Source organism: Antechinus flavipes, chromosome 2 (genome assembly GCF_016432865.1).
Source record: "Antechinus flavipes isolate AdamAnt ecotype Samford, QLD, Australia chromosome 2, AdamAnt_v2, whole genome shotgun sequence".
Lineage (NCBI taxonomy): Eukaryota > Metazoa > Chordata > Mammalia > Dasyuromorphia > Dasyuridae > Antechinus > Antechinus flavipes.
The window spans coordinates 569,027,641-569,171,819 of NC_067399.1; the positions used below are offsets into that span (position 1 = coordinate 569,027,641).

General features: G+C 37.0%; 3 protein-coding genes across 5 annotated transcripts; 1 reads left to right on the forward strand and 2 right to left on the reverse strand.

The window, feature by feature from the left end:
* Positions 1–13,194: 13,194 nt before the first annotated feature.
* On the reverse strand, positions 13,195–33,464 carry PLIN1 (perilipin 1). The gene is made up of 9 exons (XM_051981089.1): positions 30,889–33,464; positions 30,186–30,244; positions 24,678–24,882; positions 23,680–23,762; positions 20,619–20,883; positions 18,731–18,915; positions 17,567–17,758; positions 16,755–16,994; positions 13,195–14,722 (listed from the first exon to the last, which is right to left on the reverse strand). Exons 2-9 carry the CDS (start codon positions 30,228–30,230, stop codon positions 14,309–14,311), a joined length of 1,629 nt encoding a protein of 542 aa, XP_051837049.1. The 5' UTR covers positions 30,231–30,244; positions 30,889–33,464; the 3' UTR covers positions 13,195–14,308.
* Positions 33,465–34,387: 923 nt separating this feature from the next.
* Positions 34,388–43,333, reverse strand: PEX11A (peroxisomal biogenesis factor 11 alpha). Its single transcript, XM_051981094.1, has 3 exons — positions 43,108–43,333; positions 40,384–40,499; positions 34,388–36,274 (listed from the first exon to the last, which is right to left on the reverse strand). The coding sequence occupies exons 1-3, from the start codon at positions 43,161–43,163 to the stop codon at positions 35,703–35,705; spliced, it is 744 nt and encodes a 247-aa protein (XP_051837054.1). The 5' UTR covers positions 43,164–43,333; the 3' UTR covers positions 34,388–35,702.
* Positions 43,334–43,529: 196 nt separating this feature from the next.
* On the forward strand, positions 43,530–101,818 carry WDR93 (WD repeat domain 93). Of its 3 annotated transcripts, XM_051981090.1 has the most exons (19): positions 43,530–43,646; positions 55,707–56,083; positions 57,192–57,387; positions 59,088–59,152; positions 60,899–60,977; positions 62,566–62,681; positions 66,688–66,720; positions 67,471–67,552; positions 68,178–68,349; positions 71,915–71,985; positions 72,082–72,104; positions 72,664–72,703; positions 75,619–75,759; positions 77,372–77,503; positions 91,570–91,780; positions 92,154–92,217; positions 92,838–92,994; positions 97,228–97,432; positions 101,312–101,818. In XM_051981090.1, the coding sequence occupies exons 2-19, from the start codon at positions 55,820–55,822 to the stop codon at positions 101,409–101,411; spliced, it is 2,151 nt and encodes a 716-aa protein (XP_051837050.1). In that variant the 5' UTR covers positions 43,530–43,646; positions 55,707–55,819; the 3' UTR covers positions 101,412–101,818. The 3 variants fall into 3 exon arrangements, with proteins under 3 accessions (XP_051837050.1, XP_051837051.1, XP_051837053.1); XM_051981091.1 differs by lacking the exon at positions 75,619–75,759; XM_051981093.1 differs by lacking the exons at positions 43,530–43,646; positions 66,688–66,720 and having other exon boundaries at positions 55,974–56,083.
* The last annotated feature ends 42,361 nt before the right edge of the window (positions 101,819–144,179 follow it).

Here is a 144,179-nt window from a genome sequence, read left to right on the forward strand (position 1 = left end):
AGCCTAGTTTTTAATAAACACAAAGATGTCAGCTCCTGGAATAACGACTCACTATCTGATAAAAATTACTGGCCAATTTGGACAGCAATATGGAAGAAATTTAAATTGAACAGACACCTGATATCTTCTGCCAAGATAAGCTCCAAATGAAAACATGATCTAGGTATAAAAGGTTATATTGATGTGGTTGAAGTTTAGCACCAAATGTTAGGGTTCATATGAAGAATTCACAATGAGCATTCTCTTTGGCAAAAGGTAGATTTATTTAGGAGAAGAGATTACAGATAAAATGAAGGGATATAATTGATGCCAGGAATGGCAAATGTGAAATAGAGTTGGGAGAAAAAAGAAAGGGGTTACATGGAAAAGGCAAGTTTCTTAGTTGCCTTTTCCATGTAACCCCTTTCTTTTTTACTGAGAAAAAGGGAACACCCCAAGAATTTAGGGAATGCCCTCAGCTGGCAGGCTAAATCCTGAAAAGGACTTAGCCCCCTAAAAGAGGAGTTAGCTGTAAGGAGAAGTGGGATCAGGAGAAGAGAAGCACTATCAGGTATGGGGAAGAGGTAAGGGAAAAGAAGACCTCATGAGGCAGAATGCCAAAGGAGGCAGCAGATTTATAGGAAAAATTTAGCCTCAGGAACCTGACATAACTTGGATTTCTAACTGGATTACCTCCACAGAGAGTGGGCATAGAACCAAACAGAATTCCATTAGAGCCTTCTTCTTGCCTGCCCCAGGGAACAATTTTATCAAGGCTTCAGTTTCTCTCTGCCCACCACACTCACCATTCAGGACCATAACATTCATATCACATTCACATGCCACAATTTGTTCAGCCATTCCCAGTTGATGAGTGTGTGTGTCTGTGTGTCTGTGTATTATGAGAGAGAAAAAGAGAACTGAGTATACACACACACACACACACACACACACACACACACACATACACACACACACATATCACCTCAAAAATAATACACAAATGTCCATCATTTGTGTTTGTCACACTCTAGAGTGAATAAATTGCATTTTCCTTATCTGACTAAATCCTATATTGCCTTGGTCAGACAGTAGTTAATAAGGACCCAAAAACTCTTGCAATATTTTTGTATACTAGTCTTATGAAGAAGATGAAAAAATATAAATTAGGCAATAGCACAATGAGATCTTTTCAGAACTGGTTGACCAATCTCAAAGAGTAGTTATTAATGACTCAGTGTCAATGTAGTAGGAAGTCTCCAGGGAAATACCTCAAGGATCTATCTATTCCTGGTCTTGTGCTATTTAACATTTTATTAATTTTATTAATTCAGTTCAATACACATTTATTAAATACTTACTATGTTCCAGGAACATAGCATTCAGGATAACAGAGTTAAAAAGAGAGAGAGAGAGAGAAAAAAAAAAAAAAAAAACCATCTCTGGCTTCAAGGAACTTACAATTTAATGGGATAAAACAACAGAAAAGTAAGCTGAAAAGTAATGGGCCCACTAGAGGGTACCTGATACAATGTTCCATGGAATGGGAACCAAGCAGAATCACTGATAGAAAATGGGGTTACTCCTATTCAACATGTAAAGGACTGCTTGCCATCTGGGGGAGGGGGTGGAAGAAGGGAGGGGAAAAATCAGAACAGAAGTGAATGCAAGGGATAATGCTGTAAAAAACTACCCTGGCATGAATTCTATTAATAAAAAGTTATTAAAAAAAAAGAAAATGGGGTTACTTGTATTATTCTGAGCTCCCTTAATGGAAGGCTTAGCAGGGAGTTTCTTGCTCTACCAATCAGATGGCATTGAGTATCAAAAACTGAGTTAATCTGCATGGTTATGAGATTTCAGGTGATCTGCCTATCTTGGAGGAGGCATGATGTTCTGATGAGCAGAAACCAAGCAGAGCTGCTAATGGAAAAATAGAGAGTCATTATACAATGACTTGCATAATGATATCTATAGTAATGCTCATCACATTTGCAGATGACCCAAGCTGGGAGAAACAGCTAGCATCCTGGGTGACAGAATCAGGATCCCAAAGGATATTGACAGACTAGAACATTGAGCTGAATTTGGCAAGAGAAAATAAATGTCTTGTACTTGATTACAGGGGAAAAAAATCAACTTTATGACTATTGAGATGGGACAAGTCTAATTAGGAAGTTGCTGTTTTGAAAAAGAACTTCAAGGTCAAAATGAATCAGCAGGGTGATGTGGTAGCCAGTATTTTTCAAGGTCTTACACAGCTAGTAAATTTTGGATGGCAGATTTGAACTTAGGTCCTCCTGACGCCAGGGCTGGTGCTCTATTCTCCATACCACCTAGATGCCTAGTATCCAACATTTACTATGATCTTGGGAGTTGGTAGGGGATAATATGGCTAATATGGATTATGATCGTCCCACTGTACTCTGTCCTAGTTAGACCTCATTTGGAGTATTCTGTTCCATTCTGAGACTCAGTTTTCCATGTCTGTGAAATGAAGAGGCTGGATAAGTTTTTAGGTAGGTTCACCCAGACCATATAGTGTATAAAGAGGAGTAATAAGCTTGAAAAGATAGAACCAGAGCTTCACATACCAAATAGACAGGTTTACATTAGATTCATTACATTCCTACATTAGATTAGAGATAATAGGGTGCCAATAAATAGGAATATGACATGATCATACTGTCCTTTCAAGAAACCTCTTTGGCAGCTTGTGGTGATGGATTGGAGTGGGGAAGAGAGTCTTAAAATAGCTAACAGAAAGGTAATAACTGGCAGAGCTTGAATTCAGGTGCTCTGATTCCAAATCAAATATTCTTTTTATACGATAAAAAAGAGGAGAGGGAGAAGAATGTTCAGCCCACTACCCTGTAATGACTACAGAAAACGAGCACCTCCTTAGAAGCAAATACTAATACCACCCCAAAGCCTCATCTGTTCATAACCCACATGGACAGCATGGATAGCTGGGCTAGGTTGGACAAGTAAAAAATTAATGGACCCAGGGCAGCTGGACAGAGCCCAGGATGAAGTATACTTTGGGTCGGTCTGCCCTATATCCTCACAATAAACAGATATGAAAAGCAAGAGCCGAATTACAGGAAAAGAAGTCAGAAGGATTTGGGGCAGCAAGAAGAGAAAAGGAACAGTTCTATTTGCCTCAATGAGGGTAGATAAGTAGATGTTATTGCTAAATAAATATACCACACATATATATGTATATATGGATGTGAATGTGTGCATGTATGTGTGAATAAAATCCCTTAGTTCTTGCCCACTAGCTGCCTCTCTGGATACCGGACAGATGTCAACCTCCTGTTCCTTTCCACTCCCAAGGTCCCCTTCCCCTCAAAACACAAGTCACTAGAGACACTGCCAGTTCTGCAAACCCTAAAGATGGCTTTGTCCATCGTCCCATCTTTCCTCTGGCACTCCTCTCCCAGCTGACTTCAGTATCTTTAGAATTACAAATTGTGCTCCATGGGGGTGGAGGAAGGTCCTGGTGGTAAGTTTGCCCTCTCTAATTGTATACTTGCTGGGCGTCTTCTGTAGCCTCTGTGTCCCTATTCTAAGAGAATCTTTGCTAATAATAAGAGCTCTGCTTGTGATCTCCCCCTCTTTCCTATTCGCTTCTCCCCTGACCCCCAGAAATGGTATGGCCCATGTGGATTACCTGTGTCCTGGCCAGGAAAAGAGTCTGCATTTCAGTCTCTTCAGCAGCCCAGGCAGAAGGGCAAGGCTGACCCTCCCGATGGTCCTCCGGTTCCCCTTGCGCCGAAGTGCCAGCTTTACCCTGGAGTGCAGGACCTTGTTTGAGATACCTGACCCCACCATTCTTACCATGGAAGCCAATGTGTTGGTGATGGGAGCAGAAAACGTTGGGAAGTCAGGTGAGAACCCCACACCCTATCCCGGATCCTCACGAGCCTTCGGAAGGGATATAGGAGGCAGAGCACAGGAAGGGGAAGGCTGATTGAGGGCCGTTTGGTATTGAGGGAGATTAGCTTGTTGACAAATTGACCGTCTAGTACCCCTGGCAGAGAAGTGGAGCACAGCGCCCACCTGGACCAACTAAACCTGCCAACGTGTCCAGCCCAGGGCTCAACCATTAATATTCACTTGAACCAAATGTTCAGCCAGCACTCACAGGTATCCTTCTGCAAGCAAAACCTGTATACAGGCAGCTCTCTCAGTGCTTAGGGTCAGAGTGAACTAGAATCCTCTAAGCCAGTGGTTCTCAAACTTTTGTTCTCAGGATCTTTAAATTAAATTTAAATTATTGAGGATCTATGCAGAGTTTTTGTTTGTGTGGGTTATATTTATAGATATTTACCATATTAGAAATAAAAACTAATTTTGAATTTGTAGTCTCTCTGAAAGAGTTTTAGAGACCCCTAGGATTCTCTGGACCACATTGAGAACCACTGATCTAAGCAATATGGGTGCTATGTTCCCCCAGGATGGGCTTCTCTCTTTGACCAGAGGTTTCTTCTTTTTCCCTTTGCCTTGCAGCCCTGACTGTACGTTTCCTGACCCGACGTTTCATTGGAGAATATGGGGATCTGGGTGAGTCCTGATTGTTGCTGGGCAGATGTTGCTGAATATTTCCTCCCCGATCAGAGCAGAAAACACAGCCCACTTAACAGAATGGGAATTGTTAGTTAATTGGATGAGGAAGTGACAGAAGTGATAATTGGCACAGCCTCCTGTGTCCAGCCCTAATTATGACCCTCCTGGGGATCAAGCTGCTAATGAGACTGATGAGGCTTTCATCAGGACTTTGTCACCTTCCCTCTGTGAGTTCAGGAAGCCCCCTCCAACTTCCACACTTCCTCTGGAAACCTCCATTTCTCCTGCTTCAGCTTCCTGCTCTTCTTTAACTCCAGCTCAGACTCTTCTTCATGATTAGGATTCTCTCATTTATTTTTCTTGACTGGCAGGTGCCTCAGGCATATAGCACTAGAGTTTTGTCTTTTTTCCATCCAACATACCCCAGTGCTCGACATTTCTATAAATACATGAACCTTCTCCATCTCATTTGATGTCAGCATGCTCCGTTATACCTGGCTGGCCGGCTCCCCCTTGTCCCTTCTTTACTGCCTCTATCCTGCTCTTATGACCAATACTATCACCTGATTTGAGCATTGCTTTGAGTCTGAAGGATATCTGAAGGATAGGTCTGAAGGAACTCCTCTTCTTCAGTAGGTTAGTGACCAATCCTAGGCCAGTGTTATAAAGGCTTATTTGACAGAGAGGCAGAAGGGAAAAGAGGAAAGAGACATGAATGTAAGGTGATGAGATTGGTCAGCACAACTGATACAATCAAATTATCTCCCTTGGAGCCTTGTAGTCATTTCTAGAGAAGGAAGCTGTGGACAACCCATTCCAACAGTATAGCTGCTAAATACTTCTAGAATCTCTAGAAAAAAAAATGTAGAAACCCCTAGCTATCTCCTTTCTTGCTTTATTTGTTTAGTCTTAAAAAAAAAAACCTTTTTATTTTTTTTATTAAAGTTTATTTTCAAAACATATGTATGGATCTCCTTACTTTATAGACACACCTTGGTTTAACTTGGCAGGTTGTTCACCACCTTATTCAGGCTCCAAGTGATTTTTGGCTGTTTCCAAAAACAAAATTGTCTCAAAAAACAAACATTTACCATCATTGATGCCAGAAGATTATTTTTGTAACTCTGAATAGAACAACATGAGTTTATAGTGCTAGTAGGAGTACAAAGACAGGAGCTTGCATTTTACTGGAGACAATAAAAATGCTGTGTTGTAGAGAACATTGTTTCCTCTGAACCTACAGTATCCAAATCTGGGTATTCTCTCCATGCTCACATTCTCCTCTCTACTCTTGGTGTGATGATGGCAGAACTGGAAATAACTTGGAATCTGTGTGGTAGGGATAAGTAGATAATGGAAAAAAGATAAAGGAAAGAGGGTTTGATAAAGTTTTCCAAGATTGAAAAACATGGTCTCCTTTTTTCTCTGGCACAGAATCAATCTACAGCCGAAGCTTGGATGTGGAGGGCAGGAAAATTCTCTTCCACATCTGGGACTTCCCTAGTTCCCATGTGAGTATACCCTGACACGGAGAAGTCAGTACTTCCTTGGTAGAATGAGGGGACAACAAGGTTTCATCTTGGACCCTGGAATACAAGACAGTGAGAGCACCAGACAAGCCTGTTGCATCCACCCCACAGAAGGATATCTTAACCTAGAGATCCTGCCTAGTGCACTGGAGTCAAGACCGTGGGTCCAAATTTTCTTTCTGACATTTGATATCTCAGTAACCATGGACAAATCATTGAGTCTCATTAAGGATGTTTCCCCTTCTCTAAAATGGGAATAATAGTCTGTTTGTAGTATCTAGTATATCATGTAGTCCTGGAGCTCCAATGAGAAAATGTATGTAAAATGCTTTACAAACCTTAAAGCACTTTTTAAAATGTCAGTTATTATGCCATAATATCTCCAGCCCCAGTCTTGTCTCATAAGGAGCCATGTGGATAGATGGATACATCAGAGCAGGTTTTCTCCTCAGAGATTCTGCCAGCTCCTAATTTTGGAGCCCACATGATGCAATGTTTCTGAACCAGTCTCTGATACTACTTGAACAAGACATTTATTTTCTCTGTTTCCCCATCTGCAAAATGAGGAACTTAAAGGTTCTTTCTTGCCCTAGTATTTTCTGATTACATGACATCTAAGATTCCTTTTTACTCTAAAATTCTGCCAATCAACAAGCATTTATTAAGCCTTTGCTATGTACTAGGCACTGTGCTAAGTATTAAGGGAAAAAGAAGATCCCTGACTAAGAGCTCATGTTATGATGGGAGAGATAGCATGCTAATAACTATGCATGCTATGTAAGTATGTACGAGATTAAGTTGTAAATGGGAGACAATTATAAAGGAATGGCTCTTGCCCTGGAGAAGGGATAAGGAAAAAGGGAGAGTAGAGGAGCTCTCTTGCAGAAGGTTTTGTAACCTGGGTCTTGGGAAAGGGGATGGTGTTTATTAGAAAATAGATTGATATTCTCAGTTTCCTGGTTTTTGCATATACATAGTCAGGCAGGGTTGTTTGATGGCTTCCATCATGTTTGACTCTGCCACCCCATTTTGTTGGCAAAGAGACTGGGGTGGTTTACCATTTCCAGATGAGAAAACGAGGCAAATAGTGACTTGGCAAGAGGTACAAATCCAGTGTCCAAAACTGGATGTGAATTCACGAAGATGAGGCTTCCCAACTCCAAGCCCAGTCCTCTATCCCCCACTTCACCTAGCTGCCCCAGGTTGGGAAACAAAGGGTTGGGGCCCCCCACCTGCTCTTGGGCAGGACTGCGGGAAAGAGGAAGGGACCTGGACTTCCCCGGGGTCACAGATCGGCCCTGCAGACTCACCCTCCCCTTCTTTTCCTCCCTCTCTCAGGGTCAGGCCGACCAGCACGCCTCAGAAGAGAAGAGGATCCAGTGGGCGGATGGCTTCATCTTGGTCTACAGCATCTGCGATAGGGCCAGTTTCCACATCCTTCCCACCAAAGTGCAGTTCATTAAGGTGGCCAAGGAGGGCCAGAGCCCTGAGAAGGTGCCTATTGTCATTGTGGGCAATAAGCGGGACCTGGGCCACCACCGGGCAGTTTCCATCGAGGAAGGGCGGCTTCTGGCTCTCACCCTGAACTGTGACTTCTACGAGGTGTCTGCGGCCGAGGCCTCCCACGGAGCCCTGATGGTCTTCCAGGGGCTAGCCCAGCACTTTTGGCAGGCTCGACTGCCAGCCCGGAGAGGTATTGGGATCCGAGGCATTGTTAAAAGTATGTCAGCCGTGTTTGCCAGAAAGAGAACAGATTCCTTCTAAGCTGGTTCACCCAGCGTCAGTCTCCCCCCTAGTCAGTCATATTAGTCAGTCACACATTTACTGAGCACCTACTGGAACTAGATAAGAGAGCAGAAAGAAATAGAGCACTCATTTGCTGCCCTCGATGAGCGTTCGGTTCGTGTGCCGACCCGCTCGACCACTTTCAACTACCATCTCCAGGAGCCTCCATTCTCCTAGATTAATATGTCATTCCAACCAAGTCGGTTCTGGCTTCCAGATTAGACTTGACATGTAACTGAACCTGTTATGAAGCCCATGGGCCATCCTCTTTAGGCAGGCTCCCATTTCCCTAAACTCCAGCCAAGACTTAATTGTGAGATGTGGCTCTTCAGTGGCTCTTACCTATCTGGGTCGCCACTATTTGTAGCCTAGTATCTTTGGACTTAGGTACTCAGTAAGACTGTCCCTGAATCCAGGGTAATATGGCTGAGTGAATTGGGAGTAAGAGGAACTGACCTTAAATCTTGGCCATAGGAAAGCTATCTTCTGGGCCTTTGCTTCTGCTTTTCTCAAATAAGGGGGAGGGACTTGATAATCACTAACATCCTTCCTAGTTCTGAAACATGTTTCCAAACCCCAGAGAATGGATCTCTGTGAAGTTGTGTTTTGTGACTAATAGAATAAAATTCCTGTGAAGAAGACTTCCTCATTCTCCATAATGACTTGGGGAGGGGACAACACTCAGAGTTCATAGGTTCTATTACAGCAGGATTCTTGGAAAGTTTCCCCTTAAAGATTTTTGGCACCCAGATTTACTACACACATACACATCTGGCATATCACTTTACATCAAATTGCCTAATCTCAGTTTATATAAATGCTAATATAAATTTATATAAATGCTGTTAATGCCCTGACTCCCAGGGTACTTTTGCCCCTCTGATAAACTCAGTTGAACACCTTTTGCTGAGAATCACAAAAGTGCTGTTCAAGAGAGGCAGCACACCCAGCTTTGATATTCCTACTTATATCTCAGTCTGCTGCTCCTACCAATGAAAACTCCAAGGTCCCAAATCCCTGGCTCTTCAGTGGCTAGTCATTGTCCACAGTGACCAACTCTCCATTCAAAATTATGGAATAGACAAAACTTATTTTCTTTGTCCCTCTGGCTGGTAATCTTTCACTCTATTCCCATTCTTGCTTGATGATTTTGTGTGGTCTGTCACTTGACATTCTACAGATTCTTACAGGCCCAATGGATAACTTTCCCTTCCCCTGTTCTCACCTCCATCCCATTAAAAAACTAGCAATGTGTTGTGTCATTCCCTCAGGACCTTATTAAGTTACTTGCTATCTCATTGACTCTAAGGTGCCAAGACTGCAAGAGATATTTATGTTTTTCAAAGGAAGATAGTGAAGAAATTAATTTCTACTGGTGGAAATTTCAGAGAATTGAAGTTATTCAATAGGCTCATCAAACTACATTACTTGCATAAAAATATGCAATTCCAATAGCCCTATAGCTGACAGTGGTCGAAAGGAGCCTCAACCATCTTGCTAACCTGGACCAGAAGAATATTAATGACTTCCAGAGCCCTTCTTCATTCACAATGACTTAGCAGAGGCTCTACTGAGATAGGAAAAGCCCTCTAGTTACTTGCTTCTGTGTTTGTCTTACTCAGCAAAAGTAATTTAGCTCAGGAAGATCAGGAGACTAAGTTTTGCAGTACTAGGCTGGTATGACCCTGGTAGGAGGAAAGAGAGAAAGGAGACCCACAGCCAAGCCAATGGGAATAATTATTGTAGAGTGGCTTCTTATGTTGTATTTATTGTATATCTCTAGTAGTGGAGCACAGGATCATTGGTAGGGAGATTCTGCAGTTCAGGGCAGCTTTTGGCACTGACCCCAAGAGGATAGTAAAGGGGGTAGAGGGGAGGAGCCTGAATTCTCCCCATAGAGACGGAGCAATAGATGGCTTAGAGACACAAACCTAGGATTAAGGGGTTCCCTGGAGCAGAGGAATGATCACTGGCTACATTTCTCTCCATGAAGTATGACATAACTGTGCAGCATATGAACAAACAGGCTCAGGACCTTGGTGGGGAATAGACCCAGGGTATATAGACTTATATCTGTATGTCTTCTTGGAGGTTAGCTGTCCTATTCTCTAACAAGAAAAGCTGAGTCTCTTCCCGATATCCTAGAAATAAATCATCCACCTTTCCCCCTTCCCTGGATTTCTCATACAAAGGACAAGGAGAGAGGTAAGAGGGGATTCTAAAAGATCTCAGGGAAACTCTTCTTGCCCTCTTCTTCTGTCACACCTCATTTCTTCTCTTTGTTCTCTTGTCGTTTGCCCGGCTACCTTCTCCATATTTGGATTGACACTCCTCCCTACTTAGCAAGGGAAAATGATCCCCATCTTTCTTCGGCTTGGTCAAAGAGTATTGTCAGAATTCCCTCATAGTCTCTGATCACATGCTTAATTGATCTACCCTTAGAAGTGATTAAATAAGAATTAAATCAAACAACTAGTCACAAATTAGGCCTCTCTGAGGCTGAGTCACCAACTGATAGTCAACTGAGGCCCACAAAGTTATCACATCCAAGTTCTCTCCCCAGGTAACTAAGTCAATTTGCAGGAACACTTCTTTTTTTTTAATATTTTATTTTATTTTATAATAACTTTATATTGACAGAATCCATGCCCGGGTAATTTTTTTTTACAACATTATCCCTTGCACTTGCTTCTGTTTCGATTTTTCCCCTCCCTCCCTCCATCCCCTCCCCTAGATGGCAAGCAGTCTTATACATGTTAGATATGTTGCAGTATATCCTAGATATATGTTTGCAGAACCGAACAGTTCTCTTGTTGCACAGGGAGAATTGGATTCAGAAGGTAAAAAACAACTTGGAAAGAAAAACAAAAATGCAAATAGTTTACATTCGTTTCCCAGTGTTCTTTCTTTGGGTGTAGCTGCTTCTGTCCATCATTTATCAATTGAAACTCAGTTAGGTCTCTTTGTCAAAGAAGTCCACTTCCATCAGAATACATCCTCATACATCGTTGTTGAAGTGTATAATGATCTCCTGGTTCTGCTCATCTCACTTAGCATCGGTTCATGTAAGTCTCACCAGTCCTCTCTGTATTCATCCTGCTGGTCATTTCTTATAGAACAATAATATTCCATAACATTCATATACCACAATTTATCCAGCCATTTTCCAATTGATGGGCATCCATTCAATTTCCAGTTTCTAGCCACTACAAACAGAGCTGCCACAAACATTTTGGCACATACAGGCTCCTTTCCCTTCTTTAGTATTTCTTTGGGGTATAAGCCCAGTAGAAACACTGCTGGATCAAAGGGTATGCACAGTTTGATAACTTTTTGGGCATAATTCCAGATTGCTCTCCAGAATGGTTGGATTCATTCACAGTTCCACCAACAATGCATCAGTGTCCCAGTTTTCCCGCTTCCCCTCCAACATTCATCATTATTTTTTCCTGTCATCTTAGCCAATCTGACAGGTGTGTAGTGGTATCTCAGAGTTGTCTTAATTTGCATTTCTCTGATCAATAATGATTTGGAACACTCTTTCATATGAGTGATAATAGTTTCAATTTCATCATCTGAAAATTGTCTGTTCATATCCTTTGACCATTTATCAATTGGAGAATGGCTTGATTTCTTATAAATTTGAGTCAGTTCTCTATATATTTTGGAAATGAGGCCTTTATCAGAACCTTTAACTGTGAAGATGTTTTCCCAGTTTGTTGCTTCCCTTCTAATCTTGTTTGCATTAGTTCTGTTTGTACAAAGGCTTTTTAATTTGATATAATCAAAATTTTCTATTTTGTGATTGGTAATAGTCTCTAGTTCATCTTTGGTCACAAATTTCTTTCTCCTCCACAAGTCTGAGAGATAAACTATCCTATGTTCCTCCAATTTATTTATAATCTCATTCTTTATCTTGGTATATGGTGTTAAGTGTGGGTCCATGCCTAATTTCTGCCATACTAATTTCCAGTTATCCCAGCAGTTTTTATCAAATAATGAATTCTTATCCCAAAAGTTAGGATCTTTAGGTTTGTCAAATACTAGATAGCTATAGTTGACTATTCTGTCTTGTGAACCTAACCTTTTCCACTGATCAACTAATCTATTTCTTAGCCAATACCAAATGGTTTTGGTGACTGCTGCTTTATAATTTTAGATCAGGTACAGCTAGGCCACCTTCATTTGATTTTTTTTTCATTAATTCCCTTGAGAGTCTCGACTTTTTATTGTTCCATATGAATTTTGTTATTTTTTCTAGATCATTAAAATATTTTCTTGGAAGTCTGATTGGTATAGCACTAAATAAATAGATTAGTTTAGGGAGTATTGTCATCTTTATTATATTTGCTCGGCCTATTCAAGAGCACTTAATATTTTTCCAATTATTTAAGTCTGACTTTATTTGTGTGGAAAGTTTTTTGTAATTTTGTTCATATAATTCCTGATTTTCCTTTGGTAGATAGATTCCCAAATATTTTATGCTATCAACAGTTATTCTGAATGGAATTTCTCTTTGTATCTCTTGCTGTTGGATTTTGTTGGTGATGTATAAAAATGCTGAGGATTTATGGGGATTTATTTTGTATCCAGCTACTTTGCTAAAATTATGAATTATTTCCAATAGCTTTTTAGTAGAATCTCTGGGGTTCTCTAGGTATACCATCATATCATCTGCAAAGAGTGATAGTTTGGTTTCCTCATTGCCTATTCTAATTCCTTTAATATCTTTCTCGACTCTTATTGCAGAGGCTAGTGTTTCTAATACGATATTGAATAATAATGGTGATAGTGGGCAACCTTGCAGGAACACTTCTGAAACAAAGATTCTTCTTCCTTCTACCAAGAAATTCTTAGGGGTTGCATGGGGGTGGGGTTTTGTATTTAGCAAAGTCTATAATACATCAGTGAGGCATCAAAAAGGCTTAATGTAAGGGAACCTGAAGAAGCTTAGGAAAAAGGTGCTATGGATATTAACTCAAATTCCATTGGTGGAACTAAGGTAATAATAAAACAAATGTGTTGAGATTCACTGTGGTCATGCATAAGAGAAATACAGAGTAGAAAGGAACCCAGACTGATCATCTCTTTCATTACTCTGTCCTTGGATAACCCTGAAATCAAAATGCAAATGGAAAACCTGAGAAAGTAGGTGTTATTTAAGAGATAAAGAGATGTATCTTTAAACAGCTTCCAACCTACATGCAGTGGAAGGAAGGGTTACTAGCTAAGGGGAAACTATCCAATCAAGGCAGTTTTTATGGAGGCGGGGTTAAATCAATATCCTACATTTTAAATGTCCAAATGAGTACAGTCTCCCTCAAAGAAGTCCCTTGGAAAGCCCATACATTTATTCCAACACATTGCTCAAAACACTTTGAGAACAATTTTTTGGGAATTGTCTTCAGAACAATTCCTTTTGAATAATCTCATTGGTGACAAACCTTTTCTTCTTTGAGGATGGATTTGATTTTTGGATATCTGGAGTCAATTTGGGTCAAAAGTAAGAAGGAGCTACATGGTACAGTGGATAGAGCCCTAGTCCTGGACTCGGGAGGACCTGAGTTCAAGTCTGGCATCAAACACTTAACACTTCCTAGCTATGTGACCCTAGGCAAGTCACAACTCTAATTGCCTTGTAAAAAAAGAAGAAAGAAAGAAAGAAATTGAGAAGGAGGGGATTTCAAGTCAAATGACCTGGGTCTGGTTCTATATCCTATATGACTTTGGGCTAGTAACTCAAGCTCCCTGGGCCACCACTCACTTATCTATAAGACAAGGCATTTGGACTAGATAATCTTCAAAATCTCATGTAGGTTCCTGTTAAGGAGATCTGACCATACAAAGGGGAAAGTTGGCCTTCTTGTGTGGCCACAAACAGGACCTTGGAGGCTTTTGCCAAAGAAAAAGTCTAGATGTGTTTGAGCAGGAGTTGCACCACTGGAAGACTATATCAGCTCCCAAGGGAACTACTTTGAGGGGCATAACTGACTTAAATGAGATGAAGCAGGTTTAAAAGCACAAATTTCCCTCTTCCCCAGACCTCATTCTTTATATTTAGACCTGATTCAGTTACACTGGGAGCTCCTTGGAGTGAGGAGTTTCTGGATCTTGGTTTTGGTGCCTCCAAGCACCAGAAGCCCTCAGTTTTGCCCTCATGTTGGTCTCAGTGCTGGTGGTATCTTTCTGGCAAGCTGGAAGGGAGAGGGGGGAATCCATCTAAAGGATACCTAGGATTCTGTCAAAGCAATGAGTGATTATGTAAGTTGTAAGGAGACACAGAGGTCACTGGACTGAGTTCTCCTAAGATCCAGGATTTGCTTTTCTCTGGGGAGGCAGCAGGAATAAGCTGGGCATGGCAATTGTAGCAAGGTATGAGAGCTAACTGAAGGGACCAACCGAGGGCACCAAGGAAGGGCTGGTTACAGGGACTTGGACCTGGGTCAGTTCTTCTTGTAAAGCTGGCTGTGGTGGATCCGGTTGTAGATGGGCTCCATGACGCTGGGCCGGTAGAAGCTGTCACTCACACGGCGGGTGGGTTTCTCACGGTGGTAGGAGGAGAACATAGAACGGCTACTGGCAGGTGTGTCAGGCTCAAAGGTGGGGCCACGGTGAAGGGAGCTGCGCTGCTGGGGCACCTGGTCCAACACTTTCTGCTGTGTAAAGAGTTTGTCTTCTAGGCCCAGGAAGGAGAGAGCGTTGCAGTTCCGGGTACTCCTCAGGCTGCTACGGTGCAGGAGCTTGCTTGGGACCTCAGGGGTGGGAGAACTGGCCCCTTCACTTCGATCAGTGTCAGATGGAGGGTTATCTATATCCTGAAACTCGCTCTCCGGCTCCATCAGTGATAATCTGGGGAGCTGCAGAGGCAGGGGTCTAAGTTAGAGAGTAGGGCTTTCATTTGATAATGCTCCCCCTAATTCACCATCCCCTACTTTTTCTTCCACTCTCTCAGTTACGTTAGGTTCAATATTTTAAAAATTCATTTTACATTGATTGAACATCTGGCAAGACACAAGGCATTGTGAAGTAAACAGATGGCTCAAATTTCTATAGCACTTTAGGCTTTACAAAACCTTTTCCTCATAACTTTCTAATGTACACAGAACCCATGTTATTACCATCCTTGTTTTATAAATGAGAAAATAAACTCAAAGGTTAAGTGATTTCTGGTTGGGTTCAATGGCAAAGTTATACAAGGGCTGAAAATATCAGAGAGGTCCCAGGAACAACTGCTGGTCATAGCCATAGTTGCTAGAAAAACTTTCTAGTGATTGAAAAGGGTCCTGGATGGCTTTTGTGACTTGAGATGGCCACTTACACCCCTCCACTTTTGAGACTGACATCAAGTTGAAGGCCTCTGAGATAATAAAGTTCCCTCAGAAGTCCTCCATATGTCCATTAGGACATGACTGTCCCAATAGATCCCTTCTCAGAAGGGAGAATTGGCTCAGTAATATTTCCTGCAGTTTAATACCTGGAATTTGCATCATCTCTGGGGCAGCTTCTGAATGAAGTGCTTTCCTTTGCAATTATATCTGTATTCTAAAATCCCCTGTTTTGTATGAAAGTAGAGCAGCTACTTGCCATAATGGATAAAGGGCTAGACAAGAGTCAGGAAGACCAGAGTTCTAGCCCTGACTCAGACACTTATTGGCTCTATAATAATAATAATGTAAGATAATAATATAAGCAAGCCTCTCTCAGCTTTGGTTTCCTCATCTGTAAAATAGAAATAATAATTAGTACCTACTTCTCAGGGTAGAGAGGATCAAATGGGACAACAGACATTAGTACTTTACAAGCCTTAAAGTGCTATATGTACCCTAGCGATCAATTATAAATTCATAGTAGGGGATCAGAACAAGGGGGAGGGAAGAGAGAACAGAATAGCACCTGGAGAATTCAAGCACAGAAAGTAAAAGACTTCTGAAAATGAGGGAAGGAGATTGTAATTTATTTTTCTCTTAAAGCATTATACCCGGAGCTGGGAGAGGAACTTCTTGGGGAACTTGGCCTTAATTTGGGATCATGCAGTCCAGAAAGGTTTGTTTGGGTCCCAAAGGACTAAGAATCAGGAGAATCAGCAATATAGTCTGAGCTTTCCCACTAACTACCTAGGTATGCTGTAGGAAGAGATCAGAGGATCTGGCCTTACCACTTATTCCTTGTGACCTTAGAGAAGCCATTTAACTTTTTTGTTTCTTGATTTGTAAGATGAGAGTTGGGCTACATGGCCTCTAAGGTCCCTTCTACCTCTAAATTTGTATTCCTACGGCCCTGGGCAAGTCACTTAAAGACTCAGTTTCCCCATTTGTAAAATGAGAAGGGTAAAGTCTCTTCTAGCTCTCACATTCTACAATCCTCCCTCATCTAAGATGCTTGAGTTTATTCTCCCTAAACTCCTGAGGTGAACTCCAGTCCCGACATGGGGGCCCTAACCTCCACTCAAAATGATCCTCAGCCGTAAGAGCCAGAGAGGGAAAGAAGAAAAAGGAAAAAGCGAATCTAAAGATAAAGAACTGGAGAAGAATTCTAAAATCATCTAGACTGGCCCCCTTATTTTAAAAATGAGGAATTTGAAGTTTAGAAAGGGAGAATTCGACTAGGATAATGACTTAATATCCTTTCTGGCTTTAAAATTCAAGGATGCCATACTTTAAGTTGTTTCCTAAACTAGTTACTGAGAACTGAGATGTTTCCTTCTCCAGGCCTGATGAGAGGATTGAGCCAAGTATCCAACCTGATCTCAAGTTAGCACTCAGTCCTCAATGCCCTTCCTCATCTGGGCATATGCTCTGCATCCTCTCTTCCCCCACGTCCTCATCCTCCCAGTAGCCACTGGCCCTTCTCCAGGCCTCTGGGGTTGGGGTGGCCACAGGGACTACTTACTGGCACATAGTGCACCACTGTGTCCACCACATTGTCTGTGACTCCTTTCAGGGCATCTGATAGTGACATTGCCCTGCCTTTGGCAAAGGTTTCCTGACCAGAAGTAAGGTGAAGCAGTCTTCCAGCAGTGTTGTTCCAGATGGCAAAGGGCGCCCACTTGACAGTGGAGACGGTGGTCAAGTAGGCAGACTGCAAAGTGTGAACCACACTACCTAAGAGGCTCTGGTTACTGGGCCTGGTCTGTGAGCAAGAATTTGTGTCAGTGACTTCATCATGACCCCCCGACGCCCAACTACTGACCCCCTACCACTCTCCATCCCATCCAGATACTTTCTGTCACCTGTATCTTCCAGACCTTCCTCAGAGCTATATGGAACTAGTTTTGCTCCCAGATTTATGTGCCCACATTCATACCTATGGGCTCCTTCTACTCCCACCTCACTCTGTGGACATCTCTCTATGGGATTAGGGAAGCATAAATCCATTTCTGGGTCATGGTACAATGATAATGGAAAGAATATTCACTGGCTTTGGGCTCGAGGGATTGGATTCAAATTCTGACTTTGCTATTTACTATTTGTGTGTCTTGAACATACCACATAATCTTCTGGCTTACCCTTCCTCATCTGAAAAATGAAGGAGTTTATGTGACATGAGGCAGTTTGGTGTATAGTAAACACAATGCTATATTTGAAATAACCATCTATATTCCTTCTATCCTAAATCTAATTAGCTTGGACCTTCCCCTTCCACTCCTCCTCTCCCTTTACCTGCCTTAAAAGATACAACACCACTTGGCTTATTCTTTTCACCTCATTTAATTTGTTCTCCTCCTTCCTCATTTCAAGGTTTTCTTCGTCCTCCTCCTCTTCCTCCTCCTCGTCCTCCTCTTCGTCCTCCTCCTCTTCCTGAGCCTGGTTGTATTGCCAGTTTCCCCTTGATGTGGATCGGGGTCTTGACACGACCTCCAGGGCAGCCGACACACCCCACTGGGCCATACTGCTCTGTAAGGAGGCCAAACAACAGAGGATGAGCAAGGGTGGAAATCGGGGTTAGGAGGGTCAGGAAGAGGCAATAGCCCAAAGGGAAGGCACACAGACCCTGCCAATCCTCCTGATACCTAGACTCAGAACTACACAGATCTTCTCAGAATAAATGTTGCTTTGTGGAAGAACCCATGGGTATTTGTTATTGTTATGCAATTGCTTCAGTTGTCTGTTACTCTATGGGATTCCATTTTGGGGTTTCCTTGGCAAGGATACTGGATGCCATTTCCCTCTCCAGCTCATTTTACAGATGAAGAACTGGGGTAAACAGGGTTGGATGACTTGCCCAGGGTCACATAGATAGTACACATCTGAGACCAGATTTGAACTTGAAATTTTTGAGTCTTCCCGACTTCAGGGCCACTGGGATGTCCATTGCATCACCTCATTTCCAGGCATGTATGTACATATATGTAAATACAACTGTTCAGATTTTAAGAAAAAAAAGGTATATTTTAAGCAGTTTTGAAGCAAATCCCTTTCCTTACCCAACCTCAGTTTCCTCATCTTTAAGATAAAGTGAAGAATTGCAATTCTTTCTGACTCAGAGGAAAGTATTTTTTAAATGGCCAAGGACTCTATAATGTGAGCTATTATCAAATACTACACAAGCAATGCTTTCTCGACTCTACTATTTGTTACCATTGGGACCTTGAGTAAAGAACTTAACTTTACTGGGCTCATCCGTGAAAATGAGAGTGTTGGTCCTCTAAGGTTCCTTCCAATTTTAAATTCTCTGATCTTAGGATCCCAACAAGCCTTTGTAGTCAGGAGCTCCCAGTCCATACTGGGAAATGAGTTCTTTATTTTGGTAAGCTTAAATTAGGAGTGAGGCACTGAGCATAGAAAGCAGGAGCAGTGGAGATACTGAGATGAGTCGTGCATATCAATTCTTGGGTTGAGTGATTTGGAGACCAAGTGGAAACTCACCAATGGAGCCACACCTGGGATCCACTTGGCTAACGCATGGCCCCAGCGGAGGGTCTGGATAGTCGTCTGAAAAGTATGCTGGGAGATATTGTTGGTTAAAGTTCCAATTCTTTGAAGGAAGCTGGGCTTTGGCTTTAGCAGCTTCTGCTGAACTTGGGGAGGACTAGGGCGCTCCAGAACTGGGGCTGCATTGGAATTGGAATAGGAGAAAAGAAAAACCAAATAAATGGTGAGGAGTGGATCCATGATATCTGGAAATATTAAGACTATATTTTGGGGAATCAGAATGGCCTAAGGAAGGTGTTCTTAACCTGGAGTCCATGGACCCCAATAGGTCTATGAATAGAATCTGGCCATCTGTGATCTTGAATGGAGAAAAAAAAATAAAATCTTTATTTTACTACTCTCTAAAGTTTAGGCAACAATTAGGCAATGAATGTAGGCAACAAACTCTAGTAAGTTTATATTTTATATTATTCTTATTATATTATATAATAAAATTATATTTTATATTATATTACATCCTAAGATATTGCCAACACTCATTGCTACTTAAAAATTGCTGATTATTATTAAATTGTTGCTAGAAATATTACTATAATTTTTTAATGTTTTGATCATTATTTCAATATAACCAGTTTTCTTCATCAGCCAATTACTTTATTTTATATTTTTAAAAACATTATTCTGAGAAAGGATCTATAGGCTTCATCAGACTGCTAATGGGGCCAATGACACAAAAGAGGGACCCTTAATTTAAGGAAAAGATGGATGAATTGGGTACTTGATTCTAGTCTCTATTTTGCCATTAACTTGAAATATGACCTTAATATGTGATTTTAGACAAATCACTCCCACTTTCCAGGTCTCAGATGACTCTCATTCTGGGTCTTCATTTGCAGAATGAAAGAGTTGATCTGGAAGCTTTTAACAATCTCTAATTTTCATGCATACTGATGTATGATCTGAAGACTCCACATTTCATTCTTTCAAATTATATCCATATGAGACTTACATGAACTGATGCTGAGTGAAATGAGCAGAACCAGGAGATCATTATATACTTCAACAAAGATACTGTATGAGGATATATTCTGATGGAAGTGGATCTCTTCGATAAAGAGAGCCTTAATTGATCAAAGATGGACAGAAGCAGCTACGCCCAGAGAAAGAACACTGGGAAAAGAATATAAACTGCTTGCATTTTTGTTTTTCTTCCCGGGTTATTTATACCTTCTGAATCCAATTCTCCCTGTGCAACAAGAAAACTGTTCGGTTCTGCACACATATATTGTATCTAGGATATACTGCAACCCATTCAACATGTAAAGGACTGCTTGCCATCTGGGGGAAGGGGTGGAGGGAGGGAGGGGAAAAATCGGAACAGAAGTGAATGCAAGGGATAATGCTGTAAAAAATTATCCTGGCATGCGTTCTATCAATAAAAAAATTATTTTAAAAAATTATATCCATAGAACTTGAGAACTGGCAGCACTCTTAGGATCATTTTGTCCAAGTCCCTAAATTTTGTAGATGAAGTGGCTGAAGTCCAGAAAGATTAACACAATTACAAGGGCCCTACAATAATAGAACAATGAGGCCTGGTCTCCCAATTCCTGATCTACCAATTATATTCTGATTCCTCAATGGAATCCAGGTTAGTAGAAGAGATGAACTCATTTGTAGAAAGATGGGTGATAGTTAAGGTTCCTTCTATCTTGAAGGCTCCACATCCCTAACCTGTCCACACCATTTCTGATTTTCTGCAAACTGAGAGAATCTGGCATTCTCAAGCAGAATGGTTCTGCTTAGTTTCTATCTTGCTCCCCATCTCTCCCCCCCTCGCCCTCACCCACCCACCCTGCTCAGCTTTCTGGATATTGGATACCTGGGTTTTCCTTGGGTGCTGGCATCAAGTAGTTCACCACCTTCTCAACATTGCTTAAGGCCAAGTCTGCTCCTCCAGCTGCCAACTGACCCACTCGGGTGCTGGAGGCATAGTCAGCTGTGTCCCGTGCCATGCCCCAAGCAAGCTCACAGCCTGCCAAAGCTGCCCCCAGGACCTTATCTGAAGTGCTGGCAATGGGGACACTGAAGCTGTTCCTGGCACTTCGGATCCTGGTGGAGATGGTGTCTTTTAGTTCAGAAGCAATCTGTAAGCAACAAAACTCACCCTCAAAAATATATTTTTTAAAATGTTATTTTAGAGCATTTTAAACTGTCATCATGCATCTGCCAGATCCTAATTTGCACTAGATTTGTTGTCTGTATAGCTACCATAACTCCTGTACTAAAATGTAAATTCCTTTAGGGGAGGAATTATGTCATATATTTGTATCTCTCCCTTACTACCAAGGATAGATTTAGAGTTGAAAGGGACTCTAAAAGCAATAAAATCCAACCAATTTATTTAACAATTGGGGGAACTGAGTCAGAAAAAGGTTAAATGATTTATCCTGGATTACCCAGCTAATAAGTATCTGAGGCAGGACTTAAATCCAGGTCCTCTTGTCTGAGTGCAATTTTCTATCCACTATATCATACTTAATACCTATCTATTGAATAAAGGAGGAATTTTTTGTAAAGTTCTAGGTATTGAGGGCTCAGAGCATCTCTTCTCTGTTCCACATTTCAAGGCTGTTAGTGTTTGGATGAACGTCTAGAGGTGGTTTTAGCTGTAAAATGGATCCATCCCTTTCCTATGACAATTGCAGCTATACTTTCTAGCTCCTTTTCCCTAAGAACATGAATCTCAGCTCCTAGGGGATCTTGCCTATTTTATGCTATAGCCTTAAGGGACATTGTGTCCCAGTCACCTAGGCTCATAAACTTTAAATCTCCTTTGACTCTTGATTCCAAGTGCAATCATTTCTATTTCCGAAACATCTACACAATAAGTTCCTCCTCTCCTTTCCTGAGTGCAATTATCCTGATACAAACCCTTTTATCTCTTCTTGTTGGGACTTTTATAATAGCCTGCTAGTGATCTTCCAGACTCCAATCTTTTCATTCTCCAATATATCCTTCAAGCTATTGTTCTAGTAATTTTTCTAACATGCTGCCACTGCTTTATTAAAAAATTTTCAGTGATTCCCCATTGTCTACCAAATAATTTTAAATTCTTGATCCTGAAAGTCAAGGCCTTACAACCTACTTTACCCTACCTCTCTAGAATTATGCCCTAGTACACCCTTTCACATACTCTGTTCCAGCCAAATTGGACTACTGTCTTCTACTAAATTAACCAAAACAAGGTTACAGAAACCATGGAAAACTCATAAGAACACCCAATCTGAGGAACACAGGGTCAAAGAGACAATAGGACTTAGCTACAGGCTTCAATGAGATGATGTTTTCATAAAGAAGGATTGAATCTTTTAGCAACTCTCCACTCCCCTCAAAAGATTATCTTATTCTTTCTGAAGAAAGTAATTCTGTAGTATTGGCTAAAAAATAAAGTTGTGGATCATTGGAATAAATTAGATATATATGACACAATAATCAAGGCCTACAGCAACCTAGCATTTGATAAACCCCCAAACTCTAGCTTCTAGAATAAGAACTCATTCTTTGATAAAAATTGCTGGGAAAACTGGAAAATAATATGTTCAAAAGTTGACATAGACTTACATCTCATACCTCGTACCAAAATAAAGTCAAAATGGATACAAGATTTGGGCATAAAGGATGAAAACTATAAACAAATTAGGAGAACAAAGAATAATTTACTTATCACATCTCTGGAGAAGGAGGAATTTATGACCAAAGAAGAACTAGAGAGCATTATGAAAGGTAAAATGGTTATATTGATAAAAAAGGTTTTACATAAAACTAACAGAAACAAGATTAAAAATGAAGCACAAAGCTAAAAAAAAATCTTTACAACCAGTATTTTTGATAAAGGTCTCATATCTAAAATATATAAAGAACTGTGTCAAATTTATAAAAATACAAGTCATTCCCCAAATGACAAATGGTCAAAGGATATGAACAGATAATTTTCAGATGGTGAAATTAAAATCATCTGTAGTTATATGAAAAAATACTCTAAATCACTATTGATTAGAGAAATGCAAATTAAAACAACTCTGAAGTACCACTTCACACTTCTCAGAATGGCTAAGATGACAGAAAAAGATAATGATAAATGTTGTAGAGAATGTGGGAAAACTGGGACATGAATGCATTGTTGGTGGAATTGTGAAATGATCCAAACATTCTGGAGAGCTATTTGGAACTATGCCCAAAGAGCTATAAAACTCTACATACTCTTTGACTTAGCAGTGTCATTACTGGGTCTGTATCCCAAAGAAATCATAGAGGAGGGAAAAGGACCCACATGTGCAAAAAATGTTTGTAGCAGCTCCTGTTGTGGCAGTAAAGAATTGAAAAATGAGTAGATGCCCATCATTTGGGGAATGGCTGAACAAGTTATATGTATATGAAGGTAATGGAATATTATTGTTCTATAAAAAATGATGAACAAGTTGATTTTAGAAAGACCTGGAAAGATTTATAGGAACTGATGCTGAGTGTCACAAGCAGAACCAGGAATACATTGTACACTATAATAGCAAGAATATACAAAGATCAACTATGAAAGGCCTGGTTCTTCTCAGTAGTTCAATGACACAAAGCTATCCCAATAGATTTTAGACAGAAAATGTCATCTGCATCCAGAAAAAGAACTAAGGAGACTGAATGTAAATCAATAATACTATGTTCACTTCTTTTCTTTTTTAAATCTCTCCCCTGGTTTTCCCCTTTTGCTCTGATTTTTCTCTCCCAATATGATTTATAAAGCAATGTATTTTAAAAATAAATTAAAAAAGAAAAGAAAAGAAAGTAATTCTGAGATCTAATGGGGTGGGGGATAGGAGTGAATGTTTTGATTACTTGAAAAGGAAGCAGGTCATGAGATACAAAACATGGAGAAGAGATTTCCTCACCTTTTCTGGAGGGTATTGGAGAGCAGGAATCTTTTCTTCCAAGTGGTCTAATCCACGGCAGGCTAGCTCATTGGCAGCTGTGACTAAAGAAAAAAACAGCACTGAAGTTAACAAATCCACTTTATTTTGAGAAACTGGAGTTTACTGGGAGAAATATAAGGATATAGAATATTGTCAAATCACATATCACAGAATACGTGTCATCTCCATGAACAGATCTGAATCCTAGAGTTTAATCCCAAATAACACCATCTCCTGGGTCCTTTGGTTGAGACTGACCTGTAGCCATTTTCACTTCTAGATCAGCTTTGGGGATATATGATAGGTTGGGAAAAGATGGTCTTTTATCTATAGTTGGAGAACTGAAGGCTAGTGGGTAATCTAGTAAATAGAGATTGCTTTTTACAAGTTTTCTTCTTTATTAGCTTGTGAAGTCTCAGGGACTGGAATCCTTATTCATTGAACCAGGAATATCAGGTGAAACAAAAATTTGCTTGGCCTTTTGAAGTATTCTAAAATTTCAGTTAGATTTTGCTTAAAATCTTAAACAAGATCATAAAGGCTTGGACCCAGGACCAAGGTCTTTAAGTATGACTCTTTTTACTGTCAAGCTCTGGAGGTCTCTGAGATACACCTTTCCTTAAGAGAGTAGAGATGCTGGACCAGCTGAAATCTAAGTGAAAATTTTATTCAATATAGAGAGAACAGTGGACTCTTCAATATTCATTTAATAACTTATGAATTTTTTAGAGCTGTAACTATAGACTCTGAATCCATGCCAGATTACATTGCTTCATTGCTCTCAATGGATATATTACTTAATTTAGTAGTTTGCCTTTTACTAGCATCTTCTACTATCCAGTACGTTCAGGTCTCTTTCCATACCACTCTTCCAAAACAATTTCAATACTTTAGTGGAAATGTCAGTAGAAATAAAGGATTCTCTGAGGGCTAAGAAAAGTCGGACAGACAAATAGTTCCAAGTTTCTGCAACTCACATTGTGTTGACAGCCGTCGGACCACAGGCTCCATGCTCCATGCAGCTAGGTTGCTAGCTCCTTGTACACCTTTCTCATAGGCATTACATACAGAGGCCACAAGAGGATGAGCTTCCTTGGTGCTGGTGTAGGTCTTTTGGAAACACTCACAGGTGCCACTTACCACAGGCAGCTGAAAGACTCTCTGAAGAACATTTTCTTGCTCCTAATAAGAAAAGGAAGCATTATGGACCCACACTTAACACCATACGCCAAGATAAGATCAAAATGGGCTCATGATTTAGGCATAAAGAATAATATTATAAATAAATTAGAAGAACATAGGATAGTTTACCTCTTAGACCTGTGGAAGTGGAAGGGATTTGTGACCAAAGAAGAACCAGAGATCATTATTGATCACAAAATAGATAATTTTGATTATATCAAGTTAAAAAGCTTTTGTACAAACAAAACTAATGCAGACAAGATTAGAAGGGAAGCAATAAACTGGGAAAACATCTTTACAGTTAAAGTTTTTGAAAAAAGCTTCATCTCCAAAATATAGAGAGAATTGGCTTTAATTTACAAGAAATCAAGCCATTCTCCAGTTGATAAATGGTCAAAGGATATGAACAAACAATTTTCAGATGATGAAATTGAAACTATTTCTATTCATATGAAAAGGTGTTCCAAATCATTATTGATCAGAGAAATGCAAATTAAGACAACTCTGAGATATCATTACACACCTGTCAGACTGGCTAAGATGACAGGAAAAAATAATGATGAATGTTGGAGGGGATGTGGGAAAACTGGGACACTGATGCATTGTTGGTAGAATTGTGAATGAATCCAACCATTCTGGAGAGCAATTTGGAACTATGTTCAAAAAGTTATCAAACTGTGCATACCCTTTAATCCAGCAGTGTTACTACTGGACTTATATCTTAAAGAAGGGGAAGGGATCTGTGTGTGCAAAAATGCTTGTGGCAACCCTTTTCATAGCCTAGAAACTGGAAATTGAATGGATGCCCATCAATTGAAGAATGGCTAAGTAAATTGTGGTATATGAATGTTATGGAATATTATTGTTGTATAAGAAATGACTAGCAAGATGAATAGAGAGAGTCTTGGAAAGACTTACATGAATTGATACTAAGTGAAATGAGCAGAACCAAGAGATTATACACTTCAACAACAATACCATATGAGGATCAATTCTGATGGAAGTGGCTATTTTCGGCAATAAGAGGATCCAATTAAATTCCAATTGATCAGTGATGAACAGAACCAGCTACACCCATCAAAAGAACACTGAGAAATAAGTGTGGACCACAACATAGTATTTACACTCTTTCTATTATTGTTAGCTTGAATTTTTATTTTTCTTCCCAGGTTATTTTTACCTTTCTAAATCCGATTTTTCTTGTGCAACAAGAGAACTATATATGTACACATATATTGTACTTAAGATATATTTTAATATGTTTAACATGTGTGAAACTGCCTGCCATCTAGGGGAGAGGGTAAAGGGAAGGAAGGGAAAAGGTGGATTAGAAGTGTTTGCAAGGGTCAGTGTTGAAAAATTACTCATGCATATATTCTGTCAATAAAAAGCTATAATTAAAAAAAAGAAAAGGAAGCATCAATTTCCTCATTTTCCCCTTCTTTCCCTCTAACCACCCTGCCATTTCTGTCAGCAGAACCTTATATTCACCTTTTCCTTACATTAGATTGTGTTAACCCAACTCAGGCATGCACTTAAAGGAAAGATTAAAAGGAATAAAAGGAATTCAGCAAAAATTCCACCTGTTTAACAAAAACATCACCTCTAGCATTTACCAGTATTACAGCCACTGCCTGTCCGGTGAGCTATTAATTTTAACAGCTGCAGTATCCTGACGGTGCAAAGGCAGAAGTAAAGAGTTACTGTCAAAATCAAGAAAATGTATTCTGCCAAGGCCTCTAGACATTCCACTTTTTACATGTGAAAGGGCATGGGTAGAGAAATTAAGATGGTACACATGAATGTAAAGAACCTATTAGTTACAGTCCAGGTTTTCAGCAAAAGCCAACTTCTTTTTGTTAAGTAACCAAGCTCTCTCTTTCTCTCTTTATAATATATATATATATATATATATGTATATATATATATATATATATATTTTTTTTTCCCTCATTCCAACTGAAATAAAAGTACATCTTTTCCAGAAAGACTTCCATGATGAACAATATACAATTTTTCAATCTACTAGCAAAATCTCTTGCCTTAAATTATCCAGAAGTATTTTGTCTGTTTCACTTCATCACGTCTGGTGTTCTAAACATTTTTTGGACTTTTTGATGTCATAATTGAAGTTGTTTGAACTTCAGTGCACATAAATTTAGTTTAGAGAAAAAATGGAAACTTAAGAGTTAGAAAATACCTTAGAGGCTATCTAGCCCAACTTCCCAACCAATTCAAGAATTCCATCTACAAAATAAGAGATAGTCAATCATCTGTAGCTTATGTACATCTAATAATTGGGAGTTTACTACTTAATGAGGCAGACCTTCCACAATTAGATGCTTATAACTAATGTACTAAAAAGTTCTTATATATGTGGAAATTTTTTCACTATAACTATTATCTATTGCCAGTAGTAATGCCCTCTAAATAACATAGAATACCTACTCTTTCTTTTACTTGACAGTTCTTTCAATAACTGAAGAAAGGTATTATATCTCCCTTTCATCTTTTTACTTCTTCAGGTCAAACATCTCATTTACTAATATGACATCAGTTTTAGATTCCTCACTATCCTGTTACTCTCTGGTTTGTCAGTGTCTCTCTTAAAATATAGCACGCCAAATTAAACATTATTTCAGATTTTGCCTAATTAAACACAGAGTACCATGGAATAATTACTTCCCATAATATAGATGCCATATACCTTTTAAAATATAGCCTACTATTTTTAGCAGCTTCATCATGCTGTGGGCTCAAGTTCAGCTTGTGGATAGCAGAAATATCTATATCTTTTTCAAATGAATTACTGCCAACCTAGATCTTCCCTATACTTCCCTATATATTATTCACAATAATTTTGTGAATCTAAAGATGAGACTTTATATGTGTCACTTGTTAAATATAATTTTGTTGGGTTTAGTTAGTTTTCCAACCTGGGAGTTAATACAATAAAAAAAACTGAATCAAGATTCAAAATTAACTATCCTTTTCAGATTTATGTCACATGTGAATGATATAGTTACTTCCAAAATGCTAAATGGTACTGGATGAAGGGCAAAGAGCTGTGGTACTTACTAGAAATTTCATTCCAAGTTAACTCAACTACAATGTTCCTGAGGTTCCCTGGTTAAGTCATCTGTGAATCTAGTTAACACATGATCTATTTTATCTACATGTAACTATTTTGTCTACATGTATCTAAAATATCTTGCATATCCCTGAACTATTGACAATTAACCTTATCAACTGAAAGAAGTTAATTTGACATGATTTGTTTTCAGAGAATCTATACTGGCTTCTAGTAATTACTTGAATCTTTTCTAAATGTTCACAAAAATGTTTAATTTTGTTAAAGTTGTACCAAACTTACCAGTTTATAGTTCCAGAATCTACTCTTTTTCCTATTTTGAAAATCAGGACAAGTTAAGAAAAAGGTGTTTAAAAAAATACAAATGACTGTATCATCTAGTTGATGATATAATTTTGCCTCATACTCTTGGTTCCCCCATATGCCTAACATTCAGGAAAATGAGAGCACTGAGCTCTATGTCTTTGTTCAAACTCTTAAAAGAATAGTAGTGGAAGAGAACATATTAGCATAATCATAAACTCAGACATATTGGACTCAAAAAATAAATTTCAATGGTAATACAATGTCTTTGATTAATCTCTGTATCTAAGTGTCACTAAGTACTAAAGGGTATTTGATGATGAAGATTAATTCTTTCATCAATATAAAGTTATAATAGTAGTATTGAATTACCTTTTATGATGGTGAAAGAGAACAGACCCAGGAAGAAGAACCAAATTCAGATTACAGAGATCTGAGGGTGGAACATAGGATCCTTAACACTAGAATATCCTTTACATACTAATCCAACAACCCAATCACCAAGGTTAGTTAGTTAGATATCTAGGAATGGCAAATCCCTTTCTTGTTATGAATTTCACCCAAATGGAAAATCACCTTTCCTTATACTGCATATTTAATGGGTTTTCTTTTTTCCTTTTTACTGAATTTGATTCTGATGCTTCTGCATCTCTGTCTCTCAACTAGGAAGAATTGGAGAAATGTTATGAATTTTCATGGGCTTGAGACAAGCTCTCATAGTCATAAATATAGGTTTCTCTGTCATAATTTGTTTTTTTTTTTGTTCAAAACATGACCACAGTAATGTTAAAACACATAGTGATAAAGTTATTTTATTTATCAAGCAACCTGAGTTCAGGAACCTTAGACACAGTAAGAGAAGGCAAATTAAAACAGGACAAGCAGTCATATTTTGGGTTTAAGAGATTAACACGAACTTTCTGTACTTTCCTGATCTAGAAGGGGAAAATTTATCTGTCAAAGAGATATGTTTGATGACTAATTACCAAATAATTTATGTGTTTATGACAAAAGTATTCTAAGCATCCCTCTCCCTGGGGTAAATCTGAAACTAGAAAATTATATGGATATAAGCAAGAAAATACTCTCTGGGATACCTTATACAGAAATTTTGGACATAGTTGAGAGGAATCATTTGTGGAAGAGTCAAAATATAAAGTGGTGCTAAGATGGTAAGGCCTCCTATTCTGAATGACTTTATGTTTACCTAATTGAGATGAAGGTCTTGCTGCCAGGTATCTTCAGGTCCCTTCGGTCTATGGCTCTTTGTGGCATTCATAAGAATTACTCTAGCACAGTGGTGTTTTAGGGCTAACTTTAGCATAAGGAAGAGCATTAGTTCAGAGACATAATTTTGAAATTCCACAAACGACATGATGTGAAGTGAGTCTGAATCAAAGATCCTACTGGTCACTGACACACATCCTTATAAGTGCTGAAATATTTCATGTAACAGAAATTCAGAGATACTTTAAAGATACTTAAATCTTGTGATACATTAAATCACTTAACATTAGCTATATTGTAGTATAGTAGAAAAAAGACTTGAAGCTAAGCTCAAAATCTAACTTACTCTGAGCTTGAGCAAAGTTATTTTCACTTTTGTGGATATCACTTTCTCATCTGTAAAATGAAGATGATGATGATCTCTAAGATTCCTTCTAGTTGTAAAATCCCATAATCCTATTTTTAAAACTTTTTTCTATGATTACTAATATAACTGTAGAATGATTTTTAAAAAAACCATATTTCCAACTAGTATTTTTCCATCACCTTCCTTAAGTACTTTGCAGATATCCATTCAAATCTAGGTATATTCTGTTATTGAATCCCTAAAAATATACACCGTGCATATTCTATTTCCCCACCCATAGGTTCCCATTAATTGTTTCAAATATACACAACTTACTGGGTGGTTTCCATCCATCGTGGTCCGGCTCCTGTCGACAGCCATCTCAATACTTCAGTCTGTAAAGCAGAGGATTCCATGACTTTTAGTGTCTGTCTCTATACTCCCAAGCTCAATCCCCCTCAATACTTGAGGTTCTGGGGATAGGCCATTACAGTGAGTGGTTGAAGGTTCTGGTTCCTGGGATAGGAAATATCGCACAAAACTACTGCACAGAGGTTAAATTCAATCCTTCCGTATATCTCAAGAGCAAAGCTTCTACTATCTACAGTGATAGACTGCAGCTGGTCAACACAGCACAAAGCCAAAGGCCCAGGGAGATCAGGAAGGGAACAAGGGGTATTAGCAAAGCTGTTGTCTGTTAGTAAAACTAGGAGGAAAGAAAGCAAATGAGGTAAGACTCTGCTTTAGGTTTAATATAAAAGATACTGGATTCTTCTTTCTACAGACCAAGACATCATCTTAAAGTTCCTTTTTACCACATTGAGATTTAGAAAGCAGTCAGTTTGGAAACCAACTGAGTCTTCCTCCTGAAGGAAGGCAGAATGGAGAGGTATTTGCCTGGTTCCATTGTACCTGACATACTTGCAACCAAAAGCTAAAAGTTCCTGTCAAAATCCCAATTACTTCACAATTAGTGCCCTTCTCCTGTTACAATCTCAAGGGCTATCATGACACCCAGCAATTTCCCAAGAGCACTTACCACTAGTTCTGTTCCTCCTAAACAATGGAAACAGCACAAATAAGATAGATGTCTTCCTAGCAGACTTTACTACTTGCTACCCCTCCAACTCACTCCACCTGACTAGTTACCCTGCACTGGATCAGCTACCCAGCAGAATTTGCAGGGTGAACAACTTCTTAGGCAATATTATCTCCAGTAACTCTGAGAAGTCAAATCTTGAGAAGACCTAATCACTTCTCAGCCAAAGGAAAGAGGGGACAAAGGAGGTGTGTCAGTTGGCTACCATAGTAATTTGACCAATGGTCCCCCTGGACAAATCCTAACTTTTACACGGATGATTGGATAACTAAGGGGGTGGTTCCTAGAGTTGAAGAGGATCCAGTTTTAGAGAAAATGCTATGCCAGGCTTTGAAAGTGAAGATCAACAAATATTCTTTTTTTTTTAACTTACTAGTATTTTATTTTTTTTCCAATTACATATATAGTTTACATTTATCTTTGTAAGATTTTGAGCTCCAAATTTTTTTCCCTTCTTCCTTCCCCCTACCAAGATAGCAAGCAATCTGATATAAGTTATATATATACAATCATGTTAAACATATTCCCATATTAGTAATGTTGTAAAAGAAGGCCCAGAACAAAAGGGAAAAACCACAAGAAAAAAAATCCCCAAAGTGAAAATAATGATTCGATCTGCACTCAGACTCCATAGTTCTTTCTCTTGATATGGTCAGCATTTTCCATCACAAGTTTCTTGGACTTGTCTTGGATCATAAAATTGCTGAGAAAAGCTAAATCTGTCACAGCTGATCATTGCGCAGTATTGTTGTTACTGTGCACAATGGTCTTTTGGTTATACTCACTTCACTCAAAATCAGTTCATTTAAGTCTTTCCAGGTTTTTTTGAAATTTACCTGCTTATAAGCACATTTCTTATAAAATAATCGTATCCCCTTATAATCATTTACTACAATTTGTTTAGCCATTTCTCAATTGATGGATATTTCTTCAATTTCCAATTCTTGGGCAACAAATATTCTGAAGCATACCCCATACTTTTTGAAGTCTAGGTCTCTGAATGATGTCAATATCCCTTAAACCCTTATTTCCTAATTTAGTTCCCTTTCCACAAAAAGTGCTATCAGTGTGACAATTTCCAGTTAACCAATCTAATTCTTGCAATTTCTTTCAGTTGCTCCTAAAAGGAAACCTTGAGGCTGGATATTTTGACAGGTGAATTCCCTGAGATGATCTCATAATGAATTTACCTTAATTACCCTTGCTTGTGAATATGAAACTAAGCTACTCAGTATAGAAGGGACTTTAAACAGAACATTTAGCACTAAACTTATCCAATTTGTGTCTCTATTCTGCTCTTTAATGTATTTTGCTGGACTTAATTCACCAGGTAATTCTTAAGTTATAAAATGTTCCCAAAGTATAGTGCAGGAGTGACAATTTTTTTCCAAGCCTGGAGAAGTTTGTTCTACAAACAATAGAGGGCAGACAAATAAAAATATACTTATCCATCTCTCTTTACATAAGAGGGCAAAGCAAACATAATAGTGCTGAGGAGTTAATATTGGGTAGGCCCTAGAGAGACAAACAGGAAGGTTAAATTCACAGGAAGGTACATAAATATTCGGCTTCAGGCTTATATCTTGATTGAGAAGTTGGGACAAGATAAAAATTTATTTTCCTTGCTATTAATAGGAATATAATTATCTCACATCTGCCAGACTGTCCAAACCTCAGTGACTTGTGACAGGTTCAATGGTGGTGGCAAACAGGTAAGAAGACAGAGAAAACTAAGTAGCTGACCTTGTACCTAGAGCCTTAAGTACAAAGAAGTTTATAGTTATTGCTAAAGAATTTTTTAAATCCTTGGTTTATAAAACTGTGAAAAGAATGTAGATGACTCATATGAAAGTGTTCCAAATCACTATTGATCAGAGAAATGCAAATTAAGACAACTCTGAGACACCACTACACACCTGTCAGATTGGCTAAGATGACAGGAAAAAATAATGATGAATGTTGGAAGGGATGCAGGAAAACTGGGACACTGATGCATTGTTGGTGGAGTTGTGAAGGAATCCAACTATTCTGGAGAGCAATCTGGAATTATGCCCCAAAAGTTACCAAACTGTGCATACCCTTTGATCCAGCAGTGTTACTTCTGGGCTTATATCCCAAAGAGATACTAAAGAAGGAAAAGGGACCTGTATGTGCCAAAATGTTTGTGGCAGCCCTGTTTGTAGTGGCTAGAAGCTGGAAAATGAATGGATGCCCATCAATTGGAGAATGGTTGGATAAACTGTGGTATATGAATGTTATGGAATCTTATTGTTCTGTAAGAAATGACCAGCAGGATGAATACAGAGAGGACTGGAGAGACTTACATGAGCTGATGCTAAATGAAATGAGCAGAACTAAGAGATCATTATATACTTCAACAACAATACTGTATGAGGATGTATTCTGATGGAAGTGGATTTCTTTGACAAAGAGAAGATCTAACTCAGTTTCAATTGATCAATGATGGACAGAAGCAGCTATACCCAAAGAAAGAACACTGGGAAATGAATATAAACTGTTTACATTTTTGTTTTTCTTCCCGGATTTTTATCTTTTGAATCCAATTCTTCCTATGTAACAAGAGAACTCTTCAGTTCTGCACACATATATTGTATCTAGGATATAATGTGACATATTTAACATGTATAGGACTGTTTGCCATCTGGGGGAGGAGATGGAAGGAGGGAGGGGAAAAATCGGAACAGAAGTGAATGCAAGGGATAATGCTGTAAAAAATTACCCAGGCATGGGTTCTGTCAATAAAAAGTTATAATTATTTTTTAAAAAAATGTAGGAGATGCCCTCTGATCACACTCCCAGTTTCAGGACAAATTCTTAATAAGATTAGATTCTGCAACCAGTCGGGAACAGAGGTCAGTTTATAAGTGTTTGGCATGAGGCCAGAGGGAACATAGGGCTCAATTTGTAAAATTTTAGCTCTGCAGAGGGAGCTAGGTTTTTTTTTTTTTTTTTTGCCCTCTGGAGCTTAGAATTCAGAATGTAAGTGAGAGGTAAAGATGGGTAAAAGGTCCTGGAAAAGCAGCTAAAGTTGTGAAAGAACTTAGTTTCTCCCTACTCTGCCCCATAGAAGATTGAAGGCACCAGCTCTTTAAATATTTTAAGGTAGCCCTTGAGTGGATCTACAGGTCCCAGAACCTTTTTAGGAAGAGCAACTTTCTTATTTCAGGATCCTAGATATCATTAGCTCTAATACTAATTCTAGGGAGACAATGCTTCTCTCAATCTTACCTAAGTTAATTATATCATTTCATCAGCCTTATAAAGTGAACTTCAGAGTTTCTCCTGACTTAATTGAGGTTGATTTCCAAGATCAGGTTCTTCCTATGGACAATGATCTCATCAAGCTTTGGCTTATCTCCCTTACTTTCATCTTCCTCTGTTATCTTCCAAACACATACAAAAAACACAAGAATTCAAATAGATTCAACAATTTATTTGTCATAATTAATTTACATTACAATTGAGCATCATGATATAAAAATAAGATTATTGAGAAAATTTGTTTTGACCGGACATTTTTCATTTTACTTAAAAAATTCTCAAATTCAGTCTCTTCCATATCTGATCCCTTGCCTAAAAATGGAATTAAGTCACATACTTGAATGTGGTCTTCAAAAGAAGGAGTCAAATTTCTTTCAGAAGCTGAATACATATGGCTTATAAAATATTTGTTTTTGAGAACCACTAAAAAAATCAAACTAGACTACTGTATTAAACCACTTACCAATTCCTTAACTAATGATGTATTATTACTTCCATCATGTAATACCTGTCAAGAGCAGAACTAGTATATATTCATCAATGACTTAAGGCCCCGAGAAAGATGGCTATTAAAGAATGAGCATATGCCATCAAAACTTGCTTCTCACTGTAACTCAATATTCCAAATATGATCATAGTAAATTATGCTTTTTAATTTAGATTTCTTTCTTTCTTTACCACTTTATTCAGAAATAAACTACATCCCCACACCATAAATCTGAAAACCTGATTATCATAGAAAACTGTGTGGCTCATCCGTACTCAGCTTCTATACTAATAGACTTTCATTTTATGAAAGCAGTTATTTGTAGACAAAATAATCATCAGATTATGGAACCTAGCATTAAACACCTTAGACATGGCTGTTGTGAATTCATGCTTTGAAGAATGTCTATACTTAATAAATAGGACTTACTCTACTTTTTGTGGGGTAGAAGAAATAATTTCCAGAAATAAAAAAAAAGCAAAGTATCCTAAAAGCTTCATCAAACTCCCTATATTCTCATTAGTTCTTACACATCAGATATACTACTCAAAATCTTTATTACATGGATAAAATTTATACTTCAAATGGGAAGGATAGAGGATTTAAAGATTCTAAACTCAGTTCCCACTCAATAGTGGGAGAAAGAAAAGGGAAAGAAATAAGCATTAATATGGATCTACTATGTGCCAGGCACTGTGATGTGCCTTTTACAAATATCATCTCATTGGATCTTCACAACAATCCTTCTAGGCAGGCTCAGAAACCATTTCTGAAATTTTTTTGTATGTACCTTGGAGAAAGGGATACAGAGGGATATATACACATATAGTGCATCTTCCCACAAAAGCATAGGGAATTAAGCACTTTTGTGAAAAACTGATTTAAACACATTTGAATATGACATTTTTCAGTCATAAGCAAAGTGCCCATCACACTCAGAGGGTCACCTTTCCAAACAGGTGTTAGTACTCAACACAAAAGAACTTTAACAAGTCCTTAATTTCATCTGGGGATAAGCCACTGTTATCATACCTACTATAGAGGACAGGAGCCCTCCAAGTCCAATGATTCCAGAATTAGATTTATAAATATCAAGCTGGTCCAAAGGATTCAGAATATCACAGAGGTTCTTCACAGTGTCCAATAGCAAGGGGGGATGCTTCCTTAGAGATCGAAACAAGAGAAGGAGAAAGGTCTGGAGCCACTCTGTTTCTTCATCGGCTACACAAGGTCCTAGGTGGTTCTGGGGCACTGATTTCTCTCTTTTTGCCTTTTCCTGAGCAACCTGCTCCATTTGTAGGGAGATCTCATACACATCTCTGATAATGTTCAGCAGGAGAGAATAGTAGTAATGACGTGCAGCCCACTTTCGCCATTTTTCCTTGTTGATATCAGAGATGAGTCCTACACTCCTCACCCAAAGGACAGTGTCGCAAACAAAGTAAATCACACGGTTCAGGTTGGCTATGGTTAAACAGAATCGAGGCACAAGATCAGACACATGGATGCTCTGTTGAGTTGCCTGGACAGCATGTACCACATTACCTAGTCTGAACCCTATTAAAAAAAAAAAAACAAAAACAAAACATGAGTTTTAGCATTGCTTCTCATTAGCACTGAAATGGGAAAATGTAATTACTGAGAAAATTATTTCTATGGTATAATTTAACTTTTCTTCAATTTATTGGCCTTTTGGATTCCGCGCCCTGATTGAGGAAAAAACTTCTGTAGAGTATAGCATGAGTAGCTAGAATGATTATGAAATAAGGCTTAAACTGTTTTGTTCTGTGCCTATCTCATATCACTCCAATGGATATCTCATTCCAAAGAATGAGTCATTCACCAAAGAAAGGTCATTCACCAATAAAGACAACAATGTGTGGGTTATATGGAAATTTGATGAATCACCACCATCATAACCTTAGTTACTATATTCTTTTACTATATTCTTTTTTTTTCTCCCAATCAACAAGCATTTATTAAATATCTTTGTACTAGTCATTGCGAACACAAAGGCAATGAAATAGCTCCAGTCTTCAAGAAGCTTATAATATATGAGAAAGATAACATATATAAAGATTAAATGCCTTAAAAAAATAAATACAAGATGATTTTGAGGAGGATGGCACTAGCAGCTGGGAGGGGGGGAATAAGGAAAGAAGACCTCATGTTATTTTCCCTCTCAAACTTATTTATTTTTGACTTTTTTTTTTCAATTTTTGAGTTCTGAAATCTTTTCCTTCTTCCTACTCTCCCTCATTCATTAAAGGAAGAAATGTGATATACATGTGAAATCATAAAAAACACATTTCTATATTAGACATGTTGCAAAAAATGCAAGAAAAAGAAAAATTTTAAAAATTATGCTTCAATTTGCATTCAGACTCCATTGATTCCTTCTCTATAGGTGGACAGCATTCTTTCTCATAGTTCCTTTGAAATTGTCTTAGATCACTATATTGCTGAAAATAATTAAGTCATTCACAATTAATCATCATGTAATATTGCTATTATTGTGTACAATGTTCTCCTAGTTCTGCATACTTCAGTTTGCATCAGTTTATATGTGTCTTCCCAGGTTTTTCAGAAACCATCCTGCCCATCATTTCTTATAGTACAATAGCGTTTCATCACAATCACACACCACAACTTGAACAAATATTCCCTACTTGACGAGCATTACCTCAATTTTCAACTCTTTATCATCACAAAAAGAGCTGCCATCAATATTTCTGCACAGATTATTTTCCTTCTCCTTTGATCTCCTTGGGATACAGACCAAATAGTGATATTGCTAGATCAAAGGGTATGCACAGTCTTACAGCAACTTGGGTATCATTCCAAATTGCTCTCCAAAATCATTGATTAGATCAGTTCACAATTGTACCAAAAGAATATCAGTGTCCTAATTTTTTCATATTCCCTCCAACATTTTCATTTTCCTTTTGTCACATTAACCAACCTGATAGATGTGAAGTGCTATCTCAAAACTGTCTTAATTTGTATTTCTCCTATAAATAGTGATTTAGAGCATTCTTTCTTATCACGACATTTTTGATTTCTCCTTCTGAAAACTTCCTGTTCATATCCTTTGATCATTTGTCAATTGGAGAATGACTCAAATTCTTATAAATTTGATTCAGTTCTCAGCTGAGAAATGAGGCCTGTATCAGAAAAACTTATAAAATTTTTTCTTCTAATTTCCATCTTTCCTTCTAACTTTGCTGCAATTACCACATTCTTCAGGGGAGTTGCTGTTTTACAGTTTTACAATTTAATTACTATGATACTTGCTTCTTATGTTTTGATCCTTCAATATATCTTTGACAGATTGATCTTTTTTCCCCCTTAACTATTTCTTTATTTATAGCATTCATTTAAAAATTTTTTTGATTTCCAAATTCTCTTTCCTCCTAATCCCCACCGAAAATAACAAGCAATATGATATCAATTATACATGTGAAATAAAGCAAAATATTCCATATGTGCCATGTTGCCAAAAAAAGAAAAAAAAAAAAAAAAGAAAAAGAAAATGGAAAAAAAAATGTCTCAATCTGTACTCAGAATTATCAGATCTCTCTCTGGAAGTGAGTCCTTTCATCACAAGTCCTTTGGATTTGTCTTACCTGTTGTATTGACTAGAATAGCTAAGTCTTTCACATCTGATCACCATTATAATATTGGTGTTTCTGTGTATAATGTTCTACTGATTTTGCCTCAGTTCACATCTTTCCAGATTTTTCTGAAATGATCCTGTTTGTCATTTATTATAGTATAATAATATTCTATCACAATCATATGCTATAACTTGTTCAGCCATTCCCCAAATGATGGGCACTCTCTCAATTTCCAATTCTTTGCCACCACAAAAAAGAGTTCCTATCAATATTTTGATACAAATGAGTCCTTTTCTTTTTTCTTTGGTTTCTCTGGAATGCAGACTTAGTAGAGGAATATTGTTGGGTCAAAGGGTATGCACAGTTTTAGAGCTCTTTGGGTATAATTCCAAATTGTTTTATAGAACTGGTTGGACCAGTTTTATAATTCCACCATCAGTGCAGGAGCATCATTTTTCCACATCCTCTCCAACAGTTATAATTTTCCTCTCATGTTAGTCAATCTGATTTGTGTAAGGTGATATCTCAGAGTTGTTTTAACTGACATTTCTCTAAGTAAGTGATTCAGAGCACTTTTTATATGACTATTGAAAACTTTAATTTCTTCTTTTGAAAACTGCCTGTTCATATTCTTTAATCATTTATCAACTGAGGAATAGCTCTTCTTTTTTACAAATTTGACTCAGTTCCCTATCTGAGAAATGAGGCCTTTATCAGAGATATTTGATGTAAAAATCCTCTCCTCTCCAATTTTCTGGCTACACTGAATTTGTTTGTTCAAAAATGTATAAATTTCACTTAACCAAAATTACCCATTTTATTTCCTGTGATACTCTCAATCTTTTGATCACAAATTCTTCTCTTATCCATAAACCTGAGAGATAAAATTTCCATTCTCTCCTAATTTCCTTTTAATATTATCCTTTATGTCTAAATCATGTACTTAATTTTACCTTATCTTGATATACAGTATAAGACGTTAGTCTGTACCTTGTTTGTGCCAAATTGCTCTCTGGTTTTTACAGCAGTTTTCTGTCAAATAGTGAGTTCTTAGCCAAAGAGCTTGGATCCTAAGGTTTACAAAACATTAGATTACTATGGCCATTTATCACTGTGTATTGTGTACCTAACTATTCCACAGATTTACCATTCTATTTCTTAGTACCAAATTGTTTTGATGATTATTGCCTTATAATACGGTTTGAGATCTGGTACTACTAGGATACCTTCTTCACTTTTTTCTTTTTTTATTAATTCCCTTAACATTCTTGATCTTTTGTTCTTCAGAACAATCTCTCTAAAATAGTATTTTTGATGTGTAATTCCCCTGTTCAGAATTGACAATGATCTCTCAAACATGAAATAAAGGGAGAAAGCCCTTGTATAGGAATCAACAATTCTTGCTTCTAGCCCTCCCTGTCACTGATACAACACACAAAACAATAATGGATTTTTTTTCTGCAATGACTTAAAACAGGTGTAAAATGCTGACTTAAAACTTGCTTATTTCATGCTAAGTCAGGAAAGAAAACTAAAAAGATTTACCCATCTCTCCATCATTCACTTCACGTGAAAAGTAGAAAGAAAAAGAAAAAAGGAATTCAGAAACATGTAGTGGGAAGGCATGAGCAGGGTGAAAATTAGGGTGTGATTGCTCTACTCCTTCATAGAGCCTGAATATAATCCCTAAAAGCCCCTAAAATATGAAAAAGTTGTTTATCTTTCTTGACTTGTCAAAACATTTCAATGATTTTAGGTTAAAAATAAGCTAACATACTGAATTGGCCCTACTAGTTCCAAGTAGTAGGAAGAAATGGCATAGCATCAAAACACCCAGGATCATGCCTGTCAGATGGTCCTTCATTATTAAATCATTTAATTCTTTTGTCTCTTTCAGTTTCCTCATCTGCAAAACGAGGTCAGCAATACTGGATAGAACGAGTACTATCAAATGCAAACTATGATAAGAAAGTGATATGAACACCAAAGGTTCTGAGGCCAAGTATTCTAAACTAGGAAGCTCTGTTCCTCAAGGAACAGGGTACTTACATTTACGGCCAGTGCTCACACTAGATTCCAGTTTCTTGAGCTTCATTACCACCTTCTTTCTATCAGCCTTAGGCTCTAATAAATATCTAAGCAACATGCATGTGTATTGAATGGCTCTGGAATGGAAAAAAAAGTGAGGAAAATGATTTACAAGTTAAGCAAAACAATTCTTCAGGAGGAAAAGAGAAAGGTACATTGCTAAAGGCAAAGTACTCAGAATAATTTCTATGAAGCAGAACTTATAAGGGGAATATTCAGCACAAGCTCCACAAAGCCAAAGGTGGCACAAGTAATGAAAATGCAACACAAAGGTGATGGCAAAAGACTTTGATATGAGCCAGCGAACAGCAAAAAGCAGCCATTTTATTGACAAGAATGGTGGAAATAAAAGTGGAGGTGGATCAAGGAGAAAAATAGCTCAAAAACCCATCTCATGTTTAAATTATATATACAAAAGGGACAAGATACAATATAAAGGACTCATATAAGACTATGTATAACATAGTATAATGACTAGAAAGGACTAACCTTAGAGTCAGGAAGACCTAGGTTAAAGCTCTAAAAACATACCAGCTTTGTAATTATTGACAAATCAATCAACTATGTTGCAGATCTGTATTCGAAGTTCCCACACTAGTGAGTTTCTGCCACTGATGAAATCACAGGCCCAAGCAAAATAAAATGGATTATTATATATACAAGAAGAGAATTTCTTATATGTGGCTTTTGAAAAGTTAAAACTAATAAAGAAAAAGATATAAAATATAAGATGTCTATTTTAATGAATATTACACTATTTTAATATTCAGTTCAATAGAAGAATGTTATTTCCATGAAACAATCTATAACACCTAACATTATTTGCCTTGGTAACCCTACTCCTGGGAGTATAATACAGTGAAATAATTAAGCAGAAAAAAAAGATTTAGTTGTACAAATATATTTATAACTGTGTTATTTGTAATAGCAAACAACATAATTCATCTAAATCACCTAATCACCTAAATCTAAATGTCCTGCAGTTAATTAGAAATAGCTAAAGAAACTATAGTATATTAATGTAATTTTTAAAAAGCACAATATTGCTATAAAGAATGATACATGCAAAGAATGTTATAGAGATATATGAAAATCAGTCAAAAAAAAATGAAAAACAGAATTAAGTCCTGACATATACTAACAAATTAGGTTGAAAATATTTCAATATCTAAGGCTAAAGAAGTTATGGTATTATAGATTTTTACTGTATGGTTGAGTAAACGTATTTATGTATATATGCATGTATGCATATGTGCTCTCTGGCTATAGATACTCAGCTAGTCTCAACTTAGATAAAAAAAAAAAAAAAAAGATGTTTTCCCTGAAAGTAAATTTAAAGATAAAAAGACAACCCTGTCATTTTAAAGAAAGTCTGTTCCTACTGTTTATGTTCTGCAAAAGTTCTGCAAAATGATAGAGAAGGAATCTGGAAGAGTAGATGAACAATGAACATCTGCATAGCCATCCTTTGTATGTTTATGTTTATATTTTATTGAAGTGTAATGAAATGTAGCATTTCTGATATATTGTGAAACTTACTATAGACATTCAAGAGTATTAACAAAATAAGAAAAATAGCCAAATGAAACTGTAAATTTAACTGCCTAAATTTTAATTTGAGGTATACTGACTACCAACCAAATTTTTATGAAGCCCAGTGAAGTACTTTTTAACTATATATGCTTAATACTCTATAAGCATAGAACTGTCAAATTCTGTGGTGCTGTTTAATAAGTATTGTATCTCAAATCAGAAGACCTAAGTTCAAATTCCTACTCTGCTATTTTCCTGTGCGACCTTGGGCAAATCCTGTAAGGTTCTGTGAGTCTCAGTTTCCTCATCTGTAAAATAGAGGCTATATAACTTCTAAGTCACAATCCCCATGACCCCATTAACTAAAAGCTGGAAATAGGAAACACTAACAAGGGCACCTCATTTCTAAGTACGTGATAAAAAGTTTATAATTATTTCCTAGGACATCTAACAATAAATGTCTTTGGGTTGTTTCCCTTCTAACAAAAGCAAATCCTAAAGTCCTCTTTTTATGAAAACTCCTCCAGGAGAGAGTGTCCTGTGTTCCCTTTCACTGGGAAAAATGATCAAAAAACATTATCACTGCTTCTGGTTTTACAATGTTAACGGCATCAGGAATTTTCCAAAAGTACACTGGGTTCCACACTGAAAGACAAGTGTACATACAACAGGTCCTTTGTATGAGGACGGCTTGGAAGGGGTCATGGGGGCAGGGGTTTTCAGTCACATTGGAAGGATTTGTGGTTTCCTCCAGCTTTACGTTTCCCACCCCCACCCCCAGTTATACTTTTTTAAAAAGTCATACACTTTTAAAGAATTAGAGTTGGTCGGTTAGTCTCCGTCTACCTCTTCCTTTCTTCTAATGGAACGAGCTGAAACCCTGACCCTTAATTGGGCAAAAGGAATCTAAGTCGAGGCCCCAGGGAGTCTGTTTTTTCGCTAGCTCACCACTTTTCATATCCATAAAGAAATATGTTCATAGGGCAGCTGGGAGCTAGCACGGCAGGTCATCCGGAGGTCTTGGGACTCTGCCTCAGCAGCTCCCCGTTTCTGCCAAGAGGGAGGGAGTCGGGGCCTTTAGCAGGACTGGGATGGAGCCCGGGTGGGTCTGGAGGCGCGCACCGGTGCGGGACGGCGGGAACCCAGACTCACCTGAAGAGCCGGTCCCTGCCCTGAGTCTGGTTGGTGAAGCGAGTGAAAGCGTCCATCTCGCTGCCCGTAGCCCACCTCCTCACCGACCAGCGGTCAGAGCGGGACCGAGTGGGGACCGCACCGGAACAAAGGGCGCCGCCGTCCCCAGGGGCACCGGGCACCAGAGGCTCTCCAAGCCCAGTCGGGCCGAGCTCCCTCCACCCCCATGGGGCGGGCACAACTCAAGGGCGAGGGCGGGGCTGCAAGAGGGAGGGCAGAGAACGGAGCGAAGTTCCTGCACTTTGAGCCTCAGGCAGAGGCCGGAAGTGGTCACAGCTTCAAGGACTCCTAGGCTTAACCCGAAATAAGGGTTACCGTGGCAACAGAATTGAAAGACGCCGAAAAGGAAGAACGCGAAACTTCTCGGCCGAACCGGATACGCAGGTTACCGAGGCGACGAGGCTTTAGTTAAGATGCCTCTGTCTGACCCGAGACCGGGAAATCTCCATAAAGGGTTGGCACCTACGCGGGTGCTCGTCTACTCTCGGCGCGGTTCTCAGGTGCGTCCTACCCCGTCTCCACGCGACAACTCCCGAGAATTTCTCGCGTTGTCTAATAGGGATAGTCGGGTGGTGCAGGTTATAGAGATACCGTAGTGCAGTCATTTTTTTACGCGTTCACGTCTCGCCCCTGACGTTAGCTGTGTGACTCTACGCAAGTCACTTCTCTTTGCCTCAGTTATCTCATCTGTAGGAGTTGGAGAAGAAGAGGGCAAATCAGTCCTTTATCTGCCAAGAAAACCCCATATGGAGTCACGACGAGTCAATATCGTCCAGTCGTTCTGGTCAAGGGTTATAATTTCAGGATTTAGAATGGAAAAGGGACCTTCAAGATCCCTTTTCAGGGATCGTCTTGGGGTCCCATAATATTTTTAATTAACGAAACACATTTTAAAAACCAATATTTTGTTAGCTATTTCAAAATAGAAGAGGAGGGATTTCCTTTATAATCCTATGTATTTTGTTTTATGCATTGATAAATATTCTGAGAAAAAATCCAGCCTGCCATAGGAGTCTGTCTCCCCTCCCCCCCAAAAAAAAGGGTGCCTCCTTGCTCGAAGAATACCATCTGGTTTAACCCCAATTTTGCAGATGAGTAGAAGTGACTTGTTTGAGTTCACATGGATAGAAAGTAAATGATAATAATAACTAATCTTTCTATAGCACTTTCCATGTAGGTCCATGTATCTATATACAACATGCAACCTTTTGAAGCTGGTGCTTTTATGTCTATTCGGGCTGGGGAAGTAGGCATAAAACTTGAGATTAGATGAGGTAGTCACTTGTCCAGTGCTACCTAGCTTGTGACTAAAATAGGATTTGATTGTTAGTCTTCCTGATTGAGTCCAGTTCTCTAGGTAGATTCAGTTCCACATCTCTAACTTCCAAAGGTCTCTTTCCATCACAATACAGCATTTCATACTAATTTCACAGTAATTCATAAGTATTTCCAGTGACTTTTTTGAGGCTTGAAGGATCAACCTTGATAGTTACTCTGAACTACTTATTTACTATTCAATGCCTGGTTTTTCATAGTGTAAAGACTGGTTAAAGAATTAATTTAAAATGTCAATTTCATCTTATGAATGAATTAATGAAGGATTTATTTAGTGCTTATTATGTACAAATATTGTGCTAAGCACTGGGGACACAAAAAGAAAAACAAAGTAATACCTGTTCTCAAGAAACTCATATTCTAATGAAAGTGATAATACATATGGAAGGTTTCATTGTTAAGTTCCATGTCATTAGAGTGCAGCTACCAGAATAGATGTTCATATCCCTTCTATAATATTATATACTGTTATTAGAACCAAGATTCATAGATTCTGAACTATCAGCAACAGTCAGAGAAGAGATGGAGAGCCATTTGATTTGCTTGGCACATACTGCTGCCTCCTATTTGTTCCCCAGGTTACCTTGCTACCTCAACTAGATTGTTCTAATTGCTCTTAGTGTAGCTAGCAGTTTAGGTGACATTAAAAACTAAAGTACCAGGAATAGTTTATTTATGGGACCTTTGGAGAAGGTAGGAATTTGTGACCAAAGAAGAAATAGAGAATATTACAACATTATAAAATGGACAACTTTGATTACCTTAAATTAAAACATTTCTGCACCAAAAAAAAAAAGAAGAAGAACTAAAATACCTGTGGCTATGATGAAATATATATTCTAAATTCATAGAAGGTTCCAAGGGTGGAGAGCATAATTTGGTATCTGGAGGAAATGCAAAATTTAGTTAATTTCCTGCCCACATTAAGATATTGTACATATCTCTTAATGAATTATAAATGCAAAGTGAGTCCTATGCAAAGAAGATGACCACTTCAGTTTGATGAAACGGAAGGATATATGGATTGAAGTAGTATGGATTAAATCTAAAAAGGTAAAGTAGCATCAGATTTTGGACATTTTCGAATGCCAGTGTGAAACCCTGTCACTGTCTGGCTCTGGAGATCTTGGAGATACCTCCAAAAAATCTTTTATGTCCCTCTTTATGTTTCTATCTAGAAATTACTCTGGGAAATCTCTAGTAGACATTGGGTAAAATTCATGTCAAAGTTTTGAGTAAGATAGGTAATAGAGTCCCCAACTTCCATGACACTTTCAAGGTAGCAAATGCATATCAAGTGCAGGACCTTTCATTTCACCCAACAGAAAATGTTAAAGACTCTTAGAAAACTACAAATAAATACAGAAAACAAGACTCACAATAGCCTAGATATGTTCAGCTTAATACAATACTCCCTTTCTGGTGGGTTTCTTTTTTTTCACAGCATCCTAGAATTTTTCAGAAAGTGCTGTATTATGGTATAGACTTCCCCTAGAAGGGAAATACACTTAGGAACAATTGCTTGTTGTAAAAAAGGATTTGAAAAGCATGCAAAGACCTGGAGAACTGAAGGGAAAAAGTGAAATAGTTCTTTAAATCAGAACTTTTAATTGAAGATTAATCAAATAAAAAAATGAGTTGGGTAAACAAAAGACCTCTACATTATTCTCTATTATTTCTGTTGGTTATTTGCATGGTGCAAGTCTGACAATAAGAAAATTAGCTATACTTTGCAGCATTGCTTATACTTTCCCTCATATCCCCCAACTCCCTGCTTATCTTAGCAGCATGGTTGGAATACTTCTTGTGCCTCATGCCACTTTGGGGCTTTTTTTCTGCCACCCAAACTCAGTAATCATTTTTCCTTTAAGGTTGACTCAATCTATAAGTACCACCCAATCAGCATTCTAGTAGTGGTGTCAAACTCAAAAATACTCTTTCTTAATAAGTCTAGCACCACAATCTTTCTCTCATCCCTGCATCTTCCTCTCATTACAGAGGGAACTTCAACATACATATATTTCTACAAAAACCATAACCTCTGTTTCTCAACTTACTCATTTCTGTTGACCACCATCTACCTTAACTATAGAGATGATCATACCCTTAACCTTGCCATTATCCATAAATGTACCATTTCCATGTTCACAAACTATGAAATTAGTTTATTTTATCGATCTATTGTTATTCTATTTTTCCCCCTTTCTTTCAACCCCCAAATCTGTTTTTTGCCATCAGCATAATTTCTTGGTTCTTTTTTAAACCATCACCTCTGAACTTCTCCAGCTTACCCTGTATGTATTCTATTTGTATTCCATTTAGACTCATAACTCCTTAAGAGTAGACTATCTTTTGTCTTTATTAGAATCCCTGTCATTTAATATGGTACCTGACATAAAGCAGGCAATTAATGAATACAAATTATATGACTAATTAACTAGATTTAGTTGTTTACAGCTTTCAAAAATTGAGTCATCCTGAAGACCTAACTTGCATTGAATTCTAGAATATCTAGTTTAAGTTTCAGCTTCTTGGTCAATTTGTACATTAAAGTCTCTGCCCAGTTTTAGTTTTCTCTTTAGAAAAGAATTAAAGCTTCTGAGTTTGTGGATACATTATCCTTTCTCATGGTAAGAGTATTTATGGTTTTGCAGAATAGATAAATTCTGTAAATTACAGAGTGTAGGGCTTTGGAATTCAGGGAGGAAGAAAGGTTATCCAGAAGTGCAGTGAGCAGTTCAGATGCTGCAGAGAATTTGAGAAGAATAAAGAATGAGAAAATGCCTTTGAATTTGTCATTAAGTATGATGACCACATATTTAAAATCAGCCGGAGTCAGGAATTCAGGTTAAGGGAAAAATCTTCAATCTTTATTCTTTTTGAGGTGAAGGGGGATTACGATAGCAATATGGGCAGCTGTGACAGGAAGCCATCCAGCAGGGGTGAAGGGGGATTGCAGGTGAAAGGGGGATCCGAGGTGAAGGGGGGGGGAGGGTCATGATAGCAATGCGAGCAGCTGTGTCAAGACACCAGCCAGCAGTTTCTCTTTCCGCTTCCCTTTCCACTCCCCTGCTTCCACCCACCAAAATCATCATTTCCTATACAACACATAAGGACTTGCACAAAGAGTGGGCGGGGCCATTCTTTCTCCAAGCTTATATATTAATAGAGTATGGTCCAATTACTATTTAGCCTTATGTGCTTGGGACCTCAGTGCATCAACTTGAGCCTCAGCCCATTACAACTAAGGAAGTCTGTGAATGACTTTTGAGATGGCAATTTCAGTAATGATGAGGAGGGCAACCAGTTCACAAGATATTAAGCAATAGATTATTTTATGAAGTATAAGCATGAAGTGTAGGATACTTTTTCAAGAAATTTATTGCCGAAGAAAAACGAAGAGATCAGATAGATATAGGTAGAAGAGTTAAGAGGAGGCTTTTTTTTTTTCTCCCTGATTGGGGAAAACTGAGCTTATCTACAGGCAGATGGATTAGAGCTAATAGAAAGAAAAACTAAATGTCCATGAAATACAATGTACAGTTTTTAGAAAGGAATTCTTGAAAAATGATGAGGAGATAGGAGATGGAATTAAGAAGACAGGTAGAGAAGAAGGATACTTTTTAAAAGTTTTTTTAATAATAGCTTTTTATTTTCAAAATATATACAAAGATAGTTTTCAACATAAAACGTTGCAAAACCTTCTACATTTTTTCCTCCCTTCCCCCTTGCCTCCTCTCTTAGACAGCAAGTAATCCAATATAGTTTAAATGATGCAATTCTTCTCTATATATTAACACATTTTTCTTGCTACACAAGAAAAATCAGATCAAAAAGGAAAAAATGAGAAAGGAAAAAAAAAGCAAGCAAATAACCCAAAAAAAGGTGAAAATACTATAGTGTGGTCCACATTGAGTTCTCAAAATTCTCTTTCTGGATGCAAATGGCTCTCCATCACAAGTCTATTGGAAACGGCCTGAATCATCTCATTGTTGAAAAGATCCATTAGAGCTGATCATCACCTAAATGTTGCTTTTGTTATGTACAAGGTTCTCTTGGTTCTATTCACTTCACTCAGCATCAGTTCATGTAAGTCTCTCCAAGCCTCTCTGAAATTAGCCTGTTGATCTTTTCTTGTAGAACAATAACGTTCTATAACATTCATATAGTGTAATTTATTCAGCCATTCCCCAACTGAAAGGATACTTCTTTTGAGGCGGTAGAAAAAAATGGGAGACAACAGGAGATAATACCGAGAATTTCTGAGACAAGATGTAGAATAGGATTAGGTCATTTACCATAAATCATAAAAGAATGAACAGTGGCAGCTAGGTAGCCCAGTGGAGAGAACACTGGCCCTGGAGTCAATAGGAGCTGAGTTCAAATATGACTTCAAACATTTGACACTTACTAGCTGGGTGACCCTGGCTCTAATTGTCTTGACAAAAAAAAAAAAAAAATTAGCTTGGAATAGCTGCTGTCAAATGTATTTTACAAGTAATGAAAGAAGTTCCAGTAAGATGAAGAAGGAATTTTTAAATAATAGAATATTTTATATTATCTTTTGTTAACCAATCAACAAACATTTATTAAGTGTCTTCCATGTGCCAGTTCAAGCACTAGAGGTAGAGAAAAAGGCAAAAATGGTCCCTGGCCTTAAGTATCTCATAGTCTAAAGGAGAACAACATACAAATAACTGTGTACAAACTATATACTGAATATATTGGAGATAATCAACAGATGGAAAGGAACTAAAATTAAGGAGGAATGTTTACATTGTAATATGATGTTAAGCATAATCATTTTTCATAGAGTTTGATAAATACTGAAAAAGCTTAACTTGAGAAAACTATGCAATATTTTTCTTGGGAACATTGTAGTGACTTTTAAGTGATATAACTGAAGCTTAGAAAATGAGAAAGAAGCAATTTAAAAACATAGTGCCTGTTATTTATAGAGCACTGTGCTAGGTGCTAAGAAAAATACAAATTTTAGATGATTAGCATTATAATAATTCATATTTAAAACACTTTAAGATTTATAGTTATTTCACCCCAATAACCCTATAGGATAGAGAAATCAAGTCTCATTATTCCTATCTTAAAGGGAAAATAGATCTCTCTCTTGCTGTCTCTCTTCCCCGCCAATGTAATATTCTCTTTGGTTCGGTTTCCTAGAGGTCTCTGGGTTCTTGGGAGCAGCCTTTGTTTCAGTTCAGTAATCACCACAAGTGTAGCCAGGTATTAAAGTCCAAATCCTTTATTGTCTCCTTCAAAGTCTTGTCTCCTTTCCTGGGGCCCAGTTAGCTTTCTTAGAGGCGTATCTCTCTCCTTGGTTCCAAGAGCTTGAACTGCCTTCTCTGGCTTATGAATCTCCCCAAATCAATCTTGGCTGAGGTTCTTAGCTTATATCACCAATCATTATATCACTAGGAAACTATTATTTGTTGTAGGATTAAATCAGTGCTGAACTAGATTTAACCATTGTCTCCTCAATTCCACTTAGTACCTTGTTTCAAGTTCTGGCCCATAGCACCCCAACCTTTCTCTCTGTCTGTATCTCTCTTCCTCTCCTCCTCTCTCACTCTCTGTATATGTTACATGTATATGTGTATCACATAGATATACACATTTGCGTATATGTATATTGTAAACACATGGTATCCATCATATTACACACACGCACACACATATATATATATAATGTGTATATATATTCACCTCCTCTTATAAATTAGACCCTAATCGCTGAAGTTTATTTTGCTTACATTTCTCTGAACCCCCTTCTCATCCCCAATTTCTTACTCCTATTACCTTGGCCCATCCAAAATTCCTTTATTTTACTCTTATTGTTTTTCTCTCCCTTGTTTTACTTTTCCTGTTCCTAACTCAGATAACACTGAAGTAGTTAATCTTTTCTTTCCTCCTATCTTCCATTTATCCATTCTTCTACTTCAGGGATAATAATAATTAATGCCACTTTCCAAGATCTGTTTTCAATTTTATTTTTCTCAATTAAATGTAAAAAAATTAAAATTTATTTTTTCAAGTGTTGACTTCTAAATTTTCTCTTCCCATTCTGACTTCCCTGAGACATCAAGCAATTAGAGATAGATTATATGTGTGCAGCCTTCTAAAACATATCTTCTCATTAGCCATTTGCAAAAGAAAAAACAAACCAAAAAAACCCCAAGAAAAATAAAGTAAAGAAAAAAAATAAGTTTTGATTAGCATTTTATCAGTCAGCTCTTTCTCTGAAGGTATAGCATTTTCATCATAAATCCTTTGTAATTGTCTTGATACTGCTGAGAATAGCTAAGTCATTCACAATTGATTGTTATATAGTATTGCTGTAATTGTTTATTCCTGGTTCTGCTCATTTCACTTTGAGCAATTCATTTGAGTCCATGGTTTTTTTCTGAAATCAGCCTGGTCATCATCTTTTTTTATTTCACAGTAATATTCCATTACATTCATAAACCATTCAACTATTCCACAAATGATATGCATGTCCTCTGTTTCCAATTCTTTGCTACCACAGAAAGAGCTGCTATGAATATTTTTATACATATAGGTCCTTTTCCTTTTTCTCTGATCCCTTTGGGATACAGACCTGGCAGTAGTATTGCTAGGTCAAAGATGCAGTTTGATAGCCCTTTGGGCATCATTCCAAATTGCTCTCCAGAATGGTTGGATCAGTTCATTACTCCACCAACAATGCATTATCATTCCAGTTTTTCCTTTTCTGTCATATTAGCAATTATGATAGGTGTGAAGTGATACCTCAGAATTGTTTTAATTTGTATTTCTCTAATGAGTAATTATTTAGGACATTTTTTCACATGGCTATAAATAGCTTTGATTTTTTTGTCTGAAAACTGCCTGTTCATATCCTTTGACTGTTTATCAATTGGAGATGTGTTGTTTCACATTGTACTACTTTTCTTACTCCTCACCACTTCTAGGATTCTCTAGAATAGAAATTCTCAAATATTTTTGTCTCAGAACCCTTTTACACTCTTAAAAAGTATTAAGGACTCCAAAGAGCTTTTGTTTATGTGGGAAATATATTAATGGAAAATGCTCTATCACCCCAATCAATGGGATTTGATCCTGTTCTTTATATTTTCCTTCATGGTTTATCCTTTTTGATGCCATGACACTCTCCTTCTGAATTTTTGATATCCTATTTAACCTTCTCTGATGCTGATGTTCCTGGGTGCCCAAAGGAAAATTTCTTCTCTCCAGTGGGAGTTACACTGAAATGCACAACCATGTCTTGTAGAAGCTAATCTCCACATGTGTCTGCATCCTTTTCTCCACCTCCAGGAAGAGTTTACCTCTCTCCCTTTTGCCTTCATAGGATCACTTCATGCTTGTTCTAAAATTGTTCCCTTTCTTCTCACTGTTCCCAAATTCTCATTCCTTTTCTGGGTTCAGGTTCCAATGTCCTATCTTTACTCTCTCACCACACCGAAGGCAAAGGGAGCAATTAAAAACTTGTTACCCATCTCTTCTCTTGAGATTCCTCAATGATTATTTGGCCATCTTCTCTTCTGAGAGTTATTTTCCTATTGTCCATAATATTTACTAATGAAATGTTGAGATATATATTATTTCAAATATAATTCACTTTTTCCATATTTCTTTTCCTGACTTTCTGAGTAGATCTTCTGATCCTTATTCTTTTTTTTAATTTAAATTTTTAAAAATCTGTCTTGAGTTGTTTTATGTTTGAGAGGCAACTGTTTTTCTTTTTTGGTTTTGGTTTTGGTTTTGTTTAGAGATTAAGTGACTTGCCCAGAGTCACACAACTAGTAAGTGTTAAATATTTGATGCTGGATTTGAACTCAGGTTGGTACTCTATCCACTGCTCCATTTAGCTGCCCCTACTCCTTAGATTTTTAGCACATTGATGTTCTCTTTGTCTTGTCATGGTCACTTGGGAGAAGTGTAAGAGGTTCTAGGGTTGTTTTTTTCTTTAAGAAAATTAAACAACAAATGAAAAGACATGTCCCCCAAGTCCTTCATTCATGTTCTTGTCTAGCATTATCCCTATGAAAATAAACTACCTACACTTTCATTACTATTTAAGAGTCTTTAAGTGTATGCTGTTTTATTAGTTTGCATGTTCTCTTGAAGGAATAATTTTAGCTCTTCCCTTTGACTAAATACTCAATTATTTTCTTTGATACTTAGGTTTTCTTTTTGTAGGATATTTTATTTTGGTGTAACAATGTTTCTCTCTTGTTCTTCATAATATTATATTCAGATTTTTCCTTTAACCACGGGTTTATCTCATGTTACTGATTTTAAAGAGACTTTAGAATTTGAAGGCTTTTTTCCTTCACTACTTGCACAATTTGTTCTATGATTTTTAGTTCTAAAATTTGACTAAATCGCTGAATGATTTAAACTTGAGGTTTCACTCCTGGCTCAGCTACTCTCTGGACTTCTCTATCCCACTCCATGTGCTGGGGCTGTCTTCTCCACACTGGTGACTCTCTCACTGGCACTGCCATTTCAGGAGGCATCCTTGCCAGTCTCACTTTGTCCCCTGATTGACTCATTCTCTGGAATTTTCTAGGTCCTCATTTGCATCTTATACCCCTTGTGTGTGCCTTCCCCCTTTTTTTATTTTCCAGCCCCTTTATATTCATTCCCCAAGCAGCCTTGAACTATGTCCTTTCTCAAAGCTGAAAGCCAGAAGGGTCTTTGCTTTCCTGAGTCCATGGAGCACCCTCTCACTCACATGAACCCCAGGTGATGAATATGTATGTATGTATTCTCTCCACTACCAAGGAGAGGTTTATACAGGTACTCAGACTTGAACCCAGGGTGTCTGTCCTTCATCACTTTCTTAGTCCTAAAGCTCCAAAACACTCCACTCCCTTTCTTCTTCTATCTCAGGACTGGTCTTATTCATGGACCTCACCTCCTCTTGGCAAAGATTCTTTTAACTGCTTAGCAGTTAATTCTAAAAGTCACTGCCCTAACACTAATGCATTGTTGGTAGAGTTGTGAAATGATCCAACCATCCTGGAGAGCAGTCTGGAACTCTGCATACCCTATAGCCCAGCAGTGCTGTTACTTAATCTATATGTCAAGGAAATCAGAAAGGAGAAAAAAGGAACCATGTGTGCAAACATGTTTGTAGCAGCTCTTTTTGTGGAGGCAAAGAATTGGAAAAGGAGTGGATGCCCATCAGCTGGAGAATGGCTGAAAAAGTTGTAATACATGAAGGTAATGGAATATTATCTATAAAAAATAATGAACAAGCTGATTTTAGAAAGTCCTGGAAAGATTTACATGAACTGATGCTGAACAAAACAAGGAGAACCAGGAATATAGTGTACACAATAACAGCAAGAATGTGTGATGATCAATCATGAAAGACTTGATTCTTCTCAATGGTTCAGTGATCCAAAGCAATCCCAATAGACTTTGGATAGAATGCCATCTGCATCCATAGAACAAAGGAGATTAAATGTAAATCAACACATACGATGTTCACTTCTTTTTTCTGTTTTTTTCTTAATCTCTTCCATGATTTTTCCCTTTTGCTCTGATTTTTCTTTCCCAACAAGATTCATAAAGCATATGTATATTAAAAATAAATAAATTTACTAGGAATAAAAAACCTCCCCTACCTGAGGAGGTTATTAATTTGCCTGAGTCATAGAGAAGGCCATGAGATGTTGTTGAGAGGATTTGTAGAAAGATACAATTAAGGATTGCATAATATGTGAAACGAAGAAAGGAATATTCAAACAAATTTAATCACAGTCATGATAATATGTCTCTCAGAACCTTGTATACAATTCTGCTTGTAGCATGTGTATAATAAATGGTTCCTGAATTGAAAAAAAAAAAAGAGAGAGAGAGAGAAAGAAGGCCATGAGAGTAGAATGGCACACTGGTGAGTTTGTCACTGATTAAGAATTTTATATTGGCAAGTTCTTTCACTTTTCTTTTTCTTGTTATTATTGGATTTTTTTTTTAATTTGGGGGCTCGTTTATTTGTATTATTTGATTTGGTAAAGAGAAAGCAGTTCTTAGGAATATTCTCATTGTGACTTCTATCCAGGATTGCCTGTTTTATGCAATTCTTTACTATTTTATTCTTTTTGTAGAGGAGTTTAGGTTTTGCTTCTTTTAATGTTTTATAGATATCATTTCAGCACTCAAGCTGAACATCTTTTATTTCTTCCTCTCCCTTGAATATCTTTTCCCCCCAGTCCTAAATGTCTACAGGTACATCATCAGTGGTACTATTCTGCATCCTACTTCTACCAACTGAGAGTTTCTTGCCTTTTGGGTCACTTCCACTTGTGATTCTACTGAGGTTGTAGTGTTCCCTTGTTTATAGCCTTATAACATTCCTGGAAGTTTTGTTTTTCTCTTATTTTTTTAAATTAAGCTGTGATTTCATCTTTCCTATGAGTTCCTTGTGAAGAACTCCTCTATCAGTGCAGATCTGTGCTTTTTTTGTAATTTAAATGTTAAAATTGTTAAAAAGATGACAGTGAGCTATTCAGAGTTACTGAATATGATCTTCCATTTAAAAAAAATCAATCTATCTCATTTTCATCCTCTTATTTAGATGTGGGCTGAGATCATTCTCTATCTTCAGTGACTGCTAAGGATATATGGACCGACTCAGGGGACTATTCATTAACTATATATTTCACAGTGTGGATTTTGAATTTTCTTTATTTTTACATTGTAAATATTCAAATAAGGTCTTTTAAGTGAATGTGTTGTTTTACTCAATTCCAAGTATTCCAGGTATTCCAGGACTTAATTCAATTAGAGTAATAAATCAGAGAATATTAGAGTTGAAATAACTCTAGAGATTACTTAGTAATAAAATTTCTTTAAGTAATATGCAAAAATCAATTTCCTCCTTTTATAGTTGTATATTCAGTTAGGTTCAAAATGGAAAATATGTCTGACTAGTACCTAAAAAGTTTCCAGAGATCTAATGATAAGTATCAAGCAGGTTATTGAATATCAGTATAGAAATTTTCACCTGACATCACAGATAAGAGTGGGGAGTCTCTTCAGTGAACAAGGTAAGGAGCCTGATATGATGAAAGTTCAGATTTCCAGAGGAAATAACCTCATGATGTTTAATTCATCGGAAATCAGGCTCATGATAGATTGTATATTATCCTTAAGAACATGCTTTTTATTTCTTTTAAAATATCTCATTCCTTCAACAGTGATTCTGCATCAACTTTGCAGAAATTTCTGAAAAAGAAATTGCCAGTTTCTACCATTGTATCTTCCAAAGAAAACTCATTTTGCGGAGAAGAAGTAGACCAGTAAGATCAAGATGCCAGTATATATCCGGAAAGGACCCCTGGAGATTCCTACTTATGAAGAACAGGATTGGGTTAAGGATGAAGAAGTAGATTTTTTCCTAAAGGATCCAGATCAAATCCTTGATTCTCTGCCTCAGCCTTTCAGAATGATCAATAAATTAGTGAACCTATTGTTTGACCGGGCATGGGAAATCATTGCGGAGAGAGAAAGAACAAAAGCAATTACAATACTTAAGATTAAGCCCATGGTCTATTTACCATCTCAGAAATTCCAGGTATAGTCACGGAAATTAGGCTGAATAATAACAATAACTTAATTATAATTGGCTTACTTAATAATAATAACATTTATATAGTATTTTAAGGTTTGCAAAGCACCTTGAAAATATAATTTTACTTTATTCTCACAACAACCATGGAAGGTAGGTGTTATCATTTTCTCATTTTTCAAATGAAGGAATTGAGACAGAAGAAGGTCAATGAATTGACCAGTCATACAACCAGCAAGTATTTGAGTTTGAATTTGAACTTAGGTTTTCTTGACTTCAAGTGTAACAGTCTATCTACTGCAACATCTAGCTGCCTAAATGTTATATTAAATTTAATTTAAAACTGCCTTTGGAGATTCAAGATGTATCTGCTAACCTAGGCACCCATTCCTACAAAAATATAACATAAATGTTTCCTTTATTCAAATAAATAAATAAATTTATTGTAACAATAAATAAATTTCTGATTAGTGGGGAAAAGGAAGAAAATGAATCTAGTTAAAGAAAAACATTTCCCTGATATAATAGAGAGCAAGTATTTCCTATTGCATCTCTTTGGTGAGGGATAGTATTTATATGTGTGTATGTGTATGTATATATATATACACGCATACACACACAACACACACACACACATATATATATATAGTGTGTGTGTGTTGTGTGTGTGTGTGTGTGTGTGTATTTGGTTTGGCAGCATTATGTAGTGGTTTGAGAACTAGCCTTGGAACCAAGAAGATATGGCCTTAATAAATGCTGATTGTATATCTCTGGGTAAATTACTTAATCTCTATATTAATGAAAAAGCAACCTGAACCTATATAGCTAAAGGGAATTTTCTCCCTGATTTGAAAGAGGGAGACTTTTTTCTCCATTTATCCCTGCTATGTAATTGCATCCTGTAGAGCTAAAAGAGTACAAATAAATCATTGTTGATTCTTGAAGATTAGAATAAATAATGTGAGGTAGAAGAATATATTCTTAATGTATATTACATATATATTCATAAAAGATTTTTCTCTCCTTGGAAAGGAGTTATAGAAGATTTCTGGACTTAAACATGAGAATTTTGACAATTGATGATCATATATTGTTTTCTGATTTGTCTTCACAGCTTTCCAGTGTGCCAAACTGCCTTGCCATCTGTAAAGGCTATGTGTTTGTTGGGTCATCCAATGGAATAAGAGTCTTCAATACAGTTTTCAATTATTCACGGGTTTGCAGTTGGGATTCAGGACAAGTTGAGGTCATGAACATCTGGGCTAAAGAGATTGGGAATGAAATACTTATTGCTACTTTGGATGAAATGGGTACTTATTCCTCCCAGCTTTTTTTTTAAATTCATTCTAGAAATGCCCATAGATTTGTTTTGAAACCCAAAACAACCTGTCTTCTGATACAGATGTGTATGTTTTTTGTGTGAGTGGAATTGTATTGGCTACAAGATCTGCTTTTCTCTCTAAATCCAAGCATGGACCCTGAATCTCAGTAAATGTTAGACTTCATACATGATTAATATAGCTATTGTGGGACTTTGGGAAAAAATGCCATTTCTTTGAGGTCCCTTTGGTACTCATATGAAAATTATTCGCAGTGTGCTGCTTTTATACTTAAAAGTATCCATGATTCCAACAAAGTAGGTAGTCTCTTCTGACACAGAAAGCAATTCCTTCATAGATCTTAAAAATCTGTGGCCAAAAAAGTAATCACCCTCAAGTCACTTTGAATTTAATGAAGCTGGTTCTGTATGTTTATATAATAGACTTATAACATCACTGGGTCCATATTAGAATCATTTCCACTGTATTAGGACCTTATCTGAATCTATTTTCTATTGATAAAATCTTCACATTAGAACTTCAGAAATAAATGTTGCTGTTTTTTATTTTATTTTCTTGATTTGAAATCTGAACATAATTTGGTCAACACACTAGGGATTTATAATCCTTACTGGGGTATCACTGGTGCTATGCCAAATACCTTTGTAATCCTTATATTGTGGGGATGGAGACCAGATTAGGGATGCAGGTCTGCAGGATGAGAAATGATGACATGCAACCACATGTTAAAGCTCCTTTTAAGGCTATGCAAATAATGGTAATAGAAGAACTCTGGAAATTTAGCATACATACATGTCATATATACATAAATGTATATTATATATATATATACACAAAAATTATATACACACATCGAGTATATGCTTCTAATGAGTAGTGCAATGAAGTTCTATGAAAATATATGAAGTTTATTATATGATCTCTATTTTCAAAATGCTTAATGTCTTATTGAGGAGTCAAAATATACACACTTAAAAATTTTAATAACTATATGGCAGTATGTGATTAAGTGGCAAAATGAGTGTTATAAATGATAATTTTTAAAGGAATTCATAAAAGAAAGATAAGTATAATAAGTATAATAGAGTAGTTGAAGATGACTTCATGGAGGATATGGAATTTCACAGTATCTAAAAGATGGATAGGTTTCAAATAGGTGGAAAGAACTTTGGGGTGAGGGGAATGACATCAGCATTTTAGGTTGGAGTGGTAGAAGCTAAAGTGTGTATGGTAGATTTAGGCAGGATAATTGGGGAGCTGGGATTGTCCTGTCATTCAAATTAAATTTCAGTTCAATTAAATTCAACAGGTATTTATTAAGAGCTTGCTATTAGCCACTATTGTCTTAAGCACTGGTGATACAAAGACAAAAGTGGGATACTTTGCCTTCACAGAGCTTAATTTTTATAAGGGAAATAGTCATGTCCTCTGCTAAAAGGAACAATGTATTTTGGGTGGTTCGAGGAGAGAAAGTTAGAAGCTTAGAAGTTGGACGAGCAAAAACTTTGAGAGTTATAAGGAAATATTTTTTAAAAAAAATTATTGTGCAAAAAAGGCCCACTTGAGATTTAACACAAATTGGAGCAGGAGCTCAACTACATAATTAGGAAATGAGATTTCTTGAAATCCAACAGCCTTGCCTTTTACAATGACTTTGTCTTCTATTTCAGGTATTGTTCGTCTCTTTTATTTTTACAAAGACTCTCTTTTCCTAATCAAAGCCATCAATGAAGTGGTGAGTTTTTTATTTTTGTCACTCATACAAAGACTACATTAGAATATTGGAGGCATATGTTGGACTAGGAATTAAAAGAGGCTTGTGTGACCAAAGGGATCCACCTTTCCCTGCTACTTGCCCCCCTCTCCATTAATAGTGTTTTCCACATTAATTAGAGTGTACATAAAATTATATACTTTGGCAGAGAGTGAAAGAAGAATCTTTTACTAACCCAGATGTTCCCCCCAAAAAGCAAAAGCAAAAGCCTGTCTTGCCTTAGGGCCAGAGGAAATATATGATTTTTTAAAAGTATAAATTTGTCTTATGAGAAACTCATAATAGGACTATTATATTCAGTGTATATTGAGTGTACTCAAAGTATACTCAAATCCTATTGAATAGCAACATTATCTTATTTTTTAATATTTTCCCCCAATCATGTAAAGACAATTTAAAAAATTTTTGACTTCCAAATTTTCTCTCTCCTCTCACCTCCCTCTTCCTTGAGATGGGAATAGTAAGCAATTCGATATAGATTACACATGTTCAATCACAAAATGTATTAACATATTAGTCTTGTTGTGAAAGAAGACATAGGCCCAAAGGAAAAAAAAATCCACCAAAAAAATATGGAAAGTGAAAAATAATATGCTTCAATAAGCATTCAAATTCCAGCAGGTCTTTCTCTGGAGATAGACAACATTTTTCATTATAAATCCTTTGGAATTATCTTGGATTATTATAGTACTGAGAGTATTTTGGTCTTTCACAATCGATAATTGTACAATATTGATGTTATTGTGCACAGTATTCTCCTGGTTCTACTCACTTCACTTTGTATCAGTTCATAAACATCTTTCCAGATTTTTCTAAAATTAACTGTTCATCATTTCTTACAGCATAGTAATATTCCATTAAAATCATATACCACAACTCGTTAAGCCAGTCACCATTTAATTCTTCACCACTACAAAATGAGTTGATATAAATATTTTTGTATAGAAAAGTCCTTTCCTTCTTCCCCCTCCCCTTTTTTTAATCTCTTTGGAATATAGATCTTGAAGTTGTATTGCTGGATCAAACAGTGTTCACATTTTTAAAGCATTTGTGACATAGTTTCAAATTGTTCTCCACAATGACTGGGTTAGTTCACAGCTCCCACCAATAGTGTCCCAGTTTTCTCACATTCGACATTACCTTACTTTAATGATAGGCGATTTTAACAGAAATTTGTCTTGTAAAAAATTTGATGCATAACATTAATTAAAGTTGCAAAGAAACTCAGTAGAATTATCCTCAGTTTACATGCTATTGCTGAGCAAAATGTATTTATTTTTAGTGTTAACTAGAACCTGCTTCAAATCAATAAAGTGATTAAATGGCTTTGGTCTTTGTATGTCTGCTAATCTTCCAGGATATCACATAACATAAAATCTTTCTAAATCACTAGGAGAATTTGGAAAATTGAAGAAAATCCCAAAGATTTTGAACATAAAAATGATATAATGCTCTTGTCCTATTCCCTAGCTGAAATGAAAGAACTTTTAAGTATTTTTATGGTTCAATAGTCTACATTGTTTCTTTCAGCAAATGCCTTTTTGGAAAATATCTTTAATATGAATGACAAATTTGAGTGATTTGTTTTCTCTAATGTCAACCAGACAATATAGCAAAATATATCTTATCTCTCATTGAGCTAAACCTAATTTGTTTTTGAGTTAAACCTAATAGTGATATTTCTCCTTTTTCTTTATTTTTTTTCAGGAAGATATTAGCAAACAGACTACATGTTTGAATTTGCAAATTTCTCCTGCAGGGAATTTTCTGGCCATACTACTCCAAGGCAAGACATGTGCAGACCTGCTATCTTCTTTCAGATACATATTTCCCACCCTACATAAGAACAGCAGTCCAGCTCTGGTATAGTTTCCTGTCAGGAATGTGAAATTTCTATTTCCACATTAGCAGATACTGGATGTATAGACTCAAAATCCTCCCAGTCCAGCAAACTTTTATAACTTTCAGTTATCTTCTCTGATGTTAGTCAACTAGTCAAGAAGTATTTGTTAAGTGTCTGCTATGTTCCTGATACTGTACTAAATACTGGGGATAGAGTGACAAAAGTGAAACAGCCCTTACTCTCAAGAAGCTTATAATCATCATCCTCACCACCACTACCACGGTAACTAGTATATACATAGCAGTTTTAAGATTTGTAAAGTTCTTTACAAAATTATCTCACTTAATCCTCACAACAGCCCGCATAGAAGATACTTTCATCCCCATTTTACATATAGGGGAACTGAAGAGGTAGAGATTAAGTCGATTGCCCAAGATCATATTAAATAAGTATCTGAGTCTACATTTGAACTCAGGTCTTCCCAGTTCCAAATAGTGCACTCTCTCCATCATGCTACTTAGTAGTCTACAGTACGTATGTGTGTGTGTAGATATGTACAAAATGAACACAAGTTAGGAGGTCACTAGCAATCAGAGAGATCAGGAAATGTTTCATATAGAATGTAGCACTTAAACAGAGTTTTAAAGAAACAAGGTGAGGAGGAAGAGTCTTTCAGGTATGGTGGGCAGCCAGGATAGATGGAAAAGATGAGTGTGTGAAGCTGGCCAATATGGCTAAACAGTTACTGAGTGTAAAGAGGTGAGAATGTGTAAGCAGATTCACTAGATAGAAAAGGTTCAATTTGGAAAGAGCATTAAGTGTCAGAAGATTATATATTGGATCCTAGAGGGATCCAATCCTAGAGAACTCCAATAGCTTGAAGTTCGTTGAGACCAACCTTCTGCCAGCATCTATGTCTAGCTACCCTATACTTTTGTCATATTAAGGAAGGAGCGTAAGGGACAAATTTCTTTACATTTACTTTATACATTCACACTTCATGGCCTCCATTACTGGCTTCTTATGTCCTTCAGTTTCATCCAGTGGGCTTAGGGGAAAACAATTGATCAAGGATCCCATGATTATTTCCACTCCCCTTTCCATGAATAACTATTTCCCTCTCCAGACAGCTTTCTCTTATAGTTAAGTATTAAAGGTAGAAAACAAAGATTTAGCTTGGAATACATAAAACATTGAAATATAGTACCAAGACTATTTGAACAAAACTTGCACTATTCAAGTATGAGGGATGTGATTTTCCTTAATCTTTCTAGCTGACAACTTCAATAGCTTAGTGATGACAATTGAAGAGTTGTATGGTTGAGTATCCAGTTCTAAAGGATGTTATTAAAATGTTCCTCTCAGTAGAAAAATCCCTTCAAGGGTCACAGCTTGCAACAGTGATTACATCATCCTTCTGCTTCTTACCAGGATATAAATGTTCCCCTGCCAAAAGTTCTGAGAAGGCAGACTATTTTACAAAAGACATTTTGCCTATTTGAACTTGCTCAATGACTGTTTCCCAATGCAGGAGCTGGAGATGTTTGGCTAGATGTGTATCGATTGAACAAGGAATCTTGGCCTAAGGAAATGGAGCAACCCCATTCATCTTTTCTATCACGGAAGAAAGTTAGCCATTTGCATCTAGTAAGAAAACATTTCAATTTTGATCTATATGTTTCTCTAGATTTACATCTGCACCCCAGATCCTCACTACATTCTAAGCTGAATACCAGAGTACAAGAAAAAGATTAGAAACATAAGTTCATATCCACTTGATTATTTTCCAATCTGGCTCTTCTAACTCTATTTCTCTAGGTGGAATTTAACAGTCAAGTCACAATGCCTTCAGTTGGGAAATCCTCAATATATAACTTAACTTTATATTGTTAGGAGGGATTTGTAAAGGCTACCTAAAAAACATTTTTCAAAAATATAATTCTCATCAGAAGACATTTAATTATTTTCCTCATAAAGGCAGTGTGATGTCATAAAGAAAGAATTGGTCTCAAAGCTAAGAAGATGCAGGTTCAAGTCCTGACTCTGACATCACCTTGGGCTGGGTCACTTTGGGCAACTCATCACCACTCAGTGCTTAGCCTACTCCAACTGTAAGCTGCCGAGAACATGCCAGCCTGCCTTGATAAGGAGAATTCCCTATACCAGTGAAATCACAGGTCTACTCCCTGTCTTGATCTCCCATTGTGTTAATTGCTCTGGGGGTATGCAAGGAGGCATGATATATGATATCTGGAGTCCACTAGTAGAGAGAATACACACACACACACACACACACACACACACACACACACATAAACACACATATATGTATAAGTAAATTATACATAATACATATACACACATATACAGATTGTGTGTGTGTTTACTTTCTATGACAAGACAGAGGAAAACATTTTGTCCTGGGCCTGTTTTTCAGGCTGATTTCACCAACCATGGATTAAAAAGGAAGTTCTTTTCAGGATATCTAGATCTTGGCCTTTCTTTCACCAAAATATGCAGTGAACTAACACAAAAAATTCAAATGAAGCACCAAATTTATCATAATAGAGTAAAATTGCAGGAAAAGAATACACATTTAAAGTAAACCATATTTCATATGGTATGCCACAGTTCCCTTTTATTGTCCTGACTCAGTTTCCCTAATTGTTTGTCTCAGTTCCTTGAATTGTTCTGCCTCAGAACAATTGCAATGCCCCTTTTCTGCTCATTAGAATTGAGATAATTAGGGCTGTGGAAATCTGACATTCCAGAAGATAAGACTCCAGATGTCCTATCTCAAATACCTAATTGGCATGGTCTGTATCTCTAAATTTCAGACTTCCTGGCTCTAGTTGATCACCTCCTAAGTCCTCTCAATTTGTAAGAATTTATGGCCCTATCTCTCAACCTGTCAGAACCAGATTGATGGTCTCTACCTGGAGATTCCCGCTCACCAGAGTTTGGACTCCATCCCCCTTTCCCACCCCCCCCCACACACACACCCTCCTTTGTTTACCTACCCAAGCTTAGAGCCAGATATATATGTCATTGAGAACTCAACATTTGCTGTGGGATGCTTTGAGACATCAGCCCTAGGGGCAACATGCCCCCAGAACAATATCTCTCAAATAAAATATTAAAAACTTTCTGATTTCTATCTTGCCTCAATTTCTCCAGCATTACATATATTATGAGAATATCATTAATAAGATTATAGTTTTAGAGCTGAAATGTCCCACAGAGGCCGTCTAGTCCAGCCTTCACATTTTATAGGCAAGGAAACTGAAGCCCATAAGTTAAGTAACTAACCCAAACTCACACTAGCATAGTTAGGTTCAATGAACCCAGATGATTTGATTTATTAACAATCTTTACTACAAGGTCTCTTTACTTTTTGATTCTAGGTTCTCATTCCTCTATGGATTCTGGTTAAAACTCCCCTCTTGGAACACACCTCCTCCCTTGCCAACATATCTGGTATCTTCATGGAGTTTGTCTCCAAGTTACCTCTTATTTTTCACTCACTCTTGCTCTTAGATTCAGACTTTTCACTTGCAGTATTTTGGATCAGCTAATTTTTGATTTCTTATATCTCTTTCCCTAATGAGCCTTTCTGGGTTTAATTACCATTTCTATACAGATCACTCTCAAATTTACATATATTTACATATACATATATACATACATTCTCTCTCCTGAGCTGGATCCATTCTATATCACAAATTACCTATTGGCATTTCAAACTAGATGTCTCTTGACATCTCACACTCTTTGTCTGTTCATTTTTACCCTCACACCTATCCTGTCTTATGAACTTTACCACTTCTGTTCCCATTTCCCATTTCTCACCATCTTCCCAATCTTCCTAAATTTGAAACTAATGTGGCTTCTCATTTTCTCTCACTCTGTACACCTAAACAGTTACCAAATCTTGTTTCCACCTCCACAACAAATTTCACATGAACACCTTCTTAGTATTAAAACAGTTACCTCCTTAGGTAAGACTTTCATCATCATTTTACTGAACTCTTGTAATAACTTTCTAATTGACTTTTACTCTAAAACCATCTTCTCCATAGCTGCCAAAGTAACTTTCCTTAAGCATAGATCTGACCTGACACGCACCCCTCCTTAGTAAACTTCATTGCCTCTCTGTTATGATTTTGTGACTAAAATCATACTTTCCTCCTTCTGAATTTCTATAGTATTTATTCTCTGTATCACTCATTTGGAACATAGCATATTCTGCCCTTATTGTCAGTTATCTTATTATATCCATGATTCACATCTTCCCAAAGATAGCATAAAATCTTTGATTGTGATCATCATATTTTATACTTCTTTATATTTCTCCCAGGTCCAAGAATAATGACTTTCATATATATATAATAGGTGCTCAGTAATTTATTGCTTTATTATATAGAAATACAACTTTGGAATAGAGGTTCAAGTAATTCAGGCTTTATGTGGAGATACTACTAACTAAAGTTTATCTTAATGGCAGTCCTTTTATTGTAGACAAACATTATCAACAGCCTCAAAAAACTACAATCCCACTGAAATTTTAATTGATTACAAAGTCAACTGTGTTCACTTCATATTAAGTCACTTTCTTACTAGTTTGCTCATCTTTCATGTCTCCTGTTTCTGATTCATCTTGTCTAATACCACCAGATTAAACTTCCTAAAATAGCTCTTCTCTCTTCAGAAATTTTCAGTGGCTTAACAGCTTAACAGTACCTTTGGGATAAAACTGCTTAGTTTAAAATTCAAAATTATTCAAAACCTTGCCAGTTTCTTTTCCCAGGCTTCAACAATATAAATTCTCTATTCCAGCCAAGAGGTTCTACCTCACTGTCCCTTGAACACCATTTCATTCTTACCTTTTAGTCTTTACTTATTCTGTCTCCCTTCTTTCCTCCTTTTGCTTCCCCAAGAGGTGGTACCCTGTCTCCCTTTGCGCGCGTGCGTGTGTGTGTGTGTGTGTGTGTGTGTGTGTGTGTGTGTGTATCCTGTTTAAAATTCTATCCATCCTTCAAGGCTCAATTCAATTTCATTTCTTTCATGACTACTCCTTGACTTCGTTAACCACTCCACAGTGATTTCTTTCTCTTCTAAACTCCTATAACATTTTTCTGTTTGTGCTGCTCCTATGGGCAGCTACGTGGCCTGCAGTCAGGAAGACCTGAGTTCAGTTTTAGCCTCAAGACACTTAACTAGTTGTGCGACTTAATCCTCAAATGTTCAATCTATACAATGATCTGTAGAAAGGAATGGCAAATAACTCCATTATCTTTGCCAAGGAAACCCCAAATGGAGTCATGACTAAAACAACTCAACAATAAGAACAACTACTATATGGTATTTATGTTTGATGTTTATGGTATTTAACCATGCACTACCTTTTATTATCATTTCATTGTTTCATATCTTTTCAACTAGATTGTGATAATCTCCCAGAAGCCATCTATCTTGTAACTCTGTCTGTCCTTATAAACTATAGTAGTTTTCAGTAAATGTTTGTTGAATGATTTTACATATTTGCCCCCAATGTCTCTTAAGACTACATGGGCCATATTGGGAAATTAGTTGGGGTAAAGTGATAGTATGTCAAAGCTGAACACATTTCTGTTTTGTTTTTGTTTTCCTGCAGAAATCCAATGAATCATCAGATCTTTCAGATGTGGTAAAAAAAAAAACAAAAAAACAAAAAAAACAAAAAAACAAAAAAACAAAAAAAAACTTTAAAGAAAATTTCTAAAATTTGGGTCATATTTTAGAGATTTATTTTATGATTTACCTTTATCATCAAATTTTTTATTTGTTCTAGGCTCTCCATTCTAGCCTCTCTTCAGATAAAGGTTCTTAAAGAGCGAAAAAGGCTCTGAGAAGAAGCCCATATAAAGGAGCCAGTACTTCAATCATGTCACTATTCCCAAATTACCACTAGAGAAATTGGGGGGTTCCCCTTTGGGTGAAGATTGAGGATTCTCCGCGTATGGTTGAATTGATGATAACTTCTCCATCTGTTGCATTTTTTCTGGAGTCTTTCTCACTCTCTGAGGACCTCTCCTGAAGAGAGCATGAAATTACATGTGTCCTTTCTTAAAGCCTAAACAGAAACACTCAGATCTCTCCTCTCCCAAGCTCTTGCCAATTCCTTCCCTCACATAGGCATGGAGCATCGAGTTTCCATCAATGAAACGACTCATGAAAATGAATTTGAACTTTTGAGTAACAAAAAAATATAGTAGGTTTGATGCTAAATCTGTTGCTGTATATGACAAGGGTATTTCAGCATAGTCCCAGGTGGGCTTCCAGAATGTAACCTTCCCTTTAGGGTCTTTTCAGGATGGTGGGTCTGGGATACATGCCTATGCTGTTTTCTTGAGATCTCTGCCTTCTGCTATATTTCCATATTTCCTATAATTCACAGGAAAATTCTCCTCCGAAAACAGATGTTAAATTATCTGCTCCAGTTCCAGTAATGAAACTTAGACCACCCAAACCAGTTACAGGTAAGTAACATTTAACTTATAACTATTTGTTTATTCCATCTTCATCACCTTAAGAACAATTTACTCATATTGTAGGCATGAATAACCTCTCTTCTATAGCTTCTGGTATTGCAGATACAAAGATTATGAGAGTAAAGAAAGAAAGAAAGAAAGAAGGATTAATGTAAAGAAAAAAGGAATGTGGAGTTTTTTTTATTTGCCTTCTGTTGTTAAAGTAGCAATGAACTACTACTGTCTCCACCAAGGCAACATAAGGATCTGTTCTATATACTTTATGTGATAGTTCAATCATGGACCAAAATAAATAAAAATTGTGGAGTTACAGAAACATAGAAGAACAATTATTGCTTGCATCTCAAAGAAGAGGGGAATGCAGTGTGTTTAGAGACGCAGGCAGATAGCTTAGTATATCTGAATTTTTAAGACTGAGTAGAAGGCAGTTTTAAAAGAAACTATAAGTGTCAGAAGAAATACTTGAAAGACAGGAAGAAGGAAAAAAGAAGAATTTAGAAGAGGGGAAAGTAAAAGAAAAAAATATTACATTTATAGATATAGGCAAACTCATCCTCAGACTACTGGATAAAGTTGGATGGTACAAATAATTTTCTTTTTCCCTTCAACATAGGCACTCCATTTAAAAACCCACTAGAAGTCTTTCAAAAGTTAGAAGATGTTTCTGGGTTGGGCTCCGGGCAAAACCATATGATCAAAGAAAGCCAATTGGACCAACAGGCATCAATCTTTGACGTTTTATTTAGAAAGTATCAGAATGTGGAATGTCCAGAGGAAAATTCAAGGTGAGATGTAGAAAAAAAATAACACATTTCTAGAAACTTTGTATAAACAAGATTTCTAAACATTTTTCCATGGCTTAGAAATCCAGGCAGAAATTACTCCAGGATGTCATTAATTTCAACCTGTATTTGTTAAAACATTCACTTTGCACAAGACTGTGTACCATGGAGTCAAAAATACAAGACAATATAAATCCTTTCTTCAAAGAGTTCACACTAAAGCAAGTGGACAGAATGTGTACCTAATTAGGAAAGGATTAAACGCATTGGAGACATCAAATAGAGTAGTTTGAAAGATTGAAAGAGAGGGAATAATTGGGGAAACTGGGAAATGCATCATTTAGATGACACAACACTGCCAAAATTATGTATAAAAAAGCTAAGGACAAAATGGAAATATTCAACAGAAGGAAGACATTAGCATTAAGGAAGACCAGGAAAGGTGTCTTGCAGAAGGTGGGACCTTAGCGAGGTTTGAAGAAAGCCAGGGAATCTTGGAGGAAGCTAAGAAGGGAGAGAGTTTGAGGCATGGAGAGGAGCCAGTGAAAATGCCTAGAGTCGAGCATATGTCCCAGGGATACACACAGAGATAATACACATAGAGATGATACATACAGACATGCATTGCCAGAGCCAGCTCAATGTTTAAAAGGCTCCCAAGAAAAGTGTGGGAGAGGCAGCTACCTCCCACACTGAAAGTCTGCTAAGCTGCTGTCCTGAGCCCATTGTTGCATGTCTCAGGAAACGGGATCATTTCTCTTTGGATTGTCTTTGAAAGATTATAAAAATCACAGCAAGATTAAGGGCCAAACATAAAAGCTCCTCTCTGAGGAGCTGAGGAACTGCCAAACACTCAGACTCTGCTACAGAGAGCGCTGCCCTGATGGGCTGGACCCGCTGTCTGAACGCCAAGTAGCCAAGTGCCTTTGGTGTGATATGTCCTCCCTGATGTTATGTTGGGAACATGACAAGTTCTCTTGTTTTGTTTCATTTTGTTTTGTATTCCTTTTTTGTTTTTCTTTTTTCTTATTTTTAAAAAACATAACAATTAAAAAAATAAATCTCATACAACATTTAAAAAAAAAAACAGTGATATAGGTTGCAATCCTGGGTCACTAGGAAGATGGTAGTGCCCTTGATAATCATAGAGAAGTTCAGAAAAGGGGAAAGTTTGGGAATGGTAGGAGGAAATAACGAATTCAATTTTAGACATTTCTTTTGAGCTACTGTGATTTTCTTTTGTTCGTAAAGCCCAGTGCCTGGGTATCCCATGCTGGCCGATCTTGTACTAGTGTCTCCCATTCAATTTCAAAGCTCCTCATAGACCCACAAGGACTGTTCTTGTATCACTTCTTCTGACCTCGGTGGGAGCGCGTGTCTTGTAGGAATTCTCTGTAAAAGTCCTTTAGGCACTTGGGTGCTTTTCTGGCTTCTCCTTGCCCAATTCTAATTTTCAAAGAATTATTTTCATCTTTGAAACTCTGTAACTCCTTTTCTAATTGGTTAATTTTTTTTCATAATCATCTTGTTTTCTAGGATGGTTTTTGTTTGTTTAGTTTTTCCTCAGTTTCCTCTCATTTGATTTTTATATTCTTTTTTGAGTTCTTCTATACATTCACTCTGGGCAGGGAACCATTTAACCTTTACTCTTTGGGGTAGAAGCTTTTTTTTTACTTCACTGTCCTCCTCTGAAGATGAATCTAGGTCTTCCCTGTTCCCATAGTAAATTTCAGTGGTGGGTTCTTTCTTCTTTGCAAGTTAATTTTTTTTTCCAAAGAAGTATTAGTGTAAGTATCTCTAATCGTGGGGCAGGGGAATGGTACCTCCAACTTCACTTAAGCTTTCCCCTCTGACCTTGAACCTCAAATTAAGAGCTCCCCCTTCCAGCAAATGCCTGCAGCCAGTCCTTGCCCTACTGACTCCACACTCCAGGATGAGCTGGTTTTTTCTCACTGTCAGCACTGAGGGCAAATCTGTTCTATTTGTGAAGGAAATCTGAAGACCTTGAAATTTACCAAACTACTCCGCCATCTTCCCAGAATTCTCCCCTGGTTGTCATTCTTGATTCTTCTTTCTCATCCCTTTTATCCAATCTGTTGCTAAATCCTGTCAATCTTACCTTCCTATCAGCTCTTCTTTATGACTCTTTTTCTCTTCTAACCTACCCGCCTCCTGCTGCAGGCCTTCCTTACCTCAACCTTAGACTATTGCCACAGCCAATTGGAGGGGCCTCACACTTGGAGGGGCCATCTCTCTCCTCCTCCAGTCCATTCTCCACTCCTCTGTCAAATTAATCTTCCTAAAACACAGGTCTGACCATGTCACCCTCCTCATTCAGTAAATGCTCTTGGCTCCCTGTCACCTCCAAAATTAACTATAAATCATCCACTAGGTGTCCCCTATCCCCTTTTCAGTCTTTTGGTACCTTACTCATTCCCTTGTTATTTTACTGTACAGCTCACTTGCTATTCCTCTTAGAAGGCACTTCACCTCACAATTCTGTGCCTTTTCATTGACTGTTCCTCATGTTTGGAATTCTCTCTCCCTTATTTTTGCTTTCTTAATTCCCTAATTTCCTCTAATTCCAGATAACATTCTTCTGGAAGAACCCTTCCTTCTGTTGATAAATCTCCAATTTATCATGTGTGTGTGTCTTGTTTGTACATAGTTATTTACATGTTGTTTCCTTTGTTATACAGTAGGAACTTTTGTATCTAAGATAGTACCTGGACCATATTAAGCACTTAAATGTTTATTGACTGATCTTCTGTGTTCCTGTAACTACAACTAAAATGAGACCAATGACGTGGGCTAAGGAGAGAACCTGAGCTCTCCTGAGACCTTATTCATTAACTATCATTTTATTAAGTAAAGATCTCAAAATTTCTTTCCAATGCCATGTAGTAATTAAATGCCACTAAATTCATGTTAAAATGAAATCACTAGTTCATACCAAAATATACAAACAAAAACAATTTCATGTTGAAGAAATTCAGGCAAATGTCTCGGCTGAAGTCATTTGGCATATCTTTTATTAAAAACTCTCCTGGTGCTGAAACAGCTAGAGTACAAGATCACTTTAATTTACATATTTGAAACTAAATCCTTACATACTACTATAACAAATACCTCGAATTTGAATTCTTCCCTGCTATAAGCAGGATGGCAATCCACAGGAATGAGCCATAATTAAGATTACAGTTGTCTCCTGAATTGAAACAAAAATGAGTTTGGATTAATCCAAAAAAGAAAAAGATGTTTCAAAATCAGTTCCTTCTATGTCAACATTTTTTTCTGGGGGCATAGAGAACTTTGCAAAAGGGAATATCCTTTGACATCATTTCTGGCCTTCAATATGGGTGACTGACAGCTGAAACTAATATGTATACATACCAATCAGCTCATAAATTTCCTTGTTATCCCAAGGTACACAGTATAATTTGCCTAGCCTTCTCTTCCCTAGATAGAGCCTTGAAGTCTCTTCCATATATCATCCATTCCTATGCCTAAACTGTCCTTGCCAGATAGTCTTCCTTAGCTCATTGTTGATTATCTGTTTCTCTCCTAGTGTTGCAGAGTTCCATTTTCTTTTCCCTGGACATATAGTTATGTTACCACCTGAACCCATTGTTGTCTCAGGTAAATTAAAAGTGGATGCTTATTTTTATAAAAATTGCTGCTTTGAGGCATAACTCAAGGAAGTCACTGAAAAGAGATTTTGTATTATATTTGCAGCCTCACCATCCGGACTGAATATTGCAAGTACCTTCCTATCTTAAAAAGGAGAGGAAAAAGTGAAATGGGAATAAGAGTCAAAGACATCACTGATGGCATTGAATTATCGACTAGGGTGGGGGAGGGGGGTTGAGGTCAAAAATGTCTTTTTAACTTTATGCCTTCAGAGCAAAGAATCTTTTAAACATAAAGGGGAAAAATGCCTTCAGTTAGGAAATGATTTGTCTGTAGAACAAGAAATTTTGAGTTTATATTCCACCTGAATGCCTCCTTTGGAGAACAAGTACTGCTCAGGTTCTCTCAGATTGAAAAAAGAGAAGTAGAATCTAGAAATAAACAGCAAGTTTTAACAGAAAGTATTGGATTTGTAGTGACAAGACTTGTGTTTAAGTACTCCTGTTTTCTCTAGCTATGTGTGACTTTCCAACCCCCTAAATCTTGATTCCTTATATTTCTTAATTTCCTAATGTTATCCCAATTTGTAAAGTGGGAGTAACAATACTGTTTGTATTACTTACTGCACAAGTGTGTGAGGCTAGCTTTTTGTCAATTATGATAAATTTATGTTTTTTATTATTACAGGTTCAACCCAGTCAGCTGGCTCTAAAGTCATATACTAAAGGTGTGGATTCTACTTTAGAGAATGATTAAATAATTGGTAAAGAATTTTCCTTGAGGGCTCATTTTTGGTAAGAGAAGAAGTATGAGAAAAGAGAGTATACTTGAGATCTTCCAAGACTTCCTTTAAAAAAGAAACAAAATAATCATTCATTAAATTTATTTATTTTTGTTATATTTTGAATTTCATTTTATCTTTATTCCTCTCAATCCCATATTAGAGAATGCCAGTATATCAGTTTTTTCTTTGGAGGTGGTTAGCATTTTCCTTCATAAGTCCTTTGTAGTTGATATAAATGATCAAATTACCCTGAATAGCATAGTCATTCACAGTTACTCCTCAAACAACATTGCTATTATTGTATACAATGTTCTCATTGTTCTGATTGTTTCACCTTATCTTTTGCTAATCTCTGCATGTTTTCTAAAACTAATCTGCTGGTCATTTCTTACAGGACATTAGTATTCTGTCACAATCATATATCATAACTTATTCAGTCATTTCCCAATTAATGGATATCCCCTTCAATTTCCATTTCTTTGCCACTACAAAAAAAAAAGCTACTATCAATCTTTTAAAACATATATGTTTTTTTTTTCTTTCTCTCTATAATCATTTTAGGAACAGACCTAATAATGACATTACTAGGTCAAAGGGTAGGCACAGTTTTATAACTCTTTAAGCATAATATCAAATTGCTCTCCAAAATAATTGGATCAATTCACAATTCCACCAGCAATGTATTAGTGTTGCAGTTTTTCCACATTCCCTCCACATTGTCATTTCCCCTTTCTAGCATTCTAACCAATCTGATAAGTGTGAGATGGAATCTCAGTATTTTAGAGTTGTTTTAATTTGCATTTCTCTAAGGAAAATTGATTTAGAACCTTTTTATAAGGCTATATATAGCTTTGATTTTTCTCCAAACTGCTTTAACATAATCTTTTGACCTTTGTCAATTGAGGAATGATTTACAATCTTATAAATTTGGTTTAGTGCTCTATATATTTTGAGATATGGATCCTTTACATGAAAAACTGGCTATAAAAATTTTCTGCTTTTCTTCTAAGCTTGACTGCATTGATTTTTTTATATAAATTATTTTTAATCTAATGTAATAAAAATTGCCTATTTTAGATCCCATAATGCCATTACTTATTTCTAAATTTTTCTCTTATCCATAAATCTAATGGGTAATATTTCCATGCTTCTCTAATTTACTTATCATATCTCTCTTTGTGTCTCAGTCATATATCCATTTTGACCTTATATTAGTAAACAGTGTAAGATATTGGTCAATAACTAGTTTCTGCCTGATTTCTTAATAGTTTTTCTCAGCAATTTTTACTAAATAGTGAGTTCTAATCCCAAAAGCTTAAAGTTTTGTGTTTATCAAACATGTGTACTCACTTACAATTGGGTATCATTTGCTGACTATTCCACTGTACCACCATTCTATTTCTTAGCACCAGATAATTTTGATAATTACTGTTTTATAATACAGTTTAAGATCAGATACTGCTAAACCTCCTTTATTTACATCTTTTTATTTAAACCAATTCCTTTGATATTCTTGAGCTTTTGTTCTTCAAAAAAAAATTTATTATCTTTTCAAGCTCAATAGAATTTTTTTTGGTAATTTAATTGAAATGGCATTGAATAAGTAGATTTGTTTAGGTAGAATTAACATTTATATTGGTTTGGTCCACTCATGAACAATAAATATTTGTCCATTTATTTAAATCTGACTTTATTTGTATAAACCTCAAGCTCCACCAACACTGGTTTCAGATATCAAGATATTCCAAGCTTTCCTTTTCAGGATAATTTCCTGCTGCTGTTGATCAGTGCTATATAAGGATTTCCCTGAAAAACACAGGTTGTAGATTTATAGACTGAGTTCACCTTTATTGTATTCCTTTCCTGGGAAAAGTAGAAGTGATCACTGTTACTCTTTGCTGTTCAAAAGTGAGGTTCTGACAGTGCACTGTGTTTTGTGGGGGGCCAAAACCATATAAATAACATAATTATTCTGCAGCTACTAATTAGATTTAAAAACAGTAAAATGTAATTTCTCCATAATTCTAAAATATCCTGCTGGTTGCTTAACATAATAATTGTGTCCATATCTGTGTACCTGCTTTTTGATATAATATTTTATATGTTTCCCACCCATAAAAGGATGAACCAGTAGCCTGGGCAGAGCATAATACAATACTGACTTAATCTATTCTACTTGGACCTCCTCATTTGTTCTTTCTATATATTTTTAATTTCATCATGTACTTTATCACTAATGAACTACCAACTGTTTTGGAGACTTTTCTTGGATTAATTCTTTGTCCACCCTCACAAAGAGATTATTTCTTATGCCAAAATCTTGCCTCAGTGCCTACATATAAGAGAGCAGACAACTCTCATAGTCTCTTTGGTATAAGAAAAAGGAGTGAGACTTGAGAGTTAAGATTCAGTATCCTGTCTCACAGACGTACATATATGAAATGTACTCATAGCAGTACATCACCACATGCTATACTTTCCAAACCTAGAAAAGGATGTAAATTTTAGAGATATCATTTAGAATCCAAATTGAAAAGATACAAATGAAAATATTTTGAGAAAAAGCAATCCAAAATATACATCCCTTAGGAATTACATAATAGGAAGTACAAGAGCAATATAAATGGCCTGCAAACTAAACAGCAAGCTCAGAATATTTCACCCAAGAGAATTCATACTTGGGTACCCAAGAAAAATCTGGCTCATCTTTATCAACAGGATAGGTAGTATTTGTTAGAATAAACAACTACTGATTTTAAATAAAATAAGATAGCAGTTTTTTATAACTGCTATCCAAGTAAATGTGAATCAACTTATTATCTTTGTCTAACATCCTTTTCCAATCTTCATTTTCTCAGGTGTGGTCTGTGCTCTGGGTATATATTGGCCTGGAAATAATAATTTCTTCCTCTATTCACTTAACCGACCTCTAAGAGACAAAGAGAGAGAGAGAGAGAAAGAAAGAGAGAGAGAGAGAGATAAAGACAAAGAAAAAATTGGTATGAGAACTTGCTGCTGTGGCTTATTAGAAGTTTAATTTCCAATATTATCTAGAAGGGTTTTTAAAACTATGATTAGGGCTATCTTTGGGTAGATCTGAGTAGAGCATGAATCAGCTCAGGCCCTGATTTATCATGAATTAAAAAGCATTTATTAAGAGCCTACTATATATGACAGAGAATACAAGAACCAAATGAAGCTAATTAGTTGCCCATTGAGAAGATTACCTTCTATTAAGAGAATATTACAAGTGGGTTTATAGGGTATTTAGAAAGGATTAGCCCCTCAGGTGTGAAGATTTAGCAAGACCTTTTCAGAATTACTCATCTACCTTTGATGTCCACCTGTCATCCAGCTCTCACTTGTGGCTCCAAAAAGCTGCACATGTACAATGGCCATACCCCCAAAAAACCATCTCAGCATGCAGACTAAACCAGGTTGAGGGTAACTGATGGGGCCCAATTGGCCCATTAAACCCATTGGTGATTTAGGGGGATGTCTACCCCAAACATGTGAAGATTTCCCCTATCAGAATGGGTAGATGAAAACACTTTGTTCCAATAGCCACACAGGCAGCTGACGCAGGTGCTGTAGAGCACTTGGAACTTGGTTAGATATCCAAGAAGCCAAGGTCATCCATTACATCCCGAGCCAATACCAGCCATTGTGATTTTTGGCTTGCCACTGGACTTTGATGAGTGGGAGAGAGTGAAGCAGATAGTTTTGTGCAACTCTGCCTGGACCCCTTCAAAAGTGAAAAACAAACAGCAGCAATAGCACAGAGAATGGTCAGAGAATGGATTGTTGAAAAGGGTTGTCTTAGGGATTAAGAGTAGAGCCATGGGGAAGCTGACCATCACCCTTTTCAGGAAAAGTGGATGGTATTGATTTAATTTTAGTTTTCAGAGACAAGGAGAGAGGTGGGGCATTACATTTGGACATTAAGGTAAATAGCAGGATGCTGGAGGAGCAGAAAACCAGGACTTTCTTGGTGGATGACTGGATAGGAAGTTAAGGAGAATTTTCATTCATTGGCCACTCAAGACAGTTCAGCCCTCAGGCAGAATGCCAAAGCCAAGTAGATTTAAGTGGATAGGATTTGTTCTCTGGACCGGAGAGGATCAGTGGCAGGACAGATGTCAAGATGGCAGGGCAAGTAGGCCCTAGTTTCCTGGTGTGTGGCAGGATAAGATGCTTCTTAAAGTAAAGACCAGTCAACAAGGTTGGTTCACAAAGTCCCTTCTTGGAGCAACTCTTTTTTTACTAGCTGATGGAGATTCTTCTAAGAGTACTAGACCAAGTCTCCATGGAAATAACCAGTGAAAAGCAGGATCATTCTTGAGAGATAATCAAAGTCAGTGAGCTGTGAAAACTGCCCAAACTTTTGGTGATTTTATTCTTATCAGGTTCCTACTGCCTACTTTTGGTGATTTTATTCTTATCAGGTCCCTACTGCCTATATCACCTCGTTAGAGACCTTGTGTTTGGGTTATCTAAACTCAGACAAGTTCTAGAATACTGAATTTTTTTTTTAATTTAACATAGAAGGACTGAAAAATGACAGAAATTGTTAAGGGAGGTTTGAAGTAAATGGAATATCTCTTCCATTAGAGTCTGATCCCAAACCTGATGGAGTGTGGCCAACTGCAGCACCAATTACCAACTCAGCCATCAGTACCTGCACATCTTACCTACTGCTAGCTTGTGATGATGGAGTAATAACATTGTGGGATAGAGCCCAAGGTGAGTTCTCCATTTGTTTATTTCCATCCCTGTTATCAAATTAAGTAGCCTTTCTGGGCAGTCTTGGTGTTATCTGTAATGGTGACATGTGAAAAAGTCTCAAAATGAAAAAACCTTCTGACTAGTCTTAAAAATTACAGAATGCTTCTTGGTGCTAACTCACTGATGGAAGGTGACCTTTATTAAAATCACACAATCACAGATTGATAGATAGAAGGGGGAACTGGAGGCTCAGAGAGTAAGTGACTTGTTTCAGATCATACAGGTTATAAGAGAAACAAAATTGGAACTGAGGTCTTCTGATTCTAAATCCAGGCTCCTTTCTACAATATCTGTTACTTGTTGCTACCAGCCTGAGCCAGGTGAGCTATCCCACCATTCATTTATTTATCTTTATTCAACAAATATTTATTAAATACCTACTATATGCAAGGACTTTACTAAGTGCTAGAATATGTTTTTGACTAATATGGAAATGTGTTTTGCATGGTTGCATCTGTATAACTTATATCAAGTTGTTTGCTATCTCAGAGAAGGAAAAAAGGGAAGAAAGAGGAACTCAAATGTTTTTAAATGAATGTTAAAAATTGTTTTTACATGTAATTGGAAAAATATTATTTAAATTAAATTAAAATATCTATATTAAATATTATTTTAAATAGAATACATGTCTTTAGGATTGTCTTAATAATGTAGTGTTCTTACAACCCTCCTCTCATTAAAGAAATAGGTTAACTACAAAAAAGCAATGTCAAATAAGCTTTTAGTCAAAATTTTTTATAAGCCTGGCTTAATTAACATTGTTGTCTGTTTTAAGAGAATGACCAGAGGATCCAGAAATGATTAAAGCATATTAAAAGGGGACATCAATGTATAAAAGGGGAAAAGACTCAAATATTATGAAATAAAAGTGAAATAAATAAGTAAAAGTAAAATAAAAAGTAAAATTTAAAAAATAAAAAATATTTAATATTTCTGCTGTTTTCAAGAGTTATTTCTAGTTTCATCCTACTTCCAAAGACTAACAAAATACCAGCACTTGTTATTCTCCCAATTCCTGTGATACTTAATCACCCCCATCTTTAACCCCTACTTCCTTTTATCTTTATCGTCTTTAACTGTATTCTATTTCCTATGAATATATACCCTATTTCCTCTCTGCCCTCTGAAATGTTATTTTAGGAAAATCCTATTTTGAAATTTAACAGATTTTCCTCTATTTTCTTTTCCTCTTACACACCTTCCATCTTCTAGTACTCACAGAAATCTGTTTTCCACAAGATGATTACCAGTTTCCTGGCCATCCTCAATAGCACTTTCTTTCTTATACTTTCCCTCACTCATCACATTGGTCCTGAATAGAGCATTGTAATGCTCTCATTTTCCCCCTTTTATTCCATCATTCAGAAGACTCTTCTCCTTCATCCTATTAAATTTGGGGCAACTTTGTAGAATGATTGACTTAGAGCTAACAAGACTTAAATTCAAATCCTGTAGCAGATACTTAATGATTTTTTGACCTAGACAAGTCTCTTTATCCCTCCTTGTCTGCCTCATTCTCCTCATCTATAAAATGGAGATAATAGTACCAACTTCATAGGATTGTTGTGAGGATCAAATGAAATAACATGTGAAGAAGTTTACAAACCTTATATCACTATAGTTATGAATGGGATAAATTTGCCCATAAAATGGCAACTTCTAGCATATTAAAAAAAATTGAATTCAACAATATGTTGCTTTTAGGAAGTGCTATAAAATGAGAGATACACACAAAAATAAAATAAAAATCAAGAGGACTTCCGGCCAAGATGGCAGAGAGGAGGCACACAGCTGTGTAAGCTCCGCGTTTTCTCTCACTATCCATTTCATTACAAGCCTCTGAATTAATGCTTGACTGAAAAAAAACCCACAAATAGTTACCAAGAGAAGACATCCTTGAAACTCAACAAGAAAGGTCTGTTTTTGCTCTAGGGTGGGGACGGTTTTAGATCAGGCACAGGCTGTGGGCAGCAGCGGCAGCGAGAGCACGGGAGCAGAGCAGAGAAGGGGTGGGGTGTGATCGCAGTCGTCTCTGCGGGGAGAGCTTTACTGCAGGACTGGATACTTTGCCCTGGCAGCAAGCCAGCAGCCAAGCAGAGAAGCTAAAAACCCCGGGGGTGAAGAATACAACCCCAAGCAGCTGGAGTCTCTTGGGACCTGGCCACCCCTCCCCCACAGTGTCTCAGCACGCTCTCAGAGTCTCAGAGCGCAGGTGCAGCACAGTCTGGCTAGTGACTTGCTGCTGCCCCCGCAGTCTGTAGAGGAAGCTCGGTAACACCACCCAGCCCCTCCCCCCAAAAAAGCAGACTCCATTTAGGAGTTCTTTCTTTTTTTTCTTTGCTAGTTTGTCTTTGATTCTTTGACAAAATGAGCAAAAAATTGAAGAGGACTTTAACCCTTGACAGCTTCTATACAGATAGAGAGCAGACTCTAAATCCTGGGGAGACTGGAAACAGACAGTCTCCAGGTGAATCCCCAAAGGAGGAGATCATCTGTTCCTCAGCACAGATGAACCTCATAGAAGAAGTTAAAAAGGCTCTCACAAGAGAGCTAGAAGAAAAATGGGAAAAGGAGAGGGAGGCTTGGCAAGAGAGGCTGGAGAAGTCATCCCACTCACTTAAAGAGAGACTGGATAAAGAAATAAAATCCTTGAAAAATAGGATTAGTGAACTGGAAACAGAAAATAGCTCTCTAAAAAACAAAATTGGCGAAATGGAAAAAAATTCCATAGAACAAAAGAACTCAATTGGACAATTAGAAAAGGATTTTTAAAAAGTAAGTGAAGAAAATACTTCATTGAAAATCAGGTTCGAACAAATGGAATTGAATGACTCGAGGAGACAAGAAGAATCAGTCAAGCAAATCCAAAAAAATCAAACAATGGAAAACAAAGGTAAAGATTAATCTTGGGAACTATATTTTGGCTATAAAGATGTATAAAGAATACATGTATACCTTGTTCTAGAAACTAGATGTGGAAAGGACATTGTACCAGAAAAAGGGTAATGTGGGGGTACTACATCTCATGAAGAGGCAAAGGAAACCTATTATATCTGAGAGAAAGAATGGAGAGGGATGAATATCTTACTGCCTTCAGAATTGGCTTTAAGAGAAAAATTTTAGACATATTCAATTTATGATGAAACTTCTCCCACCTCATTGAAAAGTGAGAAGGGAAAAGTGAAAAGGGAAGGAAGAATGTCTGGGGAAGACAACAGACCTAGAAAACAGATCCAGGAGAGACAATCTGAGAATCATTGGACTCCCAGAAAAGCATGATGAAAAAAAGAGCCTGGACACTATTTTCCAGGAAATTATCAAAGAGAACTGCCCAGAAGTCATAGAAACAGAGGATAAAATAGACATTGAAAGAATTCGTCGATCACCTACTGAAAGGGATCCTAAAATCAAAACACCAAGGAATATAGTGGCCAAATGCCAGAACCCTCAGATGAAGGAAAAAATACTGCAAGCGGTTAGAAAAACCCAATTCAAGTATCGAGGAGCCACAATAAGGATCACCCAGGATCTGGCAGCATCCACATTAAAGGATCGAAGGGCCTGGAATATGATATTCTGAAAGGCTAAGGAACTTGGTATGCAACCAAAAATAACTTACCCAGCGAGAATGAGCATCTTTTTCCAGGGAAGAAGATGGACATTCAACGAAGTAAGCGAATTTTACCTATTTTTGATGAAAAAGCCAGAACGTAACAAAAAGTTTGATCTACAAATATAGAACTCAAGAGAAATCTAAAAAGGTAAAGATTAATCTTGGGAACTATATTTTGGCTATAGAGATGTATAAAGAATACATGTATACCTTGTTCTAGAAACTAGATGTGGAAAGGACATTGTACCAGAAAAAGGGTAATGTGGGGATACTACATCTCATGAAGAGGCAAAGGAAACCTATTATATCTGAGAGAAAGAATGGAGAAGGATGAATATCTTACTGCCTTCAGAATTGGCTTTAAGAGAAAAATTTTAGACATATTCAATTTATGATGAAACTTCTCCCACCTCATTGAAAAGTGAGAAGGGAAAAGTGAAAAGGGAAGGAATAAGCTAAGTGGAAGAGAATACGGAAACTGGGAGGGAAAGAGGTTAGATAGGGGGAGGAACTCTAAGGCAGGGGGAGGGATACTAAAAAGGGAGGGCTGCGAGAAGCAAGTGGTGCTCACAAGCTTAATACTGGGAAGGGGGGTAAGGGGGAAAAAAGGGGAAAAAGCATAAACAGGGGTTAAGAAGATGGCAAGTAATACAGAATTGGTCATTTTAACCATAAATGTGAACAGGGTAAACTCCCCCATAAAGAGGAGCGGTTAGCAGAATGTATTAAAAGCCAGAATCCTACAATATGTTGTTTACAGGAAACACATCTGAAGCGGGGACATACATGCAGGTTAAGGTAAAAGGTTGGAGCAAAATCTACTATGCTTCAGGTGAAGTCAAAAAAACAGAGGTAGCCATCCTGATCTCAGATCAAGCTAAAGCAAAAACTGATCTAATTAAAAGAGATAAGGAAGGGCACTATATCTTGCTAAAGGGTAGCATGGATAATGAAGCAATATCACTATTAAACATATATGCGCCAAGTGGTGCAGCATCTAAATTCTTAAAAGAGAAATTAAGAGAGCTGCTGCAAGAAATAGACAGCAAAACTATAATAGTGGGAGATCTCAACCTTGCACTCTCAGAATTAGATAAATCAAACCACAAAATAAATAAGAAAGAAGTCAAAGAGGTAAATAGAATACTAGAAAAATTAGATATAATAGATCTCTGGAGAAAATGTAACGGAGACAGAAAGGAGTACACTTTCTTTTCAGCAGTTCATGGAACCTATACAAAAATTGACCATATATTAGGACACAAAAACCTCAAACTCAAATGCAGTAAGGCAGAAATAGTAAATGCATCCTTTTCAGACCACAATGCAATGAAAATTATATTCAATAAAAAGCCAGGGGAAAGACCAAAAAATAATTGGAAACTAAATAATCTCATACTAAAGAATGATTGGGTGAAACAGCAAATCATAGACATAATTAATAACTTCACCCAAGAAAACGATAATAATGAGACATCATACCAAAATGTATGGGATGCAGCCAAAGCGGTAATAAGGGGAAATTTCATATCTCTAGAGGCCTATTTGTATAAAATAGAGAAAGAGAAGGTCAATGAATTGGGCTTGCAACTAAAAATGCTATAAAAGGAACAAATTAAAAACCCCCAGTCAAACACTAAACTTGAAATCCTAAAAATAAAAGGAGAGAGCAATAAAATTGAAAGTAAAAACTATTGAATTAATAAAACTAAGAGTTGGTTCTATGAAAAAAACAACAAAATAGACAAACCCTTAGTAAATCTGATTTAAAAAAAGGAAAGAGGAAAATCAAATTGTTAGTCTTAAAAATGAAAAGGGAGAACTTGCCACTAACGAAGAGGAAATTAGAGCAACAATTAGGAGTTACTTTGCCCAACTTTATGCCAATAAATTGAACAACTTAAATGAAATAGAAGAATACCTCCAAAAATATAGCTTGCCCAAACTAACAGAGGAAGAAGTAAATATCCTAAACAGTCCCATCTCAGAAAAAGAAATAGAACAAACAATCAACTCCCTAAGAAAAAATCCCCAGGACTAGATGGATTTACATGTGAATTCTATCAAACATTTAAAGAACAATTAACTCCAATGCTAAATAAACTATTTGAAAAAGTAGGGATTGAAGGAGTCCTACCAAACTCCTTTTATGACACAGACATGGTACTGATACCTAAACCAGGTAGGCCGAAAACAGAGAAAGAAAATTATAGACCAATCTCCCTAATGAATATTGATGCTAAAATCTTAAATAAAATATTAGCAAAAAGATTACAGAAAATCATCCCCAGGATAATACACTATGACCAAGTAGGATTTATACCAGAATGCAGGGCTGGTTCAATATTAGAAAAACTATTAGCATAATTGACTATATCAATAACCAACCAAACAAAAACCATATGATCATCTCAATAGATGCAGAAAAAGTATTTGATAAAATCCAACATCCATTCCTAATAAAAACACTTAAGAGCATAGGAATAAATGGACTTTTCCTTAAAATAGTCAGGAGCATATATTTAAAACCATCAGTAAGCATCATATGCAATGGGGAAAAACTGGAACCTTTCCCAGTAAGATCTGGAGTGAAGCAAGGTTGCCCACTATCACCATTATTATTCAATATCATATTAGAAACACTAGCCTCTGCAATAAGAGTCGAGAAAGATATTAAGGAATTAGAGTAGGCAATGAGGAAACCAAACTATCACTCTTTGCAGATGATATGATGGTATACCTAGAGAACCCCAGAGATTCTACTAAAAAGCTATTAGAAATAATTCATAATTTCAGCAAAGTAGCTGGATACAAAATAAATCCCCATAAATCCTCAGCATTTTTATACATCTCCAACAAAATCCAACAGCAAGAGATAAAGAGAAATTCCATTCAGAATAACTGTTGATAGCATAAAATATTTGGGAATCTATCTACCAAAGGAAAGTCAGGAATTATATGAGCAAAATTACAAAAAAGTTTCCACACAAATAAAGTCAGACTTAAATAATTGGAAAAATATTAAGTGCTCTTGGATAGGCCGAGCGAATATAATAAAGATGACAATACTCCCTAAACTAATCTATTTATTTAGTGCTATACCAATCAGACTTCCAAGAAAATATTTTAATGATCTAGAAAAAATAACAACAAAATTCATATGGAACAATAAAAAGTTGAGAATCTCAAGGGAATTAAGGGGGAAAAAAATCAAATGAAGGCGGCCTAGCTGTACCTGATCTAAAATTATATTATAAAGCAGCAGTCACCAAAACCATTTGGTATTGGCTAAGAAATAGATTAGTTGATCAGTGGAAAAGGTTAGGTTCACAAGACAGAATAGTCAACTATAGCAATCTAGTGTTTGACAAACCCAAAGATCCTAACTTTTGGGATAAGAATTCATTATTTGATAAAAACTGCTGGGATAACTGGAAATTAGTATGGCAGAAATTAGGCATGGACCCACACTTAACACCATATACCAAGATAAGATCAAAATGGGTCCATGACCTAGGCATAAAGAATGAGATTATAAATAAATTAGAGGAACATAGGATAGTTTATCTCTCAGACTTGTGGAGGAGAAAGAAATTTGTGGCCAAAGATGAACTAGAGACCATTACTGATTACAAAATAGAACATTTTGATTATATCAAATTAAAAAGCCTTTGTATAAACAAAACTAATGCAAACAAGATTAAAAGGGAAGCAACAAACTGGGAAAACAGTTAAAGGTTTTGATAAAGGCCTCATTTCCAAAATATATAGAGAACTGACTCTATAAGAAATCAAGCCATTCTCCAATTGATAAATGGTCAAAGGATATGAACAGACAATTTTCAGATGATGAAATTGAAACCATTACCACTCATATGAAAGAGTGTTCCAAATCATTATTGATCAGAGAAATGCAAATTAAGACAACTCTGAGATACCACTACACACCTGTCAGATTGGCTAAGATGACAGGAAAAAATAATGATGAATGTTGGAGGGGAAGCGGGAAAACTGGGACACTGATGCATTGTTGGTGGAACTGTGAACGAATCCAACCATTCTGGAGAGCAATCTGGAATTATGCCCAAAAAGTTACCAAATTGTGCAGACCCTTTGATCCAGCAGTGTTTCTATTGGGCTTATATCCCAAAGAAATACTAAAGAAGGGAAAGGGACCTGTATGTGCCAAAATGTTTGTGGCAGCCCTGTTTGTAGTGGCTAGAAACTGGAAATTGAATGGATGCCCATCAATTGGAGAATGGCTGGATAAATTGTGGTATATGAATGTTATGGAATATTATTGTTCTATAAGAAATGACCAGCAGGATGAATACAGAGAGGACTGGTGAGACTTACGTGAACTGATGCTAAGTGAGATGAGCAGAACCAGGAGATCATTATACACTTCAACAACGATACTGTATGAGGATGTATTCTGATGGAAGTGGACTTCTTTGACAAAGAGACCTAACTGAGTTTCAATTGATAAATGATGGACAGAAGCAGCTACACCCAAAGAAAGAACACTGGGAAACGAATGTGAACTATCTGCATCTTTGTTTTTCTTCTCAGGTTATTTTTACCTTCTGAATCCAATTCTCCCTGTGCAATAAGAGAACTGTTCGGTTCTGCAAACATATATTGTATCTAGGATATACTGCAACATATCTAACATATATAGGACTGCTTGCCATCTAGGGGAGGGAGTGGAGGGAGGGAGGGGAAAAATCAAAACAGAAATGAGTGCAAGGGATAATGTTGTAAAAAAATTACCCTGGCATGGATTCTGTCAATATAAAGTTATTATTAAATAAAAGAAAAAAATAAGATAAAGATCAAGAGTAGAATTTATTATGTAAAAAAGCAAATGTAGTAATCATCATCTCTGACAAAATAAAAGCTAAAAATTATTTAATCAAAAGAGAAAATTAGGGAAATTATATTGTTTCTCAATATTATTCAATATTGTTTCGACTATTTAAAATAAAATACTGAGCATATATCTACTATAACTTTATCTCTTTTTTAATTTCTGCCTTATAGTAATCCAGTTCAAGTCCTTTATTCTTAAATCATTTACCCCATTGTATAATCTTGCTATTGCAGTGCACAATGTTATCTTAGTTCTGCTCACTTCACTCAGCATCAATTCATGTAAGTCTCTCCAAGCCTCTCTAAAATCATCCTGCTTATTATTTCTTACAGAACAATAGTATTCCATAACATTCATATACCGAATATTATGGAATATTATTGTTCGTTAAGAAATGACCAGTCAGATAATTTCAGAAAGTCCTGGAGAGACTTACATGAACTGATGCTGAGTGAAATGAGCAGGAATTGGATATCATTATATACTTCAGCAACAATACTATATGAGGATCAATTCTGATGGACATGGCCCTCTTCAACAATGAAATGAACCAAATCAGTTCCGATAGAGCAGTGATGAATTGAACCAGCTACACCCAGCAAAATAACTCTGGGAGATGACTAAGAATCATTACATAGAATTCCCAATCCCTATATTTTTGCCTGCCTGCATTTTTTATTTCCTTCACAGGCTAATTGTATACTATTTCAAAGTCCGATTCTTTTTGTACAGCAAAATAACTGTTTGGGCATGTATACTTATATTGTATTTAATTTATACTTTAACATATTTAACATGTATTGGTCAACCTGCCATCTGGGGGAGGGGATGGAGGAAAGGAGGGGAAAAATTGGAACAAAAGGTTTGGCAATTGTCAATGTTGTAAAATTACCCATGCGTATATCTTGTAAATAAAAAGCTATAATAAAAAAAATAACATTCATATACCATCATTTATTCAGCCATTCTCCAACTGATGGGCATTCACTCACTTTCCAGTTTCCAGCCACTACAGAAAGGGCTTCCACAGACATTTTTACACATGTGGGTCCCTATCCCTCCGCTAAGATCTCTTTGAAATACAGGCCCAGTAGAAACATGTTGGATCAAAGGGTATGCACAGTATCATAGCCCTTTTGAAGCCCCCCAACTCTTTACAGCAATCTTTAATATGATTATCCTTCTCCTTATCCCCTGTATATGTGCCCTTGATCCTGTCCCTTGTCTTCTCCAGTAGATTGCCGCCTTCAGTGATCCCTCCTCTAATCTTTAATCTTGCTCATTCTACTGTTTCTCTTCTTTGCTGCCTATAATCATATTCAATTCTCCTCCACCCTTAAAAAAAAATCTTGAACTGGAAACTGAATGGATGCCCAACAGTTGGGGAATGGCTGAGTAAGTTGTGGTGTATAAATGTAATGAAATATTATTGTTCTATAAGAAATGGTCAGCAGGATGGTTTCAGGAAAACCTGATGCTAAGTGATGTTGTACACAGCAGCAACAAGATTATGTGAAGATCCACTCTGATGGATTAGGCTCTTTTCAACAATGGGCACAAATTCAACCAGAATTCTTATAAGAAATGAAGCAAAAGTTTAAGGAAAAAAGCTTTAAAATGTTTTCTTTGGGGGGCAGCTATGTGGCACAGTGGATAAAGCACCAACCCTGAAGTCAGGAGGACCTGAATTCAAATGTGACCTCAGATATTTAACACTTCCTAGCTGTGTGACCCTGGGCAAGTCACTTAACCCCCCCCCAAAAAAAAAGAAAGAAAGAAAGAAAAAGTTTTCTTTTTAAAGAAAGAAGAGGTTGGGTTCTGAGAAATCTGGGAAGACTTTCAATATGTACAATAACAATGTTTTAAAGACAACTTTGAAAGACTTAGGAACTCTGATCCGTGGAATAATCAACAAGATTCCAGAGGACTAGTGATAAAAAACACTACCTACCTTCTGATAGCAAAATAAAAGACAGAATACAGAATGATGCACATTCACACATGTACACACAAGCACATATATCTTGGATATAGCCAGTGAGAATTTTATTTTACTTAATTATGCATATTTGTAATAGCAGTTTTGTTTTTCATTTTTTCTCAAGAGGGAGGGTGAAGGGAGGAGAGAGCAGATTTTTGCTTATTGAAAAAATTTTAATTAAAAAGTTATTTTTCATAAGCACAGATATGACCATTATCATTTCCCTATTCAATAAACTCCAATAGTTTCCTATTGCCTCTATAAAATATAAATTCCTTGATTTGCCATTTAAAATTCTTCAGAATCTGGTTCCAACCTAACCTTACAATCTCATTATCCATTAATCCCCTTCCCGCATGCTACAATCTAGTCAAATGGCCTTGCTATCCCTCATAGATGCCACTCCATATCCCACCTCAAGTGCCTTTGCATCATCTTATCATCCCCATTCCTGAAATGCTTTTCTTTCTCATAGAATTCGGTACAGCTAGGTCCCCTTTAGTGTGAATAATGAACTCCTTGAAATCATAGCATTATTTGAATTCAACTATTCACAATTACAGTCATATGTAAAATATGACAATTGGTTCTAGCCCAATGGAAATATACAATGAAGGTTTTAAAAAATAAGTTTATCTATTAATGCTATATAATAGCAAAAGTTAAGAAAATGTATTTCTTATTCAAGTTTGTAACAAAGTAATGAGTCTGTAGAAAACAAAATCGTTACTATTTTTTTTAATATCGTATCTAAAGGTAAGCTTACATAAACAATGTAATGACAGTGTCATTATGGTAAAAATTATCAAAATTCATTTACAATACTTCAGCTGCAAAGAATGAACTTTTCTTCTTTTTCAAACATACACTGAATAAATCTGAGAAGTTTCTCCACTTCTCAAAGAATTTGCATGCTAACATTTTCACACAATGAATGTAGTTGAGTAACCTGAGGATGGAGGAATTGGGCAAACTGTGGTCTGGAGACCAAATCTTGCCCCAGCTACTTTTGTACCAATTGCTTTTGTACTGTTTTTGTATGTCCCGGCTAAGAATAGTTTTTACATTTTAAAATGCAAAGGTCAGTTTTTACCTATTGGGTTTTGGAAAGCAGACAGCTGGCCAGATTTGGCATTCAGATCATAGTTTACTGATCCCTGACCTACAGTGTTTTTCTAAGATCAGCAATACTTTAAAAACCATATTGTTATCCTTAGAATGTTCTTCAATAGCTTATTTTAGCTAGAAAACCAGTCTTTGAAAATAGCTTTTATCATCCAACTTTCTGATTTGACTACCAAAGATCTAGAAGCAATGGATGGTTGTAGGATTAAGAGGATTTAGAAACGAATAAACTTTTTCTTTAGTATATAATCACCTTCAGCATTAGCTCTGAAAACAAAGATCAGGTAATTCTTGGACACTTTAAATCCAGGTTGAGTTTTTTCCTTTCTTTAGAAATGTGAGATTTGGAAGATCTCCTTTGTAGAATAAGGCAATTTGATCAGCATTAACAATGTGTCTACTTTCTTTGATTATTTTCTTCAAAACTTCAGGATATATAACTGCCACATCCTCATCTACACTAGCCACCTATTAATAATTTTAACATTATGCCACTGAACTCTCCACTTGAATTAAAATTTTCTTCTCTATGCATTTCATTTCTCATTTATTTTTTTGCTTATATTGTAAAACTTGAATACTCAGTACTGTAAATTTGAAGCTTTTATTTGAGTAACTCCTCTACTAAGAAAGAATAGGATTTTTTAAAAATTGTGATTTTCAGGAGACTGATTTCAGAAAAGCCTAGAGACTTGCATGAATTGATGGTAAGTGAAGTGAGCATAACCAAGAAAACATTGTACACAGCAACAACAAGACTATACAATGATCAATTCTGATGGACTTGGCTCTCTTCAACAGTGAGGTGATTCAGGCCAGTTCTAATAGACTTGTGATAGAAAGAAACATCTGCACCCAGAAAGAGTTCATGGGGACCAACTGTGGATCAAAACATAGTGTTTTCACTTTTTTGTTAGTATTTGCTTGCTTTTTATTTTCTTTCTCATTTTTTCCTTTTTGATCTGTGTAGCCTATTAATTGTGGAAATATGTATAAAATGTTTAACATATGTTGCTCTACCTGCTGCCTAGGGGAAGGGGTGGAGGGAAATGAGTGAGAAAAAATTTGGAACATAAGTTTTGCAAGAGTGAATGTTGAAAATTATCTTTGCATGTTTTGAAAATAAAAAGCTATTTTAAAATAAAAGAAAAAATAAAAATAAAGATTGTGATCTTCAATCCATCCAACAAAAAACTCACTATATTTCCATAATTATTAGTCGATTAATCAATAAACATTCATCAAGTGTCTACTATGTGTTAGGCACTGGGCTAAAACACTGGAGATACAAGTAAAATCCAGTCCTTGCTCTCAAGTAGCTCACTATCTAATGATAAAGACAGTGTGTAAGCAATTGTGTACAAAACAGTTATAAATGAGATGGATTGGAAATAATCAGCAGCAGTAAGGCACAAAAATTAAGGAGGATCTAGAAAAACTTCCTGTAGAAAGTAAGATTTCAGTTGGAACTTAGAGTCAGAGAAGTCAGAAGGTAGAGATAAAGGAAGAGAGAATTCCAGGCAGAGTGGAGAGCCAATAAAAATGTTTGGCATTGGGAGATGGAGTTTCTCATTTGAGCACCACTCGGAGGCCTGTTTTACTTGATCTCGAAGTACAATGAAGGAAATTAAATGCAACAAAATTGGGAAAGTAGGAGAGGGACAGGTTATGAAGGAAAAACTCATGCATCAAAGTGAGGATTTTATAACCTTGAAATGATAGGGAACCTGTGAAGTTTAGGGAAGAGTAGCATAGTTAGATCTTTACCAGTTATGTGAAGGGTATATTAAAACAGAGAAAGAATTCTATTCTTCCTTATACTTGTTTGCAAACCACAAAAAGCTGAAGCAATTTTTCCTTTTTTTTTCACCTATATGTTTTATAATACTCTGTACCATAGATTCAGGCATTGTACCATATCATTCTATTTTATAGTTACTATGATCACATTTATGCCATTCAATAATATTCACTTTTTTTTGTTCTAATGTAATAACAACCTTCTTTTTTGTTCTGGCAGTTTTTCCATCTGAAATATATTTTCCATTTTTTAAAATGTTCTTTTAAAAAAATTCACATAAGTCTTAGTAATATGGCATATGGCATGTCATATTCACACATAGGCAAGTATAGACTGAAAATATGGTGGGATGTTAAAAACCCTCAACTAGTTTGCAGGCATCTCAATTGAATTTTAGGTTATATTACATATGAGCTGGTTTCATTTTATACTTCATACAAAATCAAGTTTCACATTATTTAAACTTGCAATCAGAACCTACTTATAAATCTAGACTTAGCTCAAGTTCTGCCTTCTACATGAAATTTATCCTGATTCTCATATAGAGGAAGAACCTTCCCTCTCTGTACAAGTTTTTTTGGTTTGTTTATTTGTTTTTTTGATCAGCCTGTGGACATTTGCTTTTTCCTAGGATTCCTACTTGCTGTGGTTTCCCTCCCAGAGGGGTGTATATGCAAAAGTCTTCACTTCATGAAAATTTCTGAAACCTTCAAAGAATGCTCATTTCCACAGACTACAGCTAACTCCAAATTTCAGTTTCTGGTGCTGTGCACTGATGGATCTCTTCACCTGGGGGAAGTTGAAAGATGCAAGGAACCTCGTATCAGTGTGATTGTGGAGAGGTCAGTGATCTAAAAAAATTTATTTTGTTTGTATATTCTGAGGATCTAGAGAAACATGTTTATATTATATGGCAAACACTTTTTTGTTTTACTATTTGCCTTTAAAAAATGTAGCTCTGCAATGTAGTATCTCCAATACTATATTCTCATCTTCATTTCTAATCAGAAGAGGAATTGAAATGGAATAATGAGATCAGGCTAGTATACCTTTCTTTCATTTTCTTTCATTTAGGTGAATACAAGGTCAAGCATTCTTTCAGGCATATGAATTTTATAACTGACTAAAGAAAATAGCCACAAATCTCTTCCTTTGAATTACAGTGTTCTTTTCTTGAGTTTCTTGAGATCCATAATAAATTCTTATTTTTCATAGATCTGTGAAGCATCCAAATGAAACTATTTGTGCTGTGGCTCCCATCTCATTTCTACCTTGTTTGGTAAGTAAGTAACTTTCAATCTTTAAATTTGGTGAAAACCTAAAATAAGTAGGAACTATAGGAATAGAGCTTGTCCTATTAGAGGACCTGGAATTCCTCTAAACCATTGATGATAAGTAGTCCTGATCCTGTGACACGTGTTAGAACATATATGATTCCTAGCTCACTGTGGAGCCTGAAATCATGGGTCCCTTTCATTATTAACAAATATGATGAGTTAACAAATAATACTCCAGCAAACAAACAATTTAATAGGCTGTTTTCTATTTCTCTTGTTTTAATTTAAAGCTCTTGTTGATTCCAGACAGTCGGTGAGTAGTAGCAAAATAAACTTTTCTTTGGTATGATGTTATATATAAAATTATTTATGCATATGTTTTGAAAATAAAACGCTTTAATAAGAAAAAAGAAAATCCTCCCCAGTTATTTGTTCCAGCCCACTCATACCTACTGCATACTGCAGCATTATACTCAGTGTGATCATTTCTTAGAGACTATGTTCCTTTGTCTTCTATCTATCTTTCACCCCACAGTCCTGAGAAATCTCTCTGGGGATGAAAAATACTGGCCATATAATCCATACTCCTTGTAATAGCATCAAAATCTGTGTGCTTTCCCAGGTACTGCTCTTTATTTGGGACGGATCAGTGTATCTTATGGATGTGGAGAAGGAACAGATCGTCTGTGAATTGGGTCCCGCTCCCTCTTACCGTTTGGGAAATCCCTGGCAGCCTGTGTTTGCACTGTATTCAGAGGGCCAGCGTGTGTTCATCCGAGGTAAGGAAGAAGAATTCTTTGCTACAATCCCCAGTTCAAGGATAGGGGATAACTTGACAACCCAGGGAATGTGGCCATATTGACTCTCTTTTCAGTCTGTAGTTCCTTTTGAAATACTCTGAAGGTGTGACTAGATGTCCTTAAGGCCTCTTCTATTTTTAGTTTATTTCTTTTTTTCCCCCCTGAGGCAATTGGGGTTAAGTGACTTGCCCAGGGTCACACAGGGAGGAAGTGTTAGTGTCTGAGACCAGATTTGAATTCAGGTCCTCCTGACTTCAAGGCTGGTGCTCTATCCACTGCAACACCTAGCTGCCCAGGCCTCTTCTATTTTTAATATTCATTAAATCACAGGATGTCATAGTTGGAAAGAACCGTTAAGGTAATCTAGTCCAAACCTGGCCAAGAATCCCTTCTGCAACATACTCAAAAGCAGTTGTCTTCCTTCCTTCCTTTCTCTCTCTCTCTCTCTCTCTCTCTCTCTCTCTCTCTCTCTCTGTCTCTAATTGCTCTCTCTCTCTGTCTCTCTTTCTCTCTCTTTCTCTAACTGCTCTCTCTCGCTCTCTTTTTTGCTTGAAGACTTTCAATGAGGGAAATACTAAAATGCTCCTGTGATCTCATTGAATAGAATGTTCCCTCCAGATCTCTACAGATCTGGGATGTAGGGAATGATCCCTACAGATCCATACCTGCTGATCTAGGGCTACTCTTGTCCATATTCTCCCATGAGAAGTCACCTTGTTGTTAGTACTTGGCTAGCCCATCTTTTTTCTGTTTACAGAATTCTTTGATGACATCTTTTACTCTCATTATTTGAAAATCCTCTCTAAGGGGGTGGAGGGAAGAGAGGGAAAAAATTTTGAACACAAGGTTTTGCAAGGATGAATGTTGAAAATTATTTATGCATATGTTTTGAAAATAAAACACTTTAATAAGAAAAAAGAAAATCCTCCCTAGTTATTTGTTCCAGCCCACTCATACCTACTGCATACTGCAACATTATACTCAGTGTGATCATTTCTTAGAGACTATGTTCCTTTGTCTTCTATCTCTGTCTTTTAAAAATCTAACTCGGATGTTAAGTTCTTTTAGAAGTTACAGTGATTTGTTTAGATAACTCTTGTCTTTCTTCCTCGTTGGAATAATTTCTATTTCTTGAGTATGTCAGAATTTCATTCTTCCTATCCCTCTTGGGATTTCCATTAAAATATGAATCCATCAGGTCCCACTTGTCATTTGTGACCCTTTTGAAATCTGCTGTCACAAAATCTAAGGGCATATAAAAGGATCAGAGGTTGCATGGCTTATCCAGGTTTGCGTGTTAGTAATAATCTGATTTAAACCTCTTTTTTTCCCACTACTTTTTCCACCTTTTAAAGAATGAAATTATCACCAAGGCAAAGCACAAATGAGAAAGTATTTTTGCTTTTGACAGAGAAAGAAAGCTTTAGCAGAAATCCAAATAGTTTCAGTTCTTTATCATTAAAATATTCTGTTTCTCTATTAAGTTTATGATGTTTCTTTTGTTTCCTTCTAAATGGCTTATGATACAATCCCACAACAAAATCACTTCTCTTTTTTCCCTCCATTGGGTCTTTCCCAAATACTCACTGTCACATGTGCCCCCATGAATTCCTGGGTTTTTCTTCATGTAAGTCTATCTTTTAAATTTATAATTTTACCTTAACAGATCTACCTTTATCTATTTTGTACCTTTTCATTAAGATATACCTTTCTAGACACATACTTAAACCATGAATTCCATCTCCTCTAGTTTCAGTGATACCTGAAAGATTGTGTCTTCTTATATAAGGATCTTGGGAACTCCTGGTTTATTGCCCGTACTCTGTGAATTAATAGATAAACACCCGAGTTAGATGGATTTAATTACTACTTCTCTTCTAAGATATCTTCTTTTATGTATTTCTGTTTTTTTCTTCTCCTTCTTTGTTGACCTGCTACTCTATGTAGAATCAATTATATTGAATTTAGATGAACAATTTTATTCTTTTCCATTCCTTTTCAGTTTAAGTCCTCTTTATTCAATTATAAACACTATTTTAAAAGCTTTTGGTAAGTACATCCCATCCCTAAAACCCATCATTTCCATATTTTTAAGCTATAATTCAGAGATTCAAATCTCCTCAAGCACTATCTTCTTAGCCAACTGTACACTGGCTATATTCATTTTTCTCCTAAGCCCCCTTCTTTTAATCAGGACTGGTGAAGAAAATACTACCTAAGCTCCTAAGATTTCCATTTTTCCCCCTCAGAATTCACTAGTCCTCAAAATGGTTGTTGAGTTTCTTCATGAGTCACCTGAAGTATGTAGTATTTGTAGGATGTAATAAGTCTCAAGAGTTTATGTTTGTATTAGAAAAAATAATAATGTCAGTGTGCTCTGTCAGGGAATTACCAATTACCCCCTCTGTCTATTCCTCATTCATTCTTCATAGTGACACCAGTGGATCAACATCATGATTCTTTGGTGAAAAAGGGGCTCCAGTTCCCATATTGCTGGGAAGGAATCCCATTTCTGTTTTGATTAAATAGCATAATATCTGTAAAGTGCTTTGTATATATTAAAGTGCTGTACTAATGTAAGCTACTATTATTGTTATTGTTAGCTGTTATGTAACTCAGATATTTACTGGTCCTTCACTTCCTTGTCGCTGTCATGTTCTAGTTTTTCTATATCTTCGCAGATATTTCTTCCCTCTCCTCTAACCTTGTACCCCTAATCTCTTTACTTCCAATTTCTTCTTTGCTTCCTCCTTACAGTATCCCCATTCTTTCAAGGAAATCTTCATTCTCCTCAATAACTTATAATGATGTACACTTTCAATTCTTTCACTTTCTTCTTGACAATGGAAACCAATTTGAACTCTCTGCTGCACAAATAACTTAATTAACACTGACAGAAACAACCTTTCCCTTACATATTGCTTGAAGTAAATTTTACTGTTCTTTATTCTCCTTCACGTACCTCTTTGTGACTATTGCAGTAAATGCCTTATTTGTAAGATTAACATCTACTATCTATTACAGTTCCAAGACTCATAATAAAAAAAAAAAAGCTAATCACTTACAGATAGACAACTGATGGACTCAATACGATTTGAAGCATTTTTTCTTTTTTTTGACATTTTTTTGTTGTTCAGTCATTTTAGTTGTCTGATTCTTCATGATCTCATTTGGGGTTTTCTAGTATCTTTGCTAGAGGGGTTTGCCATTTTCTTTTTCAGTTCATTTGACAGATGAGGAAACTGAGGCAAACAGGGTGAAATGACTTGCCCAGGGTCACATAACTAGTAAGTATTTGAGGCAAGATTTGAATTCATAAACATGAGGCTTCTCAACTCCAGGCCCAGAGCTCTAGCCTAGCTGCTTTTTCTTTTTCCCTCTTTTTTTTTTTTTTTAAACACAGCTAATATGGACATTTGTTTTACATAACTTAAAAACTTGTGATGAGTTTTATATTTCTTTCCTTATCAATGAATAGAGAAAGGTTGTGGAAAGGGAGAAAGTCTGAAACTGAAAATAAAATAAAATTGAATCAGAATTTGTTTAAAAAGAGCGAGAGAGAGAAAAGTAAATCTAATGAGAACTGCCTAATTAATTTTATCTTGCTTCTGATCACAGATTCTAGGACTTCTGTTTCCATGAGGAAGGATCAAAGATTAATTCATTTAGCAGACTAGAAAAAAGATACATGCACACAAGAAACAAGGAAATAAAGCATAAATAAAGCAATCCGGTCATTGAATATTTACCCACCCTGTGCCACCTTTATGCTGATCTTCAAGTAGCTCTCTAGTCACTAAGCTTTCTCCTAACTTCTTTCCTGAAGAATAACTTTTTTTTTTTTAACATTTTGGGATTACTCCTACAACAACTTTTCTTTATTTTGGGGGGAAGAAAAGGTGAGGAGGACAGTTAATAAATGTCTGAGGTCCCATTTGAACTTAGATCCTCCTGCTTACAGGGCTGATGCTCTATATATGTGCCACCTTGCTGCCCACAGCAATTTTTTCTGTTATTCTATCCTACAAAGGCAGGAAACACAGTTAAACACAACTTGACAAGCAGAATTTAAAAGTCCCATAGGAGAAATAGATCCACTTCTACAAAAGATGTAGATGTCCCTCCTCCTGATGTCTCAAGTATTTTCATTGCAGAGACCTCATAATATATCTCAAAAAACATGGTGATCCTTTTTTCTTTTTTTTTTTTCAGGAGACAAAAAAGATGCTCCTAAATATCAGAAGGATAACCACTGCATTTTCATTTTTAAACTGGATTCCTACCACCTAATAAAGACTTCTTATTCAAGGAAGATTTCCTTCTCTGAAAGTGAATCTTCTCAACCTTCATCAGAAACTAGCGACTCTACCCAGCAATTGCTCTTGAATAAGAGATGTGAAAATTTCCTCCAAAACCGGTAAATAATTCCAATTAGATCCTCCTATCTCACTGTACTAATAACCTGGGCTCTCCCTATATTTAGAGACACAGGGGTTTGTATGATGAGAGGAACATTCCTATCCAGCTCTTCACTCTTATTTTCATATCTTCTATAGGCTAGTGAAAAAACAGTATTAAGCTTAGGGCAATGTGAAGGGCTTTTCTTTCTTTTTTTCTCTCTTATCTCTTATTTTTTTCTAATAGTTTACCTTTTTAAATAGTTTACCAAAGTAAAAGTTATTTACTTTGAAATAACTGCATTTTTAAAGAGAATGATCCCAGAGCTCTTCTCTTTAGTAATCATTTGGAGAAAATGAGCTTCTTTAGTTGTGCTGACATTTTCCTCAAATTTAGACAGATCTCTGTAGTCTTAATTGGCATCTTCATAGTAGTCTACCTATAAAGGACTTCTTTGATTTTTTTATTGAATCAAAAACATGAATCCCTAAAAGTCAATAAGACCTCACTTTAAATCCTGCTTATATACTTACTAATTGTGAGACCCAGAGCAAGTAACATGACTTTTTTTGAGCCTCAGTTTCTTCATCTGAAAAAAAGGCTTAAATGGCCTCTAAGGTCCCTTTCAGCATCATTTGATACTATGATCCAACTCAAATGCTTCTAAAAAGACTGTCTAATCCATCATAGAAAATGAGAAGTGTATTATATTTTATAATAGATTTTTATTTTTCAAAATACATGAAAAGATAGATTTCAACATTTACCCCTGCAAAACCTTATGTTTCATATTTTTCTCTCTTCCTCCCCACCTCTCCCTTCCCCTAGACAGCAGGTAATCCAATATAAATTAAATGTGTGTTTATTATATTTTTTAAAAACTCTGAAGAAAGATATCTCCAAACTATTATAGGACCTTCAGGAACTATTTGTTTCCAGTACCTAAGCCAGGGGTCCTTAACCTTAGGTCCATTTTTTTATAAATTAATAATTGTATCTCAATATAAACTGGCTTCCTTTAAAATTTTAAGTATTTTATTTTACACATTGAAAAATATTCTAAGAAAGGGTCCATAAGACCCCCAGACTGGAGCTCTCTGAGTTCCTTAGAATCCCCATAACAGCCTCATTGGCCCTTTTGAAATAGCCCCCCTCAGCAGTTCTTCTAAGAGCACCATGACGATGGCTGAAACTAGAGAGAACAAAAGGACTCCAAGCATATCCAACTTATTCGAGATGCACTATTTGTATGGTTTAACTCTGTACTAGGCTACACAGATTTCTAAAGTCTAACCTCAGATACTTTCTAGCTGTGTGGCCCAGGACAAGTCTCGTAATGTATATTTTCCTCAGTTTCTTCAACTGTAAAATGGGGATAATTTATAGCATTCCCTCCCCCGCTTCCCACTGCCAGGAGTTCAGGACACAAACAATGTTAAGAAGCTCTGCTTTAAGTTAACCACACAGATTTCTGTCCCTAAACAGATCCTTGCCCCTGAGTCCAGTCATGAATACACAACTTCTCAATGTAGCCAGTAGATGGTGCCATGAAACCTTTGTGAGTCTCATCTTATTTCATACTTGGAGGTTGAGGTCTCGAGCACTAAAGCCTGGAGTGACTTTTAGAGACCATCTACCCCGACCCTCTCGTTTTCCAGATGAGGAGCTTGAGACCCAGAGAACGGATAAACCCCAAGGCCCAAAATGGCAGATCGGGAGCCCTGTGTATTCCAAGGCTATAAGCTTGCCTTCTCCATCTCAGGTTCTTCTTTCTCTTACCTTCAATATGCCAGCCACTAGGCTAAGTGCTTTTTTCCCCCCCAAATATCTTATGATCTTCACAACAATCCTGAGAAGGAGATGTTATAATTACTCCCATTTTATAATTGAGGAAACTGAGGCAAAGTTAAATGACTTGCCCAGATTCCCCCAGTAAGTTTGAAGACAGATCTCTATTTAGCTCACATAGCTGAACCATACATACAGTGGGTCCTGAGTAAAACTGATATACTAGTGTGAGGGATGTAGAAGACCCTTACCCAAAATGACTACTCAGAGATCACTCAGTAGAAGGCAGAAAAGTTGTTTATTGAAAACCTCCGGAGGATGAGCCTTCCCATCGCGAGATAAGAAAGAGAAAGCTCTTGGTAGGAGGGCTAAAGAAGTAGTAAAGATACATAGCTTTTATACAAGAAATTATATCACAAGTAAGAGAGCATTGAGAAGGGGGGAGGGGGAGGCATCTAATTGGTTGTTGCTATTTGGGGAGATTGGAATGGAAGGTTTCTGTTTCCCTGAAATCTCCTGATTTCTAGGAAACAGAAAATCAGGCCTTTAGGCTCAATCAAGCAGATAGTGGTCCAGCTAATAGGATAACTATCGATAAATGTCAAATACCAATAAATGTCATCAGCTCAGGTTAAGTAAATATATTTCTAGCTGGCCAAGGCTCAAGTAGATATGAGCTTGCACATATTATACAGGCCATAGGGGAAACACAGAAATAATAAAATACAGAAAAAGAATTCATACATTCCTGTAAGTTTTTCACCTTATCTATTCCCCACACTAGGAATAATATAGTTTTTCCCTTTGCCTCTCTCAAATTTCAGGCATGATCATGGTGCTCTTAGACTTAAAAAAAACTGCTAATAAGAGGCTATTTCAAAGGGATTGTCAAATTTTACAGTAGCAACTTCTTTGGAAATCCTATGGGACTCTGGGCTTTGCTGTTTTGGAGTATGTTGGCCAGCCAGATCATAATTTTAGTAGATCCTTTGAGGCTTTGCCCTATTTGAAGACACCTAGATCCTAGTTGAAGGCTATTTGACCTTCCACACATTTATGTACCCCATCACTGTTTTTCTTGTCACCATTAATACAGAATTCCCACAAAAGACCTTTTTTGATTGGGGTACAGGAGATCCCCTGACAATGAGTTCTTCATGCCAGCTAGAGAGATGAGGTCCTCAGTAGAGTGAAGTTCACATGTAAGGGATATTTGTTAGTCAAGGATTATCTGTATATGTAACGCTGACTTTTTCAAATTTCTGGTCCTTATTATAGATTCTAATTATAAGTGCTTTCTAGCAACATTTCCTTGGGCTTAACCAACAAATTACTTTAATTCTACTCATATTTGCCCACATTTTTTGATTAGGTCCTTGTGAAAGAATTAATAATATATATCATCACATGAAGAATATCTTCTAACAAATTACTTTAATTCTGCTCATATTTGCCCACATTTTCTGACTAGATCCTTGTGAAAGAATTAATAATATATATCATCACATGAGGATACCTTCTACTCTTCCATTCACTTGGGACTCGGTGCAAAGGTTTTTCAAAATATTTTAATTTCCATCTTCTGTTTTCACTTGAACTTAGAATCCAAAATATCTTCATTTGGAGCTGAAGTTAGGCAAAATTTTAAGGGACTTAAATTGTAGGAGATAGTGCCAGTCAAAATTTAAAATTTTAAAATTTTCCTAAATTATTGTCCTCAAATGTTTTACCCACTCTGAGACTTTTGTAAAAAAAAAAAAAAAACAAAACAAAACAAAACAAACATTAAAATAAAAATGATCACTAGTTGTTGTTTTTTTAATAGAAAAAGTTAGAATTTGGGCATCACTGTAAATATGGACCCATTGCTTTGGTACTTTGGTGGATTTTGGTTTCACTATATATATATATATATATAATTGGAGACTGTCTTCATCTGGTCCCCAAATTAGAGATTCCTTCTACAGTTGCAGAGTAAGCAAAATTTAGCACATGAATCCTCTCTTTCTTGAGGTATTTATTTATTAATCCAAATAGATACACATAAAGCCCCAGGGAACAATAAACATAAAGAAATTGTCTCATACTTCCATGGTTATGTTGTTGGCAGACTAAAGAATTCTGGCAGTTTCATAGACTATGGGCCAGATTACTTGCTTCAACTACGGAAAAGTTCCTGGCTTCTGGAGAGAGATAGCCACAAAAAGTGACAGTCATCTGCTTCTCAAGATCCCATGAGAAAGGTACTACAGCTCCACAGTTCCCAGATGTCACCTAGACTGAGATTGATTGGTTTTATAGTCGAGACTTTTCATTTTTTTGTTTTTATATTTGTAAACACCTACTCACAAACAGTTGATGACTTCAGAGTTATTCATTGCAGAAGGAATGTGATATCAAAGGCTAATACTTTATTTAGTATGGTACCCTGGAGATGAGAAACATTTTCCTAAAAAATTTGCCTTAGGATATCAGACTGATACAACTAAAGGCAACTAGAGTGAAAAGACTATTTATAGGGACTCCAGCTACTATTGGTCTTTCCTCTCACAATTGTATAGCTTGAATAGAAAACCAACTGAGTCATCCAAATAAAGAGCAATTTATTTTCTAGTCACTAAGTGTTATTTGGTTTTTAACCTATCGTCCCAAATAAAAAGCAAACCTTAACAGACCTGTGTCTACAGAACTCCATAGAAATATAGGTTTGGGTTTTTTTTTTCTTTTCACAATACTAATTAAAAATCTTCAATTCATTAATTGTCAGCAGGAAAATTTTCTAGTTAGATTTGATTCTTGTTTGCCTTGTTTGCCTTGGAAAGAATATAAAACAATAGCTAGGTCCAGACATCAATGCACTGCACACTACTTTAGACAAATCAGCCAACACAAATGCTATATATTAATAGAAAAGGTATTAAAACAAGAAGGAGAACATCCTTCCACCTTCTGCACTAACTTTGGTGCAATTTGGGTTGTTACAATTCTTAAAATTCATACAGCATTCTAGCTTTAAAAAAGAAAAGAAAAGAAAGAAAAATGATTAGGAGAGGCTCTTGCATTAGGATAGATTTAAAAGATTTATATTCCTGTCTCAGGAGTATGAGTAAAATCTACAAAATCATGAAGTATAGATACCTATTCACTAAATCCAGTACAAAAGGATAAATTTAAGGCAAATATGAAGACAAAGACTAATAGATTTATAGGATTCTGGGTTCTTAACTTTTTATGCATGCTAAAAACATTTTTAAAACTACAAAAAGTGATTAGCAAAAAGTAAAAAGCAAATAGTAGAGATTATTAGGAAAAACAGAATATTTGAGAACATATTCCCAAGGATGGGGTGAATATGGCAGAGAAAAGGCCTGAGATCTCTGAAATTCCCCTCTACACAACTTTAAATATTGCCTCAAAATTATTTCTAGAGTAGCAGAATGCATAAGGATAAGGTAAAATAATTTACCAGCCCAAGTCCACTTAGAAGGTTGACAGGAAAGGTCTGTTGCACTGGGGTAAAGCAGAGTACAATCCAGCAGTGGGCCTTGGGAGTTACTGAAATCAATAGCAGAGGCCCACAGATAGTTGTCGGACAACTGGTCAGAGGGAGATTTTAAGAGATCCTTTGTTAACACTAGGTGTAAGATTCTGTTGCATTGCCCATGCTCGTATTTGAGTCACAGTCCTGGACTCATTTTTAACAAAGTTAAAAGTCAAGAAATAAGTTAGATGTGAAACAAACAACAACAACAACAACAAAATCTGACCAAAGAAAGTTACTATGTTAACCAGGAAGATCAAGACAAACTCAGCAGAACCAAGAAAACATTGTATACAGCAACAACGTTATAGCAACTGTGATGGACTAGGCTCTTCAACAAAAAGATGATTCAAAGCAATTCTAATAGACGTGATGGAAAGAGCCATCTGCAGAGAGAGAGAGAGAGAGAGAGAGAGAGAGAGAGAGAGAGAGAGAGAGAGAGAGAGAACTTTAGAGACTGAATGTGGTCAAGATGTAGTATTTTCACTTTCATTGTTGTTTGTCAGCTAGTTTTTTTTTTTCGTGTTTTTTTTTCTTTCACATTTTGATCTGATTTTTCTGGTATAGCATGACAAATATGGAAATATTTAGAAGAACTGCACATATTTACTCTATATTGAATTGCACTACTATCTATGGGAGGGGGTAGGGAAGAGAGAGAGAAAAAAAAATTTGGAACATAAGATTTTGCAAAGACAGATGTTGAAAATTATCTGTGCAGTTTTTTTGTTTTTATATAATAGCTTTTTATTTTTCAAAATACATGCAAAGATAGTTTTCAACATTCACCTTCACAAAATCTTGCATTGCAAATTTTTCTCCCTTCCTCCTCACCTCCCTCTTCTCTAGACAAGTAATCAATATAAACATGTGCAGTTCTTTTAAACATATTTCCACATTTATCATGCTGCACCAGAAAAATCAGATCAGAAAAGTAAAAAAAGAAAAAGAAAAAACAAGCAAGCAAGCAAACAAAAATTCTGTTATGATCGACATTCAGTCACCATAGTCCTCTTTCTGTATGCAGATGGCTCTCTCCATCACAAGTCTGTTGGAAATGGTCTGAATCACTTCATTGTTGAAAAGAGCCAAGTCCATCACAGTTGATCATCACATAAACTTGTTATTATGTACAATATTCACTTCACTTAGCATCAGTTCATGTAAGTCTCTCCAACCCTTTCTGAAATCATCCTGCTGATCATTTCTTATAGAACAATAATATTCCATTATATTCACATACCACAACTTATTCAGCCATTCTCCAACTGAAGGACATCCACTCAGTTTCTAGTTCCTTTTCACTAAAAAGTGCTGTTTTGTGCATATATTTGGAAAAACAAAAAGCTATTAAAAAATAAACACACACACACAAAACATACTCAGTAGATAACAAAGTCAAAACTGCTATATCCAAAATCTCAAAAGAAAATTATGAATAGGTCTCAAACCCAAAAAGAATTCCTAAAAGGGTTCAAAAAGGATTTTTTAAAATCAAATAAGAGAGGTAGAGGAAAAATCTGAAAAAGAAATGACAGTGATGCAAGAATATCATGGGGGGAAATTCAACAGCTTGTCAATGAAAATATTGAAGAAAATAATGCCTTAAAAACCAAAATTAACCAAAGAGTTAAAAAGGGTACAAAAATTCGCTGAATACAGGAACTCCTAAAAAAATGGAATTTGACAAATGGAAAAAGATATAAAAAAATTAGGTAAAGAGAACAACTTTTTAAAAAGTAAAATTAGGCACATGGAAAAAGATATTCAAAAATTCACCAAAAAGAATTCTTTAAAAAGTAGAATTGGCCAAATAGAAAAGGAGGTACAAAAGCTCATGAAGAAAATAATTCCTTAAAAATTAGAATTGGACAAATGGAAGTTAATGATTTTATGAGACAGTAAGAAACAATTAAAAAAGAATTAAAAATATAAGAAAATATGAAATATCTCATTGGAAAAACAGCTGACCTGGAAAATGGATTGATGATTGATAATTAAGAATTACTGGACTACTTGGAAGATGTGATCAAAAAAAGGAACCTAGATATCATCTTTCAAGAAATAAATTCAAGCCATGAGAGCTAGAGTGTAAAATAGAAATGTATATAATCCACCAGTTACCTCCTGAAAGATTTCCCAAAAAGAAATTCCCAGGAATTATTTATAGAGTTCCCAGATCAAAGAGAAAATATTGTAAGTAGCCAGAGGGAGACAATTCAAATATCAAGGAGCCATTGTCAGTTAAGATTTAGCACCTTCTGGATTAAAGAATCAGAGAATATGATATTCTAAAGGGCAAAAGATCTAAGATTAAAACCAAGATGACCTATCCAGCAAAACTGAGCATAATTCTTCAGAGGGAAAATGGATATTCAATGAAATAGAGGATTATTAAGCATTCCTGATGAAAAGACAGAGCTGAATAGAAAATCTGACTTTAAATATAAAGCTCAAGAGAAGCATAAAAAGATAAACAGGAAAGAGAAATCATAAGAAATTCAAAAAGGTTTAATTATTTACATTTCTATATGGGAAAATGATACTTGTAACTCCTAAAAACTTTTTCATTATTAGAACAGTTAGAAGGAATATACATAAACAAAGAATATGCTTGTGAATTGAATATGATGGGATAATATCTAAAAAAAATTAAGGAGTAAGAAATAGGATTGCAGAAGGGGGAGGCAGAGGTAGAATGAGGTAAATTATCTTGCATAAAAAGATATATGATACAGCTTTTTCAATGGAGAAGAAAAGGGAGGTAGAAGGCAACTCTTGAACATTAGCTCTCATTGGAATTGACTAAGAGATAACATATATACTCAGTTGGGTATAGAAATATATCTTGCCCTACAGGGCAATTAACCTGTTCAGGGCAATGTCAGGAAGCATAATGATTCTTTTCTACAATATAATTATTGGCACAATTATCATAAAAATGAATTCTAGGTTGAATGAATCCTAAATGTGATCTGAATGACAGGAATGATCTGAATGAAGTTAAGATAGTAGAGTGTCAGGAAGAAGTATAGCAAACTTCCCCTCACAAAAATTTCCTTCCAAAATCTAGAAAATGCAACAGATTAGGAATTTCCCTCATAAGGAAATCAAAGAAAAATTCATAGTGAATTATTTTTCCAGTCTAAGTCACCATAGTGAGCCATACTGGGGACAGATTCTAGTCTGCAGCATGCAGTCCTCCAGCTTAGGGAGAGGGTGAGCACTAAGGCAAAAAAGAGGTACCAGATCCATACCAAAACACCTTCATTTCCAACAAGGTATAGGAATAGATATCAATTGGCAGCTTTGTCACTCATACCCAGCTGTAGACTACAAACCCACATAAGACTCTTAGAAAGGACTGCCAGGAGTGATAGAGGTGAGAAGCCTGCAACAGAAAAAAGGCTTAGATCCCAGGAACAGAACAAAATCTGTTACAGCTTCTAGCCTAATCTGCAGCTTTCAGATCAGGGAGAATCTCCAGGGCAAGAATCACAAGCCAAGAGAAGTCTGCACTTCTGTCATCCTGAACCAGCAGAACTTCCCAAGCTGGCCTATAGTCATCAACACCCAGGGTATTCTATCATCGCTTTTCCCCAAACCATGATCAGAAACCCAGTGCTTCATATATTGTATTTAAGATATACTTTAACATGTTTAACATACTGCCTGCCACCTAGGGGAGCGGGGTGGAGGGAAGGAAGGGAAAAGTTGGAACAGAAGTGATTATAAATGACAATGTTGAAAATTTACCCATGCATATGTTCTGTCAATAAAAAACTATAATAAAAAATTTTAAAAAGAAAAGAAACCCAGTGCTTGTACCAGAGGGCAGTCAGCAGCTGACTTTGCCCTGGATCAGACCACTTTGGAAGCATTTAAAGCTTGTGGGTCCCCAGGGTGAATTGTCCCTGAGATCCTGGAATTCTGTTCTCTCCCTGGGTCACCAAGTGTCCCATTTGTATCTTCTCAGATTGAAGGAGTCAGAAACCTCAGAAGGTACTAGGAGGAGATTCTATTTGTATTGTGGCTACTAAGAATCCTTAAAGCAATGGTTTCCAATTTAGTAATCTATTTCATTGTTAAATGACTGGGAGTTGGGGGGGAGAGGGTTGCTGCTCATATAAGTAGTAATAGGAGAAGCTCCAAAGTCCCAGCAAACTTTAGAGATGTGTTCAGAGCACATTTAAGTAAGAATATGAAATATAGAGGAAATTGGCTAGAGCAGGGTTCAGAGGAGACAGATCATTGACTTGTCGGAGTTAAGCTGGTGGGGGAAAAGGAAACCTTATTTCTATAAAGCAGCTTTAAAAACTGGCATGTGCTCAAAGATCTAAGATCATAAGGAAATGAGGCTCTAGATATACAAGCACATGTCCTACAAAGGTATGGCCTATAGTACTGGTATTACACTTTGGGTTATTATAACTTGGCCATCATATCATCTGCCATTAAGTGCTTTCAAAGAAGTGAGAAAAAATACTTATTTTGTGATTCAGTCTGCCTTGTTCTTTCTCCAACACTGCCATTTTAGCTGTGTTTATGTTAAAGATTCTAAAACCTTTTTAACTTTACTATTTTTTTTAATCATCCTTGCCTAATTGTTGAGCATCAGGCAATAACTGAATTGCTTTTTGTTTACATTTTTCTTATTATTAGTGATTTAGAACATCTCTCATAGAGAAACCTTTCCTGATCTTCCCAGCTGCTAATCCCTCCACCCAAAAATGCTTCTCTATTTATTTTATATAAACATGCCTATGTTGTCTTCCCCAATGCAATGTAAATTATTTGATGAGACTATTAGTTTTATATCCCCATTGCCAAGTGCTTATTGATTAACTGACTGACTAAAGAGACTGAATCATCAGATAAGTAGAAAAGCAGGAGAGAGTGCTGTCCTAAAAACCCAAGGAAGAAATAAAATTTGGAAAGAAGTTATCAATAGTATAAAATCCTAAAAAAACAAATTAATAACAACAATAACTATTATTTAAGATTTACAAGATATGTTATATGTTATCTCATTTGATCCTTACATAGCCCTGAAAGACAATGCTTTACTATTCCCATTTTGTGAATAGGGAAACTGAGGCTGAAAGATTAAATAATTTGCCCCAGTCCACAAAGCTAAATTTGAACTCATATTGTCTTGACTTGGTGCAAGAAGGATGAGAACTGAGAAAAGGTCATTGACTCTAACAATCAAGAGATCCTGGATTCCTTTCTGGAAAGCAATTTGGAATTATGAAAAAGAAAAAGTACGCAAATTATCTCTTTCACCAAGAAATTTCATACCATGCCTTAAAACCCAAAGAGATCATCAACAAAAAGAAAGTTAGTTTTGTGCAGGTTGTTTCTTTCATTACATTGTGAGTTCCTTGAGGACAGAGTCTCTGTTTTTGCTTTTCTTTGTATCCTCAGTACTTAGCATAGTCCCTGGCACATAATAAACACTTAATAAATGCTATTGCTTGGCTGGATCCATATACACTAAAATATTTATTGCAATACTTTCCATAACAAGGTAGAACTAGAAACAAAGAGGATGCCCAGTGATTCAGGAATGACTAAACAAATTGTGGTACATGAAAGTAATGGAATATTACTGAGCAGTGAGAAATTATTAATGTGATGAATACAGAGAAACATGAAAATCTTCAATTTAGCAAAGTGAAATAAGTAGAGCCAGGAAAATAATATTCACAATGACTATGATTACATAAATAGAAAGAATAAGAACAAAACAATTGAAACTTCATTCTGTACAAGTATAAAGAACAAGCTTGCAGAGAAGAAATGGAAAAACATTTCCTCCTGTGCCTTTACAGAGGTTTTTATGAATATGGAATATTTAATTTTTTTATTAGTTTTACTGATTTTTTTCCTCTTAAAATACTTTGTTTTAAGAGGAGACTAGAGAGGAACAGATGTGAAAACAACCTATCAGTAAAAGTTTATTGCTTTTTAAATTAAAAAAAAATGTATTGGTAACATTGGAGAGCACAGTTTTAGTTGGATGGTGAAGAAACCAAATTATGAGGTTGAGAATTGAGTGGCAGGAAAGAATGAATGAATGAAAAACTATTAAGTGCTTATTATGTACAAAACATTGTTCTGAGGACTGAAATAGAAGACAGTTCTTTCTTTTAAACATCTCACATTCTGATGGGGGAAACAATCCACAGAGAAGGTTTCAGCTGTAAGATAAAAAGGTCCCAATCTTTAAGATTCATCATTTCTACTGATAAAATCATATTAATTTCTAATTTTGAGCCATATGACAGTGCCAAGGACATTGGTGTTAAGAACTTTGATTTCTAGATCTTCCATGGATGCAATTGTGTCATTCATAAAAGCAAGTGACAGGCTGGATTTCATAGGGTTTGTTTCCCCAGGAGATGACTGGGGGTTCTGGACTGGAAACTTTGCTATTCCCAGAGCTCTTGGATTCAGAGTCCTAGACCCTTTCTGAGTTCTGAAGAAAGATGGTGGTCAAGGTAATGGCGGTAGCTTAATTTGTCTGGCACATGCTGCCTCCTTTCCCTCCCTCAGGGAGTCTTCCTGCTTTAGCTAGACTGGCTTGCCTGTCCCAGAGGTGGTAGCCTATGGGAATGACTGATGGGCCAGCCCTTTCTCCACAGGAGCTATTTCCTTGATGATAGCTGTCTGTGGGAGTTGAGCTGGAAGAAAGACTGTTGTCGATGATTCTACAACTCCCTGGCTCTTGGGGTAATTTGCCACTTGGTGACATTTCTTCAGTATCTGGTGGTTGTGGTGGTCTCCTTCATAGCAAATACTCCCCCCCCCCAATGATGACTCTGGGAGCCAGGCTAGCTACAGGATTGGGGATGGAGAGTGGGAGCTGTTATTTCCGAGGCTCTTGGATTAAGGGATCTGGGCTATCTCCAGGTGTTATCTTGGCAAGATCCACTAGAAGTTTGATATTTGAAGTAGTGATGATATGACTTGCCTGGCACATGCTGCCTCCTATCTCTCCTTTAGAGTTCCATGCTGTTTCAGGTGAGGCAGAGTATAGTAGACTTTTTTTTGGTTATAAAAATTTCTATTCTCACCCCCTTCTGAGTTTTGGCCCTCAACCATCAATAAAAATGTATTGCTTTTTAAATGTTTAAAATTAAAAAAAAAACTGTTTCCCCTATGTGTTGTTATAAGTTTGTTTCTACATTAATTTAAAACCATTATGATCATGTGCACAATGATTTCAACATTTATGCAGAAATTATGTCAATATCTGAGGACATTTATCTTTTAAAATAGCACTTGTTATAAACCTGCAGAAAAATAAATATTTTACAACATAACAAGCCATTCATTTTTTCAAAGGGATAATTGACTGAAAACAAATTTTTTTTCTTTCTTTCAACAAGAGAACTTTTCCTGCCATTTTCTACTACGTATTTTTGTAGGCACTTTATTATTTTAAATTTAAATACCAGAGCTTATACCATCTCTGATTAAGTATTGTTTCCAATCTGCCCTAACAGTTCAACATTCAAGCTCAGTCAAGTTCCTAAGGAATGGTCAGACAATGCACACACCCTCACTTGTACCACACTAGTTCCTTTATTTTCCAGGTTTACCCTGTAATCATATTTCATCAGCTGTGTGATCACATGATCAAGATGTTACAAAAATTTCTGATCTTGTCACATAAATATCAGGCTCTTTGAAAACCATGACTGCTCATAGCATGTGCATCAGAACCACTACACCATCTTGAAACCATCATAGAACATTTTGCATTTTGCATTTTGAAAATTTTTCATAAACAAACTTTCTGTTGTCTCTTGTTCCAGCAATATTAAAACTATTTTCCAATTTCAATGTATCCTCTGCTTACAAGACTGTTCTATCTCATAGATTTTCAAAGGAATTAGTTGGCCACATTGGTCATTCATCCATTCATTTAGAGGAGTTTCCATAGTAGTGTAACCCATTTTGGTCCATAGTAGATGAGAACAAAGTCAAATTTATGTGTAAACACTTAAAAATGAAATATAAACAATTGAACATCAAGTCCATTTATCTTTTAATAAAAAGCTTATTATTAATCAGCAGAAAAATATTTTACAACATAACTAGCCATTCATTTTTGTCATTGGCTAATTGGTTAAAAACCACGAAAAAAAATTTCTTTCTCTCATCAAGAGGGTTTTTCCTACCATTTTATACCACATATATGTGTGAGCAAGAATTTTCAATTTATTATTGTTTTCAATTGAAATATGGACATAAACTTGATATAGAATTAAATTTTGTGTTTGATGTTGAATCAAACAATCCAAATCTTAACTCAAATAAAAAAGTCCAATATCAATATTAAGTTTATACATGATTATTATATTGTGCTAAACCTCTTCCAAGGTGTAATTTATTTCATTAAAATATTATTTGTATTCAACAAAATATGTAAAATAAAGAAACTTAAATATGAAATTTACTTAGTCTTGCAGGTAATAGTAAGCATATGAGGTCTTGTTGAATTACTTTTTTTAGTTCTTACAAAATGTCTCACATAATATATTTGTTTTTTTTTTGTTTGTTTGCTTGTTTTTGTTTTGTTTTTTGCTGAGGCAATTGGGGTTAAGTGACTTGCCCAGGGTCACACAGCTAGACAGTGTCTGAGACCAGACTTGAACTCGGGTCCTCCTGACTTCAGGGCTGGTGCTCTATCCACTGCGCCACCTAGCTGCCCCCATAATATATTTGTTATAAAATAATTACAAATATATTATGTGAGACATTTTGTATTTGTATTTGTGTATTCGTAATTATTTTATAACTCATTTTATATTTAGCTTTTGTAATTATAGATAGAACTAAATTTATATTTTATAATTACATAATGTAAATTTTAATTTGGAGCTTTTTTAACCAAAAGTTATCATTGTAGTTATTGTAAGCACTTAATAAATCTAAATACTACTGAAAGCGGTACATTAAATTACATGAGGATTTGCAACCATTTTTTTTGTTTATGTTAAAAAACTGCTAACATAGCAGTTACTGAGATGTCCACAGCAATAACAACTGTGTATGTCCCATTAGGAAAATGTGTTCTCCCTGCAAGATGTTCACTCTCCACCTCCCAAATTACCTGGTGGCTGCCACAAGCAATCCTCAAGAGGCAGGCTCTTGCACTGCAGTAGTGAACAATCAGAACCCTCTTCCTTTGGGGCAGAACAGAATGGGTCTCATAAGATGAATAGACATGGATTGTTTATGATCTATATACCTCAGATCTCATTATGTTATCTTCCCCCACTCCTGGCACCCCAAAACTACTTCACTCTAGAACTTTCTTCTTTCTGTCCAATCAGTCACCATTTTCCCATGAGATTTCATAAGCTCAGTGTCATCCTCAGTTTTCATTATCACTCACATCACATATTTAATAAGTTGTCAATGCCTGTGGTTTCTGTTTTCAGCATCTGTCTCATCTCTACTCACACAGCTTCCACCATATTTCAGATTCTCCTCACTTCTTTTTAAAAAAATTATTTAAGGCATATTGAATTGTGAATCAAAACAAAAGAGAGAAAAAGTGAACACAGCATGTATTGATTTACATTCAATATAGTTCTTTTTCTGCATGTAGATGGCATTTTCTATCCAGTCTATTGGGATTGTCTTGGAGATCTTCACTTCTTATTGAGAAAATTTCAATAATCCTAATTAGTCTTTTTGCCTCAAATCTCTTTCTTCTCCCAATAATTCTCTGAGATATAACTGCTAGACTGATTTTCCTAAAGTGTAGGTCTAAGACCAAATATTACTTCATCTTTGTTTCATCCTTTTAAAATTTTTCTCATGTATGTTTTCGAATATACATCATCATTAGTTCAGAAGTTCTTGTACATGATTTACTAATAAGTAAATAAATACATATCAGGATTGTATGCTCAAAAATTTTTACTGATGTGATATGTGGTCAAAAAATTAGGAAGTCATTACTTTAAGATGTTATTTAGATAAGAGCTGAAATCCCTTCCAACTTTCAAATTCTGTGATTATATAATCCTGTTAAAACAGCTTGAGAAGCTAGAAGGGTCAAATCAAAATAAACAAAAATTTTTATTTTGTTTTTAAGGATAGGAGAGGTAGTTAGAAGGAGCCTCTGGAGAAAAAAAATTGAAGATCAGAAAAAGACAAGGTAGGCAAGTTCTTAAAAGAGATGGAAAGAACAAGAAAAAGAGTTTATAAGTAGAAGGGCTGACCTTGGGAAGAAGGGGCAGCCCTTCTTCCAAAGACTACAGCCAAAGGGGAAAGAATGAAGGATGGTGTTGAGCAACTTTGAGATGGAGATTAGATAGATGGCTTCTGTTTTCTCAATAACATGATTGGAGGTGCTTTCCTAAGAGGGAAACAACACAGAGTAGGAACGTAAGAGTGTAAGAGATTTAGAAAATAAAACAGAGTCTGGCTGGGACAAAAAGAGGATTTTAGAAACTGGAGGATTTCTCAGAGTTTGGATAGTGAGAGGAGGGAGCTGGCGCTGATGCCAGCTGTTCATTGATCCTCAGTTGGTCACCAGCTCTTCCCCATCCCCATTCTGCTCCTCTCCCACCTGCTGGGAAGGCAGGGCCCTAACTGACTCCAGCGTAGGGATGAAGAGAAAAACCTAACACTGGGATTGGCCAAGGCAAAAACATTTGTATGTCAAAGGTTTTGCTCCTAGAATGAAGGAATTAAAGTTATTAGCAAGTCATTTCACAGGTAACTGGGGCTCTTTAGCCTGTACCCCTTTCCCTGAAAGGGACCCCTCCCCCCTCTCTGAGGCCCTGGGTGAGGGGAAAGGAGGAGGTGATTGTTTATTAGCACCTCGGTGTGAATCTCCATTAGCACGTTAGTGCTAATAACATAGCCCAGACAGTTCTCCAGTTCCATAGCCAGCTGTAGTCCAGAGCTGAGAGAGATTAGGCTGGGAAGTAAGCCTTCTCCCACGCCCCCTTCCTGCTAGAGCTCAGTCCTTCCCAGGAAGCATTCCTTGTTTGTATACAGCTGCCATACACCCCATATATTTTGGTCAAATGTCAAAATTGGAGAATGCCATCCAAGTCTGGGTTCCAGCAGGACCCTCTGAGTATAGACCACTAGTTGCCTTTCCTGTTTGAGCACTGTACCACAGCAGGTTTCCACAATGTGACCAAATGTGCTTCCCCATGGGACACCTTCACTCCATCCTCTGGAGAAAAGGGCCTCCCCTGAGAAGGCTCCCTGCATTTCCAAGGGCAACACTCAGTGGGTGATGGGCCCTTCCTGTGGTCACAACAGAATATCTGTCACCAAGCTTACTGCTGTGGCATTGGAACCAGAAGAACGTGAATTTGATCCTTTCTCTCTTCTTCCTCCTCTTAGCCTATTGAATTACTACCTAGCTTTCTAACTCCATCCCACATACTTCCTCTTCCATGAAGCCTTCCTTGAACCTCTCTGGAGAATGCAGCCTTTTTCTCTCAAATCTCTTAGAACAAATTGATCCTTTAAGTATATTAGAGATCCTTCTAGATTGTAGCATTCTATGTATACCAGTGAAGACTTGGGTCTATTTTCATTTGTTCTTGCTACATGATTGGCCATCTCCTTTTCTGATCAAACATGGCCTAGATGATACCTTGTCTACTTCTTGTATGAAAGTCATTATTGGTAGTGCCCCCTAAACACAAACTCAATAAATAGATAGGAATATGTGGAAATAACAAGGACAAGAACTTTAAGAAATAAGCCCACAGAGATGGTTAATTTTCATGCCTGGGATCCAACAGGCTATAAGCAAAGAACCTAGGCATCATTGTGCAATCAACAGCACTTGAAAACCAGATTTGGAATTAGGATTCAACATAGGTACCCAGATAAATCCAAGCTATTTGTCGATTCCATTTTCTGCTGAGTCATTATCTAGTGGAGAATGACTGGCCTTGGAGTCAGCAAGATCTGGATTCAAATTCTACCACTGATATATACTGGCTGTGTGACTCTGGGGCAAGTCATTTAAGCACTTAAAAAACCCTAAACATTTCCCTAAAACTTTAAGTTACAGAAAGTACCAACATACACTGGGAGAGGGAATCTACTCAAGTAGGAATTCCTTTTATCAATAAAATTATAAGTCCAGTCTCATTCACCTACTCTTAGCTAATCAATCAGTAAACAATGATTAAGCAGGTCCCATATGCCAGGCACTATGCTAAGCACCAAAAGAGACAAAAGTTCCTGCCCTCAAGGAGCTTACAATCTAATAAGAGAGACAACATGCAAACAAATATATACAAACATATGAGATAAACAGGAAATAATTAATAGAGGAAAAGCCCTACAATTAAAGGGGGTTGGGAAGGTTTCCTGGTGACAAGTAATAAGAATTGCTGAATGAATGAAAGAGTTTTATTAAAAAATGCATATTAAAGTATTCACCATGTGTTATACTATGCTGAAAGCTGGACATTCAAATGGAAAAAGTGATATAGTTTTTGTTCTAAAGAAACCTCCACTCTAAGTGAAAAAGACAAAGTTGAGCTGAAAGGTGAGTGGAAAGCTAGGAAGTCCCACAGGTGCAGTGGTGGGTGAATGTGAGGGCTCAGGGAGCTTTAGATTACATTGGTAATTCAAATGACCATCCCAGCATCTGAAAGATATAAAAGAAGGATGGATGGTAAGACTTAATGGTTTTCCATCTCACTGAAAGGATCAGCTTTGGTGACTCTTATCATCCAATCTGTGTGATCATTCAAGCAGCTGAGTTATGTTGTGGACAGTCCAGAGTTGGGGTAGTGGGCAAAAGAAAAAGGCCATCTCCCACCCCGAAGTGCTGGCAAATCTTCCTGCTTCCCCTTCCAGAATGGATTCCAGGCAACCTTGACTTGAGGAAGAAGAAAACTTGATGAAAAAGGTAGTTCTTAAATGCCAAAGGTGACCAACTACAGCAATAAAGGTAGTAATCCTCTCCTATTAGTAATTCATGCTCAGACCATGGCTGGAATACTGTATCCAGTTCTGGACAACTCATTTTAAGAAGGATATGAAAAGGTCCAATGAAAAGTAACCAGCATGGGGGTAGCTAGGTGGCGCAGTGGATAGAGCATCATCTCTGAAGTCAGAAGGACCTGAGTTCAAATTTGACCTCAGACACTTAATACTTCCTGGCTATGTTTCTCTGGGCAAGTCACTTAACCTCAATTGCCTCAGGGGAAAAAAAAAAAAAGAAACCAGGATGCTGAAGGAATAATAGACCATCAATAGACCAAGGGCCAGCTGAAGAAAGCCTTAGAAAAAGATTTGGGAGAATGATAGCTTTCTTCAAATTTTCAAAAGTTTGTCATGTAAAAGAAGGATTAGATTTGTTTAGCTTGGTCAGATCCAATATTAAAGGCCAGAATCAGGGGGAAATGATTGAAAATTATTCCAAAAAAGTCCAATTTGAGCTGGATTTATATATTTTCCAAATATATAAATCTCTTGCAAAGTGAAATTATTGAATCCAAAAACCTAATAATTCATAATATAGTCAAATGTGTGTTTCTCTAATAAAGGAGTTCTTCAAGTAGAATGAGAAATGTTGTACAGGAGATTTTTGTTGAAGTCCACATTGGACTTGATGACCTCTGAAGTCTCTTCTCACCTTAAAAAGCTATGATGCTATGATTTGACTATTCAATTAATTAATCCAGAGAGGTTTTGATTCAGATAATATCATCGTTGGAGTTTAAATGGAAACACATGGATATGGGAGGAAAAACAATAACATTTTTAAAAATCTGTTCTTAATTGTCAAAATTGATTGGGGCTTTTCTGGAAATAGGACTTATCTCCAAAATGAAGAATCTTGTACAATCTTCTAATTTTCCTATTTGAGAGAAGATCTATAGATAGTCGTCTTTTTTCTGCTTAGGAAGCAGTATGACCCACTGGAGGAAAGTATTGAATTTGGAGTTTAATATTGTATCTGTTATTTATTTACTAGTAATGTGACTTAGGACTATTCTACATTTCTGGGTCATAGATTTTTTTTACCTGTAAAGTGAAGAAGCTGAAATATATGACTACTAAGGTCATTTTCAAAACCATATCTATGAATTTATAAACCTTACTCTTCATTGGTATACAGCTGCATCTAGGGCTTCCACTTTCCTCAGCTGAAGCACTCTCCTCAAATGAAGCACTCTCCTCAAATGATCATGATTTTGGCCAATATTCAAAACAGACAAACAGACCTTTCCTTGTTTTTGAATAGAATAGCTAAAAATCACTTTAATAGAAAGTGCTCTTGCCTGAGAATCAGGAGACCTAGATTCTGGTCCTGGGTCTGCCACTGACTGTTTAGCTTGTAAAAAACCTTTGAGCTTCATTTTTCTTAACTATAAAATTAGGAGTTGAACTACTTGGTAGTTCTATTTTGTCTTTTCAATTTTCCTTCTTAGAGAAAAGCACCTTATAAATCCAAGAAATTATAGATATACTACTAACAATTTTCACTCTCTTATGGGCTGGAGTACAAACTGGTGTTTTAATAATAGGCAGAAATCCCTTTCTTCTAATCAATTATTCTGTACTAGTATTGAAGAGTTCAGTTTAATCCTATTGGCACTGATTAAATGTCAGATACCATACTAGAAAGGTGTTTTGGGAGGACACTGAAAAACATAGAACAGTTGATGCTCCTAACAGGTTACAGTCTAGTTGAAGAGACAAAATATATAGACATGATATAGTTTTCTAAAATACATGGCAATAATTTATTTGCCAAATGAAATGATAAAGTGCTATAGCAGATTCAGTTCAATTCTACATTAAGAATTTTCTAGCAAAATATACAAAGATAGATATACTACAAACTCTGCTATTAAAGTACTTACAATAGAATCACTTTTAGATCCAAATTCCAACTTATTTCTGCTACTTTCTCTGTCTTGGTTGGTTTCCTCATGAGTAACCTGAGAAGGCTGAACTAGATGAAGGATTCTTAACCTAAGACCTTGAAGGTATTTTTAAATATTATGATGACTTCCCCAATTGATAAATGGTCAAAGGGTATGAACAGGTAATTTTCAGATGAAGAAATAAGCTACCTATAGTCATATAAAAAAATGTTCCAAATCACTATTGATTAGAGAAATTAGGTGTGAGCAGTACCTCACACCTTTCAGATTAGCTAATAGGACAAAAGGAAAATGATAAACGTAGGAAAAGACATGGAAAATTGGAACATTAATGCATTGTGTAGAATGGAAGTGGTCCAACATTTTGGAGAACAATCTGGAGAGCAATTTGGAGAGCATATCTTTTGATCAAGTAATACTACTACTAGTTCTGTATCTTAAAGAGATCATAAAAAAAGGAAAAGGACCCACATATACAAAAATATTGATAGCAGCTTTTTTGTGGTGGCAAAAACTTTAGAATTTGAGAGGATGCCCATTAATTGGGGAATGACTGAACAAGTTCTGGTATATGAATGTAATAGAGCACTATTATTCTATAAGAAATGATGAGCTGGTAGATTTCAGGGGGAAAAAATTGTAAAGATTTACATAAATTGATGCTGAGTAAAGTGAACAAAGCCAAGAGAACATTGTACACAATAATAGCAACATTGTACAGTCATCAACTTTGATCGATTTAGCTCTTCCCAATAATGCAGAAATCCAAGACAATTCCAAAATGTGCTTTCCACATCCAGCAAAAGAACCACGGAATCTGAATGTAGATGGAAACATACTATTTTCACCTTTTTTGTTTTTTAAGGTCTTTCCCTTTTGTTCTATTTCTTCTTTCACAACATAACTAATATGGAAATATATTTCCGTGATTGAACATGTATAACCTGTATCAGATTACTTGCTGAGAGGAAGAAGAAAAGGGAGGGAAGGAGAAAAATTTGGAACTCAAAATCTTATAAAAATGAGTGTTGGAAAATATATTTACATATAATTGAAAAAATTAAATACTATTTACTCCCCCAAAATGATTATCTCAAAGTGATTGATTTCCTACATAATCCTAAGTATTTTATTTCATGCATTTAAAAACATCATTCTGATAAGAGATCCATAGACTTCACCAGACCTGCCACTAGACTTCACTGTCTATAATACACAAAAACATTAAAAACATCTAGCCAGTAGATGCTTTCTAGTTTTCTTCCAGTTGTAAATTTGTAAAAATGTAAGTGGGTCAAACCCAAGCTTATAAGTACAGGCTGAATGTGCACTGAAGTATAACCCTAAAATATGGAACTAATGAAAGAAGCCCACATTAATTCCTGTTCTGCCTTCAGCTCTTAGAAAGACAAGACATTACTTTACCAACCCCCTGAGAATAGTTTATAACTTTTCCCCACCAGACTGCACTGTTTTCCAGCTTGGGGGGAAGGGGAAGGGAGGGGTGATGGGAAGGCGAAGGATTCTCTCCATAATTATGTGCAAACAGATCCAATCTCAGACTCTAAAAGGACCCAGAAAAAATAGAAAGCTTTGTTGACCTGGTTCCTAATAAGTGACACTAAGATACAAAATAATCACTTAGAACTATTAAAATGATGAAATATCTGCTACCTCCTCCTCTCCATCCTGCTCTCAATCCTGCAGGAAATTTCCTGCTCTCTATATCTGCTCTGTATGAGAAACTTTTTTGTAGCCATGTGATTTATTAAACATAATAACTAAGTTAAATCGAAAATTGGCAAGGGCTCCATCCTAATCACCTTCAAACTTCTTCCTGCTTACCCCTTTATGTCTGGGGAACAATCATTTACTACTAGCTGCTGAAGGTTATTAAAAAAAATATTAAGAAGCTGTCTAGACACTAAACACAGGAGGGAAAGTAGAGGATGAATATATACAAACATATACACAGACGTGTATGTATAGAGAGAAGAGGGTATGTGAAGGAAGTAGAAGGGAGCACCAAGTCTTAGAATGACCTTTTCACCAGCCACATTTTTGAACTTCACCTGATTCAGACTCTGCTTTTTAAATTCTTTTTCCCAGCTGAATGCTTCAAGTCAAATCCAGTTTTACATAACACCTATATGTGTGTGTACCTAGATAGATATAAATATATATACACATTTCTTCTTGCTGTTCAGTTGCTTCAGTGATATCCAGTGATATCTCTTTCTGACCCCATTTGGGGTTTTCATGGCAAAGATACCAGTAGTGGTTTGCCATTTCCTTCTCTGGCTCATTTGACAGATAAAGAACTAAGGCAAGTGACTTGTCCAGGATCTCACAAAGAGTATCTGAGGCCAGATTTGAAATCAGGAAGATGATCCCTCCTGATTCCAGACCTGGTATTCTCTCTATTTTGTCACCTAATTGTTCCCCCACATATAAGTATGTATTTATGTAAAATGTGTGTATATATATGTATATAATAGTATATTTAGTTATTACATATTATCTCTCCTACTTCCCTTGAGGGCAGAGAGTATTTGTCTCTGTATTTCCAGTGCCTAGTTCAGTTCCTGGCACACTTAATAAATGTGTGTTGATTGATTGGTTGTTTTATCAAATCAGCATCCATATTAGGAAGAGAAAAGAGAAAAAAGTCAGTCACAAGATTTGCATGTTCAAATGAAGCTTATAAGGGATATTTTTACAACCATCTGGAAACAGAAGGGGTATATATCAAACTCCAAATCTATATCTAAATTGCAGTCTAGATGTAACTTCCTTATTCTCCCTTTTCATATAGTGTCACCTTTAGCGAGCATTAGAGATGCTCCTCTGATCTTGGGAGACTTTCAAGTGGTAACTAATGGAGAAACAAAGTGTTAGCCATTACCTCTGTTTTCATTTCTGTTCTTTGGAATTTCTAAGCTTTTTAATTAGTAGTTAGGACAAAGGAGGGAGGTAAGGAAATTGAGAGAGAGTATGACATCACCCCTTGATTAATTTTGGACTTGTTCTCATAGAGACAGGAGTCTGCTCCTTAGTGAATTAACAAATTCTAAAGTGTGCTATAGGTGTAGTGAGAATGTTAACATTCTAAGTTTCTTATTCAGTACTTCACACATTAGAATGTCTTGCAACTGCTCTTAGAATAGTTAAGAGTGGGCCCTAACACCAGGCAGAACTGGGAGAAGTATGACAAATAGCAGAGTCTCATTTGGCCGATTTGTTAAATGTAGGAAGGGGGGATACCATGTAATAAGTCTGGAAGGGTAACAGAGAGTCAGACTGGAAAGGTCTTCAAATATGAAAAAGATCAATTTGCATTTGATCCTTAGAGGCCATTGCAACTTTGAGCAAAGAGAGTAACAAGATGACACGTAGTTAAAGAATATCATTTTGGCAGATGGATTGGAAAGGGTAAAGATCTAAAGAGACTATTACAAGAGTCCAGGTGAGACATGATAAGAGGCCCTGAAATAGGGTGAGATTGGAGCGAGCAGGACAGATACCAGAGATGTTGAGGAGATAGACTCAACAGGATGTGCTGACTGATTGGCTATGAGGTATTCAAGGAGGAGTGAGAAAACTATGACTGCTGACTCCCAGATTGTGAACCAAAGCAACTACAAGGATAATGGTATCTTCAACAAAACAGGAAGGGAGGCAGGGAGGGAGGGAAGGAGAGAAGGAGGGAGGGAGGGAGAGACAGAATGATAGAGAAAAGGAGATTAGAGAGAGAGAGAGAGAGAGAGAGAGAGAGAGAGAGAGAGAGAGAGAGAGATCGGAAGGAATGATGAAACAAAAATAGGAGAAGCTGAGAGAGGAGGCAAAATGAGACTCAATGAAAGAGAATAATAACTTTAAGTGAGGCATGGGGGATGGGGAATATAGAATCTATAGACCCTGATCTTGAACAGAAGAAGCATTAGTGCAACCCCTAAAAAAGGAAATAAGTGACAATAAAGAGAATAATATATTAAAGCTGATCTAAGCTGTCTTAAAATAGTTGTTTGATCCTTGGAAAAGTCACCCAGATCCATGTAGAAATGTCAGTCCTATCCCTCTTTGGTGACAGCTTAGTTTTCAAGATTATGGACTTATATTTATGACGAGCCTTTGACCTTCGTAAACTTCATTCAGCAACTAAATACAATAAACATTAAGACCTAACATCTTCAAGAACTAGTGATTCAAAGAAAAAAAATCAAATTATCCTTGCCCTCAGGAAAGTGAGAAGAGGAATGAGAATTTACATAACATCTACTTTATGTCAATGCTTATGTAGTAAGCACTTTTTTTGATGAATATTATCTCATGTTCCTCATATCAGTCCTATGAGTTAAGTGTTTTTAGTATCCCCATTTCACAATCAAAGAAACTGAGGGAAACAGGTACAGTGACTTGCTATTAAGGGTCTGAGGCTGGATTTGAATTCAAGTATTCTTGACTCAGCATTTTAGTTACTATACCATCAGTTTCCTCAGAAAGCTGTCCTGGGAATCCCATTCCCATATTCTATGCTAGACCTGCACATCCCCTCCATCTAATTAGGTCTAGAACATTCTATGAATATCAAGCCCAGGACTTCTCCCTGTTTGCTTGAAAGCCCTTAGTTTGGTTCTGTATAAAAAAGTATTTCTGGGACCCATTTTCTGACAAGTCCCTTTGGTTTTCTCCAAATACACATCATTTCCTTTAAAAGATATTCATTTTATTTTATTTCATTTTATTCATTTAATAACCATATATCCCAGATAGAAAGGTACATATACTTTTTAGTCAAGAAAAAATTACAATATTAAATACTGTGTAATTTTTAAAAATTTTTTCAGTAGTCTGTAAACTCCAGGAAGGTAGGGACAATTACTGATTTTTCTTAATTGAATTGAATCCCCAACTCTTTGTGCAAAGCCCCTTCAATTGGCTAGGGTGAAAATTTTCCTTCAAACTTTGACTAAGAATGGTAAATGAATGGAGAGGGTTACACCCCCACAAATGTTTTCCCTCTCTAATATGGGGGTGCAAAAGAGGAAAAGTTCTTAGAAAAGAGCTCATTGTTGTCCACACATACACAGTAGAAGACTCAGAAAGACTGCAAAAAAAGGATTTTTAAAAATTTATTCCTTTACCTGAGGCAAAAGGAATTTTTGATTTACAACATTCAAAAGCAGTTGATTTATTATTCACAAATAAATAAATACAGAGGAGACATCTCCTCCCTCCTTCCTACTCCTTCTCGTAAGGCCCACATTGCCAGCACCTAACCCTTTCTCCTGGGGGAATGCTTATAGTCTTTTTCCCAGGCTCTGTTTCATGATTGCACCTGGGTAGGTAGCACCTGGCTTCCCAAAGGTTGGGGACCTGGAGCCAAAGTCCTTAGCTGCACACTGAAACCCAGCAATAAGTGAGCTCAGCTCAAATTAAAGGCAGCCTAGTGTCTTTAACTAGGATCTTGCTCCGGCTTTCTCGCTCCATCCCCAGCCCTGATCTCAGTTCTCTGAAGTCCAGCCTCTCGGTTCTGGATCTCTGAAGAAGGCTGCGTTGCGTCGGAGGAGGTGGGTCAACAGCTTTCACCCAGCTGTGGAAGACAGCGAAGAGCTCAGCAGCAGCATCTGTGGGACTGCACTTGCCACTCGATCTCTGCTCTTTAGACCCTGATCACTCCTGCGGTAGGAGAGGCACCCAGGTCTCCAGCAAGGATAGCACATCTCCGGGAAAGATCTGTAGGAACAAGAGATGGGAGTATCTTGGTTAGAAACCTAGTATTCTCTGACGCCGCCTCCCCAGGGACACCGGGCCTCCCTTTGCAGGAAGGTGCAGGAGAGAGGGATTTCATCAGGGAGTCCCATTAATGGCACACCACACTGAGGACACCTCTGACCACTGAATCCTTTTTTCTGGTGCCCTTCTCCCTTGTCCTCAGTCCACTTTTGGGGAGGTCAGAATACACGCACTAAAATACACGGTCTAAGGGAGACCGGCTGAGATGAGATAGAAGAGCCCAGTTTACTCAGGTGAATGAGATGGAGAAGGATTCAAGAGACCTGTCCAAGGTCTGACACAGGACAGCAGCCCTCTCCTACGCTCTCTTCCCCTCCCCCAGCTCCTGCAGGCTCAGTTTGCATTCTGGCCTAGTTAAGTGGTCCGATCCCTGAGTCAGACCGATCCCCAACCCTCAGAAAGGATTGTGGGAGTGTTAGCAGAGGAGCTTCGAAGCGAAGAACCAACACACGGCTTATTCTGCCCCGAGCTGAAGGAAGGGAGGGAACTAGCTAGAAGGTGGAAGGGCCCGGGGAGTGGGGAAAAGGCGGGAAAGAGATACGCACCGCGGAGGAGTCCAGATCGGCCACCTGCTCTTCTAGGAGCAGAGAATCGGCGTTAAGGATCTGCCCCCCACATCGTTCGAGCTGGGGGGGAACCGCCGAGCAGGAAGAAGGGGACTCCCAGCCGTCCGGGAGCTGGGGAGAGCGGGCCTCAGGGACCGGGGAGGCCGGGCTGAGGCCATGGCTCCAACCGGCACAGCAGCCCAGTCCGTCGGGGCAGAGCGGGCAGCCCCGGGGTGCCGCCTCGCTCTTCCGGCGCTTGAGGTTCTCCTCGCTGAGTCCCAGCAGGGCCGACAGGTGGCCGATGTAGCGGATAGCCAGGCGAAGGGTCTCGATCTTGGTCAGGCTCTGGCCCGCGGGCGCCACTGACGGGGGCAGGTAGCGCCGCAGGTCGTGCAGCGCGCGAGACAGGTTGCGCATCCGCAACTTCTCCCGCTCGCTGGCGCTCTGCCGCTGCCCGCTGCCCAGGCGGCCCCTGCCGGCGCGGCGGCCGGCGGTGGCGCCGACAGCGGTCCTGCTGCTGGACGGCTTGGGCGTGTGGCCGGAGGGGAGGAAGCGGGCTTGCGGTCCCGGGGGGGAGAGGCCCCAGGAGTCCGAGGAAGAGGCTGGAGAGCAGCTGCAGTCTCCTTCCGACGGCAGCGGCTGCAACGGGGGCGCAGCCCCCCAACCCCAGCCTTGCGGAAGGAGCCAGGAGTCTGAGCCGAGGATCGGAGCGGGAGAGTGAGCCATGGCAGAGACCAGGGGCGTCTGAGGAGCCAGTGGGGCTCGCAGCCCACTTTATCCGGAGCTAGGAGGTGTGAAATAGCACCTTCCAGGCCCCATCAGCACATCAAAGCCGAGCTAGGCTGGGGCCTGAGGGACTAGCCCTTTGAACCTGGGGTGTCGAATTTAACCCGCGTTGGTCAGCGTGGGGCGCGGCTGGATGGCCATCTGCGGGTCTGAGCGAGGCCACCTCTCTTCGGCCACCAGCCCGAGGTCCCCCCATGTTCCTTGAGTATGTGTGCATGGGGACAGCAGGGGGTTCCCAGCAGTGAGAAGGGGCGCTGGGGACCTGGCACTAGGGTGAGCACAGAGCTCTGGACGCAGGTGTAAAGACCGTAGGAGAGAGACTGGGGGAGGGGGCCGGCGCCTGCCCCGCTTGTCTCCACCGGATCTACCCCGACCGCGGACGGCTGGGACTGAGGGACCCAGGCTCGGGTGTAGGTGGAGGGAAGGGGGAAGGGAGAGGAGGAGGGAGCGGAAGAGGGAAGAGGAGCACCTTCCCGAGCTGCTGGGCTGGCTCAGTGCAAGCATCTTCAATCTCTACTGGGCTGGCAAGGGCTTCTGGAATGAGTGGGCTTGGCTTTTGTGTATAGGTATCTGAGTTATTCTGACTTTCGAGGACCCTAAGAAGCATCCCAGGGAGGTGGAAGGAGCCTAGCTTCAAATTCAGGTTCTGTTACCTGGGTGGCCTTGGGCTAATTGTTGCACCTAGCTGGGCCTCAGCTTTTTATCTGTATGTAGGATACTTTGGGCTTGCCCAGGAGATTGCGATATAAAGGGCAGTTATGTGTAAAAGAAGGCTGATGGCCAGTGTCCCTTGCAGGTCTAAGTCTGTGATCTTAGGATCTTAAATATGACATGATAAACATAGATTCTGTGATCTAGCTGTGTGACCCTGGTCAACTCACTTAACTTTTATCTGTCCCATTTACTCATCTGTAAAAGAGGGATAATAATAACACCTACTCTCCAGGGCTGGAGATAATAATAACACCTACCTCCCAGGGCTGTCAAATGATCAAATGTTTGTTAAAAGTATAGTGCCTGGATCACAAGGACATAGATTTGGAGCGAAAGGAACCTGAGAGGTTGAATTCAGTTTCCGTAGAATGCAATTAGAAAAAATTAGTTAGATACGTGATTATATGGCAATAATAGTTAAATTATAATCATCCTCCGTGCCTCAGCATGGATTAGGAATGGAAGTCACCCTAGGTTCTTGAAGGCTGCTTTGCTGATCTCACTGAGGTGGAAAACGATTCCTGTACAGGCTAGCCTGCAGGATGGAGGAGCCTGGGATTGGAGGAATAGACTATTGGATCCATTGTCCTCTGCGACAAATTTGAAAAGCAGATTGGTAGGTTTACTGAGATGGAGGATGCTATTCTCCTTCATAGTCATTAGCTGCAGGTCCAGAGTCAAGAAAATCTCATAATGGAACTGAGCTCAGGAAGTTAGAAGTTAGAAGAGCTCAGGAAGTTCAGAGGTACTTCCTCTGGATCCAAGTGTATTTCCTTTATTAGCACTTCAAAGTACTTTACCATAAATTTGTCAATTTTCTTTTTCCTCCTAAATAATTCTAGACAGCCATTCTTCTCCTTCAGTCTCACTCAGTCTTGTTACTCTAAAGCTTCTTCATTTCTGAGAGAGAGAGAATAAATGGAACAGAAGTTCTTAACCTTTTGTGTGTGTCATAGACCTCTGTCAACCTGGTGAATGAAACTTATGGTTCCCTTCTCAGAATACTGGTTTTAAGTAATTTAAGGAAATGTCAAATTTCAGTTAGAGATTAATGAAAATAAAGATGTGATTTTTTTTTCCATCCAAGTTCACAAGCTCCCTGAAATCTATAGACCATAGATCTTCTGGGGATCTGAAGACTCCAAGTTAAGAACCCCTGAAATAGAAACATGGACTTGGATCTTCTGGGAATTTGGCCATTGGGAGAGACCTTCACTATATCAGGATTAGAGAATTATGCTATCTCACTTAGAAGACCCTCTTCTTCATTGGAAACAAACCATTTACAGTACATCCCTACGTAAGGTTTTTAAATTCTACCACCCCAACCCCATTTTAAATCGTGCTCTTTATGTGCTTCCAAATCACAGAATGCTCTGAAGTTTCATTGAGTAGAATACATGAAGCTTTCTTTACTTGTCACAAAATAAATACTTACTTTTGATGGAGATCAGAATTTTCTTACACTAAAACTAAGTGATAATGTTATGGAATATTATTGTTCTGTAAGAAATGATCAGCAGGATGAATACAAAGAGGACTGGCGAGACTTACATGATCTGATGCTAAGTGAAATGAGCAGAACCAGGAGATCATTATACACTTCGACAACGATATTGTATGAGGACATATTTTGATGGAAGTGGATTTCTTTGACAAAGAGACCTGAGTTTCAATTGATAAATGACGGACAAAAGCAGCTATACCCAAAGAAAGAACACTGGGAAACGAATGTGAACTATCTGCATTTTTGTTTTTCTTCCCGGGTTATTTATACCTTCTGAATCCAATTCTCCCTCTGCAACAAGAGAACTGTTCAGTTCTGCAAACATATATTGTATCTAGGATATACTGCAACATATCCAACATATAAAGGACTGCTTGTCATCTAGGGGAGGGGGCGGAGGGAAGGAGGGAGGGAAAAAAAAATCGGAACAGAAACGAGTGTCAATATAAAGTAATTATTAAATAAAAATTAAATTAAAAAAAAAGAAAGTTAATAAAAATCAAAAAAAAAAAAAAACCCAAAAAACTAAGTGATAGACAGCTGATCTCATTATATCTTCTATAAGTTTCACTCTAGCTAGGTAGCTACTTATTTTGCTTACTGTTGGCTAAACTCAATTATAGTTCCAATTTCTCTGCAGTGTATTCATTGAGAAATCCACTCTCTAACTAAATATAAAACTCTATAAGAAAACATCCTAGTTTATAAACTCCTTGAGAGAAGGGATATTTATAAATTTTTGTATCTCCCCTAGTGGCTAGGACAATGTATTGCATACAGTAGGTGATAAGTGGGGAATTTTGTTTTGTTTTTAATAATATAACAATAATAAAATATACAATAATAATAACATCAATTGACTGTCATTCTCTAATGTTTCATGTGCATGTATATTTTTCCTTTAATTGTGGGATATTTAAAAGCAAGGATGATAATATGTACTTTTCTCCATCAATAAAACAAGGAGATTGAACCAGGTTATTCCTATTGTCTCATAACTCAGATTCTCTGACTTTGAATAAGGGATCTTCACTACTAAGCACATACTAAGCAGTGTGAACAAGCTGGCTAATTGATCTCCTTCTGTGTTATGGGACAGTAGTTATCTAGCTTTTCCCTGTTTTCTTTCCTAGGTTGTCACTGTCTTTGATGACTTTGTCTCCTCATTCTACATTTTCTTTTCTGCTCACAGAATCTCTGAAATGGAAAGGTCTTCAGGGATGATTGTGTCTTCAGAGATTCTTCTAACTAATCCCCCAAAAAAGATCATCTGCTGTCAGTAGCAATCCTTCAGTGACTCATAATCCTAAGGGATTCTACTCCACATTTTAATATCTCTATTTGGAAGGATTTTCCTAAATCTACCTTCTTACAACATCCATCATTGCTTCTAATTATGCCCTCTGATTCAAATAAAATAGATCTAATCTTTATTCTTTCTGATGGTCCAGGTTGAAGATAACTATTGGGCAACTAACTAATCCCTCTTTTCTCCAGCGTAAACATCCTCATAATAATTGATTATCTTTTCCATAGTCTTTTATCTCTTCCATAATCTTCTCCATTAGTCTTTTCCATAATATTCACCTCAAATCTCTCCTCCTTTTCTGAACTATCCTCCCATTTTTTGAATATTTTATTATTTACCCCAACTACAAGTAAAAACAAGTTTTTTTTTTTTTAATTTTGAGATCCTTCCCTTCTCCTCTCTCTGAGACAGCATTTTGATATGTTATACATATGTAATCACGCAAAACATATTGGCATATTAGTCATGTTGCGTTGATGAGATAGAAATGGTTTATGTTCAAAGAAGGGCAACTGGTGTAATAATGAGCCTTTGTTAAATGAAGAGTTGGTTGAAGGAACTTCAAATGTTTAGCCTAGGGAAGAATAGACTGAGGGCAAACATGATAACTGTCTACAAGTAATTTAAGAGATGATTTGTACAAGGATTAGACTTGTTATATTTGGGCTTTAAGGAATTCCTAGTTATTCCTAGGAACAATGAGTAGAAATTATGGGGAGGCAGATTTAACTTTGTAGATTGAAAAGAAAAATTTCTATCCAGTAGAATGGGCCAAAAGGAGAATGGAGCTGCTTTGGGAGTAAGGTCTTTCTGAAATAACTAGATGACTACTAGGTAATTTTGTAGAGAAGATTCTCAGTCAAGTTTCACTAAACTTCTGAGGTACCATCCAGCTCTAAAATCCTGAGATTCTTCCCTTTTTTGTTAGTCTTTGTCCCTTCCCAACTACTCATAAAGTAACTTTGCCTCCCCCACATACACACCAGTTACAGATAATTCTTCACCCCCAACAGTTCTCAGAAAGTACAAACTCTTTTCTTCTCTAAGGTGCTGGTTAGAGGAAAGGGGATGAAGCATCTACTCGTTTGGAATCATTAATTTGTCAGAGATGGCTCACAGAAAGCTGCATGATCATGATCATCCATACAGTCTTGGTTTCCAGAAACATCACCCAGACTCTTGGTGAATCCCGGGCTTTGTTAAAGGTCACTGCTATATCTTAGTTACAAAAACTATTTGCTGAAACGATCTCCTGGAACAGAGGTAAATGTATTTGGCCTTTTAGATCAAGTTGAGACGAACCTGAATTTCAGATAGAGACAAATATCTCCAAAGCTTGAAGTTAAATAAGTGATATAATTAGGCAGAAGTAAATGGGATGGCTATCCCAAGATACAGAATTGAGATGACATTGAAAAGACCAAAGATGCTTCTCAAGTATAAAGGATGTTAAAAGCAAAGCATTTGGAACCTCTTTTTCTCTAAATCTGAATGTGCAAAAATTTATACTCTAATTCATAGGGTCAAATAAATTGATAAAAATAAGTTTTAAGAATAATTTCTATGTCAGAAAGGATACAGAAAAGGTTCGAGAAAGAGGAGAGCTTGAAGCCGTCACAAGAGACTAAACTAAACAGGAATTCTTCCATATGGGTACTATGCTTTGGGGATCAAGGAGGAGTGGAATCCACCAATAAGTGGGACATACATCTAGTTTTAAAATTTCCCCCCAAAAAAAATAAAATAAAATTTCCCCTCCTCAGGTGAAGGCAACCTCAGAACCAACAGAGCCTTGAAGCACTACTCTAAGACTTTCCAAGTTGCTGTTTCCTAAGAATATGACTAATGTGGAAATATGTTTAATATGATTTGTATGTTATGTTGCACATAATATGTATCAGATTGTTTGCTTTTTTAGGGAGCAGGGAAGAAGGAAGGGAGAAAAAATTTGGAACTGGAAATCTTAAAAAGTGAATGTTGAAACTACTACAAATAATAATAATTTAAGATTTCCAGAAAATCTCTGGGCATTTCTGTGGCTTTTGGATGTTTTTCTCCTAATCAAAGCCAAGCTTTCAACTTCCTCTCTGGGGCATCTACTCAAGTCATGCTGATACCAATTTATTTGTGTGTTATTTGTTTGTTTCAATTAGCAAGCTTTTAAAAATTAATCTGTCCCTCCCACTGCCCCACTTCCCACTGAGCAAATAAAAAATACAAACCTGAAAAACAAAACCTTTGATAAAGGGAGACCTGCAAAACAAATTCCCACATTAGCCATGTCTAAAAATGCATATCTCTTTACACATTTTAAGTTCTTCACCTCTCTGTCAGGAGATGACTGTCATGTTTCATCTTCTTCCTTTTGATCATTTATCATTGTATTGATCAGAGTTCTAAAGACTTTCAAAGTTGTTTTTCTCTATGAATGTTCTCTTAATTTTGATCCCTTCACTCCATCAGTTCATATAGAGCCTCCTAGTTTCCTCTGAAACTGTCCATTTCATCATTTCCTATGGCACAATAAAATTATATTACCTTCACATCTATTCCCCAAAAGGACGGCACCCCTTTAGTTTCCAATTTTTAGCTGCCATGAAAAGAGCCTAAAGGCCAATTTAAAGTCAATGAGACCAAAGGGACAGACATTTTTAAAATTTCCCCTGCTTGATCAAAGGGACACCCAGAACAAGTCTATTGCTATTAGTCAGGTTCCCTACTGAAGTAATCAAGTAAGCATTCGTGGTGATGAATCCTTTTTGACATAACAAGTTCAGATATTTGACTTCTTAGAAATTAGGCTGTTACAATTTCTTATATGTGGTCCTTCACCCCCGACTGGATAAAGTCCAGCATCCTAAACCCTGGCATTGGTGGCCTGTCATTCACCATGTGACTCCAATCTCACTTTCTCCTAATCTCCTATATTTCCCCTCCAAACTCTCCATGCCCTAGCCAATCTAGACCACTTCCTTGAGGTTCTAAAAACAATTTCTTCATTCAACAAATATTTATTAGTTGTCTACTAATACGATAAGTATTGGAGATACAAAGATAAAAAATTCATGAAAAGACTATATATTCTACAGGGCAGGGATGAGAGGATTATAACATTTAAACCAAAAAAAAAAAAAAAAAAAAAATGAAGGAAGCGAATGTAATCAAATGGAGGGGCCAAAAAAAAGACTTCCCATAGGTTGGTGGTACTTGAAATGGCCCAGAAAAAAACTAAAGGCTTCTAAGAGGTGGAAATGAAGAGAGAAGGAGTCAGTACAGCTGGAGCTTGAAGCATATCCTGTGTGAAGACTTGGGACACTGAATGGAAAATTGCATTTGAATAACAGCAAGTTATTCCCACTTTGATAGGAATTAGGAATGTGCAGTGTGTGAAGGGAAATAATTTGAAATAAATCTGGAAAGGTTGCTAGGAGGAATTTGCATCAAATTGTAGAGTCAACAAGGAACTACTGACAAATTTGGGAGTGGGGTGTGTCTGTGCATGTTATGGGGGAGGATTAATCCTGATTCTGAGGTATATATGTGGGGGAAGGGGAAGCAAATCTGAAATGTATGCTTCCTTGTGTCTCTTCTTTTTCTCATTCTCTATGTCTAGAATTTCCTTTTCCTTCATCCCCCTTTCTGCCACCTTTTGAAATTATGCCCATCATAATGCCCCAACTCCAATGCCATTTTCTATATTTTGTACATAAATATGGATTGATTGCATATAGTAAATGCTTAATAAATGCTAGTCGAAAAAAATGATTAGCTCCATCAAAAAAGTTATTAATTTCTGTAAAGTATATTGATTTTTCCTGTCCGATTCAATCTTTTACCCAAACTTGCTCCCTTTACTAATAAAACTTAGCCTTAACTGTTCCTATTATAACAACCTCCCAGATCCTAGAAAATTAAGGAAGTATCCACTAATTTCAAGATCAAATCTACGCTGAAGAGCCAGGCCTTTAAACTTAGTGAATTTTTCCCCACCAATGTTCAGTGCTTTATTCTGAGTTCTTTTTAATCAACTTAAATCATAAAAATGCCAGCAGCATTGGTGAGAGGCTAAGTATTGAAAATTTGAATGTGGAGGAAATTTCCCAGAGAATTTGACGAGTAAATTTTAGGTGCCAGGAGGAGGAGAGCTCAGGGATATTGGACCAGCTATGTTCAGACAAGACCACCTCTCCAGTTAAGGAGTTCTGTCCTGTATCATCACTTCCAGGATTTCCTTCAGTTTCAACTTCTCCCCTCCCATTCCACTGGTTACCCTTACCTTTGAAGTATCATTATCTGCAAGCCCTTGCTGGTTAGTTCATTTAGGAGCGGCTGGAGTTAATGAGTTCTCCGGACCCAGGGAGAGGGGCTACCCCTCCTGCTGGGGGTGAGGACTTCACACCTTCTCCAGGCTGTTGATGTTTTGACAAGTGCCCAGAGCTGCTCCCTCCACGCTCCCGGTCGGTGGGGTTGCTGCTGCTGCTGCTGAAGTGTAAGGCTGGGAATCGGGGACTCCAGAAGAACTCACCAGCAGTAAAGGTGAGAGTTCACAAACTCACAGTCAGAGGTCACTGGCTCCAGGGGCCCAGAACCTCTTCCTCTTCCTCCCCATCCCAGCCTAGACTTCAGCCCTAAGCTGTCCCTCCACGAAGGACTGGGCATCGGGACTCCTGGGACCTGTTGAGTTCCACCTCCTCACTTGGGGATCATCCATTTATTCCACCTTCCTGGACCCACCTCCGTTCCTTCCCTTTCCTCCACCCTCTCCTCTCCCCAACACAGGAGTGCTAATGAAAGGTGCTACATAAACACCAACCAACTAACTAAGCCTTAATCCAGTAATTGGGGTTGGAGACTTCCCCGGTGGAGCCAGAGGCGCCAGGGGAAGGAAACAGCTTCTTGGTTCAGCCAAGTGGCCTCATTGGAATAAAGTAAATGATTCTCAATTATTCAAAGGCTCCTAAGCTTAGTGTCCTCCACTGCAGAAGCTCAAGTCCCATAGGTGACATTGGTCACCACTGGAACATGGACTCTCTGTCTCAAGGCTCTGTGGTTCAGGGAACCCACGGGACTCACTCCATGAAGGCCAGCAAGATCTGATTATTTAAGAAAAACTGGCAAATTTTGTGTTCTTCAAAGATAGATGGGTCCCTGTCCAAATCCAGGGTTCAAGTTCAAGTCTAGTTAGGGTGGCAATTCCATATTCTATAAAGGCCTGCAGAAAAGGGCATTAGGAGAAGTAAGGTGACAGGCCCAGATGGTACAAACAAACAAACAAAAAACTGCACAACAGTAGAATGGTAGAAATGGAAGGGGGTGGGGAGAAGGAACTTTGGAAATCATCTACTTTAACACTTGTATAGAAGTAGCATGGCATGGTGAATAAATAGCAAATTGGCCAGAGAGCCAAGAAGGACTAGGTAATTTTCAGCTAGTATTTATTAAACACTTACTCTATGGCAGACCCTAAGTGTTGGGAAGCTCTTAATCCAATAGGGGAAACAACATACAAACAATTATATACAATAACAAGAAATAAATCAGAAAAATTGGAGGCACTCTCAAAGGGAAGGCACTAAGATTAAGAAGAATTAAGAAAGACATCTTGCCCAAAGGTAGCTGAAGTTCAAAAGAAACCAGAGAAACTGTCTATAAATGACAGAGAGTGCTGACTGAATTGGTATAGGGATTTCCTCATCTGAGAGTTCCCTATATCAGTTAAATGACAAATCTAGTCCTTATCCTATCCTATTTTATAGGATAATGAGGCTTAAAGAGATGAAGTAATTTATACAAAGTTTATTCAGCTAGTTATTGATGAGGCTCCTCACTTTCCCTTTCATTAAAATTGTACTCACCTTTCAGATTCTCTATCGATCCCATCTCTCAGAGGAAAAGAGTGAAAATAAGAGGGAGGCCTCTTTTTTTTTATTTAAAAAATTGAATAATATTGTATTGTTTTCCCAATTATAAAAATTAACATTCACTTTAAAAAATGTTTTAGTTACAATTTTTCTCTCCCCCTCATTCCCTTACTCCCCTACTCACCCAAGACTATAAGCAATTTGACATAGTTTATACATGTGTAATTATGCAAAACATAACATATTAGCTGTATTATTAAAAAAATATAAAACTCCCCTCATAAAAATTTTTTTAATAAAGTGAAAAATAGTATGCTTTGATTTGCATTCAGATGCCATCAGTTCTTTCTCTGGATTTGGATATCATTTTTCATCATGAGTCCTTTGGAATTTTCTTGAGTCATTGTCTTGCTGAAAATAGCTGTCATTCGTGGCTCTTTTCTTTTTTGCTGAGGCAATTGGGGTTAAGTGACTTGCCCAACGTCACAAAGCTAGGCGCTATTAAATGTCTGAGATCAGATTTGAACTCAGGTTCTCCTGATTTCAGGGATGGTGCTCTATCCACTGCACCACCTAGCTGTCCCCATGGCTCTTTTCAACAAAGAGATGATTCAGGCCAGTTCCAATGGTCTTGTGATGAAGAGAGCCATCTACACCCAGAGAGAGGACTGTGGGAACTGAGTGTGGACCACAACATAGCATTTTCACTCTTTCTGTTATTGTTTGCTTGCATTTTGTTTTCTTTCTCATTTTTTTCTTTTTGATTTTATTTTTCTTGTGCAGCAAGGTAATTGTATAAATACGTATGCATATATTAGATTTAATATATATTTTTACCATGTTTAACAAATACTGGATTATTTGTTATCTATGGGAAGGGTGGAGGAAGGGGGGGAAATTGGAACACAAGGTTTTGCAAGGGTTAATGTTTTAAAATTATCCATGAGAATGTTTTGAAAATAAAAAAACTTTAATTAAAAAAAAAGAAAATATCTGTCATTCACAGCTGATTATCATACAATGTTGCTTTTATTATGTACAGTATTCTCCTGGTTTTGCTCACTTCTTTCTATGTAAATGTAAATCTTTCATGTAAATCTTTCCAGGTTTTCCTGAAATCATCCTTCTCATCATTTCTTAGAATACAATAGTATTTCATTACAAATACTACAGCTTGTTCAGCCATTCCCTAATTGATGGGTATCCCCTTAATTTCCAATTCTTTAGGTTGTCTTATTTCAAAGCAATTAAGGCTGACAGCTTGGGATCTTAAAGCACCTTATATCCAATCCATTTTTTCACATTTTATGTGAGTGGATATTTGTTAGGATTGAAAGGGAGGAAGGTAACAAAAACTAACTTATGGGATATTAGATCTAGAAAGAAACTTAAAGATCATCTCATCCCCTCATTTCACAAATAAGGAAACCAAGTTTTCAGGAACCCTAAAAGCATGCCTCTGATAGCTTGCTAGCAATGATTAAATCAGGTCTCCTGACTTCCAGTTTTTCCACTATGCCATGAAGTAATTAAGAGAAACACTTGGTAAGACCCCAGTAATTGAAGCCCTCTGTTTAAAATTTGCATTTTAAACTGTTTACTATCTTCTAACTAAAACCCCAATCTCCCAGTCCTGATCTGTTAGGGCTTATGTGAATGGGTTGTGATTTGCATGGTAGGAGGGAACCTACAAATCCATGAGTTCACAGATCCAATTGAGTCTTGGCTAACTTCTTAGAACTCCTATATTGGACTTTTGAGGTGGGAGCAATTTCCCCCCACACCCTTTTCCCCTTCTTAGATATTAAGAATTCACAGCTTCCTAAATTAGGTCACCATATGGAATAAATTATTCCAGTGCCATGATAATCTGGTTATCTCTTCCTCAGTATCAACTGGATATGCATCAAGTGGAAATCCCAGGACAGTGAGGGGTATTAAGGGGAGGGAGAAAGTAGAAGGGATTTAGCAGAATCTAAGTTAAGATCAAGCTCAAGCCCCGTATTTTCTATTTGAGGGTCTGCTGATAAACCTGCCTTGAATAAATGGCACTTCTCTTCAGAGATATTCACTGCCTTCCCTTGGTTTATCTCATTTATCCTCCCTACATTCCTGTTAGGAGGGTGTGATGTGGGAAAGGAAGAAGAGGTATTAATGCATCCTGTTGTGGTGGTAGAGGTAGTGGTATGAATGTATCCTGTTGTTTTTCAATCATGTCTCATTCTTAGTGACATGCTTTTCTTTGGTGATTTTCTTGGCAAATATAAATCTGGAATAGTTTTCCATTTCCTTTTCATTTTACACATGAGGAAACTGAGGCAAATTGCCCAGAGTTACATAATTACTAAGTATCTGAAGCTGGATTTGAACTCAACAAAAATCAGTCTTCCTGATTCCAAGTCCATTGTTATATCCATTTTGCACCTAGCAGCCCCCATTAATATAGACTACCAAAGTGGTTAAGAAAGTTATGCCTAATGAACTGATGCTGAGTGAAATGAGCAGAACCAAAAGAACATTGTACACAGCAACAAGAAGATTATGCAATGATCTGATGGATGTAGTTCTTTTCAATAATGAAGTAATTCAGGCCAATTCCAATAAGTTCGTGATCTAGAGAGCCATTCATAACCAGAGAGAGAGCTATGGGGGGATTGAAGCATAGTATGTGCACTTTTGTTTTTATTGTAGTGGTAGTATACTTTCTTTTTCTTTCTTGTGTTTTTTTCCCTTTTAATCAGATTTTTCTTGTGCAACATGACAACTATGGAAATATGTTTAGAAGAATTGCACATGTTTAACCTATATGGGATTGCTTGCTGTCTTGGGGAGGGGAAAGGATGGAAAAGAGAGAGATAAATTTGGACCATAAGGTTTTGCAAATGTGAATGTTGAAAACTATCTTTGCATGAATTTAGAAAAATAAAATACTATTTAAAAAGGAAAAAAAGAAAGAAAATTATGCTCAAAGTTCCACTTCTAAAATGTGATAAGACTGGATCCAGATCCAAAAGGAAAGGAAGGGAATAAACATTTATATAGTACCTACTATGTACCAGGCACTGTGTACATTACAAAGTATTATCTTGTAATCCTCACAATTCTGGAAGATAGGTGCTATAAACATGACCATTTCACAGTGGAGAAAACTGAAGCAAACAGGTTAAGTGGCTTTAGTAGGGTCACACAAGTATTAAGTGTCTGTGACTGGATTTAGATCTTCCTATCTCTAGGCCTTCATCCAAGGATCTCCTTGTTCTGTCTCTTCCTTAAAATCTTTTGCCTTTGATCCTAATTTTGTCACTTTAACTATCCGTATTATTGCAAAGAGTCTGATATCCTTTCTGGATCTGAGTAAAATGAGTGGTTTGGATTAACTGGCCTTACTTCGCATTTGCATTGTATCATTCTATCTTATACCGGTAAAGTTGTTTGAATGTTGTTTCCCCCACAAGAATATGTACTCTTTGAAAGCACCATCTGTATTTTTGCCTTTCTTTGTACCTCCTGAGATGTAGCACAGTCCTCAGGAAGCATTTAATAAATGTTTGTTCATTCATTCATTAATTCCATCCTTAAACCTTTGATCCTCTGATTCTATGTTGAGTTTCTAGGAATGTTTTGTTTTCAGTTATTTTTCAGTTGTGGTGCTTAGTGATCTTTTTTGTTTTTTTCTCAGAATGATTTGCCATTTCCTTCTCCAGGTCATTTACCTGCATATGCTTAATAGTAATTTCCCCCTCCCAATTACATGTAAAAATAGCTTTTACTATTCACTCTTTTTTAAATTAAAGCTTTTTATTTTCAAAACATATGCATGGATAATTTTCAACATTTACCCTTGCAAAACCTTGTGTTCCATATTTTTTCCCTTCCTCCCCCCCACCCCTTTTTTTGTTTTTTCTTTCTCATGGTTTTTCCCTTTTGTTCTGATTATTCTTTCACAGCACTACTAATGTGGAAATGAGTTTAATATGATTTCACATGTAACCTATATCAGAATGTTTGCCATCTTAGGGAGCGGGGAGAGGAGAGAGTGAGGGAGAAAAAAATTGGAAATAAAAATCTTATAAAAGTGAATGTTATATGCAAAAATGTTTATAGCAGCTCTTTTTGTAATGGTGAGGAACTGGAAAATGAGTGGATACCCTTCAGTTGGAGAATGGCTGAATAAGTTATAGTATATGAATGCTATGGAATATTATTGTTCTATAAGATAGACAGCAAATAATCTAATATATGTTAAATGTGCAATTTTTCTATACATATTTCCACAATTACCATGCTGTTCAAGAAATATCAGATCAAAAAGGGAAAAAATGAGTAAGAAAACAAAATGCAAGCAAACAACAAAAAGAGTGAAAATGCTATATTGTGATGCATACTCAGTCCCCATAGTCCTCTCTCTGAAAACAGATAGCTCTCTCTATCACAAGACCATTGGAATTGGCCTGAATCATCTCATTGTTGAAGAGAGTCACGTGCATCAGAATTGATCATCATATTATCTTGTTGTTGCCACGTATAATGATCTCTTGGTTCTACTCATTTCACTCAGCATCAGTTCATGTAACTCTCTCCAGGCCTTTCTGAAATCATCCTTCCGATCATTTCTTATAAAACAATAATATTCCATAGCATTCATATACTATAACTTATTCAGCCATTCTCCAACTGAAGGGTATCCACTCATTTTCCAGTTCCTCACCATTACAAAAGGAGCTGCTATAAACATTTTTGCATATAACATTCACTTTTATAAGATTTTTATTTCCAATTTTTTTCTCCCTCACTCTATCCTCTCCCCCCTCCCTAAGATGGCAAGCAATCTGATAAAGGTTACATATGAAATCATATTAAACTCATTTCCACATTAGTAGTGCTGTGAAAGAATAATCAGAACAAAAGGGAAAAACCATGAGAAAGGAAAAATAAAAAAAAAAAAAAAAAAAAAAGAAGAAGTGAAAATAGTGTGCTTCAGGGAAGCCCTGAAGTTAGGAGGACCTGAGTTCAAATCTGACCTCAGACACTTAACACTTCCTATCTGTGTGACTTTGGACAAGTCACTTAACCCCAATTGTCTCAGCCAAAAAAAAGAAAAAGAAAAAGAAAAGAAGGGAGAGAGAGAGAGAGAGAGAGAGAGAGAGAGAAAAGAGAGAGAGAGATGAAGGAAGGAAGAAAGAATAGTGTGCTTCAATCTCCATTCAGACTAATGTTCTTTGTCTGGATGGAGACAGCATTTTCCATCATGAGTCTTTTGGAATTGTCTTAGATCATTGTTTTGCTGTGAAGAACTTAAGTCTATCAAAGCTGATCATTGCACAATGCTTCTCCAGTTCATTTTACAGATAAAGAAACTGAGTCAAACAGGGTTACTGTCGAGGGTCACACAGCTAGTGTCTGAGATCATATTCGAACTTAAAATGAGTCTTTCTGATTCTAAGCCTAGTCTCCTATCCACTGTGCCACTTAACTGCCCTTAAAACAGTAGTGAAACCTAGTTAAGGAAGCCACAGCATAAACAAATTTTTTCAGTATAAACTGGAGCAACAGGATGTGTATTTGTGTGAAATCATGGCTCCCTGTGCCTCAATTTCTCCAATTGTAATATGCAATGGTGTTCCCCCCACATGAGATTTGTTTTTTAAAAAGCTATCAGATCCTCAAATGTTTGGTGGTTAGATATAATGCCTTGCAATTTTAGGATTATCCTTCAGCCCCAATATTCCACAACTTTTTGTCCCCAGCTCTCTTCAATAGAGAGACTGAAAGAGACAGGACCTGTTAACACCCCTGTGCCAGAGTTATATAATTTCCCCTTTGAAGCTCTCTGGGACAATGTGCCAAGCATTCTTCTGCATTTTTAGGTTTAGCCTGAAGGAAATGCCCAGAACAGTCACACAGAGAAATACAACAGGCACTTTAAAAAAAAGGTTTGTTAAGTTGTGATACATGAAGGTAATGGAATACTCCAGTTCAGAAAAAAATGACAAATGCAAAGAAAGACAGGAAGACTTTATATGAACTGATGCAAAGTGAAGTGAGCAGAGCCAGCAAAGTAATATAGAATGACTACAACAATGTTCATAGAAAGAAAAGAAAAGCAATTAAAGGTGAATTTTGTGAAATCATGACAAAATCTGGCTTCAAAAAAGACAGATGAGTATATCTCCCTTTCAGCTTTGCAAGGTGGAAAAGTATAAGCGTGGAACAAACACTGAGTATAATGTTAGACCTGGTTGATGTGTCAGTTACATTTTTTAAAATAATATTTTGTTTTTTCCCAAACAATTTTTAACAGTCATTAAAAAAATTTTGAGTTCAAAATTTTCTCTCTCTTCATCTTTCCCCTTAACAGTTAGCAATTTGATATGGATTATACATATTCAAGCATGTGAAACGTGTCATCGTATTAGTCAAGTTGTATATTGGTTAGTTTTGCCAAAATTTTCTTTTCTTTTTTTCTTCATTATAATATACAATTCCCTTGGATTCCAAGAGCTTTTGGGGAGAAGAATGTGTTTTAGTTCTGGAAAACAGCTTATGCAAAAGCAAAAAAAAAGGTCAAAGGTCTCCTCATAGTGTTGGGGAGAAAAATTACACCAAATTTAGCCAGGATAGTATAGAGTACAAACATGCATGTGATGGATGTATGTGTCTATGTGAGGAAGATTAATGTGAAATTAGTCTAGAAAATAATATTAGCAATAAAGACCAATAAGTAAAAAAGAATGCAAAATAATCCTTAAAAAAAAACTTTGTAAAAATGAAAGAGGTAAGAACTGGTGAATTCTGAGTGCAACTCAAAGTATAATTTTTCCACTTTATTTTTTCCTGCTTTTTTTTTGCAATGTGACTAATATATAAATTTTTTTACATGATTTCACTTGTAGAATTGATATCATGTTGCTTGCTTTCTCAAGGATTGAGGAGATGCTGAAGGGAAACAGAATTTGGAACTCAAAATTTAAAGAAAAAAATGCTTTTAAAATAAATAAATAATTTTAATAGGTGAAATGTGACACTGTGAAAAGAACACTGTCATGGGTTCAAATCCTAACTGCTTTACATTGAACTAGGTTTCTGTATTCTCATCTCCAAAATAAGGGGACTACATGGCCCTTTAGGTTTGGAGTAGCTCTACTATAGTTTTGTACTCTTATAAAATAATGCAAAGGAAATAATGAAGAATAGGAAGAATACTAACTATACACGAGGAATAATAAGAGCTAATATTTATATAGCATATTAAGATTTGCAAAGTGCTTTATAAATGTTGTCTCTTTTTATCTTCAAATCAAGTCTCAGAGATAGATATTATTATTAGTCCCATTTTACAGACGGGGAATATCTGAGTCCCCTAGGCCTTAGAAGGAAAAACTTCATAATGATTGTTAATTTGTTTAAAATAAATAAGTTTAAAAACAAGGTTAGTTGATTATATTATATTAGACAGTTAAGGAATGAACCATTTTTTGTGAGTTTTAAATACTTCAATCAGGGGGCAGCTAGGTGGCGCAGTGGATAGAGCACCAGCCCTAAAGTCAGGAGGACCTGAGTTCAAATCTAGCCTCAGACACTTAATAGTCCTGGCTGTGTGACCCTGGGCAAATCACTTAACTCCAATTGCCTCAGCAAAAAAATAAAAAAACTATCCCAATCCCTGGAGATGAAGGAAACTCGTCTGTCTCTCTCCAGCAGAGGGCAGGAGTACACAGTTATAGTCTGAGCCCTGATCTATTCTGGTCTCGCCAGGTGAGTCCGGATGCTCCAAGTAGCAGAACTTGCGACACCTAGGAGCAGCACCTAGGTAACCTTTGCAAACTGCAGGGGAGGCATGAAATTCAATGAAAGAAAATCCGACCAAGGGCCCTGAGCTCTTGGGAGTTGATCTGAGGATCCGGGCTTAAAGTTCTGACACTTGTTTGTCACTTTGGCAAGGTCACTTCACCTGGAGGATGGGGGAGGAGGAGAGAATTTCCTTTACTTCTAAAGAAATGAAAGGCTCCTTTCATCTCTAATTCTACAATGAGTTCTAGATAAAATTCAAAGTCAGGGTGCAAAAACATGCTGCAAGTCCCTTCAGCTCTATGGACTATTGGTTTCCTCATCTATAAAATGAGAGGGTTGACTTAGATGTCATTAAGGTCCCTTCTACCTTCAAGCATTTGGTGGTTTTAAGGTATTGTTGAATGTGACTCTCATCTTCCGCTTCTGGAGGCTGAGAGATTTTTCTTAATGTAAAACAGTTGCAGTTTATTCCCCAGAGCTTCTAGCCAAAAGAGGTCTTCCAAGGTTCTCATCACTATTAGTTTCCCAGGAACAAGGAAGCAAGACTGAGCCCTACCCGCCCCCCCCCCAGCTTTGTTTCCCACTCTAGAGCTACAACTAAACCACAAACCCATACTGAAACTCAGAGGGGGTGAGGGAAGGGGGACCAACATGTTTTTCAGGTTTCTTTTTCCTGCCAACTTCCCTATTCAATTTTCAAACACAATTTAGCTGCCAACTTATGTCACAATAAGCAAGCTCTGCCTTTCTCTTTCTTCTCTTCTACGTCTTTTGAAAAACTAGGCAGAGAGCACAATGTACACCGTATGTCAATGATCTCCCCTTTCAGAAACCAACTCCAAGAATCATACAGAATGAACCTATGTTCAAGATGTGCAAAACATTCTCCAAAATGTACAATTGCAATCAATCAGGGCTTCTCTCTCTCTCTCTCTTTCCTCCTCTCTCTCTCTCTCTCTCTGTCCCTCCCTCCCTCTATCTCTCTCTGTCACTCCCTTCCTCCCTCTATCTCTCTCTGTCCCTCCCTTCCTCCCTCTCTCTCTCTCTTTTTCTCCTCTCTCTCCCTCTCTCTCTCCCTCTTTCTCTCTCTCCCTCCCTTCCTCCTTCTCTCTTTCTCTCTCTCTCTCTCCTCTCTCTCCCCCTCTCTCTCCCTTCCTCCTTCTTTTTGTCTGTCTCTGTCTCTCTGTCTCTGTCTCTTTGTCTCTGTCTATCTCTCTATTTCTCTGTCTCTTTCTCTCTCTCTCCTTCTCCCTCTCTCCCTCTCTCTTTCCCTCTCTCTCTCTCCTCTCCCTCTCCCTCCCCGCCTCTCTCTCCTCCTTCCCCCTTCTCTATTCTATAGACAATGAACTATCTGAGTAACTCTATGTATGCATTACACTCCAATTACATAAAACTCAGCTGAGATATTATATATATAATGTCTGAGATAATATATATAATAATGCTACTATCAGACTTCATCAAATTTCCAGGTTGTTACATGATAAACTACAAAGACAATGAGACAGAGATCCTTTATCTGAATTTTGTAAAAAGTGATCCCCTTTTCACATCATTCTACTGGATTATTCTATGCCCTATTCCGACTGTATTTGCCACTAGGAGAACGTAAGCCCTTTTCATATGGGAAGATCTTAGTAGCTAATTTTTATATGTACCTGAATCCATAGATTGCTACTGTATGTTTTTCTCAACCATACGTTTGTATAGCTAAGCAGGACAACCTTAAAAATTTGTAAAAATAAATTTTATTGTTATCTTTTGCCTTTATATCACCAAAATTTTCTCCTGTATGTTCTATCCTAAAGAAGCATCCTAAATAACAAATTTTTTTTTTAAAGAAAAAAAGGAAGGAGAGGAAAAAGCAAAACTGATCAATACATGGAAAAAATTGGGGGAAAAAAAGGTGCAATGTTCTTCATCTTCTCACATCAGATCAAATGAATTAAGTATAAAATGCTTGGCTTGTGATTATATTTCTTCTTTGGGGCCTTGCTTATCCCTTGTTATTTTACAATATTTACTTTCCATTGTTTTATGGTGGTTTTTCTTTCTATTTACATTATCTGAATCATTTTATATATGGTTTTCTTGTATCTTCTTACTTCACCTTGCAGAAGCCAATGTAAATCTTTCCATGCTTCTCTGAATTCATCATGTTTGTAATTTCTTACAGCATGGTAATAGTCCATTACATTTATGTACCATGCTTTGTTTAGCCGTCC

What these genes read in the sequence shown, in the direction of transcription:
- PLIN1 (XM_051981089.1), bottom strand. Translation starts at nt 30,230, where the DNA reads ATGGCTGTCGACAGGAGCCGGACCACGATGGATGGAAACCACCCA. An exon ending in TCCCAGGTGTGGCTCCATTG is followed by an intron (nt 17,759 to 18,730) that starts GTGAGTTTCCAC and finishes GCCTCCTTACAG; the next exon opens with AGCAGTATGGCCCAGTGGGG. An exon ending in CAGTGGTGCACTATGTGCCA is followed by an intron (nt 14,723 to 16,754) that starts GTAAGTAGTCCC and finishes CTGCCTCTGCAG; the next exon opens with CTCCCCAGATTATCACTGAT.
- WDR93 (XM_051981090.1), top strand. Translation starts at nt 55,820, where the DNA reads ATGCCAGTATATATCCGGAAAGGACCCCTGGAGATTCCTACTTATGAA. An exon ending in TCAAAGCCATCAATGAAGTG is followed by an intron (nt 59,153 to 60,898) that starts GTGAGTTTTTTA and finishes ATTTTTTTTCAG; the next exon opens with GAAGATATTAGCAAACAGAC. An exon ending in CCAGCGTGTGTTCATCCGAG is followed by an intron (nt 92,995 to 97,227) that starts GTAAGGAAGAAG and finishes TTTTTTTTTCAG; the next exon opens with GAGACAAAAAAGATGCTCCT.
- PEX11A (XM_051981094.1), bottom strand. Translation starts at nt 43,163, where the DNA reads ATGGACGCTTTCACTCGCTTCACCAACCAGACTCAGGGCAGGGACCGG. An exon ending in GGCAGGGACCGGCTCTTCAG is followed by an intron (nt 40,500 to 43,107) that starts GTGAGTCTGGGT and finishes TTTCCATTCCAG; the next exon opens with AGCCATTCAATACACATGCA. An exon ending in TGTGAGCACTGGCCGTAAAT is followed by an intron (nt 36,275 to 40,383) that starts GTAAGTACCCTG and finishes TTTTTTTAATAG; the next exon opens with GGTTCAGACTAGGTAATGTG.